This window comes from Cupressus sempervirens, chromosome 9, assembly GCF_028749045.1.
Source record: "Cupressus sempervirens isolate cs-2001-9-10 chromosome 9, ASM2874904v1, whole genome shotgun sequence".
Lineage (NCBI taxonomy): Eukaryota > Viridiplantae > Streptophyta > Pinopsida > Cupressales > Cupressaceae > Cupressus > Cupressus sempervirens.
This window is the reverse complement of record NC_143126.1, coordinates 481,795,121-481,934,537: the sequence shown is the minus strand read 5'-3', so window position 1 is coordinate 481,934,537 and position 139,417 is coordinate 481,795,121. Positions and strand designations below refer to the sequence as shown.

Here is a 139,417-nt window from a genome sequence, read left to right as displayed (position 1 = left end):
AGTGCATGTGTGCTATTGGAAATTTTGAAGAAAAAAAGTGTCATCTTTTTGGCACCACAACTTGGTGCATTCATCTCGTGGCCGCATATAATTGAACGTTCAAATAGGTTGTGAACAAGCAATTTATTATAAATTTGTTAAATATTTTAGGGCAGTTTGAGTATTATCAAAAATGCATTACAGTCTCATCCATATTTTACATACTATTGTCGACCAATTAGGGTAATTTTGCAAATTCATTCATCCATATTTTCATTATGTAATGCGATACAAGTATACAATTTTCATTTTATTTTTTGACAAGTTGAGTATTATCGAAAATGCATTATAGTCTCATCTATATTTTGGATACTATTATTGACCAGTTAGGGAATCTGAGTATATTTTTCTCACTGTTGATGTTGCTTACTTGGCATGATAGGACAACATCTAAGTGTGGGCCCTTTAATCTCTAACTTTACCCTTTGCCACTAGGTTAACAAATCTCACATTTTCAGAAATCTCAACTAGATGGTCGCGAGAACCAATTAGGGTAATATCGAAAATGCATTACAGTTTCATCCATAATTTTTTATTTTTTTATTTTTCTAAAGGTTTTCAGCATAGCATAATATTTTCAATTTGATAAAAGGAGTTATTTACTGATTGCTTTTCTTTTGTAGTTTCTTCAAATTTGGTGAGATATGTGATTTTTTCATATATCGCTATAGCTACAACAATTAGGTTTCATGAGTTGGCATACACTATAGTGATCTCAAAATGGTCAAAAGAGATTTTGGGTACTAATCACTATAGCATATAGTGAGCTCGTTCTATTTCTATATGAAGAAGGCCTAATCTTGACATAGTGATGAGCAATGAGGAAAGTATATCACGATGACATATAGTGATCATTTTTATAGCTATGTGAAGAAACTACAAAAATAATATAGCGATAAGTGATAAAGGAGGCTTATCGCTATAACATATAGCGATCATCGACAAATGGGAAACAGATATAATTATTACAACAATAAGTGATAGTGATGTTGTATCACAACAAGTCATGGCAGTGACTATTTTCGATGATCAAAAAGTAGGAGATATCAAAAAATCCAACAAATTTTAGATTCTCTTTGTGGCTTCTGAACTCCAAATTTTAACTCATAGCTTAACCATGCAAAGCTACAATTATTATCTTTCACCACTTCTCTACCTTGACCTTAAGTCAAACTTAATCTCTTGCAAAGTTGTGATGGCTTAAACTTTAGTAATCTTGGGTTTTTGTCCCTCCTTCAGAGCTTAAAATATAATAACTACTTTTCCACCTGCGATGTTGTGATAACCATTTGAAGTTAACTATTAGTTTGATCGTAACCTTGCAACTTAAAGATTTAACACATAATTTAACCCTATGAAGCCTCTATTATGAGTCACCACCACTTTGCACTATAATCCAATATTAACTTTAACTACATGCAATGCCATAATAACCTAAACCTTGACTGTCATGGTTATCCTCTACATCATCTCAACTTGAAATCTCTTAAGCTTAATACAAGTCATGACCTTGCGATCTGCAGTTTATTGCCTATTCATAGCCCTAACTTTGAAGTTATCCTTAACATCAGTGACATCACAATGACCCTCATGCTTGATTGCTTTGCATCTTCATAGCCCCAAGAACTGTAATAAATCATAAAGGAACAATGTTGCAACCAAAGAAATGTTGCAACATCACAACTTAGAGACACTTTTAAGATATGAATCAATTATATGAAAACATTATGTAATCCAATACATTTATATACATAACAGTTTCATCCAAACCCTTCCTTGATTTCTTTGAATATTTCCTCAATGCCCTGCCTCATTCGAACCATTGAATAAGCATTGGAATCTATTGTTCAACATTTCGTTTAACCATGAATGAGATTTTATCTTGCACAAGTGCATCAAAAACCTCAATCGATAGAGACTTTGTTTCTTCATTTGATGTTTCATATATTTCTATAGCTACAACAATTAGGCTTCATGAGTCAGCATACACTATAGCAATCGTAGTATGGTCAAAAGTGATTTTGGGTACTATATTGCTATAGAATATAGCAAACTCTTCTATTGCTATATAGAGAAGGCCTAATCTTGACATAGAAATGAGTGATTAGGAGAGTATATCACTATGACATATGGTGATCCCTTTCATTGCTATGCGGAGAAACTACAAAATGAATATAGCGATGAGTGATAAAGGAGGCTTATTGATATAACATATAGCAATCATCAGTGAACAAAAAACATATATAATCATTACAATGATGGGCAATAGAGATGTTGTATCACTATAAGCCATGGTGATGAGTGTTTTCAATGATAAAAAAGGAGATATAAAAAAAGCATAACAATTTCTTCCATATTTTCATTATGTAATTCGATACATTTATACAATATGTGTTGAATATTTTTGGGCAGCTTTAGTTTTATCAAAAATGCATTACAGTTTCATCCATAATTGGATATTTTTATTAGGTAGTTAGGTTAGGTTTAGTATCTTAATGAGTGGTTTTGGTCTTAATGAGTATTATTGAAACCCCATTATAGTTTCATCCATATTTTGATATTGTTAATGAGTCATAACTAACAGTTTCATCCATATTTTCATTATGTAATATGATACATTTATACACATAATAGTTTCATCCAAACCCTTCCTTGACTTCTCTGTATATTTCTTTGACACCTTTCCTCACTTGAACCATTGAATAAGTATTGGAATCCATCATTCAACATTTTGTTTAACTGTAATGAGATTTATAGTGATCAATGATAGATGATTGTGATCGCAGTGACCTATAGTGATAGCAAAATTAAAAAGTATCAGTGGGTCCCATTCTTTATTCTTATATGAACTTCTGAATGCACAAATAAAAGGTTTCACACCTTTGTAGCCACAAAATAGTCAATCGTGGCAGCTCATCCTCATATGTGTGTTCATAAATGGAGAAGGTTAAATTTATGAAAGGTGGTGAAAAAGTTGTTGCACAAAATTGAACAACATTAAAAATATTTATGACAATGCCTACCAAAAATTTAGTCATAATGGGCAACTCGAGGCAACATTACACATTTTTGAGTTTTTCTCTCAACTACTGAGAAAGTAGAAAGTAGTTGGCACCAAGCAATTTTGGGGCTGCAATTTGTGAAGAAATAGATAGGTTCATTTATAGTTAAATACACTTAAATTATAATCTAAATATGAATTTGTAGAATTTGGTCTATTGTATTACAATTTCATGTTAACCATAGTCAATTTTCGTGGCATAAAGGCTAGAATTTCATGGCTGTGATACTGCATTTTACCGACATGTGAAATGCATAATTGTGGGGAGGAAATGATATTATCTCAACTTATTGAGAAGAAAAGGTGTCAATTAAAAAAATGTGCACCCATTATTATGCTTCCACTATGATAATGTTGTGTAAATTATTTGCATGGTTCCATTTTTTGCATTCATTATTGAACATAGGTCATCACAATAATTAGAGATTTTCAATTAGTAGTCACAGTTATTTTTGCGATAATCATATAACTTTACATTTCAAATTTGAACAACAAGAAAAATGTAAGAGGGGTATATTTTCTTGCAAATACAACTCAGATATCAAATATCATGAAATAGAGAGCACTGAAATGACTAAAAACATGATAATAACATTCCTTCTATCAAAATTCGGACCTTCTACATTCTAATTTTGGGAATCCTTTTTATAGCATAAGGATTACAACAAGTGAATCAACTACAAAATGAAAAGGAATGTCCATTTGTTTTAAAAAGTTATCTTAACAAACCAAGTAGTAACTAAGTATTACATGCCGATCAATTAAAACAAATTTATAAAGTAAATTGAATTCATTCGAGTGATTATGATGATTACTCTTCAATATAATCATTGCATTTTTTGCTATGCTCCTGATATTTGGCATCCTCAAGCAAGTCTACATCTGTAATGAATTCTTGAGCTTTGAAATACATCTCTATCATCTTCTCCAACTTCTTTCTTGTCTTTGTCAATTCCAGGTCATCATTTCATGATGCTCCCAGGGCCTTCTCCAACACTTCATGACAATTCCTGATCCATATATCCTATTTGATAATCTATCCATCTGGATCATGCCATGTTGGACCTCCTTACTCCATTAACATATCTTTAAACATCTTAGAAGTGTTTTTGAATATATTAGTAAACACCTTATAATCATCAATTAATCTATTAGCTTCCTAGATATCAACATCTTCAACCAATTCATCCCTTTCCTTGGTCAATTTGTTGTAGATTTCATTATGCTTTAAATCTAAAGGTTTGTAACCATTTTATAATTCCCACACACATCCAAGCTTGTACAATAATATTTTGAAGCAATTTTTTTGATCTTAGATTAGTTTTTACAATTGAGTGTCAACACACTTAAGATACTTACTAAGTTCATACCAAGCTAGTAATATATGTCAAGTATAATATGTATAGATGTCTAGTTGAAATGAGTTTTGAGTCACTCATGTGTCAAGTCATTGAAGTGTCGAGCAAATAGATCATGTTGAGTGATTCAAGTGTTGAGCATGCAATTGATGCTAAGCAAGTTCAGGTGCCAAGCCAGATATAATTACAATAAGTGTTAAGCATTAGTATTATCAAGTGCTGAGTAACATAGATTGGACCTAGTTGTTTGTGATGGCACAAACAACTATGTAAACTATTTTATGTCAACTTATGGATAGATCTTGAAGCTTTAAAGATAACGAAAATCCTATTTGGATTCCCTATGCAATCAACATGCAACCAATTAGAAAATTGAAAAGATTAAGTGGCAAAATGCATGAATCTCAATCATAGATTCATGCCTAACCCTAAGCCACCAAAGTCTTTATAAGGAAGACGAAGCCCCATAATTCAAAGAAGTGTGTGAGTGAAGAGTAAAAAAGAGGATGAATTTATTAGAAAGAATTCAAAGTAACTTAGTAGAGTAAAAGAATTACAGAATTAGTTTACAAAACAGAGGATCAAGGATACAACATTTACATATTAGCTTGGAAACGATCAAGCAGGATAGAAATGAGATCTGAAATCAACAAGAAAAAGTTGTAAGTTATTAGATCAAACATTCTACTATTACTTTCTAACAACTGTATCAGCAAAGTGAAACCTTTTGGACTAAGGTTGACTTAAAATTCATTGTGAAATCTTTTAACAGCGTGACATTTCAAGTTCAATGATCTAAAAGTCCTTTAACTAGGCACACTTTTAATAGGGTGTTAAAATCCTTTAATAGGGTGGGACTTAATAGTCTCTTGTAGCTTTTAACAAGGTAGACCTTTCACAGGGTAGATCATGTTTCATGGTCAAACTTTGCAACCTTAACAAGTTACACTTTATTGCTGTAGTAGTGAAGAGTCATGGGTGTCATCCCCACCCCAGTTTTACCTTCTCATTGGAGGGTTTCTGGGTAATCATATCTGGTGTCAAGTGTTTATGTGGATGCATTTACTTTACATGTTATTTCTATATGTTAATGCATGTGATGTTTGAAATTAAAAGTTTTATTGGTTGAAGATTAGGACTTCTGATTCACCCCCCCCCCCCCCCCCCCCCCACCACCCCCACACCCCTCAGAAGTATATGTTTTCCCATTTGTAATTTGACCATTTGTTATCAAAGCTAAGTTCTCATCAAGAGAAGCTTTAAAACTTAGAGAAAAGATCTTGAGATGGAGGTCTACAATAGGAAAGATTATAGAGAACCAAGGAATTGAGATCTAGCTCATTTTGCATTCATTGGATGAAGCTAGAGAGGAATTGAGAAAATCCTTAAAGCAAAGGAAAGAGATTGCCATTGTAGAAATTGACACATAGTACAAAGAGATTGACACCACTAAGCTCTTTACTAATGAAGACTCAAATGAGTTTGATGCAACAATTGCAAATCTAATGGAAAAGAACAGAAGACAAGCAGAAGAGATTAGAAACCTCAAGATTGAGCAAGAATCACAAGCCATGATGTTGTGTGAAGTGACTAAACAAAAGAAGAGAGCCATTGAAGACAAGGTCATGATTGAAGAAGACAAGAGAAACCTAGCAAATAGACTGAAAGAAAAGTCAACTACGCTTGCCAGAATCTCCAACATGCAATTGGATACCCTAAGTTAGATGATGAATACTCATCGTGAGTTGAATGTCAAAGACATTGAGATAACTACATTAAAATTGCAAAATGATCTAATAAGAGAGAGAGAGAGAGAGAGAGAGAGAGAGAGAGATTGATAAAAGCTTCAACAAGCCAAATGAAGCCATCAAGTACTTTGAGCAACTACTGAAATCCCCTAGATCCAACAATGATACATCAAGACTAGGCTACACAAGTACCAAAGAAGGAGAATCATCCAAGACTACTAAAGATTGGAATGACAAAGGTAAGAACTTTGAACCCACTTGTCATTTTTGTGGTAAGAAGGGACATACTGCTAATGTGTGCAGGAGCAAGAATGCAAATCAGCATGTCAAACCTAAAAACATGGGTCACTGTCACAAGTGCAATAAGCAAAGTCATTAGGAACATGAGTGGAAGACCAAAACCATGCATGCACCAAGATTTGAAGGTTACTGCTACAATAGTTAGAAATATGGACATAGAGCCTTTGAGTGTAGAACCAAATCCATGTGGTCACCAAACAAGTCAACAAAAGAAAGAAGTCATGGACACTTCTATAACTAGGATTACAATACTAGGAAAAGTTGTTACTATTGTCAAAAGTATGGACACATCCCTAAGAATTGAATAAGAACACATTTTAGTGGTAACTACAATAAATGGTTAAGTCAAACTACATGTTTCAATTGTTTAAAGACTGGTCATATCAGCAAGCATTGCCCAACAAGGTCAAAGGCACCTAATTCTGAGTTTGGTAGATGTTGAACACACTAGAGGGGAGATGAACAAAACATGGAAGAAAAGAGATGGAAGTAGCACACTAAATGGGGGATCACTTCACCTGTTAGGTCAAGTGGTCACACCTCATCAAACTAAGCAAAAAGGAGGTATGTGGGACTAATATTTAAAGGCTTTATCATACATTAGTTCCAAAAGAAGTTAGTACTGAAAAAGATATATTAGCATGAAGAAGATGCAAGATAATGAAGAAAATCCAAGGTCAAATCTTCAAGTTTTCACATTATCACTGAGTGTAAAAGTCCTCTTTAGATGTCGAGTAAAATACTAGTAAGTGTCGAGCTATCAACCAAAATCAGTTGGAGTCGAGTCAGTGGTAGATGCTGAGTAAAGGAAATCTATATGGATGCCATGTAAAACAAAAATCGTATTGAAGTTGAGTTTATAGTTGTACATGCACCATGTAATAAATGTGATGTTTTGAAGTGTATAAGGTCATATTTCACCTATTTTTGGTCATTACAAATTTAGAGCAAGATTGAGCGGAGAAAAGAAGAGATTCACAAGAAAGATCGAAGCATTTGCATAGATCATAGTGAAGATCAAGCATCAATTCATCGATTTTAAATGTATTCTTCATCTATCGAGCTACATAGTTTCATATTTGTTAAACCCTAGCTTGCATAATGGCCTCAAGTTCAAAGAATGTAAAGGATAAAGAAATTTTTTAAGTCCAATTGGTTAGCAATGAAGTTAAACAACCCAACTTTAAGGCTATACCAGACATTGCTTACAAACAAGACCCGTTAGGCGCGTTATCTATGATTTTGCCTAAGGTAATAATGGTACAAGATGTAATAAAGTATAAAACCACAAGGTATGAGGTATTGGAGATATGGAAATATGAGTGGCATATGAAAAATTATGTGAAAATGGTATATTGAAGGAGGAAATCAACATCTTGGAGAGGAAGGGCTTAACTCATGCCCTAGAATTCCCAATGGTTTTCAAAACTGAGTGGATCAAAATAGTTCTCAGAAGAATGCATGATGGATGTCTATGGTTAGAGGGAGGACCTATTAAAATTTCAAAGAGAATTGTACATAGGGTTACTGGACACCCAACCCTAGATTGGCCCAAGACATTGAGGAGCGACTCCAAAGAGGTAATTGAGAAAAATATAGGGGCTAAGTGGAACAAGCATGGAATGACCATTGATATAGTAAAAAATCCACTTATTGATTTTTCTATAAGGGTCATATTACATAAATTCTATCAATCAAGCAGACTAAATAGTATTCCCTACATAGCTATTGATGTTGGGTATAAGATTGTCAAGAAAGATCATACATATGATCTTGCAAAACTCCAAATGTAGTAGATAATGGAGAACCTAAGAGCAATAAGAAAGTCAAAAAGTGCTCAATGTAAATTTGGATCAATACTAGTATGCATATTTTTCTATGTGCAAAATGAGTTCCCATCTTTTGGCAAAGTAGGATGAAAGACCAATAGGTCAGCTACTGTTCAAATTAATGAATATATTGAGCAAATGGGAGAAAATTTTGAATTAGTAATGACAAGCTACTTTAAAGACTTTTAGAAGTCTATGAAATAGAGGTTGAGGATTCCTATTTCCTTAGTTGAGAAACACTACAATGATATATGTTTCCTTGTAGATATTGATTACACTTACATCCAAGTTGGAATACCCAGAGTTAGATGGTTAAGGCCCCTAGGATATGAGATTAATGTTGATGAAACCTCAGCTACTATCATTGCACTCCTTGCTGAAGAAGTTGACAAAAGTGCAAAAATATTTGGTAATTATGATGTTGTGAAGTCAAAGGTTGAGATGGAATTGAAGTTAGCCTCAACTTTGAAAAAGAAGGACAAAATGCTGAAGAAACTGAAGGCCATGTTCAGAGAAGGTGCATGTGATGATGAAGAGGAAGATGAAGAGGAAGATGAAGAGGAAGAAGAGGTGCAAGGTCAAGAACGTTTAGCTTTGACCCAAGGTATGGGTGAGGATCAAGAAGAAGAAGGTGCTAAGGAAGAAGAAGCTAAGGAAGCACCAACAAAGCCAGAACCTAAGAAGAGGAAGGCTAAGGCATAGCCTGCAACCAAACCAAAAGAAAAAAGGGCTACCAAGCCAAGCACAACAAAGCCAACTACTCCAACAACAAGGGCTAGTTGCCACTACACAAAAGGCCAAAGAATAGGAAAGGAAGAAAACAAAAGCAACTGAACAATGTAGAAGAGACAAAGAAGGAAATATATTGCACAACCTAATATTGATGATGAAAAGATAGAGTCTGAGGATACAAGTCAGTTTAGAGTGGTAAGTCATGCACCTAAATGTGATCTTGAAAATATTTGTGATAATATTAAAGATAATGCAGACTTAACAAGATTAAAAGACATTAATTTTGAAAAACTTGGTAGAGAAGACCAAAATATGATGGAAGAGTTAGTGTATGCCATGATGGCAAAATTCAAGAACACTCCTATTGAATTAGAAAATACAATACCAAAGGAATTGTATACAATTGCTGAGAATAAGTGGCATTATTGCTTAAATGTTGAAACACAAATAAGAGAAACAACCCTAGCACAGGTAATGCTAGATCTAACAAGAAGACAAATGACCAAGGCTAATAAGAAATATGGTCGTAGATTTGCACCAAAATACAAGGCATTCAACATTCTGCAGAACCAAATTGAGGATGTTGTCAAGAAATCCACCCAAATGTGGAAATTAATATATGGATTGACAATAGTTAAAGTAGGAGAAGAAGATCCCTTTGAGGGAAGAAATAATGAAGAAGAAGAGGAAGAAAAGGAAGAGGAGATACAAAAAGAAAAAGAGGATACCACTGTGTAGGAGACTCAAGAGAAAATAGTAGAAATGACAATAGTTGAAGAGCAACAAACAAAAAAGAGTGTACAAGACACACAAATGCTAGTTGTGAGCCCTCCACATGTCACAAACGCACCTATAGAAACTGTAATAGTGAAAGATGTTCCTGATAGCTCACCTTAGAACATCAATCCATTAATTGCAGAGGACCTAAAGAAGATCCTTGACAATTCCACACTATAAGCTAGATTGTGTGGGAATCTTGTGTTGGTTAGTGTGGATGAACTTCAAAAGGCAGTAGTTGATATAACAAGGGATAAGGTGAATACATAAGAACCACCTTTTTTCATCCCTTCAGCTACTAGTGGTCAATCTCTAGTGCAAACATCAGATGATACATTTGCAAAGGTTGACACTACTGTAAAAGTTGTCATGGTTGAACAACAAACTTAGACTGCTCAAGAGGAGAAAACTTCAAAAGCACAAACAAGACAGATAGAGGTATCTATACCTAATACACAAACACAAGGAGCAGGTCAGATAATAGCTATTGACCAAGGTAGAACTGAAGAAAAGGACATACCAAAGGAGAAGGAGCAAGAAGCCATACAAACATTGGTAAATCTACCAACATTTGGCTCTCCAACAAAAGTCCTTTAGAGGCCAAGCACTAATGCAATATCACTGCAAATTTTAGCAATGAGCTCTAGCTCATCCAAGTTTTCGAAGGTATTTCACTATAGAGATGCACTTTTAGATGAAGAAATAGTGATACCTAAATATGACTATGCAACTATGACACTAGAATAGATAGGTATAATACAAGAAGCCTTAGAGAGAGAAAAATCAAGAAATACTTAGAAAGGAGTATAAAAAAGGAAAGCATTACAAGAGATTAAGGACATCTTTTTAGATGCTTTTAGCTTGCAAACACCTAAAGCATCCAAGCCCATATTAGAACAACTATCAGAAATTATGGAATAGGTGACTAACAAAGACCAAGATACTAATGCTAAACTTATGGAATGGTCTGAAAGGAAATTTCAAGGGAAAGTTAATGAGATAATATCTAGTGAAATAACACTATCACAAGTTGAATTGGCTACCAAAATTGAGAAAGTGAAGAAGGTACTTGAGAACATATTCTCATTATACACAAAATTGTGTGATCCCACACTCTTCACACAAGAGACGAGCCATAGGATTCTGAGTTTGGAAAGAAACTTGAAGGTATCAGGTATGCAATTACCTCAAAACCTAGCTCAAAGTGAGAAGCATTTTCATTTAGTGCTTCATACACAAAATCAATTAGATGTGTTAACAACATAAGAGGTTAGTATAAGAGCCAAGTTGATTAAAATTCAAGCCTCCCTTAACCCTCAGATGGAAATACTCCACAAGGAACTGGCATATCCAGAAATAGTATTGAAGAAAGATCCTAATCTTTCAACATTAGATGAACTAGTTCACCTTGCAATAGAGACAACCATCCAAATAAAGTCTTTAGATGTTGCATTAAACAATTGGGATGTTGCTTTGAAGATTATAATGGAAGTCCACAAGAACTTTTTGGACAATTACATAATCAATGTATAGACCCTTTGACATAAGTGTCAAAAAGGGGGAGATAAAGAGTATCAGTATACAAAGGGATTTACGTATGAAAGGGGGAGATAAAAAGTAAGTAGGAGATAACCCAAAAGGAGGAGAGAAAATAAAGGGGGAGCAAACAACAAAAGAGCATAAACAGAGTATATCAAATAGATAAAGAGTATCAGTATTTTTGAAGACAAAGGGTATTAGGCAGAGGCAAATCTACTCAAAGAAGAGAAGAGATATTGGATACAGAATAGGCACATTAACTTAGGGGGAGTTACAAAATTTTGAGGTATATAGTCTATTATAGAATTTTGAATTTTTTTGAAGTTTTGTATAAACACCAAACTATGAATGTATTATACTCAAGGAGATTAGACTTATTATGTGCAGTTAAGTGTTTTTGACACTCATGTCAAAAGGGGAGATTGTTGATCTCAGATTGGTTTTGACAATTGAGTGTCAACACACTTAAGATATTTACTAAGTTCATGCCAAGCTAGTAATACAAGGCGAGTATAATATATATATAGATGCCAAGTTGCAATGAGTGTCGAGTCACTCATGTGTCAAGTCACTCAAGTGCCAAGAAAATAGACCATATCGAGTGATTCAAGTGCCGAGCATACAGTTGATGCCGAGCAAGTTCAGGTGCCAAGCTAGATAGAATTATAGTAAGTGCCAAGCATCAATATTATCAAGTGCTGAGTAACACATATTGGACCTAGTTGTTTGTGATGGCACAAACAACTATGTAAACCGTTTTATGCCAACTTATGGATAGATCTCAAAGCTTTGAAGATAAGGACAAATCTATTTGGATTCCCTATGTAATCAACATGCAACCAATAAAAAAATTGAAAAGATTAAGCGACAAAATGCATGAATCTTAGCCATAGATTCATGCCTAACCCTAAGCCACCACATTCTTTATAAGGAAGATGAAGCCCCATAATTCAAAGAAGTACATGAGTGAAGAGTAAAAAATGGGGGGTGAATTGATTAGAAAGCATTCAAGGTGACTTAACAGAGTAAAATAATTGTAGAATCAATTTTTAGAATAGAGGATCAAGGATACAACATTTACATATCAGATCATAAAGGATCAAGCAGGACAAAAATGAGATCTAAAATCAACAAGACAAAGTTGTAAGTTATCAAATCAAACATTCTAATATTACTTTCTCAGAATTGTATCAGCAGAGTGAAATCCTTTGGACTAAGGTTGACTTAATATTCATTGTGAAATCATTTAACAGGGTAACATTCCAAGTTGAATGATCTAAAAGTCCTTTAACTAGGAACACTTTTAACAGTGTGTTAAAATCCTTTAATAGGGTGGGACTTAATAGTCTCTTGTAGCCTTTAACAGGGCAGGCCTTTCATAGGACAGATCATGTTTCATGGTCAAACTTTGTAACCTTAACAAGTTACACTTTATTGTTGCAGTAGGGAAGAGTTGTGGGTGTCATCCCCACCCCAGTTTTATCTTCTTATTGGAGGGTTTCTGGGTAATCATATCTAGTGTCAAGTGTTTATGTGGATGCATTTAATTTACATGTTATTTCTATATGTTATTTCTATATGTTAATGCATGTGATGTTTGAAATTAAAAGTTTTACTAGTTGAATAATAGGACTCCTGATTCACTCCCCCCTGTCCCTCAGAAGTATATGTTTTCCCATTTGTAATTCCAACAATTTCTCAATATGGAGCCTGATACTTCTCTCCTGATCATAGTTGTATCCTTTAATTTTTATTTTCCTCTTGCATTCTCTTTAATTCATTTTTCATGCCATTGTCCAGTGATTGAATCATAGGTTGCATTTGTGGATTTCCTATTTTCAATAGGTTTTCATATATTGCTCTCTACTTATCTCTTTCAATTGTCACTTGCTACATCCAAGCCTCATTGAATTGGGCCAAACCCACTTGCATATGTGCTGATTTATTAGGTTTGTTACCCCTACCTTCAAATTCATCAAGTGTCCAAAATGCTTGATCAATATCAATAATTTGTGGCCTCTTTTATGGAGTGTAAAGGGCCCATAACAACATAGATCTCTCACCCTCAACAAACCTAGAACCAATAATGACATCTTTCACTCCATGCACATCAAGCTTCATATCCTTTTTCCTAAATTTTGTTAAGATGTCAAATATATAGGATGTACTAAGATCCCATCTAGGAAAAACCATGACTCCTGCTTCATTAATTAGTTGTCTCCCTCTTGTGGAGTCATGTTCTCCACCTCATTCTTGATATCTTCTTTAAGATTTACCATCAACTCCTTTTCATTTTCAGGAGTGATATGTGGAACACTCTACCTAGAGATTTTGCCTCTATAATTGTACAGACAAGTCATGAATTCCTTTGACTATATAAATTCATCATCTCTAATAAATTCATTTGACTCAATTTTTTCATCCTTTTCCATGTTAACCCTATCAACTACTTGGACATCACATTCCAATTCTTGTATCTTGGGTCTATCCAAAGTTCTAGTCAATGGTACAGAAGAGTCAGGCACATTCTATATGTCATCTCTAAATTTCTGCAACTCTTGTTGCCTTCTTTCTTCCAACTCCTTATTCTATTCTTGCAACTTCTATTGAACTTCCAACCATTCCATGTTCTTATATTCTTCCTCATTTTCAGTAATTTTATGAATATAATCACCCAATTTTTGTGACTTTCTACAGGTATGGATATAGCTTTTGAGGTCATAATGGGTCCAAGGATCCATGGTGTACATACGATACTCATTTTACAAGATTTTCCCAACTTTGTCATAAGACTTGGTGGCACAAATAGTAAAATCTCCAAAAGACAGAGTAGCAGGGAGAAAAGTTTGTTTCCTCTACTTCCCTCCAAAATTTTGTTTGCTTGACTCTGACATTTGTCTCATAATTTCCAAATAAACAATCTTATTTGGTACTGAAGCTGGTAACTAGTAGGGCATCCCTTCAAATCCAAATACTCTAATAAAAGTGAAATAGTCATAGGCTTACCAATGACCCTAATTGTGTTTAATATTTTCTCCCAACCCATTACCTTTAGGTCTTAGAAACCTCTTTATGTCAGGGCTAATGGAAGGGAAAGCTTGATATCCAAACAAAAAATATAAAGGGTGAACAAAATAATCCTCAAAGGTGAGGTAACATGAGACACTGTATGTATAGTCCCACATAGAAGTTCACATTTGAACTAGCTTATCTTCTCCATTAGTTTCCTTTATATCTGATTTCAAATTATTATGCCACATATATCTTATTTGACCATAATACAAAATCATTGCATAAGAAAAGAATAATGCCTAAAAATAGGAGTATCAACATCTTTGAAATTAACAAAACTGGTATGAATGTTGTCAACAACATACTCAGAATAATCATAGGGCCTAGGCTTCAAGATTTGGACATCAAAAGCCAACACCATAGGTCTAATCTCCATACAGTCGAGAACCTCCATTTCTCCAACTTGTCCACAAGACTAATATGTCATGTCAATGTATGTTTTGAACAATTTTATGTTGAATGGCAACCCGTCTGATTCAATAAGTGGCTCTCTCTTGAGCTTGTGTGGCATTAGCTTCATTACATGTATGATATATATGATCTCCCATATTCACTCTTTAATTCCCTGAATGACAAACTTTTGGTGAGCCCATTCATCATCTTGAAAATTTCATTCAAAGAATCAATTGAAATCTCCATGAACTTTTGCCTTGTACCATCATATATATATTTCCCATTAGCACTGTATTTGCCAATGATAACCTTCAGCAATTCAACATTCACAAACACATTCGACATAGTCAATTTCCTCAAATTCATCACCCATGGATTACATATAGGCCCCTTGTGATCCTTTCTAAAATAGTGATAGAAGAAAAGTTCATATCCTTAGGTTCTTGCCCATATATCGCCAACTTTGTTGTGCTTGTCTTCCAATTTATCTAGAGAACCAAATTTACTCCTTGATTTATGCCCAACAAACTCCAATTGCTTAATCAAGTCTTCATTCAACCTTGGAGGAATTTCATCTTCTGTCTTCTATCTTCAGCTTCTTTTTTGTTTTACCCTTCTTTACATTCTTGGCATTTCTCTTTACTAATGAATTGGAGCCTTCCATTTTTCTACAAATTGTTACTGTAAAAAGCTCTAGAAAATCTCACAATTCTTTACAAATTCTCTACTTGCGGAATGCATGATAATCAATCTCTTGGTAAAAATTCCCTATGAGTTCATGCATTTATTTCATTTCACTACATTGATTGTTGCAATTAAGATTTTTTATCGTTGCTAGCATATCAATAATCATATCTAGTCATTAATCACCTGCTCCACAATTTTTTTTTTCAAAATAATGATTGTTGTAACTCCTAGTGAAAAACATGTACACACCATCAATCACTTTATCTTGTTATTCCTAATAGTGATCTATTACATTTTTTACTTTTATCACTATAGAAACAATGATAACCCTATCGCCATATCCATTTTTCTTGTAAAAGAGATATGCAATCAAAATTGCCTTATCACTATGATCTATAGCAATCCTTCTTATAGCCATACTACTTTTTTCTCATAACACATAGTGATATACATCTCTTCGTCACTTATCATTATGTCATGTTTAGACCAAATGCGACATGCGATCCTTTTGACCTATTGCTATAATATATAGTGACCTATATTGCTTTGTCATCATAACACATAGTGATACACGTGTCTTCATTGCTTATCACTATGTCATGTTTACTCCAAATGTGATGCATGATCCTTTTAAGCCATCACTATATTATATAGCAACCTATATTGCTTTGTCATCATAACACGATCCTCCCCTTTTTTATCACTGAAAATACTTATTGATGAGACATATAGTGATATAATATTTGTATCACTCATCTCCAAGATGACAATATTTCATTTCCGCTTGCCAATAATCACTAGGTGTTATAGTGATATATCTTCCTTATCACTCATCGCTATGTCAATTTTATGCTTTCTGCACATAGCGATAAAAGAGATTGCTACATGCCATAGCGATATAACACCCAAGTTTTCTCATGAAAATGATGTCATCGCTATAGTGTATATTGATTCATGAAGCTTTCTCACTATAGCTATAGTGATATATGAGAAAAGTATAGGGAAATGTTTACAATGACAAAACCTTTCGAGGGTTGACACGAGATGCATATAATAGATTAACATATGAGTTTCAAAGAATGCTTATAAAATAGATAAACAAATGTTGCAACAAACATCAACAAACTTGGTTGTAGCCAATCTTGGTAGGAAGGAAACAATCATTAAGTTCTATATGTTTGAGTGTGTTTTTATGTGGCTTTCCATATTTTATACTTCCCCTTTGCAATTGTAGTCTCCTGCAATGGAGTGAGATTGTAAGTGGCACCTTCTTGTCAAGATTGAAGTGCAAGATGAAGTTGATGGAATGAAGCCTTTTTCAATGGATGAAATTTAGTGGACTCCATTTCAATCTAGCGAAGATGCGATAACAAATTTTCATGCAACTATTCCACTACACAAACTTGAGGCATTTATCATAGGGGAATCAAGGCAGGATGGTACAAAATGTGGTTTCATCCGTGTGACTCATAGGGACAACAACCATGCAAACTACAAGGAAGGAAATATGAATTGTATTCTAAGTGATTAGAGATGCAATAAATAGTTTGTGTTTGTTATGAAATTATACTATAACCTCTACGATTTACACTTTGATTGACTATTCTTTATGTGCAACTGTTGGTGTTCTTTTGGGCAAGAAGATAATAGGACCAAATCACTAGCATAGAAACACAATTATCATTTTATTAAGAAAAGGGGGTTTCGACACCACTTCAATGTAAAGGTTATGTTTGGTGGACCATATGTCAGTATTATCAACTACACTGATATGTTATACATAGATGATGAAGGTTTAGATTGTCATGGGATAAATGATCCAAGCAATGAGCCACAAGCTTATTTGGCCCCAAACCTATCTATCGAATGTAAGACTTACATAGAGGGGATTTTGGAAATGGATGTGAGTGTGGATGTTGTAATGGACAAACATCAGAGCAATCCATATTTTGTGGCTATGTTGCAAAGGGATACTTGCCTAACTCAGAAAGATGTCATGAATGCTTGGAGGAGAGTTAAGTTTGGTCAACCACAAAAACATGTCACTGATACAATTAGTATTATTAAATGGATAGAAGAGGACCAAACTAATTTCTTTAATTTTATATTAGTTCTTCATTCTTATTAGATCAAATGAGGAGACAAGAAAGAACAATATCATTTGAAGATGAGAATCAACTGGGAGAGTTGAGAGGCTCTAGGTATAACATTGATGCCCAAACTATGGCAATATGGAGTTTAGCTCCAGAAAACCAAAAACCAACTCTCATGGAGATTAAGTATTCCCCTAGGAGAAATGTAATATTTTGGAATGTGCATTCTACTTCTAGAAATCAAATTTATGGATTGTTAAATACAATAACATTGTTAGGAAATGGCAGGATAAATGTACTTGAAGAGAAACTAGAAGGAGCCTATGAGTGGTACATTAAAACCATGAGGCATTATGAGGAAGAAATGAAAAAGACCTATCTGCTGGAACATAGAAATCTCAAGTTATATAATGAGATAATGGTCTTGAAAAATACTACAATATCCACCACTAAGATTGAAGACAAAGGCATACAGAGAGAAGGTTATGCACATGAGGCAGAGGATATGACAGGTCAAGCCATGGTAGTAGATGAAGAGGAGTTGGAGTCCAGCAAGGAGATTGAAATTAGAACCATCGAGATCTTATTGACTCACAAGGTAAATGCATTAAAATTGGTTTCTCAGAATGTGTATAGCACGTACTTTATTTTGCAAGGGGTAGAATATAAATGTTGTGAGGCAATTGCCTTGTTATCTCCCTTATTCACCACATGTGGCCCCTTTACCCAATTATTTGAGAATCCTGTACCCATGCTTACCTAAAAGAAGGACTTACCAAAGGGGCGGGTTATTATTGTTAGAAAATTGATCCACAAGGTAAAAGAATTGAATGGTTTCTTTGTGGGCAAGTTGCAATTAATTCAGAAAAGATGAAAACATTTACCATAGGAACACATAATTTTGTACCCAACATTTTCGATAATGATGGAGGAGTCAAGGAATGGCTAGAATGGTCATCCTCCTTTGATGACATCCTAAATCACTCTAGGTTCATGGCCTACTACAATGGTGAAGCTAATATTGTAGTAGTGTATGATTTAATAGATATGTTAAACAAACTAGAGTAAGAGATGGGTAAATAACTTTAAAGTTAAAGCTATAATTGATGCTAAGCGGAATAAGTACCTCAAGGAACTAAATGATATCAAAGATGCCACCTGGCCTGATGTGGACGTAGATATAGCTATCTAGGAAGTTATAGCAGGGATAAAGGCCCTACCATCTGCGGGCACTGATTGAACGGTCAAAGTCATAGTTAGAGGCAAAATAGACAAAATAGAGAGAAAAGGAAGGAAAGCAACATGAAGTTAAAGCATAAATAGATTCAAGTTGAAGACACTTGAGGAAATTGCCACTTGCCAATTTTACAATTACGTCCCCACTTTTTGATCAAATACAAAGAATTTTTGAAAAAGTAATAATGTAAAATATCTTTGTATTTACTTTCAAGTAGAATTTTTACACGTGTCCTCCCATCTGAAGCTTGTTGCAATCCTTCCTTTAAAATAATTTCCAAGATGTGGAGTAAGGGTCCGAAGTTTGTATAATTTTAATGCATTTGCTATTATAGTCAGTCTAGTTGTTATGTTGCCTTAGACGTGTCTCAAATTTTGTACTCTAAGAATACAATATATATTGGATGGCAGGTTTTGTCATATCTTGTGTTGTATTTTGAGTTTCATATCAGTTTATGTTAGTTTCAAGGAAATTAATACAAAGATGAAATTCCAAATACCCGTCTCCATTTTTATGTGCTTTTCATTTTGAGATCGAATGAGAAAAGCTCATACAATTTAATGTGGGTGGGATAAATTATATGCCAATTTATTGTTGCTTTTAATTCAAGGAATTAAGTAAATACTTCTATAATTTGATAGGGTTTCTTAGCATATGAGAGGGATATCATAAGAATGGTTTTAGGGTTAACAACTGAAAAATTTAATTGCAAGTCAATTAAAATATAGGTCAAGAGTTACTGATTTGACTTTGTGTAGCAATGGACGAGGCACTGGTCATTAATTTAGATGCAAATTGATACCTCTGTTGGGTTGCATAATACAATTTTAAATCAAAATTAATTTTCCATTTTTGTAATAAAGAATTGAGTTGCTTGTCATTCCCTTATTGTGACAACTTTCTTTGAATTATAGTAAGCTACTATAAATTAAGAAGTTGATTACATTTCAAGAAGTTTTATGACCATTTTATGCTATAAGGGTTAAATTTGCAAAGGAGTACCAATGAGTAAACTATATAAATCCCTAGGTGTGCCTGCCTTGGCCTTGTAGAGCCTAAAGAGTAGAAATCCCTTGTGTGCTTTGTTGAATTTGGTCCAGATTTGAGATCATTTTTGCTAAATATGGGAATCAACTAATCCTTAGGCTATTATTGATCTTATGTATTGTGGTATTGGTATTTCGCAACCTGTAGTTTTAAAACACCAACAGGCATAACATGGGGATCTCCATTATGATGAGCTTCTTTAACCAATGAAGCAACACCTTCCCATGTTAATGAGTGACCATTTTGTTGAGATCATTCAATCCATAGCATCATCCAATCAAAGATTGTTTGCAATATATAAATGAAGTGCATCCCACTCATGAGCAACTGTATAAAATAAATAGACTAGTTGGAAATAACTTATTTTGATGATGGATAAGGATTACTTAACTACAATAACATCTTATAATTACCTCTCACTTTCCTCAATCTACCTTTCCCCATCAAGTACTCCCCTTCGAATCTGTTAATGGAGTTTGGATCCCAAATGTGATCTACATGGATCTTTGATGCAAACTTGGGAAGATATTCACTAATGTACATAAGAATTTATGAAAATTAATCCATATTGCACCTACAACTAGTTTGATTTAATCCATAAGAAATGAACATACCACAGTAACATGTGAAATTGTTGTACACATAGATGAGAATGAAATAAACATCTACAATTAAAGCTTTCGACACTCACAATTGTGAGAACTCCTTATCATCAAAAATATTATATATTGGCATTGATTTTGAACAAAAAATATTTGTTTATGTATGTTTCCACTCGAAATATGTTGCTAACTATGGAAGAGTGAAGACAATGGTTTATATGAGCAAAAAGGTTGTGTCGTTTATGTGATGGAAAAACAAAAAGGGCACAAATATAATGAGAATATTAGTCTTTATCGAGGATGTAAAAATAAGGACCAACAAGAAGTCAAACTCAAGAACTTTGATGAATAATCTATCAATGATGCTTTATTATGTAGCAATGAAATAGTTGCTATAATAGATTTCATGGGCAAATTTTAGAGTACCTTCAACCATGAGACAAAAATGATCAAGGGTCTTCTAAAATTAGAAAGTGTTGCACTTGTGTAGATAGAAGATATGAAATGAGGTTGCCACAAAAAATCTAGTTTTGACAAAAGCAATAATATGTCTTCACAATATCATGAGGTAACAACCTTTTCACATGAGGATGTCAATAAGCCAAGAGATACTAGTTATGAAATTTCACTTGATGTCAATCATTCCAATATTGGTGAAGATGTTGGTTTGATTGATAGCACTTGTAATAAATCAAAAATTGAGTTGACTTCAATGAATAATGAGGGCAACTACAATGCACCTTGAGATTTGTCACCAAGTCCTTGTAATATGTTAGTTGTTTATTTATTGGTTGATGATTCTATTGCTTGTAGAGGAAAAATGTAACACAAGAACCATTCAAATAGGTCAACACAAACTTCATTGAGTGCAATTCTCTCCAAAATCAACATGCTACTGTCGTGGGCTACACCCAAAAAGTTTCTCAAATACACTCAAGTATTTAACACTATATATCTATCATTCCAAACAACTATAGTGTTCCACTATGTGCTTCTATAAATCTAGATTGTTCTAGTATATACTATTTTATATCTATCATTCAAAATAAATATAATGCTTATGCAAAATGATTATTCAAGATTCCAAAAAATAAAAGTCCCACCACAACAAGAAAGATCTATTGTCCACAAAGCCTTGTAATGTTCAATTAAACACTACAAATATAAACATTTCTACAATAAAAATGACTTATAATTTTGATACTTTATAAGACTCCCAAAGCTTATGTAGAATGATTAGTCATATGCTAGTTGATATTCATCATGAGAAACGATGAAGGCAGAGGGAACACTTGATGTGTAGTGTATAGTAGAAACAAATCTTTTGATTGCTTTCTACTTACTATTTCATTCACTCATTTGTAGGATCACTTCAATGCAAATTGTCGAAGGCTGTGATGATGTGGTATGTTATTGTTTGTTGTGACACAGGTTAAATGACACGAACTTTCTCGCACACCACGATAGTGTGGTATAGTTTTCATCGCACGTTAGTAAGTAAGATTAACATTAAATACAAAATAATGCTATTTGCACATTCATCAGTTCACTTAACCTTCATTTCTTAAAGGCAACTATTATGCAATCATTGCTCTACCATTTAAGCATGTGACCCACGATTAGGTGATTGAAAGAATATGTTGAATGAAAGAATAACACTTTTATCGATGAACGCTTACGATGAAACTATCCCAATGACCTATAACAATTTAATGTTATTGTGTGGTGAGAGTAATATGAAAAATACATATCCATTTCATTGTTTTATAATTTATTTTAGAAGACAAGTTTGGTGACTAAGGTTTTGTAGCAAGGTAGGGTTTTGTAACGAGCTAGGGTTTCATTCATGGATCCACTATTCTATAAAAGGGCAAGATGGTGTGAAATTATATCGTATTTTTTATTGCATGTTCATTTAACATGCAACTATGGAAGGTTGCAAAGACACAAAATTGCATTGTGCACTGTTACACAATATCATGTAATACACAAATATGGATGGTCGTGAAGATGAAAAAGTCTTTATTTGGTGGAATGGAGGAATTGTTTAAATTTAAGTTATGGAAGCCCGTGAATGTACAAAACTCTTCTCATCACTGCTACATTGGATCCTTAAAATTATAAATATGGAAGGTTGTGAATGTGTGAAATCCTATTGTTTGTTGGAATGCAAGATCATTTAAATTAATATTATGGAAGCCCTAGACTATGTGGAACACTATTGTTCTGTATTCTTCACAATTGTTTTAAAATTAAATTGTTGGAGTCACGAAGGTGATAATAGTCGTTCACAAGTGCTATTACCATTGCTTATTAATTTGTCGAGTGTAGGAAGATATTGTTTTCTCTTTCATAGTTTTATTTAACGTTCAATTGTTTGTGGTTGCGACGGTGCCAACCTGTAGTTCACGCATTCACAGACTCCTTTAACCATAAACAATGTGACCCACGAGCGTTCGATATGATATGTCGAAGGAACAAATATTAAATCCATCGATCAAGGCCTACGATACGTCGAAGGAGAAATAGTAATTCTATCTCTATGTCGAAGGAACATTAAACCGTAACATGTGGCAATCATGCGAAAGAAATGATATGTTGAAGGAAGAAAAAAATATTTTATTGATTCTGTCTTATGATGCGAGCGTACAAAAGAGATCGGATAAACCTTTAAATGTTTTGTCGACTGACTACGGTTAAATAATTTCAAATGTATAACTCTACAATGAAGTAATAGTAATGGCTAATTGAAGTTACATAAACAATTATCTAACTTGATGCAACATTAATAGGCCCACGAAACTGCATCAAATGAGGTTGCTTTTCCAGTATGAATTCATACAAAAATAATCCATAGTGACAATTCCACCACAACTCCATTACTTGGCATCTGTACAACTACATAAGTAATAAAAAACACACAAATCAACTGTCAATTCAATGAAACATCTGCCAGACATGCCCACAGGACACCTAGGGAAGGACACATAAGGGTCCATGAGATGACCATGCCATAAAAAGGATGTATGTATCATGCATTTTTTTGTACTTTTCCTGTATGACAGAATGATTTATTTGGAGCATAACCATGTCCTCAATAATATAACTACTCAATAACAACTTAATTTTTCAACTTATAGAAATATCAATAATTTTATATTTACAAACTTAACAAATTAAGTTTTCAACCAATATCAAGAATTTTTATATTTACAAACTTATAATTTTTTTAAACACAAATCATGCCAAAATTACAAAGATATATCTCATTTAAGAATTATGATCATTTAAAATGATCCTCTAATATAAAATAAACAATATATATAAAACGTAAAATATTGAATGTAACCATCTTCTTGTAAGATACACTAGAGGACCTTTCAAATGTGATTTCTCCCGCAGTTGAAGAAGCAATTTCGAGATCCTAAAGGGTATGTGATTTTTGAGCCATAATTAACTGTATGAGCTTCAAAATGCCGATTGCTTGTCATTCTTCGACAGATGTGTCGTAATTATAGTTCTTTATTCTTCGAATTAATATGAGGATTTGTAATGAGATTTTTTTAGATCAATGGATTTTTAACGACATTTAATCTGATGGGAAAAACATTTTTAAAAAATAGTAGTAATTTTTTTCGCTTTTAATTCATAAGGAGAACTGTGAATCGGGAAACAATTCTGTTTGATTTTTTGATTCACATTTATATATCTAAATCTATGGTTACCATTCAATCCAGTTGCAGCTTTGAGTTAGATTCAGTCTTTTATGTGTTGCTGTTCTACTGATAAAAACAGAGACTAGAGACGAGTGACTAAAGCGAATTGAATATATCTTTGCATACCATTGCCAAGCACGACTATCCCGCCAAATAACTTTATCTGAGTGGATGGCCGTATAAATGATCCGTCATTAATTTTACAATGGGAAAATATAATTTAAAGACCCGCCTCTTGCTAGATAGCGCATTGCACATTCGCAGGCACAATTTGCACACACCTTGGTTTGTATATTTAGGAGGTAGAAACAACAAAAACAGTAAATTCCATCGTACACAAAAGTACTAACCTATTTACTGTTTTATATCAATAAATTAATGCATCATTATACCTGTGGCTATATCAGCCAACTAAACCTTATGATATAGAGGACGATTTTATATAATTAAAAAAAAAAAAAAACCCTAAGAAAGTGCGCAGGACAATTTAAAAAAAAAATTTGTGTGCCCTTGGTAAGCCATGCTTTTCAGTTTGCTCTTCAGACGTTTCCCATGATTATTGCGTGTCTTGAAAAAACGTGAAGGTTGTAATAACAGTGAAATTTTTCGGCCAATCAATTTCTTTTGCTAGATAACAGTGGCTATATGGGCCAAACCTATGTATTAAACTAGGAAATTTATAAATTAGGGTATCTCCATTAAGGGGGTTATAGAACCAAAATCCCAGTCTATATAAAAGCAAAAGGTCATTAAGCTATGTCCCACCAAGTTCTGGGATGGGGATTCATTTTAAGGACAGATTTGTTTGAGGCTATTTTAGAGGACCACTAAATAAAAATATTAACTTTTTTACAGAAATTTTAAATATCCATATGATAACGCTAAGACATTCATCATATTCACAAGAGAATCTAACACTAGAGTTAACTGGGAGTTCATATAAGAGTCAAACAAATTAATCAAAATTCAAAATTTTACTGCTTCCAAAATTCGTTGTCAACGTACATATGATATAAAATTAAAAAATACAACAAATGTCCAAGCTTCAAAGGTTGAAAATTCCAACTCCAAAATGTCAAATGACTAGTCACAAACACTTGGTGATAGCAAGCATGAGGCTGCACTTCCAATCTTCTTGTGAAAAAATCAAACCAAAGCTGATGTGTATGATAACATAGAAAATAGTGTTCTACAACTTAATTTCATACAATTGTGCCATTATTTATCTCAAGAATTTCTATCTCCAAGGCTTTCTGGACTTCTACAACTATATTTTCTGTACTTTCAGAATATTTTAATTGAAATTGTAGTACTCCACTACACCAATCAGGTCTTCATTGCTCTCCTCTGTGGCAGGCTGCTTTGAGGCTATGGAGAAGGTGACATCAACATTGCACATATCTGCATAGAAACTATATTGAATGTAGAATGAATAGAATACAACAGTGTCTGTGAAAAAAAACTCTCATCAAGATTGCACTATTGATCTTCCCTGTCTCTTAATTTAGCTCTTTCACCTCCACATCAGTATCTTGAACCTCATAGCCTTTAGCTTCTTCCTCCATAATGAACTGTTTGTATTAAGATGTAGGATTCTTATCCTAATATATCAGAAATTTTGGTGATACCATTATTTTTATTCTATAAGGCTCATTTCAAATTTGCTAGGGTAACCTCGGATGTTGAAAGCTTTAGTAAAACATGTCACTATATTAGAAACCAATGTAGTGAACATTGTATTAATTACTAAAAAGAGTTGACATGATGCAGGACATTGATTATAAATTTTATTAAGGTTTATTCAAAAGATACAAACATATAATTCACAAATTTCAATCCACCTAGTAATTCCACTCTTACACAAGAAAGAAAGGCAAATCCCCTGATTAATTTAAAAACAAAAAACAAATCAAATCCAATGCATATTTAGGGCTAAGAGTGTTATGCAACCCATATAAATGACTAATTTTTTTTTCAAAAACTGGGACTTTCATTTTATAAAAACTGATTCTACAGGTTAGGGGTTGGCCAGCCATTCCTAAGAGGGTCAAGGGAGGGTCAAGGGACATTTGAGATGTCCTCAGTTGTCCTTTGGAGATCTTCGAGCCCTTGCAGCAGCCAGTATTGTAAGGGCCCCTGCTGATGTCATGAAACAATCCTTTGAAGGGAGAGCATACTCATAAAGCTTTGTACAAATAATCAAAGAAAGTAAAGAATAAACAATAGTTTGAAAGGGCATTAAATTGCTCAAGAGATACTTCCAATTTAGCATTTAAGATTTATCGAATGTGTCAATGATGCTCAAAAAACACTTAATAACTACCAAAAGTTTCAATGATGTTCACTCAACACATAAGAATTACCAAAAGCATCAAGATTCTTTCTAATGTCCCCTTCCTAAATTGTCCTAGAAGCAGTTGCAACAAATTAGGGCTAGGGTTACATTTTACCAAGTAAATAATCCTTTAAATATTGTAATCCTGGATTTGAATTCTGCAATCATAACATAAACAACATTTACTGATATATATCTACACATTGATTAGGGTTAAGATAATATATATACTAACAATAACATTATGTAAGCATATTCAAGAAGAAACTATTACAAGGTAATTGGTAAATACTTGCTTATTAATAACAGAGACCGAAAGGTCAATTTATACAAAAGGAAGAGATGATGTTTCCTTAGGAAACGATCGTAAAGAATAGAAACATTCTATTCTAGAGAAAGCAAAAAACGAAAGCAAACTAAAGCTAAAGATATTTACAAGATAACCATTAACTAATAATAGACGTCTTATCTATTATTGTAATACCCTCCCTTAATGGTTAATCTATCTAACACACCAAGCTGTCCTCTGAATTTGACAAACTTATCAGGACCAAGAGGCTTGGTGAGAATGTCTGCAGTCTGCTCTGAGGTAGGAACATATTGCAGATCTATAGTCCCGTCTTCAACCAGCTATCGTATGTAATGACAATGAACATCCACATGCTTGGTTCGTTCATGGAAGACTGGATTCCGTGCTAACTTGATAACGCCTTCGTTATCAACAAACAGAGTAGTCGGTCCTGCTGGTGACATCTGCATATCCCCAAGCATCCGATGAAGCCAGACAGCTTCACATCCTGCCTTAACAGTCCCTCTATATTCAGCCTCTGTAGAAGAGAGAGAAACTGCCTGCTGCTTCTTGCTGGTCCATGTGACTGCACCAGATCCCAAACTGAACACATATCCAGATGTTGACTTTTTATCATCAACAGAGTCTGCCCAATCTGAATCTGTGAACCCACTGAGTTTAGGATTAGAACTCCGAGAATATAGAAGTCCATAATCAGAAGTGCCCTTCACATAACGAAGCACACGCTTTGCTGCCATCCAATGATCAGCCTTAGGAGCTGTCATAAAGCGTGAAATATAGCTGACTGCGAAGCTGATATCAGGCCTAGTAGCAGATAGGTAGATGAGGCTGCCTACTAGTTGCCTATACGTAGTATCATCAACGGAAGGAGAATCAGACTTGGCTGATAACTTGAGACCTTTCTCCATAGGTGTAGATGCAGGTTTGCAATCCTGCATTCGGAATTTGTCTAACAAGGCTCTGGCATATTTGGACTGAGAGATGAATATACCAGAAGACTGTTGCCAAACTTCAACACCTAAGCAATAATGCATGAGCCCAAGGTCAGTCATATCAAAAGACTGGCATAAGTGTTGTTTGATTCCCTGAATTAAAGATGCCGAACTGCCAGTGATGATTAGATCATCCACATAGATAACCAGAAGGATGATGTCACTGTCAGTAGTCTTGATGTACAGATTTGAGTCTGAAGAACTCCTCTTGAAGCCTTGATCACTGAGGTACGTATCAATCTTGATGTACCATGCCCGAGGGGCCTGGTTCAAACCATAGAGAGCTTTTACCAATCTGAGAACCTGATGGCTTTACCAGCAACCTTGAAACCAGGAGGCTGCGTCATGTAGACCTCTTCATGGAGATCACCATTCAGGAAAGCACTCTTTACGTCCATCTGATGGACCTTCCAGCCAAACTGTGCTGCCATGGCTAAGACTAATCTGATGGTGCTCATCTTTGCAGCAGGAGCAAAGGTCTCCTCATAATCAATGCCCTGACGCTGAGAAAAGCCCTTTGCCACTAAATGAGCTTTGTACTTATCCAAAGTACCATCTGATTTGTATTTGATTTTGTAGACCCATTTGCAGCTAATGGGTTTCTTCCCTGGGGGAAGATCAGAAAGGACCCAAGTGTTGTTCTTCAGCAGGCTCTGGTGTTCAGATTGCATGGCCTGTTCCCACTCTGGAATTCCTTTAGCCTCGGAATATGTTTGAGGTTCAAACACACTGTGAATGTTGGCCATAAGAGCAAAGTTAAAAGAATCTATAGTTTTGCTCTTTTTCCGAGTAGTTCTCCCATCAATGAGCTCATCATCATGAAGATCAACAAGTGTCTTAGCCCACCACTTAGGCCGGAGAGGAGAATGACCAACAGTAGTACTAGGAGATGCTTGATCAGCAGGATCTTGATCAGAAGAATCTGGATCAAACTCAGGTGAAGCATCTTCAAAATGAGGTGATCCTACAGGAGAAGCCGGAGGTGGCTGTACAGGTATCACTGGCAAGACTGGAGCTGTAGGAGCTACTGGAGCCCTCCCATCAGGTGGACCTAATGGAAGCCAAACTCCCAAATCATGAACTTGCATAGGCTGGTCTGTTGGATCAGGAACAGGAGAAACAGGCATGAATGGTCCTCGCTGCTCATCAAAGACTACATCACGGCTGTATATGAGACGAGATGTCTCAACATCAATAAGGCGGTAAGCTTTGTGAAGACTGCTATATCCAGCAAGCATCAGTTTCTGACTCTTGGCATCCAACTTGGTGCGTGAAGCATCAGGGATCCAAACAAAAGCAAGAGAGCCAAAAACCTTCAGGTGACTGATTCTGGGCTTGCGACCTGACCAGGCCTCTTCCGGAGTTTTACCTTTGACCGCCACTGTGGGTGACCGGTTCAACAGATAAACTATAGTGTTAACTGCTTCCGCCCAAAAACGCTTCGGAACATGTCTGTGTTCGAGCATGGAACGAGCCATCTCGGTGACTGTCCTGTTCCGACGTTCAACTACACTGTTTTGTTGTGGCGTGTGGGGTGTGGTGAACTGGCGTTGGATGCCATGTGTATCCAAGAAGTTGGAGAAAACATTAGGACAAAATTCCCCCCCATTGTCTGATCTAAGAGTAATAATAGATTTCCCAGACTCTTTTTCAACTAAGGGTTTAAACTTCTGAAATACAATAAATGCATCGGATTACTTTTTAAGGAAATACACCCGCATTTTTCTACTGAAATCATCTACAAACAACAGAAAATACTTGTACCCAAGAACAGAAGGAGTGGCCATAGGGCCGCAGATATCAGCATGAACAAGCTGAAGTACTTGAGAAGCTCACCAAGAATCGCCACTGGGGAAAGGTGTGCGATGTTGCTTCCCAGCTTGACATGCGTCACAAACTCCAAGGTGTTGGGTTTGAATCTCTGGCAAACCAAGAACAAGCTCATCCCGAGCAAGTTGTGAGAGATAATGCACATTTAAGTGCCCATATCGCTGATGCCAAAGTGAGCTGATGGAAGATCGCCGAGCAGCCATAGCTAAGTCTTGAGAATCACTAGAATCAGTAAGTCTGAAAAGACCATGATCCTCAAGACCAATTGCAATAGTAGACTTAGTCGCCCGATCAGTGATGGTGCACTGATGTGAACTGAAGGTGACTGCCAAGTGTGGAGAATGTTGCAGCAACTGACTGACCGAGAGTAGATTTAGTTCCATCCCTGGAACGTAGTACACATCAAGGAATATGAGCTTCCTCCCAACAGACTGAATTTGAATGTTGCCTTTACCAACAACCGTGTACTCTTCTCCACCACCAAAGATAACAGAATCTGAATAAGGCTGGTAGTCAGTAAACCAGTCTCTGCGGTGAGTGAAATGTCGAGAGGCACCTGAATCAATGTACCAGGCAGATGACTGTACATGATCTGCGGGTCTTTTAGCCATGAAGGCATAAAAGGCAGATTCCACCTGCTCAGTGTGCTCTGCACTGTTCGCTTTGGGTTGCGAACCTGATTGCTTAGACTGGGCAGCTAAGCGTTTCCGACATGCAACCTTCATGTGACCATACTTGTGGCAATAGTTGCATTGAATGTTCTTCTTTTTGCTATCATCGGATGCTGGAGCAGAAGACTTCTGCTGAGATGGTTGCTGAAACTTGCCCTTATCCTTCTGAAAGGATTTCGCAGCAAAGGCTTGCTCAGTGGAGGTGGAACTGGAGCTGCTATCGAACTGTTGTTTCCACCGATCTTGCTGAAGTAGCAGGGTGCAGAGATCAGTGAACTTTAGATCAACACCAGTAGATGTGATGTTAAGAGTCTCGATAAAATGCTCATAGGAATTTGGTAAACTCCGAAGAGTGATTACCACAATATCCTCTTCCTCCATCTTGCGACCGATGGCAAGTAACTGATCACGGATTTCCTGAATCCGATTCAGGTGTGCTTGGAGCGAGGTGCGCTCATCCATGACAATAGAAAACAGAGTGTTTTTCAGAAAGAAGGCTCTGCTCTTGTCGGAAGTCTCATGAAGACCTTTTAGATGTGTCCAGATTTCGGCCGCTGTCTTGCCGGATGGAATCTGAGAAAGCTGGTCATCAGCTACGGATAGTTTGAGAAGCATTACTGCCTCTCGATTGTTCAGATCCCATGTATCTTGATCAGGACCTGGAGAAGTCGGACGCTGCTTAACACCCAGAACAAGTTGATCGGTGTTTCGATATTCGAAGATTGCGATGATGCGCTGCTTCCAGGTTCCATAATTGCGACCATTGAATTTGGAATTATGCTCGAGCAGAATATTTGTCAGAGATGCCATGGCACGTTTTTCAATGAAAAACTGTGAAAATCTGTGAAGGCACGTTCTTCGAGGCAAAAATATGGAAGACCCAGAAGAATCAGAGAATGACCCAAAAGAGAGCTCGAAAAACCTAGAAGGAATCTGCTGTCGTTTTTTGAATCCGCTGGCTCAAAAATCGAGGCACAAAAATCAAGGCACCCAGAAAAAACGGACGACAACCCAGTTGAGCTCTCGAAAAACCCACCAAGAATTTGCAAACAAATTTTTTTTCGACCCCAAAAATTAGGGTTTCGAAAAAAAACAGCCCTAGCTGAAAAAAGCTTGAAAAAACTTCAGATTTCTTGATGAAAAATGGTCGAATCTGCTTCCCAGAGCACGATGACAGACTGAGACGGCTAAGAGCATGAAGATTTGATACAGAAACATGCAGATTTTCACCCCAAAAACGCGAGTCTCCAAAAAATGGCCACGATTTCCACGCGATTTGCAGACCCGTAATTCGGGAATTTCTCCAAGCAGAAAAACCCTAGGTGGGTTTTGGAGAAATTAGCTGAAATAATTTTGGAAAAATTTAAACAAATAATTTCAAGAAGAAATTATAAATTTTTCCGAAAAAATTTAAGTATTTAGCTCTGATACCATATTACAAGGTAATTGGTAAATACTTGCTTATTAATAACAGAGACCGAAAGGTCAATTTATACAAAAGGAAGAGACGATGTTTCCTTAGGAAACGATCGTAAAGAATAGAAACATTCTATTCTAGAGAAAGCAAAAAACGAAAGCAAACTAAAGCTAAAGATATTTACAAGATAACCATTAACTAATAATAGACGTCTTATCTATTATTGTAATAGAAACATGATAGGTCTGTGCGAAGCCATTTCTACATTAAGCCCAAGAGTGGATGTTTGCTAGAGCCCTCCTCTTTACTTGCTTAGTGGTTTCTTTATACCTGCTTTCAGTATCAATGTCTCATCCTCCCAAAGACACATGCCACTCACAGAGTTGGGCAGAGGTTTTAAGGGTTTTTTTTGGGTCCTATGTAAGTGATCTCTTGGCCTCCTTACATGACCCTCTTTCCCCTCCTCTTACACATCAGACCCTTCTTATGAGAGATGGATTGCAAACAATCAAGCACATCCTATATGCCATTATGAACATTCATTCAAGCATCATGATATTGTTCATATGCACGTGGATATAACTATATAACAGTTACTTATAAGAAGGAAATATGTGGAAGATGACCAATCTGATATAATATTAACGTACTGGTTTGAAGATACTCTCTTGGATGTAAATGCTGATCAATCTCTATGAATGACCTTAGTCCCTTTGGTGTGCTCTTCATACCGATTTCTTAGATATCGTTGATCAGTATGATTTTTGATGCAATGGACTGCTGAATGTATCTTATTGCTGGATGCATTGATTGTCTCGCTAGGTCCCTTGACTGCTTATTTATTTCCTTCAATTAGTGCCGATTATATATATTGATTGCTAATCCATTTCAATTCTCTTTCTGCTTATTTTTCTTCTAAATCTGCTAGGGTCTGTTCACACAAATTACCTTCAGATTCTCTTATAATCTTGATTGGATTTCACTCCTAAATCTTCTTTCCCACCAGCTAAATATCTTCTTCTTGACATCTGCTTAATCCTTTATTTCTTTCTGACTTGCTGTTCAGAGGTTATTGCTCTGCTCTATGTCTTAATATATTCTTTTCGTATCTCTGACCTGCTGTTCTGAGGTCGTGGCTCTGTGCTATGTCTCATTATATTCTTTTTCTCCATCACTACCTTCCGCTCCTTTTGGTTCCTTTCGTATATATCCCCTAATCATTTATGAAGGGGAACTTCCCTTGTAGACAGCTGCCTCTCCACAAACAGACACAACCCTTCATATTTGCTACCTTATTAACTCGTAGTCCTTGCAACTGATGACTAGTTTAACAATACTCCTAATTTTCATTTCCGTCTTATTACCATTTTCTTTTTAACATGATTAACAATTATTTATACTTGCCTCTCCCTTGGACATCAAGGCATGGTCATCCAAAACAAAAATTATTTGGTATTGTCACTAAGGTCAGCTAGAAAAAAATCATTTCAAGTGTAGTTGGTCAACAAAACACTGTGTCTTAATTCCTCTAATTGAGTCGGCCTAGCCTAATGGCTATAAGGGCAATGATTTGAGACTGTTGTTAGATTTTAGCAGGGCTGTGCTACTGATAGGGGCCATGACAATATTCTATCCAGCCAAATTATCATCTTGCAAAGAAATGATTTTCAATTTGTAGGAATTGAGAGGCATGAGGTACAAGTTTGGGTTTGGGACTGGGGCACTCATTTCAAGTCAGATATTCCGGGTATATGGATAAGGGGAATGACTCTGACTAAGGTTTATATATAGTGACTACACACTAATGTGGGTATAGGGATGTGACCTTACTCTTGTAGCTAAGTTTCTTGACAACTCTAGTTCAATTCTAATAAAACATATTCATGGACTCAATAAAAATCATGTTAGGAAGGAAAGGTTAAATGCACAAGAATATCTTTGATTATTAGCAAGGTCTTAGAAGCCGAGAAAGTAAACCTCACTTGAGCCACTATCTTGGTTGGGCATGCTACTAGATTTAGGATGTCCAATGGTGTTGTGACCTTTTCACACACCGCCCCATTGCAAATTATCCCCTGCCTTTTTTAAGTTAGTGTCATCTCCTAGTGCTTGAAGTACATTGGCGATTTTTGCTAAGTTTGGAATTAGGAGTCATTTGCCTTTGGCTTTGAAAAAAGAAGTTTTTGAGGGATGGTGGAATTTGGTTGTGGAAAAGTAAAGAAATCTTTCAAAAGGCGTACAGGTGAAATTTTAAGTGTTTTGAAGAACTTACTATTTTTGGAAAGTTCTATTTTTAGTAAGTTTCATTGTATCCTTATTTGGCCTAATTTTGTGTTTGGAAGAGCTTACTATTTTTAGTGGTGTCTTTTTTTAGTAAGTTTTATTATGTCTCCATTTCACCAAATTTTGTGTTTGGGCAACTTACTAGTCTATTTTTGGCAGTAGGTGAGCACTAACAAAGAAAGCAATAGAGAGCATGCAGTTCTAATTCTGAAGGAATGAGCATCTCAAGCAGATGATCAAAATTTGGCTGTGTGTGGAGAAAATCCTCCTCCGCCCTCAGGATGCGCCCAAGAGAGGAAAGTCTCCATGTGCAAGGAATTCTTCCAAAATGGAAAAATCCTACTCCATGCTCCATTTCACCCAAGATGGGGAATTCCTAGAGTGCAAGGACTTTCTTCAAAATGGAAAAATCTTTCTCTATGCTCCATTCGTGCCCAAGAGGAGGAATTCCTACAGTGCAAGGAATCTCTTCAAAATGGAAAAATCCACCCAAGGAGTGAATTCCTAGGTGCCAAGGAAAGATCAAAACATGACTAGTTATAAGAAAATCCCTTGACTCCTCAAATGCACTCAATGTGAAAGAGTGTGAAAATGTTGAAAAAATGACAAGTGTTGGAAAATTCCTCCACCATGCCTCACGTGTACCCAAGAGTGCAAATTGCTAGGTGCCAAGGAATGATCAAAATATGCAAAAATAAAATCCAACTCCATCACTAATATACACTTAAGGTAATTCAGCATGCTCATGGAAATTTTAAAAATGACAAAAATGCCCCTCCCTAGCTGATATCTCGGTGTATTTCTTGAGATCATAGTGTTTTAATTTTATAATAATCCTCCCTAGTAAGAGGGAGTGTTAATGTTGTAGCTTCAGTCGGATTGATTTGATCATGGGACATTACTATGATTACTAGTTAATCATTCTAATTAATAATCATTAGACAATTAATGTATACATACATACATCCATACACACACACACACACACACACACACACACATATATATATATATATATATATATATACACATACATATACATACATACATATTCATATGTAATTAACAATTATTTAATAAATTACTAATCACAAATAAATGAAATGGTATCCTAAAAAGACATGTCCCATGAAGGGACATGTCTCTCCTTGTCTCATCCACAATATAAACACAGGAGAGATTGTTGCCCTTGGAACACAGAAATGACGGGCAATGCTATTACATTCGCAGCGATCCTCCTACCTTAACAGTAATACGTCTTGATGTCATAAAATATTTCTATGAAGAATTGTAATTCATTTATACTGAGGAAATATTTCCGCTGCAAGGTAGTTGTCATCAAATATATGCATGGTAATGACTCTATTTGTGTTCTAGTCGGAAAATTTCACAGGCTTTATGGTAATTTGATATTGGTATTGTCTAGGCATTTAAAATATGGAATGGCAAAACTATATTTCAGAAGTCGATTAAATATTTGTTGAAAGACTAATGCAAAACACAAACTAGAGGTTTCGGTAAAAGAGGAATGCTTTTCTTGACAAGAATTGTTTTAGAGAACAGTCATTTTAGCTTTTGGGAGACAAACAATTTTGATGAGCAGCTAATTATTAATTGAAAGTTTAGATTTCCAACTATAGCTATCTAAGGTGCTATAGCAAAGAGAAAAATCTTTGATACTAAGAGGCATTACTAGTTAGTGGGTTTGAGGATTCTAGTTTTTCCTGTGAAGCTCACCCTAAACAAGATATATATTCATGATCGAAGAATTCAAAAACACTTAAAGCGGTAGCATTGTGAGTGAACACATTTTTTGAGGGAAGTGTTGAGAAAATGAATTTCAACGAAGTTTCTTTGATGTCTAAGGAACGTCAACTAGAGCTGCCGAGCACTACAAAAATCTGATTAGTAGAAGATTCCAACATATGCAATCTGCAAACTATTCTGTTATGCTAACATAGCTATCTTGGGAGGGAAAGATTTAAAAAACAAATAGCAGAACACAAGGTGTTCATATAATACAACACACATTCCAAGTGTTGGCAAAAGATCTAGATAATGAAATTTGAGAGTTCAGAGAACAAAACAAGAGACTTAGTGATCAGCTTGTGAGCTAAGCGCTGAACAAATAGTCACTATGTGAAGAGGCTGAAACTTAGTGCCAAGTAGTGTAGATCTTTGCAATAAGAAATAAAATGGAAATTCCGAAAAACAATCTTGTCACAAGATTTTAATGATACATTCAATTGTGATCAGCTATGGTACTTGCAGAAAGAACAAGAAGTGGGCAATTGGCTAATTAATGGGCTTACAATTGGAGTGCATGAAATCCCCAGATGGTGTTCTTTCTAAATTAGAAGAATTAGATTCATATCTATCTAAAGTTGATCAGTCAGATTGTAGGCTTCTAAATTAGGCCTTTTAGGCTAAAAAAAGCTAAAGAAATGTAACAAATAAGTAGAGACTAACTAATATTAGAAACATTCTAATATTTACAATAGATTACAAATAGATAACCATTAACTAATAATAGAAGCTTATCTATTATCAAAATACACTCCCTTAATGGTTAATCTATCTAGAGCACAAAGCTGTCAAGAAGCATAATTTAAGACAGATTTTGTCTGCTCAAAGTGCTCCGCACCGTTCGTTGTGGGCTGCAAACCAGATTGCTTAGATTTGACAACTAAGCGCTTTCAACATTCAACCTTTAGGTACCCATACTTGTGGCAATAGTTGCATGGAATTTTCTTTTTGCTAGAGCCTTCTGAAGCTAGAGCAAGGGACCTCTGTTGAGAAGATTGTTTTGAACTAGAACCACCTTATCATTGTCGCAATATTCAAAGATGGTTAGCATTTGTTGCTTCTACGTGCCATAATTGCGACCGTTGAACTTATGATTTCCCTCGAGCAAAATATTAGTCAAAGACGCCAAAGCACGTTTTATAGTGAAAAAGCATGAAAATCTGTGAATGCACCTACTTCAAGGCAACAAAACAGAAGACCCAAAAAAAAATAGAGGTACTTAGAAGAGAGCTTGAAAAATTCAGAAAGATATGTTGTCGAATTTTGGATCTACTAGCTTGAAAATCGAGGCACAAAAATTGAGGCACTCCAAAAAAATGGACAACCTAGTTGAGGTCATGAAAAACCCACCAAAAATCTACAAAACAAATTTGATCTAGTACAAAAATTTAGGGTTTCGAACAAAAATGGCCCTGGCTGCAATAAAGCTTCAAAAAAGCTTAGAACAATGGTGGATTTGCTGAGAAAGTTGTAGAATTTGGGAACAAATAACTGCTAAGTAACATGGATCATGTCTGCAAATGTAATTATATTGGCATTGTTACAGATATGTTTCAAATGCAGATTTGGATCTCATATAAATATGAGAGAAGACATGTCTTTTGAAGAGACATGTCTCCAAGGTTTGAACATTATTAGTTAGTAGAAAATAATATAACTAACCATATATATAATGTATATATATATATATAAAATTAATATAATATTATAAATGTAATATATATTATATATTATATATATAAAGGAATATTTATATTATCATCAATAATGAAACTCATGGTCATATCAATAGGACTGTAACTACAAACTTAACACTCCCTCTCAGTTAGGAAGGATTGATACAGAGCATATAATGTTCTTGAGTATACGAAGAGATATCATCTTAGTATGATATTCCTAGAATGACATATTTAAGGATATCAACATAAATTCATCAACAAACAGATATATTATATATGGAATTTGCTACAATTCATAATGAGACTAAATTTCTCAACACTTTTCCTTTTAGCAAGGAGGGAAATTAAGAAAATACTATAACTTTAATATAAGTTTGAATACCATGTTAAGTGTGGTCTATAATAGATTTAAGTTATGGTGTCTGGCAATATTCGACTCGAAGAACCATAACAATTTTCATGGTGTCCGGCAAAATCCGACCTAATAACCATGATGGATATCAATGTGTCTGGTAGAATCCGGCCCATAACAATGACACCAATAATTTTCATGATGTCCATCAAGATCTGGCCTATAATCATGATGGATATCAATGTGTCCGACAAAATGCGACCTCTAACAATGACACCAACAATTTTCATGATGTCCGGCAAGATCCGGCCTATAATCATGATGGATATCAATGTGTCCGACAGAATCCGACCTCTAACAATGACACCAATAATTTTCATGATGTCTGGCAAGATCCGGCCTATAATCATGATGGATATCAGTGTGTCTGGCAGAATCCGGCCTATAACAATGACACCAATAACCTTCAACACTTTTGGTGTTAGAAGGTTGGTCATCTATTGATGAGATCGTCACCTTACAATAGTTACCTTTTGTTTGTTATCATAGCTTCCGACACACCAAGACAACAACTTAATGTAGTTTGTTATGATAACAGGTCCAATTATTGATAAAATCGTCACCTTTCAATAACTCCCCTCTAAATATATACATCAACGAAAGATCGTCTTTCATGACATAACTACAACAACATTATGTAGTAACTCACATGATATCCACCACGAACCAAGTTAGAGGGTGGACCCACCATAGTTGCTACTAGAGGGTGGAACAAAGGGTTTTCACCTCAGACTTCTCTCTCATAGAGGAGCGCATTACAAAGGCTTTCTCTTAGAACCTTACCTCATAGAAAATTATCATCTACAAAGGATTGCATCTCAAACTTTCTCCCTCTAAACATCGATCTAGGAAATCAGGTCCTCTAGTTACTTCCTCAAAAATCTCTCTTCACCCAAGGATGCCAGTCTAACTCATTCTGAATCATTTGATTTTCTAGTGATAAGTCAATACTTCCTCATGATGCACTCAAAAGTAGGCCCATCAAAATCATGTAGTCATACACATGTATTTCTAGACTTCCTCTAAGTATCAATCTTCTAAGCTCTTGTGTTGCCTTCAAAGAAGTGTCATACTCCCTCTTAATGTAGAAGAATCACATAATCTCAACTATCAAAGATGTTTTCTTCACGAGTCTCATTTTATTCATTTTGATCATGAGGGTCTTTGAAGCTACTATCACTAGATTGAGTTTGCACAATATCTAGTAGCATGTGTAAAGTACCAACTTTCTTTTTCTGTAAAGACATCCTCAAACATAAAGGAAAAGATCAAGGCAAATAACCTTTATAGTATGTATAGAAATACAAATAAGAGAGATAAATGTAAAAAATAAGAATACTTATCTGCACATGAAGATTCAGAATTGTCTTCTTAGATTATTTGAGAATGGAACATCTCCCCTCTAAAGGAGGTTCAAGTGGGAATGGAACATTGACTATTATTTCCCCCACAATGTAAAATTTCCACTCATTCTTATATTATAGAGTTTTCAGTCACAATCAAGTCCAATGAGAAACAATTAATTAATTTCCACTCATCTTAGTGGCTGCATTAATAACAGTTCTCTGTGGCTGCGTTAAGAGAATTAGTTCTTGTATAATCATCACTGCCACTGTCACCACATTTGCCATTAACTTGATGCGCTTGGCTATAGTCTGTTTATTTGCTGATCATTGAGTTTTCTAATTTGTTTGATTTTGGCATATTGTTTATTCCAAGTTTGCAACTCTTATTGATCCATATTAGCAGATCTTTCAACAAATGCCAAATTGTAATATGTACTCACAAGTCCACAAAGTTCTGGATTAACATCCAAGTATAATGCCCATCTGCTGATTATGGTGGCAGGAATAACTAGTTGAAGGATTGTGCTGCCTAGATAGAATTCTTCAATATTTGACACTTATTTCATATAACATATCTCAAGTGACAAAAATGCCACTTTTTCCATCCTTAATGAATTAAGTCCATTCGTTGGAGTTTGAGCCCTTAAAATAGATCATGCCTCTGATTTGGAAGTTTCAAACATTTTTCTATGTTTCCATACTCACATGCACAGTTATTGATTAAGTAGTGACCATATTTCCAAGTCTCCAAGTATTTAAGGATGTCAACCATCCGAAAGCAGACCGGATAATCTATCTCCCTCTTTCCATTTATTATCATAACCAGAAGCTTTGTTTCACGGTTTTTACAATCAATCTCTAGAAGCTACTGAAATCAGTGATGTAGACACTGGTTCATCAGGAGTTTTATCAACAATATTTAGAACAAGCACATTAAGTCCGGAGACAACCAAGATTTCTTTGTTGAATCTCAAATATAGTAGTGCAGATGCGGGATCAAGTTTGTTACATTCACTCGACATATCTCTAGGATCATCTCCAAGGTCTTTTCAAATTGATATCTGATCACACACTTGAACATAGTCTCACATATTAATACAAGACTCTCAACCTTTGTAGTTTCCGAATAATACCATAGAATGTCTAACTGTAGTTTCTGAATTTGAGCTATTTGAATATATGTACAATTAATCTTTAGATAAAATCATAGCTTCCCTCTGAGGAATATTACTGAGAAAGAATCGGAATGATTATCAGTCCCATTATAAATTTAATCCTCCCTTCATCTTTTGGCATTTTACTATTGTGCACTAGTAATGGTCATCTTTACTATTTACTCCTTATGATTCTCCTTATTTGTGGATGTGATTGTACGCACAGTATGGTGGTTTAGATCCACACTATTCATTGTCAAATATGTCTCAAATTGTCTGTCTGCTGGGATGTCTATTTGATAATATATTTCACTGTCCTGTAATGAACTTTATCAGTATTGATAGGGCGATTATTCTGCTCTATATTCTCGATTTCCCCCTGCACTTCTAAGATGGAAATTATAATGAAAGGTAAGATATTATACTCTGTTTTATTATTTGTTCATCCTCCTTACTTCCTCTTTCTATGTGATCCCTTAACGTGGGTTGCTGATCTGATAAAAATGCTCGCTGATTCAATCAATTTCTTCTAATTAAATTATTGTCTGGTATATCCTCTTGCTGTAATTTCTTTATCTTTTTCCAGAATCTGTGCTTGATGTTTTGCTTTGAGTTTATCTGACAATCCTTTCTTCCAAGTGTGATACCCATTTGATGCAAATCAGTGGGCTAGTGTTTGCAATAAACAAATGTGAATATCTATTTATTGTCAGTATTCGTAGGGGAATTGATGACTTCTAATGCTCTGTGTAGTGTTCACCATGATAATAATTTGCTCAAAATGTTTATTAAGCTACCGATGGTGATCGTTGAATCCTCACATGAATGACATAGGTCTTTTGAATTCTCACTGGCCAGTCTTCCTCAATGATCACTGTTGGACTTGATGAAACAATACACGTTAATCTCCCAATTTCAAATTTCTCATACAAAATCTCTGATTCATGATAAGCGGATTCTCCTAAACTTAGACCTGCATTTGATATCGGTTGCAGACATATCTAGGTGTTGAAGATCAATGGTATCCCAATTTTTGGAGTGTACCATTTTATCCCTAAGTCCATTTTTTTCATTTTCCAGTATCTTAAAGATGTCTTTCCCAGTGGCATATCTTGATCGGCATAGGTGTCTTCTTATTCCTTATCGATGGTATCCAACAATGCTCTTGTATCCTTCCTTATTGCTGTCAACTCTTTCATCTGTTTTGGATTTATATCTGCAATCCTTTGTTTGGGGTCCTTGTTGTATGTTAGCAGTAATTTGTTAGTTTCCTACGTTGCTAGGTTTATCGATGTTGATATTTGTCCCTTTTTACTGTCGGTCTCTTATGCTTTGCTGGGTTGTGACCACCGTGTTTGTTTATTTCACCCTCTTTTAGCTTGTCTATCAACAAGAATTCTTCTTGTGTTGATTTTCCAGTCTTTGAAGCACACAATATTGTCTCTATTGTGGACTGGGTAAACGCCTCTTCATTTTAAAGCTTTGATATATATGCTTGTGATGCATATTTGATGAATATCCCTATTTTCCTTCTAATCCATTCTAACATTTGCAACCTGGCTCTGATACCATGTTGAGTAACGTGGATTGTGTCTGCAAATGTAATTATATTGCCATTGTTATAGATATGTTTCAAATGCAGATTTGGATCTCATATGAGAGAAGGAGACATGCCTCCAAGGTTTAAACATCCTTAGTTAGTATAAAATAATATAGCTAACCATATGTATAATATATACATTATTTTATATATATATATATATATATATATATATATATATATATATATATATATATATATATATATATATATATATATATATATATATATATATATATATATAATATTATATATGTAATATATATTATATATTATATATATATAAAGGAATATTTATATTATTATCAATAATGAAACTCATGGTCATATCAATTTGATTGTAACTACAAACTTAACAATAACCAGCAGAGGTTTGTAAAAAACCTAGACAACTCCAAATAGGCAAAAGACCATATTTAAAAAAAAAATGAAAAACAGGCCACAAAACAAACCCACAATTTTCAAAGAAATTTGGAGGCGAGTGGCATAAAAATCTAGGCATGAGTTGCAGAGAAATGGCACCCAACAGATCTCCACTTAAACATCAGAGATTAACCCTCGATTTTCAGAGGATTTAGTCACGTTAGTTGTAGATAGAAGGGCGCGAGTTTGCACACTTTGAAAAATCGTGGGAGTCATAGACAAAATGGCGTGATTTTTTGGCAGAAAACCCTAGTCGAACAAGAGGTTTGGGAAGCAAATATGCATGAAAATAATTCCGAAAATAAAAGGCAGATAATTTCAACCAAGAAATTATAATTATTTTTGAAATTTTTTAGAGTATTGGCTCTGATACCATATTATGAAGTAATTGGTAAATATTTGCTTGATATTAACAGACCAAGAGGTCAATATATACAAAAGAATAAAGTGACGTTTCCTTAGGAAACGATCGTAAAGAAGAGAAACATTATATTCCAGCTAAAAGAAAGCTAAAGAAAGCTAACAGATAAGTAGAGACTAACTAATATTAGAAACATTTTAATATTTACAATAGATTACAAATAGATAACCATTAACTAATAATAGAAGCTTATCTATTATTGTAATACACAATGCTTGCTTTGATTCATCAGAGCTTAACAAAACATCCACATAACGATGTTAGACTTGTAGTTGTTTCATGTCCGAGCGAGATTACTAGGATAACAACCCCTATATTGATAATGTGTTGAGGAAGATTTCCCAACTAATTGTGATAAGCTTCCAGGGGTTACATGATGACAAAGACCCTTCCTTTGATAAAAGGTTTAAGATCTCAAAATTATGACAAAGGTCAGAGCATTTTCCATTATGATTGACCTCGAATATAATGATTTGATTCTTCAAATGTTCCAATGCTTCTTGACTGAGATTAGGAAGCATCATCCAAACAATGTGAGTGCTTGCATGCACACTATGATGTCCTTAATCCTCGCTGAAAATGTTTACATATGCTAGCAAAGACAATTAGATTTGCTAGTCATTTGGAGAAAGAAACATGTTGTACCCCCTATTGCTTACGAGTTCTGAAATGGAAGGAGTGGAATAGGGAGTCCAAATTATGCATGGGTGTTTCTCAATGAGAAGACTATTTGTAGCAACACAATATGCTGCATTATCTGTAGTTATTTGTATAATATTTTCCTTACCGACCTCAGCCACAACTTTCTCTATGATGCGACAAACAAAATCAACAACTTTTTTGAAGCATCAATAGGGGAAGAAACAAGGAAATACAACAATGTCCTATTTCTCCTATTTATCCATCATCAAACATGATGGTTCAATCCTTCCTCCACATTTGATGCTACTAATTAATAATGGCCTTCACAACTGCTGCCATTTCACTCCTAATCAAATCCTTTATCTCCTCACACGGCTTGGAACTCTGCCCCAACAGCAGCAATAGCATCTACTAGATTTTGTCAATAAGTAGACATAACAAAGAAAAAATATTAAATTTAGAACCTAAATATTTAAAAAATTAAAATTTAAAAATTAAGAGATAAAAACCAGAAAAGATATTTTAAAGAAATAAGAAGGCTCAACTTTTTGCATTCAAAATGTCATGGAACAACAGAATATGATTGCATTCCTTGTTGCTTGATGCTTGTCCCAAATTCAACTCATTTTCTCAAGTATTGGTTGGGAATATGGAGCAATGTGTGGTGCAATATATCAATCAAATTTGGATCCGTGAACAATAGGCCCAACACCAACACTGCGACTGGTGTTTGTGATTGAAGGGACTGAAGTGTTTGAAAAGGAAGAGCCTCAACTCTCCTCAAATGATTGAGCCTTCCTTCTTGTTGACAAGTTTTTTTTATTTTTTAAAATTAACTCTTACCCTTTTCCACAGTATCAACAAATATGTGGTCATGAAGAAACATATTGGTTTGACATTTTTCAAATTGATATATGAATTGATCAGTGCCACTCCAGTAATTTATAAATTGCAAAATCTGCAAACCAGCTCCCCTTTCTTAGCCTTGAGGATGGCATTTTCCTAACAAAGGTCATTTCTACTAGGGATGACAATAGAGCAATATTGAAATTTCAAGATAACAAAATAAACAATTTTTTTGACATTAACGGTTTCTATATGTAAAGAGAACACATCAGAAAAGTAGTTAGGGATTGTAGATAAAAATTTAGCAAAAGAAAAATTGCATAATTATACAAGAAAAAAGAGGGAAAAATGAACTTTTTTTTTCTCATTGTGTGAAACTAAAATGCAGAAATATAAACAAATTTAGAAGGTATACCAAATGCAAAAAAAGGTTACAAAATGGGGAAATTCCTCTTCAAATCATCCCAATTTGATAGTGGCTGCTCCAATCATCATCTGAGTCTTCTAAATGCACCCTAAGCTCCAGTTGATGCACCAAGGTAATCATAAATCTGCACAAGTTCAATCCAATGAATGTGTGTTGCCAATGTGTATTCTGATTCTTGCTTGAATGGATAGTATTTTTAGCTTCAATGTGCTTTCTCTCTCTTTGTTTCTACTTGAAAATGAAAAGAATATTGGAGTGCTAAAGGTAATTTTTAATGTTCTAGGTTAGATTTTTTTCTCTTCTTTTTCTTACTTTTTTGCTGCAATCAGATGATTGAGCTTTCATTGACAGGACTTTTCATGTCGATTAAATTTGACCACACTCACCCAGAACTGGGTGTGGTGATATGTGACCTGCCTAGGTCTGCTTTGCTTGCCTTGGGACTTGTTGATTCTGGTGAATATCTGAAGAGACTTGTAACTGTGACTTCAATTGATGTGTTCTCAAATTTTCTTGGCTCAGAGTCATTTGTTAAGAAGCTGGGAAGTTGGGAGCACGCAATGGGTGTACTTTGTAGTTCAAAATATTAAATATGGGGTACTACACTCCATCTAGTAAGGATGCAACCTTTTCTAGTTATAAAATAGACAGTACATCGTGAATGGATGATCTATTGTCAGTGTTCTTGACCAAAAGATCATTATTATCACCAAAGTGGATTAGGTTTGCTCATGTGAGATTAACTAATGGTACAATAGGCACTATTAGAGCTTAATTAGGAATGTTCTTTGTATGTAAGGTCAATTAGTGTCTTATGTGAGCTTTTTCATCACTATTACTGCCTTATTTCTAAGTCAAGTGGCCTATTGTTATGAAGGCTGTTTAGCTTATATTTGATTCAGATATGATGTTCTAAAGTGTTAGCATGATCTGCAATCAATTATGCATTTTTCATTCATCATGAGTTTGTTGCCATTCTACAATTACTTCTCATTTTCCCCATTTTTGCTGGTTAATATTTCTTCGGATATTTGGTAACATTCTTCCATCATGATTCTGGTACCATTTTAGAATTACTTTAGGAAGAGCAGATTTAAAATAATCTTAGAGATGATCTAATCATTTAAATGAAGATATATTATGGGCTCTTAGAAGTTTAGAACAATGAAATAAGGACATGTGACAACAGATTGCCATTATTTGAAATTATTGAATTTTTACTCTCACATAAAATATTTATTTTCCTTCTGAATTTTATGTATGATAGACAACTAATGATGAACTAATTATAATCTCTGAGAGAAATGGATTAACAACTGTAACCAATGCATTATCTTTGATTTGTTTAATGGTCACAAGTAAAAAGGCTATATGCTAAACAATTGTGTGAACTGGACACTACTGTAAAAATATAAATACTTTTTTCTGTTAAAGATCATCTTTTGCCACTGAAAAGAGTTTTCACTGCCTGAAGTGAGGACAGGAATGGATTCAGAAAGAGAAAGAGAGAGAACCGTGTTTGTGACTGTGGGCACTACTTCCTTCGATTCTCTTGTGAAGGCAGTTGATTCTAACCAATGCAAAGACGCCTTAGTGAAGAAGGGGTATACCAATCTGCTCATCCAATTAGGCCGTGGAACATATTTCCCAGCAAAGGTTTCTCCTTATACTTCTGGTGCTCATTTTTTAATGTATAATTTTCAGCTTAATGGTAAGCTACTTGCTATGTTCATTGAAACCACCATTGTGGATTGTGATGAAAAATTAGTAATTTCATGTCCTTGATCATAAATCCTTTGGCCACCTTCATCTACTTTTCTTAAGTACCACTCAAATGTGATGTGCAATTGTAGTTGCAAGTGGTAGTTGCTTCTTGTTGGCTTTATCTGTATTAATGTTTTAACTTATAGTGCATGATTTGTATCTCAACATTTAGAATCATTGGGCAGTCACAATTAATATGATTTTTCTATTTCTGTGTGCTAATCATTAGAGGAAAATGCATTTTTAGGATAGAAATCTTACAATGACATTCAAATGTTCCAATTTTCACTTACCAACTTCCAATTGTGTACCTTTTTAATCTATATCATTCTACCCTTTCAAATACTCCACTAATCCACTTGCATATGGATTTTATTGTTAATAAACCTAGTAGATGCTCCTGTTGTTTTCTTCTTGCTTGGAAAAAATTCATTCCCAATTTCTACATGAGAACAGATAGCTTCTTTGGACAAGCTTACTTGGAGAACTATATTCTTGCATTGATGTGCTTCCTTTGCAGCTGACGAGGTTTGTAGTTTTTTTTTCTTATGATTTGTATGAGTCTGACCATTTTTCAATGTATATTTGGCCCACAGTTGTTGAAATTTATGGATTATAGCCCTAGGATAAGCAATAGAGTTCTGCTCCTCCAAAGCAAGATTTCTTATACGACTTGAGTTTTCTCCATTGGCAACTTAAACTAGAAGATTTAAGATCCTCTAAGATATGTTAAAGAAAATAAATTGAAGGTAGCATATATGACCTAATTCCCTCTATTCACATTGGAATTACCCTTTAACATCCTGTGAGCAATGGACAATGATAGACTTTACAGAACTCATAGATTCCATGCTCAAGAAAGATTTCATCATTTCTAACAGCTCCAAAGAAATATTCCATGGAAAAAGAAATTGACACTTTCAGAGGAGTAGTGATAGAGTTCCTTCTAGGACCTTGAGCTTGCATGCAACAATACTTCAGCCAGAATAGAGCAGAGAATATTGAAATGAACTCGATCTTTAAACCAACTAATAAAGTCAACCTAACAAGGATAATGTAGAAATATTCAAGACTAAGGTGAAAGAAATAAATTCTTTAGGGCATAGTAATCCACAAGGTGGTCTTATTTATATCTCAAATTCCAACTCACAAAATTGAAGCTTCCAAGACTAATCTTTCACATTAGTAGCTCAAAGATGATTTGAATGAAGACATTGAAGATCTACATTTCTCTAATAACCATATAATGTCAAGTGGGAATTATGAGGGATAAATAACTAATAATAAGTACCTTTGTAACCACATTCAACTAACAAAATAATTGTAGACGTGACAGCTGAACTTGTAAGAATGACAGCGAGTATCACTGAAGAAACTAAAAGGAGAACACATGCAATAGAAAAACATAAACGGCAGTGTGGGATCCATCAATCTTAAACATGAAAATAGACATTAATGCACTTTTTTGTTCGTTGTTGAGCTCCATCATAGCCATATGGCCTTTTTTCAAATATCTTTTGGCAACACTTATTATATTGTGTCATGATTAGTTAATAACATCATATCATTGAATAATCCTGGGTTGCCCAGGTGTGAGGAAAAGGTTAGAGTTGAAAATGATAATGTTATATCTGCGGCAAAGCTTCCCTTGGGATCTCAGACCAACCATCATGCAAAAGCCATGGGTGCTTATCAAATTCTACTTTTGGCCAAGTGTTTCAATAACAAGTTTGTTTGGATTGAGGTGGGTTCAAACAATATTATAAATGTCTTACGGGGGAAAACAAAGGTTCTTGCTTTATTGACCAAATTATTTAGGAGTCTGAAAACATTATAAAATCTTTTGAGAAATGTTTTATTGCCCACTCTTATAGAAAATTGATAGGGTTGTGGATAGTTTGGTGAATATAGGGGTTAGAAGTAAAACAACAAAAGTGTGGGAAGGAGAAGGAAATATGGATAATGATATTTTATCTGTCCTTCATTTCAATAAAATCAATGCAAAGGTTGGCAGAGTTTTCAATAATGATGGAAATGACATGAAAGCTCATGGTTATTCAGCAGTTATGGTGGGGTTCGCATCAGTGATATTATTTCTCATTACTCCACACATGTTTTATGGGTTCTCTTGGCAAGGTGATTTTGTTATTGCTCTTTGTTATGGCACCAATAATTGGGTTTATGTTGATATGTAAATATGTGAGGTGATTGAAAGAGGGTTAAGCTGCCGAGTTGTGATGAATGGAAAGCCAAGCAGGATATCTGGTATAGACTATCCAAAGGTGGGGTCACTCCTTATATGGATAAGTTACACGGGTTCGACAAGCAGATCATAAACACCTTTATTCAAAACTGGAATAATGGCTCTGTCGTTCTGTTTGGTAAGGAATTTTCCCTCACTGAGAAGTTTATTTCTGTTTTTGGTCTTCCCATGACTGGTATAAATTTTTGTAGAAATAAGAGGGTTTCTGAGAATGCTGTTAGGAAATTTCCTAAAAAATGATCAAGAGGAGGCTTTGGTTAAGGGTTTTAACTCCTTCATTGACCAAAAGCAAATTAAACCTCTGTGGAGTGAAATTCTTAATATTTTACTGTGGATGGGACGTTTACTAGGGTCCATGATTATCATTTAGTGTTGTTGAACCACTTTGCTCACAAAATTTGGGTTTCTTTCCCTTACTACTTGATGTCTTCTTTTAATGCCATTATAGTTAACAATAGTAAGAACCCTAATTCACATATTCTCCATCAGAGCCTTATTCTGCTGATATGTGTTCACTGTAAGGAGAGGATCTCTACTCCCCCTCTTAACCAGATTTCTTTCGACGAAGAGGGCACAGAGAAGAATGTTCTGTTTGACAAGGGCTCAGAGATTGAGTCTGAAGGTGAGCCTGAGGATTCAACGGATGAATTTCACTTTCCCACCCCTAGAAAGGCTGCTGGCACCTCCATTAAAGTGTATGAAGGTGACAATGGCATGCAGACAAAGGAGTCTAATGAGGACTTTGTTCCTTAGCCCTCAACTTCTAGAAAAAGGTTTTTAGTAGGTATTACTGAGACAACAACCAAAGCTAATCAGTCTGTGGGGAAAAGGAAAATTAGGGATGTCGAGGCCATTGTGCCATATTCTGTTGGGAAGAATAGGAAAACTGGTCCTAAACCGAAGGGTGAACCTACTAGAGTGGATACCATTTATAATCAAAAGCTGCAGAATAAGGAATTGGAAGGCCCTTCAACTCTGGGTATGAGAGGAAACACTGATCTAGCTAGTCCTGTGGTGTGTGTTGAGGAGAAGCCAGTGGAAGTGGATACTATGAATAAAGGCCAAGGGGACGTTAGCTAGCTGGAGGATCATGAGAAAGATGGTGATTTCAGTGCTTTGCATGCTGCTAAAGATGGGGCTGAGGGGGGTTTCAAGTTGTTTAAGTGGGTCTACAATGAGATCAATGATATTAAGAGCAATCAGCGTGCACTCAACAACAAACCACAGCTTTAAGAGGTCCTGGGGGCGGGTAAGGGTAACACTCGCTAAAAGAGCTCACCATAGCCACTGACAATGTTGGGGCCATCATGACACAATATAACAAAGGTTTTGGGGATGTGAACAACAGATTGACACAGCATGAGAAGAGTTTAGACTTGAGAGGATCCAAACAACAAAATCAAAAAGATGGAAGATACTCTTAAAAAAATGGGAGAGCAGAGTTTTGATATCCTTAGTGCTTCCAACCAGCATTTGAAAATCCTCATCAGCAAGCTGGAGAACATCCATCAGGATAAGGAGATTTTTCAGATTGAGGATGACAAGAAGGAAGATACTTCTAGCCCTGGGAAGAGGACTCGCACTAGCAACAGAATGAAAGCTCTGAGTACAAATAAGGATATTGGAGAAGGGTGCACAAGTGAATATGGAACAACTTGAGAATGAAGCAAGCAGAGCATCTTAAGAACTTTGTCCAGTGTCTGCTGTTTTCTGGTTTTTTGCTGAATTCTGGTTTGTGTCAGCTTTGCACCTGTCAGAGTTGTTTCTTGGTGACTGTTAGTTACAGTTTTTTGTCTTTAGTTTCTTATAATGCCTATCTCTTGGTCTTATGTTGTAAAGGATTTTGGGGTCCCTTCAAAATCTATTTTTTCTTAATCAGAAACATCATATCATTCAGTGGAAAGTTGGTCTTTTACAGAAGTGTATGTTTCAGCACCAATTTGTGCTTTTGCAGAACCTCAATTACTTGGCACCACTTCACCTAACATGCTTTTTTCACTTGTTTCTGATGTATTACTTCATGAATGTTATCTTTTGTGAAGTTAGCTTTGATTCAACTTGAAAACCGCTATTCTCTACAACTACATTCCTTTCACATAACTTTGTCCATCCCTATAGGTTTGTAATTTGTACAGCCTTATAATATCTTTTGTCATTCCCTTTTCAATTATTTGGATTCTTGTATGGAGCAGTCTTATTTTCTCCTCCAATGAAAGTTTTAAAAGGGTGAGAGACGGAGTCTTTTTGTATTGGTTTTACATTTTTAATGTACTTGCACCCCTAATGAAACAACCCCATTCACTGTTCTGCCACATTTTGGTCATTTATGATGCCATTTGTGTCATTTTTGTGACCTAGATGTATTTGAAGTTGTATCAATGTTGTGAAAATTTTCCTTTATCTTTCAAATGCAGATACCTATTGAAAACGAAATAAAATGTAGGATATGTGACCTTGAAAAAATAAGTGTAAAAAACACCAAAATCCACTATGGCCTTGAGGCATGTTAACAACAAAAACTATCAACTTTTTTGGATTTTGATGAAATTTTGTAGGTGAATTGGTTTTTAACAATCTGATTATTATCAACTTATATGTAATGTCCCCTTTTTCTGAGACATTATAATTCTGTGTTCCCGGCTCACTTCACCTAGGTTTCGGGGGCAAAAAGGTTCTTTACAAGTTTCAGTTTGAGGTTTGGCCTAGACATTTCCAGTTTCAGACCTATCAGAGCAGTTTTGGCAGGTTGTTCGAATACTTACTATTTTTAGTTAGTAAACAATGCTCAGTATTTTTGATATCCCAGTGTTGGTTTGGAAGCATCTCGCCGAGAGTTTTCCAATGAGCTATTGCACGTGCTTATCCAAGTTCGTTTGATCAGTTATTTCAATGCTTGATGATTATATAGTTTACCGACTAAGTGACTATTAAAGTTCATTTAACTTGTCACTTTATTTTTAAAAAGGTACTATGTTCACTTAAGTCACTAAACGACAAAAAAGGTGCTTTATCCCACATTGCTTAAAAGAGCGTGCATCACATTGGGAAAAGTGATAAAGGTACAACAAGCTCCAAATGGGAAGTTATGAAAAATATAATATTTAAAAGAAATATTAATTTGGGAGCTAGAAATAGTTACTGGTCATCTCTTCGAGGACGCAAACCCTTGAAGAAGCTTTTGGAGGTTGGACACAAACCTAGCCTTCTTATAGGATTTATCTATATTTGCCAATCTGACTGTTATTTTGTTTATAAGATTGGATTATTTGGGTTGTTGCATGTTATTGTATTGATGTTGTATAATACAATAACGTTATTTGGCGGCTATTTGTGTTAACTCCTGGTTTATGTATGTACTTTTGAATATCAAAAGAATAAAAAAACTTTTCTGAGTTTTCTTGTATGCAAATCTACGGGTTGCAAATCAATTAAAGTTCTGGTATTTGTATCAAATATTGGCTTTCTATTCAGTTTTAAATCTGCACTTTTATATCAAGGGGTTTTACAATAAATATCCGGAAAGGAATATTACAGTGGTATCAGAGCCTTCGATCTTGCCATCCTGTGAAGGTTATTCAGACAATCGCATTTAGATCTTGAAATTGGACTTCAAGCTTCGAGTCTTGAATAATTCATCATGCAAAATATAGATTTTTTCAAGCTCACTACCAAGTAGAGAAATTGAGCTCGGTCAATTTAAACTTTCAGAATTAAGCTGCTATCTTTCTAAACAGGTGGGAGTCTGGAGAATCAAAAACGCAGTGAATGAATAATCTTGGGGGACCATTTATGATCGCATGAAGGGGATGCTATTACTAATACAAGGTAATTGGTAAATACTTGCTTATTAATAACAAAGACCGAAAGGTCAATTTATACAAAAGGAAGAGACGATGTTTCCTTAGGAAACGATCGTAAAGAATAGAAACATTCTATTCCAGAGAAAGCAAAAAACGAAAGCAAACTAAAGCTAAAGATATTTACAAGATAACCATTAACTAATAATAGACGTCTTATCTATTATTGTAATACCCTCCCTTAATGGTTAATCTATCTAACACGCCAAGCTGTCCTCTGAATTTGACAAACTTATCAGGACCAAGAGGCTTGGTGAGAATGTTGCCTTTACCAACAACCGTGTACTCTTCTCCACCACCAAAGATAACAGAATCTGAATAAGGCTGGTAGTCAGTAAACCAGTCTCTGCGGTGAGTGAAATGTCGAGAGGCACCTGAATCAATGTAGCAGGCAGATGACTGTACATGATCTGCGGGTCTTTTAGCCATGAAGGCATAAAAGGCAGATTCCACTTGCTCAGTGTGCTCTGCACTGTTCGCTTTGGGTTGCGAACCTAATTGCTTAGACTGGGCAGTTAAGCGTTTCCGACATGCAACCTTCATGTGACCATACTTGTGGCAATAGTTGCATTGAATGTTCTTCTTTTTGCTACCATCGGATGCTGGAGCAGAAGACTTCTGCTGAGATGGTTGCTGAAACTTGCCCTTATCCTTCTGAAAAGATTTCGCAACAAAGGCTTGCTCAGTGGAGGTGGAACTGGAGCTGCTACCGAACTGTTGTTTCCACCGATCTTGCTGAAGTAGCAGGGTGCAGAGATCAGTGAACTTTAGATCAACACCAGTAGATGTGATGTTGAGAGTCTCGATAAAATGCTCATAGGAATTTGGTAAACTCCGAAGAGTGATTACCACAATATCCTCTTCCTCCATCTTGCGACCGATGGCAAGTAACTGATCACGGATTTCCTGAATCCGATTCAAGTGTGCCTGGAGCGAGGTGCGCTCATCCATGACAATAGAAAACAGAGTGTTTTTCAGAAAGAAGGCTCTGCTCTTGTCGGAAGTCTCATGAAGACCTTTTAGATGTGTCCAGATTTCGGCCGCTGTCTTGCCGGATGGAATCTGAGAAAGCTGGTCATCAGCTACGGAGAGTTTGAGAAGCATTACTGCCTCTCGATTGTTCAGATCCCATGTATCTTGATCAGGACCCGGAGAAGTCGGACACTGCTTAACACCCAGAACAAGTTGATCGGTGTTTCGATATTCGAAGATTGCGATGATGCGTTGCTTCCGGGTTCCATAATTGCGACCATTGAATTTGGAATTATTCTCGAGCAGAATATTTGTCAGAGATGCCATGGCACATTTTTCAATGAAAAACTGTGAAAATCTGTGAAAGCACGTTCTTCGAGGCAAAAATACGAAAGACCTAGAAGAATCAGAGAATGACCCAAAAGAGAGCTCGAAAAACCCAGAAGGAATCTGCTGTCGTTTTCTGAATCCGCTGGCTCAAAAATCGAGGCACAAAAATCAAGGCACCCAGAAAAAATGGACGACAACCCAGTTGAGCTCTCGAAAAACCCTCCAAGAATCTGCAAACAAAATTTTTTTTCGACCCCAAAAATTAGGGTTTCGAAAAAAAACGGCCCTAGCTGAAAAAAACTTGAAAAAACTTCAGATTTCTTGATGAAAAATGGTCGAATCTGCTTCCCAGAGCACGATGACAGACTGAGACGGCTAAGAGCATGAAGATTTGATACAGAAACATGCAGATTTTCACCCCAAAAACGCGAGTCTCCAAAAAATGGCCACGATTTCCACGCAATTTGCAGACCCGTAATTCGGGAATTTCTCCAAGCAGAAAAACCCTAGGTGGGTTTTGGAGAAATTAGCTGAAATAATTTTGGAAAAATTTAAACAAATAATTTCAAGAAGAAATTATAAATTTTTCCGAAAAAATTTAAGTATTTAGCTTTGATACCATAATACAAGGTAATTGGTAAATACTTGCTTATTAATAACAGAGACTGAAAGGTCAATTTATACAAAAGGAAGAGACGATGTTTCCTTAGGAAACGATCGTAAAGAATAGAAACATTCTATTCCAGAGAAAGCAAAAAACGAAAGCAAACTAAAGCTAAAGATATTTACAAGATAACCATTAACTAATAATAGACGTCTTATCTATTATAGTAATAATTACTTGGACGGTATGGGTGAGGTATTCTAGCCTTATGGTCTTGTTCTGAAAAGTAATTCTGCTATTCAGAAGTTCTTGGAAGAGGCAGCATCATCTTCAAATGCAAAGTCTTCTGCAATACTCTTATCTGCAAAAATGTTGCTGTTGGAGCAGAGAGTATTTCGAACAAAATGTATCCAAGTGAAGAAATCACTGCCAGAGTTCTTTTAGCGAAAACTTAGGTAGAGGGCAGATTTAGCAACTTGATTCTTACTACATAAAGATTAAAAAAAGTTGCGTGGCCATTTGAAATTCCTCCATGTGTGAGTAACACAGTCTAATTGCGGGCTGAAGAAGGGCATCCGAACTGTCAGAATACGTGAGTAATAGTGGACGGTGATATGGAAGGGAGTCGAGGTGTTTCACGGGAGTAGTAGTGGTAGTGGCTTGGTCTTTCATACCCTCATGGGTGCCGGCTAACACCACAAGCAAGTGACAGACGGGTTAACACAGTGAGAGGACGTGGAAAACTACAATTTGGTGTCGGGTTCACTATTCCAGCTCAACATCTTCTAACTCCCACTATAAAATGCAGGTCTATTATTAATCTTTCCTTTGCTCTTCATTGAAGTTGCCAGTGGTGGATAGGTTCATGGATGGTCTATGTTTGATATCGGGCACAAGTAACATGCAAAGGCACTGATCTTCATTTACATTCCTTCGTGCATAGACTGGGTTCCTTCAACCGCAAATAATACAACAAGAGGCTCAAGTTGATGGTGAAACCAATCATAGCTGCACAGTGATTTCAAACTCCACACGAGCATACATCATGTCAAAACCACGGGTTTGTCTTAGCTCCATTCCTTCATTTTGTTTGATAGTTTGCTGGTTAAGTGTGATGGCCGGGCTGTGATGTTATATCCAGTCCAGCAAATTTATGTGGTAGTCTGGATAATGATTAATAGTTCCAATGCATGGTTTGGGTTTATTTGACATTCCAAAACTATATTAGCCTCATTGTTGTCTTTCTTGAGTTAGTTCAAATATCAGTAAGCTGAAGATAAACATATTTTCCTTCAAGACTTATGGTAATCAGCTCACTGTTTAAGGAAATGCATTAAGCACTCAAACGGGACTAGTTATTTATATTTAACAACGACCATTACAGAGATACTTGAACTTTGTTTAATGTTGAGCTCCAACTGTTGCTAATTCATCACTACTCAAGTCTGGTGGATTTCACTGTCAACTAATCGTGGGATTACTATAGTGGTATTAGATGGGTGATATTGAATGGGACATTCAACAATTTCATTAATTACTACACCCAGCCGTACACGCTAGGAATCACCCCACACCATCTATAGCTGATAACGAAGTAAAGCACCAATATTTGCAGATAGAAAACAGAATTTGTTACCTTTGTCAGCAGACGTGAGGCAGGAAAAGAGCCTAGTTAAAGATCATCAACCAGCCATATTACTTTGGCATTTATTTATGCTTTGCAAGCCATTCAAACATTAGAGAACGTACATGAAGTGTTTGACCAAATTCCTATAGCAAACATTTATAATCTCTGTTTAGGTTAGACTGAATTTTGAAGTTTATGACAGCGGTTTGACAAAATACCTTCTATGTTCAGAGTTCAACAACAATTGGCAGTGGGACTGTAGCTTTAAGTTCACCAAATTATTGGTTAGAATTTGGGAAGTGGATTATAGAGATTGGCATTAAGCCAGAGCCATAATCTTCATCAGTCTTTCAGTACAAGTATAGAAAGACGAGAATTGTTGAAGACACAAACCATGGCTACAACAGACCTTCAAAAAAATAAGAGTTCAAGGTACACTCATGACAGGCAACTCAAAGATCCTTATAAATGTAAAACTGAAGTAAGGAGATTGTACGGTGATTATAACAAATTTCTGTCAAAGCTCCAAAAAGAATTTTCTTTCATTGATTATGTGGACCTTCAACTAGCGCTGCAAACCAAGATAGATATGATAAGAAACAAATGCTATGATTTGGCTTGGGATCTCCTTGCAGAGAACAATTACAAAAATTTGCGTAGGGAAGATACCAATCAACATGATAATAGTATGGATAATATGCAAAATACAAATGATGGCTCAAGTATACTAATGGGTAATTGGGAGACAAAAGTATCTTATGGAGCTGTTTACATTAGTCCTTTTGATGAGCATATTGATGGCCCAAGTAGAAGAGTTGACCAAACCACTAACGTTGGCAACTCCCCATCTTATTTAGATAGGGAAAATACCAACATCTTATTTGGGGACATGGAAATTAACTTGGATGAATTTTATGATGACACTAGGTTGAAAATTATATCAAGTTTTGAGTAGGAGCAAATGGATTGCAATGTTGGCAGGATAGATGATCTAGCACACGTTGAGTTAGAGGATATATCTGAAAATGTTGTTCTCCTAAGTGAGGAAAAATTAGAAAATTCTATGGGGAACAACCCACTTGTGTTTGAAGGAGATGGTCAAAAACTATTATAACTCCTTGACTTATTGGATATGCTTTTGGTCAAAGAGGACAAGATTTTCCAAGTGTTGACGAGGATGGATGATTCTTCCAATTTGATTGAGGATCTCATGTGGAAGATTGTGATAGAAGAGAAGCATGGGAATGCATGTGGTGTCACAAGTCCTCTTTTACATACTATTTTTGAAACTTTGAAAATGATAAAATATGAGTACTTGCAACTATTAATGAATAGAGATCTAGCAATAAAATTTGGAAGGGACAAGGAGAGTGAGGTAGATGAGCTATGCTTTCAATTGAGCTTAACATATTATTCCATCCACAAAGCTGAAAATCAAACGAGTGGGGCAGTTACTTATGAAGAAGATAACAGTGGTTCAAAGGCACAAGAAATCACGCAAATCATTGAATACATTCATAAGGCAGGTAGATGTGAAGGTAAACAATGTAATTCAATCACGTGTTCCCTATCCGAGACTTGCTATGATGAGAAAAATTATATGGATCAGCAAATTGATGAGTTTGGAAATTCTGATTTTTATGACAACAGTTGTACATCTTCACATGAGCACATGGTTAGTGATACAACAAGCGAGGATAATTTAGGGATTTCAATTAATGGTGAACCTTCTTTTTACGAAGACTTTGACATAAGTGAGAGCACTTATGGTGGGTAGGAAGTTCAAATTTATCCTTAGCATGCTCTGAGGGATTTTTCAGCTTACTCAGAGATTTATCACCTAGCTCTTACGAGATGGTCACGACCTACTTGTTGATTGGTATTTTTCTTTTTGGTATATTTCCGCTATCAATGATTTGCCTATATATGTTGGTAATATATTCGTTGATTCTATTTGGCCTTCAAGGGTCAATGAGTTATTTGCAGATGAGTGGGGAGATCACACATTATTCTACGTTTCACATGAGGTGTCCACATTTTTAATTCGGCAGAACATTGAAGACAGTGTTAGCACTCATGAGGTGGTGATTCACCAACCACTCTTTCCTTTACCTAGGATCATGTTGATTGGGTAATCGGGGATTCAGGTGTTAATAGTATCTTACATCCAACGGATTATGTTGTGTTGTTACACAGTCACATGATTATGATATGTGTGTTTTAGCCTTCTGACACATTAGAGTTCCAGAGAATAAGATTACTATGTTTTCACCCAGGTGATATGATGGTGGAGTCAGATTGGCCGGACCTATCATTGTCATCGATACAGATATTATAGGAGTGGTACAATGGTACAATAGTATAGATATTACAGGAACTGGTCAGTGGTATCTTAGACAGCGTATGAGTTCTCACTTGGGATCCAGGGGGAGCATACCTATGTATTGCCTTTTATTTGGGAGCTAAGAGGAGAGTTTGGTCATTATCATCTTGGGGTGGATATTGGTATATTGCCAAGCTCTCATCATCACCTGACAGTAGAGACTCATAGGCTCACTCATGGAGTGAGGCATTCATTCTAACTAAAGGTATTGGTATACAGGGTAGCAACACATGGCAGTTGGTGTCCCTTAATGGTGAGCCTTGGGATCCTGGCATTTAGTTATTTGGCATATTGATTCCTATTGTACTGTTTCACCATTCCGGATATGGGAATATGCATGCCGGGCTGAGGAGTAGAATCTCATTCTCAAGGCGAGTATGGGATTCTAGCATTTGGTTTCTACAGGTATGAGCGGATTGCTTGAGGGCAAGCAATCTTTGAGAAGGGAAGCTTTGTAATGTCCCCTTTTTTTGGGACATTATAATTCTGTATTGCCGACTCACTTCGCCTAGGTTTCGGGGGCGAAAAGGTTCTTTACAAGGTTCAGTTTGAGGTTTGGCCTAGACATTTCTAGTTTCAGACCCATCAGAGCAGTTTTGGCAGGTTGTTTGAATACTTACTATTTTTAGTAAGTAAACAAAGCTCAGTATTCTTGATATCCTAGTGTTGGTTTGGAAGTGTCTCGCTAAGAGCTTTCCAACGAGCTATTGCATGTGCTTATCCGAGTTCGTTTGATCAGTTATTTTAATGCCTGATGATTATATGGTTTACTGATTAAGTGACTATTAAAGTTCATTTAACTTGTCACTTTATTTTTAAAAAGGTACTATGTTCACTTAAGTGACTAAAGGACAAAAAAGGTGCTTTGGAAGTGTCTCGCCGAGAGCTTTTCAACGAGCTATTGCACGTGCTTATCCGAGTTCGTTTGATCAGTTATTTTAATGCCTGATGATTATATGTTTATCTGACTAAGTGACTATTAAAGTTCATTTAACTTGTCACTTTGTTTTTAAAAAGGTACTATGTTCACTTAAGTGACTAAAGGACAAAAAAAGTGCTTTATCCCTCATTGCTTAAAAGAGTGTGCATCACATTGGAAAAAGTGATAAAGGTACAACAAGCTCCACATGGGAAGTTATGAAGAATATAATATTTAAAAAAAATACTAATCTGGGAGCTAGAAATAGTTACTAGTCCTCTCTTCGAGGATGCAAACCCTTGAAGAAGCTTTTGGAGGTTGGATGCAAACCTAGCCTTCTTACAGGTTTTATCTACGTTTGCCAATCTGACTATTATTTCTATTTATAAGATTGGATTATTTGGGTTGTTGCATGTTATTGTATTGCTGTTGTATAATACAGTAACGTTATTTGGCGGCTATTTGTGTTAATTCTTGGTTTATGTATGTAATTTTGAATATCGGAGGAATAAAACAAACTTTTCTGAGTTTTCTTATGTGCAAATTTGTGGGTTGCAAATCAATTAAAGTTCTGATATTTGTATCAACTATTGGCTTTCTGTTTGGTTTTAAATCGGCACTTTTATATCAAGTGGTTTTATAGTAAATATCCGGAAAGGGATATTACATTGTACTAGTGCAATCAAGTTAGGAAAAAGTCACCTGGGCTCAAAGTACTAAAAACTATTTTCACAAAAAAAAAGCCAAATTCATGTATAAGTGTGATTAAAATGTAATTGGCTCCAAAATTGCATCATTCTAGCCTGGCATGTCTGGGTAAGTCAAAAAACTTGTCAAAAGTGTCTCAGTGTGGTTCAAACATTGAATAGAACGTAGGTAAATGAAAAAATGCATTTACATGCATTTATTTCAAAAGCTGCCAGTTTTTTTCAGTTAGCTCGTGGATTTTTGTTTATAAAGCCCTAGTTGTTTGTTTTGACATTTTGGAGGTCTTTTTATTTTGTTTTATTGATATAAAGTTAGGTAAGTCTTTAATGCAAGATTTTGCATAAGAAATGAGTCTTGTAAGGCATTAAAACCTCTTTGGGGTCTTAGGCGTCAAAGGCATGTGAATCCAAGTTCATCTCTCATTGGGCATACTTAGTGTCTGCCATAAGTCTTTGTAACTGTAAGATTGTTGTAGTTGTATCATCTATGTGATGGTACAAAACAATGTTGGCAGCTCAAATGGATTTATTATTTTATAGAGACACTACATTATTTTCTCAAAGTGTGATTTTATGACAATGATGTGCACATGCTTATGTTAGGAATTAGTGGTCACATGGGTGTATAAGTTACTATATTGTATAAAATAAAGTTATGTAAATATTAAGTTGTTGAGAAACAAGTTAATATTATAATTTGTGTAGTTATATGTGAGAATAATAATGTGACCTGTTAATACAACTCACAAGAGTATTTGCAGGGATTGAGTTGTTAAAACAACTCATTATATTTAGGAGAGTTGTTAGAGGAGGTTTCCTATAAAATAGGATATGAAAATCCTCTAAATATGTAACCTGTATTTGAATGAAAACAGCGAGAGGCATCTTATTATTCAATTTTAATTATTTAATTTTGTTGTAGCTTCTACTCATCTGTGTCCCATATTCTCTTATATAGCATCTGTCTTTGTGAGGAATTTGAAAGTCAAATGCTGATAGAATTGCAGGCAGAGTAGATGAAGTACTGGTCTTCTGGCTCTGCTTTTATGTGCATGTTTCTGTGAAGGGCTTTCCTTGACCTCAGCTGAACTTGAGTGCTGAAATATTTTCCAACACCATTGATGTTACATTCGAAGCCAAATTGAACCCTCAGTTCAATCCTTACTCTAACACTGTAAATTATTTTCTTGGGAGTTATTCGATTGTTTATGTTGGACTTACAGGCTATGTAGGCATCATTGATCAACTCTGATCTAAAACTTTAGTGTGTCTTGTAGCAGGCGTTTTTTGAGTAGAATCTGGGTAGGATGCAGTAATACATGCCTTGTTATACCAGAGATTGTCTAAGATGAAGCCATACCAATAGAAAGTGGCCAATTTCTCACAAAGGCTGTCCAAATTGAGAAACACACTTGACCGCATGGTAAATGGGGACAAGAGTTCGATGGTTGAATAAGATGGAGAGAGCTGAAGGAAAAGTGGGTGACATGCACTCAGAGTACCAAAAGTACCCCTACCCTAGCAATATTCAGATAGAATTCCATATTTATAGAAGAGGAGGCATGAGCATAGAGTAGGACATAAAACAATACAATTGAGAAGAATAAGGTCAATGGTCACAACAAATAACTTGTGACCACAAAGGCATCACACCCATTGCAAAAATTAAGGCAAGAAGAACAAAGCCCATGGCCATAAAGGGAAACACAACCTGTGAACCATTTCAAATCCCAAGCAGTAGAAATTCATCCTCTGCTAAGGCATGCAAACCAAAAGTGGTGTTTAGAAGCACCATTACTTTGTTTCTTCTATATTTAAATTCAAATGCAATGTCTGCTTCTGGTTTATGACCCTTATGATAATGCATCAACTCAGCGTGATAGTAAATCTTAATAACTTTGTGCATCTTTTCTATAACAACCAATTTTCCCGGGTCTTAATTAACAACTAACATACTCAAAAGAGAAACAATTATTACTTAAATTTCATAGGAAGACAGTTATATCAGTCATGTTCATGTGAATGAGATTTACTGATAGAATTAGTTAGACGAAATTTCTTAACTAAGAACTTAAAACACCATCAAGGAATTTACTATAGAAATTAAAATCCACTTACCATGAAATTGAACCAATAAATCATTGTAAGAATGCTTCTGCAATCACCTAGATTAGTCCACATATACCACTATAAAAAAATCATATAACGACTACCATTCAATACCACTACATCAAAATCAAATGATGATTATTATTAAATACTGCTATATAAAATTAGGGCATCACAAACCACTGTATCAATAAGGGCATCGATTACCATTGGATCATTTAGGGCTTTAGATACCATTGTATCAATTATGGCTTTAGATACCATTGTATCAATTATGGCTTTAGATACCATTGTATCATTCCTTTCCTTCTGATTGCTTAACTGTGGCAATAACTCAAGATTAGAAGCTATGCTCATGTTCGATATTCCTAAAAATGTAAAACAAACCATAAATCTATCTCTTGCATCTAGGTGTAAAATAACTGTAACGATGAAATAACTCGATTAATCTTACCTTCTTACATATATATCATAAAAGTGATAATACTAGTTTTCCGACAACAATTGAATGTATAGCTTATCCTTGTCTGTTGTTTGTCCGACAACTTGGGAGAGTTGAAACATTGTTAGGGGCTTAACTACCCAACCTTGGACCTTAACTTATTCCCCACACGATCTTTAGCGAGAAAGGCCCTCCCTACCCAGAGTAGACAGGGAACATCTTGTCATCCATTGAGCAATCCTAGTATATACACCACTCAACTTGACAACAGGAGATTACGACATGATCTTGCATGAGCTATTAAATGATATTATTCTAGATTTAATGTATCATATCTGACTTCTATTTTCTAAGTCATTACAGACTCCATCTCACCTCTTCTCCCTTTCAATGGCTATATAGACGGTGAATCTTAGGTGTTCGAATCTCAGAGCATTCGGTTTGTCTGTCGATTCTCAAAAAATTCATGAATAACATATATGTTTTGACTTATAACAAATTGTAATTTGAAAAGGATATTCTTATAGATTTCATAATTTATTGTTTAATTAATATAATTTAATCATATCTGATTTCTCTTCTGCATTCTTGCAGAATCATTCCACCTCTTCACCATTTCATGGCTTCATCGCTGATGAATCCTAGGTGTTAGAGAATCTATAAGTATTCTGATCTTGTTTTACACCTCTTCACCAATTCATTAGCATCTTGCCGGTGAATTTCACGGTGTTTAAAGTATTTTGAAAATGTTCGGAAAATTTATAAAAGCATGTGCATTGCTATGGATTTATGTAATCAATCAAGTTTGGTACAACTCCCAAATGAATTCATAAATGATATATACTCAAGGATACTCGATGAATGATCTCATATACATTTTAGAATACAAACAACTAGTAACATAAATTGATCTCTATTTAACATGCCTAGCCGGCTATGGATGGATACTCAATCAGAGAGAAAAGGATTTGAAAAACATATTTAATTCATTCTCAACCCTATCATTATGTATCGGCTGAAGGTAGATATTAAACTCAATAAAATTGATTCATGATTTAAATTGCTTCTATGGTATTCAATCTTGAAAATAGGAAGATCCGTTTTTAGTCGGTTTATCATGGAAAAAAAAACAAGAAATATCATTATCAAAATTGATGACCTAAGATTTGTTTGTATCTTGTCCTCCCGCAAATCTGAGGCTTAATTCTGGCTTCAATCCGACAGCATTGATAAACAACAAAGTGAAAGTATTTGCTATACCGTAGGGATTCGGGGTGCAAAAGGTATGGTATTTGGCAGAGGGAGAGAGTGTTCAAACGCAGACGTAGAGGAGGAAGAGAACAGAAAAATGGAAGAAGTATATGCCTCCTAAATTCAATCACGGCTTCTTAATAACTAAGCCGAGTCTCCTTGGCTTCCATCCGTTTTCAAGAAGATTATATAGATACCAACATGAATTTGATTTGAAAAGAAGAGAATTAAAGAGGGAAAAGAGAATAAAAAGGTTGGAAGAGAAGTTGGAAAGATTATAAAACAATTCGAATTGCCAAATATAAAATTGATTTATCATGCCAAGTGTTAATCGGTCAAAACCAAGAATATTAAAATGGAAATAATAGAGTTGAAAGATAATAATTCCAATATTATTAAAATTCAAATGTTATTATATCTTGAATATTATTATTTTTTTATATTTATATAAACACGTGTAAATATATTAATGAGGTGACAACAATTAATTAAATCATTATAATATAACGGTGACATTCATTTTTATATCTATGTGCACGTATATAGAGATATCTATTATTATAATATGATGAAAGATTATTTAACATCTTTGAGGTACGTTTATAATTCAATCATTTTAATTAAATTATTTATTTAAATAGCTCATGCGGGTCCTACAGATGTATCTTGTTTTTAAGTTGCTAGGTCCTCAAACCATTTGCTCAGTGATGGTGATGCTCCTGCCTAATTCTTTTCTGACAATGCTTCCACCCGTTCGACATGCTTCCTACAAGGAAATTCTCCACAATTAAATTATATTATCATAATAAATTATTTAATTATAAATAATCACAACGGTTAACCATCTTATTTCCATGAATTCGTGATCAATGCTCAACTAACATGTTGTCTTCACTTGAATTCATAACGACTAACTATCTTACCATTTCACTAGATTGTAACAAATTTAACTGTCAACTAACTTCATGTGAACTTCAACGGCTATATTTTAAATTAGGTCAAAAATTGGGATGTAACATACCATTCCCCTTGTGGTTCATTGTCTTCGATGAACTTGAAATTGTAAAGAACATTATAAAGGAGTATTTTTAAAATTGGAATGTAACGTACCGTTCCCCTTTGTGTTTCATCATCCTCGATGATCTCTGGAAATTAGACACTAAAAGAATATTCCAAATACAATATATAGATATAGCATCGCGATATCATTTTTTTTCAAAATCATAATCATAGATGAAACTCAAGATCCATTTTTTTACTTCAAAGTTTCTAGAAAGATATTTGCATGATATCATAAAATTAAACACATACTCACCTGAGTTCACTTTACCGTACTTGTGGTTGTCTTAGTATCATTTGAGTTGATTCTATTTCATGTTCCTGTCATACTCATGTGGGCACTCACCATATGATTAGTTCGATTCCATATTGATATTTTCATTTAAGAGAATTTTCAGGGTTCAATGACTGAAAGTAAGATAAGCATTCAAAATTGGAATTCTTCAACTAGGAAGTTTTAGATCATAACTTGATCATAATTTAAATCACTTATGCATACCATCTGGCATATGGCATTCGTTAATGAGTAGATCATCCTTGCAAACTTACAGATCACCAGGAATGGGTTAGTGAATCCATGCTTTTCCATTTATGTAACCTTGGCCTCTTTGCCCATCTTATCACAATAACATTTCATTATAATAATCATCTGATGATAGAATATACACTTCATCTCCAAAGCAATATACAACAACTCAGTATGTAAAGTCAACATTGCATGTGTATTATCCATGTCTAGCAATGTGTCAAAGGGTAAAAACATGATATACTCATCATATGTCTAATCAAGATCATAAAAAATCTAAAAAAATTCATAAGATTCTTATCAAGTAGCTCATCATTCATTTGCAAATATCTAGAAGTTTATCTTTTCCATTTGTATGACTTAAGCTTTCATGCCCATCTCATCAAAGTTTACACTTGTAAACAAGCATTGATAGTTTCAATTATGCAAGTGTATTTATTCCATACTGGAGCACAAGACGATCTTGTTGTTTAATTAACATTAGAAAGGATCATGGTTCATAGTTTTGTTTTCCTTTAGTTCAAAAATAGGTAACAATTTGTTTCTACCATTTCATAAGAATAGGAATTTAATTGCATAAAGTAAATGCTGGAAACACTCAACTAAAAGGTGTTTTTTTAGCCATCATCATGGATTTTGATATCTATCAAGATTATAGAAATTGTTTTGGATTGCGCAAGCCTCCACCTTGAACCATACTCATCCCTAACACATTCTAACATATTAGAATAACTTCCTTGGAATATTTATCAGTTTGGCCATCCGAGCTACTTGGTGGTTTGAGTGCCCCATTAGTTATACCTATATAACTAACATCTGTGGAGAAACAAAATGATCTCATGATTGGCAACATATGCCTATAAATTACCTTGGCCAAGGATTTTCCAATGGGTTCAACCATACTTGGAAAACTTGCCAAATGCAAAAACTCGCCAAGCCCCCCAAAAGTTTAATCGGGAAAAACTCGGCGATTTTTAAAAAAAACTCAAGAACCTAAAAAACCGCTGAAATTTAATTAAAAATACATTTATTTTGCAAAATTTAATGAGAAGATGCATCTAATAAGTTAATTAAAGACAATACAAAAGAAACAAGCATAATTTAGATATATATAAATCCATAGTGCATACAAAATTGTATTCTCATGCGGAATGCTCATGGCAAGAAGCAAAATAGTAAATAGTTTCAATCTGTCAAACTAGAAGTAAATACTAAAAGTCTAAATACATCAATACAATCACATCTTCCTCTTTCCACTTGCACTAGCAGGAAAGCGAGGGGGTCTAGTCCTAGAAGAAGTGCCCCGCACTGGGATAGGGCGTGAGCTGTGTGACTGTGAACTTTGTGGTTGTGCCCCCTCGCTCAACATCCCTATTGACTGGCTCGGTGTCTTGGAAGAGGATGCATCTCCTTCTAATGGTAATGCCTCATCCTCTGAGCCTGAATCATCATCGTCCTCGTCCTCATCCTCAATGTCATCTATTGTGAACTGAAAATCAGTGTCAGCCTCCCCCTCCATGGCTTGCCTCTCCAAATCAGCGATCTCATCTGGTGTAAACAATGGACTTGGCTCCTGTGCTGTCCAATCAGAATAAGAATCTATCTCATCTAGATCAAGTGGACCAGGTAGTTCTAAGATCTGTGCCTTTTTTATGCGCAACTTAAGATTATAGTGCACATAAATAAGGTCATTAAGCCGTTTTTGAGTCATTTTGTTTCTTTTCTTTGTGTGGATGGACTCAAATAAGCTCCAATTGTGCTCACAATGGGATGAGCTACAAGGTTGGGATAGAACTGTGAGAGCAAATTTCCTTAAATTGGGGGTATTGCTACCCCAACTTGCCCACCAAGAATCTGCAAAACAAAATATAAAAAGTTATAAAGCAATAAAAAAAGATAATCAAAAGCACAACTTATCAATTAGCAAAAGTTTTAAAGATTGTTGATGCTTTACTTGGTACTTGAGTAGATCTTGCTCTCTTTGCTAGCATAGAAGAGAACAAAGGACCCCTCGATTCCATATAGACTTGTTGTTCGGTCACAATAAGGTCTCTCTCCGCTTCACTGGATATCATTCTCTCAATGCATTTAGATAGACCTTCCATGACCTCTCCATTAGGATCTGAGTAGGAATCATCACCCCTAAAACAAATAGAAAATGATATCAAGTCTTATTACACAACCTTAAAAAGTAAAGTAAAATAAAGTTTTAGCAAAATCCCAACTTCAAGGACAATCATAGTACTTGAATTTGGGGTTGAGGAAGTAGCCTGCTGCATGAATGGGTTGTTGGAGCATATTGTTCCACCTCCTATTAGTTATTTCCCAAATGGGGTCAAATCTGAGACTGTCCCTATGATAGTAACTTCTAACAGCCTCTTTTGCCCTATCCATGGCCTCATAAAGACCTGCCATTGGGGATTGCTGCCCATCACATACGCGCAAGACTAGAACCAGGGGCAGAGACATCTACATTTGAAATTTGAAAAATACAAATTAGTTAATAACATAGTAAGTTATGAATTTATAATGAAACTTGAATAAACTAAAAATATAATGTTTTGATTCTTGAAGTTACCTCCACAATCTCCTTAGCCTTTGCGGAAAAAATTTCATCAAAGACTATTCGTGCCATAGCCTCTCCTTCGGGCTTCTTTGAGTAAGAAGAAGCAACCCAATCAACACACACAATCATTTGTTTCAAAGCCAATATGCGGTCAATAATACTTTGCAACATCAAGAAGACTGTTGCAAACCTTGTCATAGCAGGTTTCATCAAATCTTTGCCTTTAGTGGCCTTTCTCATCACACTGAGAACCCATGGGTGATTATAGATATATTTTGTGACTCGCCTAGCATCTTCCACAACTAGACTCACCCAATCAAGTTTTTCTATGTCCTCCAAAAGAAGGTCAAGGACATGTGCTGCACAAGGTGACCAAAAAAGTGTGGGATGCCTCTCTTGGAGGATTCTACCTAAACGATTAGCAAAAGTTCAATAATTAGTTACAAACTTTCTATATTTAGTATTTACAAATTACATCAAATCTAAATTGAATAATACCATAGCATTACATTCATGATTCATATTGATTTGAACATAAAAAATTAAATTTACCTGCTGCCACATATGCTGCTGCATTATCTGTGATTATTTGCACTACATCCTCTATTCCCACCTCCATGACAACATTCTCCAACATTAAAGCCAATGTGGCTGCATTTTTCACTTTGTTGGAGGCATCAACAGATTTCCAAAACACCACATCATCTTTGCAAGCAACCAAGAAATTAATGATGGTTCTACTTCTTCCATCTGTCCACCCATCAGATAAAATAGTGCAGCCATACTTCTTCCACTCTTTCTTTTGGTCTTCTATCAATATTGTTGCCCTACCAACTACTTTGTCAAGCAACCTACAAAATTTAGGTGTAATATCAAACAAAGTGTTAGTAAAAAATAGGAAATAAGTTATAACAATTAAGATTTAAAATATAACAATGAACTAAAGTGAATCACAATTATTTACAATAACTAAATAGTAAAATACTAACTTTCCACTCATATCCTTGCGATTAGGCGGCTTGTACCCTTTGCCCGATATTGTCATTGCATTTACCATATTGAGCCAATAGGGACTATCAGTTACATTCATTGGGATATTGTTGAAAAACAAAAAATCAGATGTTGCAATATCAATTTGCTCATGCACCTTCTTGAACTATGCAGTGCCCACTAATGATGGTTGTGCTCCAGGTGTGTTCCTGGGCACAAAATAACCCCCTATCCCTGATGAGGTTGGTGATGAAGAAGTAGGAGATGTAGAAGAAGTGGAACCGGTAAAAGAGATATTTTGTTTGCGGATCCGTGGGCCACGAAGAAATCCTAGTATGTTCTCAAGTGCTTCTTCTTCTTCTTGCATATCAAAAGGAGCTCCTTCAAATTCAGCTATGGCTGCCCTCATAGCTAATTTTGCCCTCTCCCTATTCAATTTTTTCTCTTCAGCAGCTGCAAGTAGGGTATTGATGAATCTTTTTTCTTCATCAGTTACCTTGAGACAAAGATTTGAGTCATGTTTCTTTATGCCTGCAAGGTGGTATTTGAGGCGGTTTATGCCTCCAGAAATAATTCTCTCACATGAAATGCATATCACCTTCCCAACATCATTTGGAGCTTCATAGACATACCGCCATGCTTTATCTCTTGCATTTTTAGGCTGAGTGCCTATATATCCAGATGGGCATGGTGTTTGTGGCCACTCTTCTTGCGGGTTTGTCATTTTTTTTAATGGTTGACCACTGCCTTACACATAAATGTATAAAAAAATGAATAAACAAAGTTAGAACTTAGAAGCTAGGGTTTCAAATGATTCAAAGTTCAAACTTCAAACATAGAGTTAAACTTAAAATGATTTTAAATGATTTGAAAACATTTACAAACAACAACAAAAGCAAAATAACATTTGTTATAAAACTATAAAAACTTAAAAAATTTTCAAACTATGATAAAATGAACATACCTGGAAAGAAATTTGTCTTCTGAAATTGGTTAGAATCCTCTAAAATCCACCCAAATCCACCTTGAATCACTTGCAATCAGCCAAGAATGCCTCCAAACCACCTTCTCTCCACACCTCAAGGCTCTAGACAATGCAAATACAAGAAAGAATGAGGAAAAAAAACACTTTCTGCCCTTTTAACTCGTCACAGGCCACGGGCCAGTAAAACACCAGTAAACCGTGAGTTTTTATAAAAAACTCACTGAGTTTTTGCAGGGTAATCACCGACTATTCGGCGAGTTTTTGAGAGTTAGCCGAGTTTTTAATCGGCGAGTTAATTGGTTAAAAACTCTTCGAGCTAGAAAACTCGGTGAGTGTCGGCGAGTTTTCCATCTTTGGGTTCAGCGACCCGAACACTACCACTCGACTTGTCAATCATTTTATCTTCTTAATTATGTCTCATCTTTATGATATTATAGTTTATATATTTGTCCATTTTATATCATCTCAGCCCTTCCCAACTATTCTGAATGATCTCCCAATGTGATTTTCCAGTTTTGATTGCAATATCCAGTTATGCAAAATAAATCTTTTTCAACATTTACATTTTCAGTTTCTAAAAAACGATGTTGGGCCCAAGGTTTCAGCGTTGAACCCAACTCTCTGATACCATATGTAACAACCGGTTTTCTCGGGTCTTAATTATCAACTAACACACTCAAAGAGAAATAGTTATTACTTCAATTTCATAGGAAGACAGTTATATCAGTCATGTTCATGTGAATGAGATTTATCGATAAAATCAGTTAGACGAAATTTCTTAACTAAGAACTTAAAACACCATCAAGGAATTTACTATACAAATTAAAATCCACATACCATGAAATTGAACCTATAAATCATTGTAAGAATGCTTCTGCAATCACCTAGATTAGTTCACATATACCACTATAACAAAATCATATAACGACTACCATTCAATGCAACTATATTAAAATCAAATGATTATTACTATTAAATACCGCTATATAAAATTAGGGCATCACAAACCACTGTATCAATTAGGGCATCGATTACCATTGGATCATTTAGGGCTTTAGATACCAGTGTATCAATTAGGGCTTTAGATACCATTGTATCATACCTTTCCTTTCGATTGCTTAACTGTGGCAATAACTCAAGATTAGAAGCTATGCTCATGTTCGATATTCATATAAATGTAAAACAAATCATAAATCTATCTCTTGCAATTAGGTGTAAAATAACTGTAACGATGAAATAACTTAATTAATCTTACCTTCTTGCATGTACATCATAAAAGTGATAATACTTGTTTTCTGACGACAATTGAATGTCTAGCTTATCCTTGTTTGTTGTTTGTCCGACAACTTGGGAGAGGTGAAACATTGTCAGGGGCTTAACCACCCAACCTCGGGCCTTAACTTATTCCCCACACTATCTCTAATGAGAAAGTCCCTCCCTACCCAGAATAGACAGGGAACATCTTGTCATCCACTAAGCAATCCTAGTATCTACACCACTCAACTTGACAGCAGGAGATTACAACAATAAGATCTTGCATGAGCTATTAAATGATATTATTCTAGATTTAATGTATCATATCTGATTTTTATTTTCTAAGTCATTACAAACTCCATTTCACCTCTTCTCCTTTTCCATGGCTATACAGCTGGTGAATCTTAGGTGTTTGGATCTCAGAGCATTCGGTTTTATCTGCTGATTTCCAATAAATTCATGAATAACATATATGTTCTAGCTTATACCAAATTGTAATTTGAAAAGGATATTTTTATAGATTTCAGAATTTATTGTTTAATTAATATAATTTAATCATATCTAATTTCTCTTCTGCGTTCTTGCAGAATCATTCCACCTCTTCACCATTTCATGGCTTCGTCACTGGTGAATCCTAGGTGTTAGAGCATCTATAAGTATTCTGATCTTGTTTTACACCTCTTCACCAATTCATTGGCATCTTGCCGGTGAATTCCACGGTGTTAAAAGTATTCTGAAAATCTTCGGAAAATTTATAAAAGCATATGCATTGATGTGGATTTATGTAATCAATCAAGTTTGATACAATTGCCAAATGAATTCATAAATGATATATAATCAGGGATACTTGATGAATGATCTCATATGCATTTCAGAATACAAACAGCTAGTGATATAAATTGATCTCTATTTTAACATGCCTAGCCGGCTATGGATGGATACTCAATCAGAGAGAAAAGGATTTGAAAAACATATTTAATTCATTCTCAACCTTATCATTATGTATCAGCTGAAGGTAGATATTAAACTCAGTAAAGTCGATTCATGATTTAAATTGCTTCTATGGTATTCAATCTTGAAAATAGGAAGATCCATTTTTAGTCGGCTTATCATGGAAAACAAAACAAGAAATATCATTATCAAAATTCATGATCTGAGATTTGTTTGTATCTTGTCCTCCCACAAATCTGAGGCTTAATACTAGCTTCAATCCGACAGCATTGATAAACAACAAAGTGAAAATATTTGCTATACTGTAGGGATTCGGGGTGCAAAAGGTATGGTATTCAGCAGAGAGAGAGAGTGTTCAAACACAAACTTAGAGGAGGAAGAGAACAGAAAAATGGAAGAAGTATATGCCTCCTAAATTCAATCACGGCCTCTTAATAACTAAGCCGAGTCTCCTCGGCTTCCATCTGTTTTCAAGAAGACTATATGGATGCCAACATGAATTCGATTTGAAAAGAAGAGAATTAAAGAGGGAAAAGAAAATAAAAAGGTTGGAAGAGAAGTTGGAAAGATTATAAAACAATTCGAATAGCGAAATATAAAATTGGTTTATCATGCCAAGTGTTAATTGGTCAAAACCAAGAATATTAAAATGGAAAGAATAGAGTTGGAAGATAATAATTCCAATATTATTAAAATTCGAACATTATTATATCTTGAATATTATTATTTTATATTTCTATAAACACGTGTAAATATATTAATGAGGTGACAACACTTAATTAAATCATTATAATATAACGGTGCCATTCATTTTTATATCTATGTGCACGTATATAGATATATCTATTATGATAATATGATGAAAGATTATTTAACATCTTTGAGGTACGTTTATAATTCAATTATTTTAATCGAATTATTTATTTAAATAGCTCATGCAGGTCCCACAGATGTATCTTGTTTTCAAGTTGCTTGGTCCTCAACCCATTTGTTCAGTGATGGTGATGCTCCTACCTAATTCTTTTCTGACAATGCTTCCACCCGTTCGACATGCTTCCTACAAGGAAATTCTCCACAGTTATTTTATATTATCATAATAAATTATTTAATTATAAATAATCACAACAGTTAACCATCTTCTTAGTTCCATGAATTCGTGATCAACGATCAACTAACATGTTATCTTCACTTGAAATCATAATGACTAACTATCTTACCATTTCGCTAGATTGTAACAAATTTAACTATCAACTGACTTCATGTAAACCTCAACGGCTATATTTTAAATTAGGTCAAAAATTTGGATGTAACATTGTCATTGAGGATTATCAGGTGTAGTATGTCTAATAAATGAGTCGTACCATATGTTAAGGTGAGCACAATATTTTAATTCACTCATTTCTGCCATTGTGCATATTGTCTCCTAAAGATCTAAAGTAGCTCTCAAAAGTTGAAAGACAAATATCAATATTGGACTACGAAATTGTCATATTTCTACATAAGAAGCTTCATAAAAGTAACTTTGATGACTAGTTTGGAATTGTAGTTTGATGATATTTAGTGCTTGGTAAGTGTTGCAGTAGTATTCTTAGTCTATAGATAAGTTTTTATCATTATTTTTAGAACAGGGTCTATTTTTTTCTGCTTCAATGTATGAGTCCTTAACTTTGGTGTCATCAAAAGAATGTATGTCAAAAATTCAAAAAATCAAAACCATCTCAATTGTAATTGGAGTGCATGATTAGTGGTACCTAACACTCCTATGTTCGCACGTTGAATATTCTTTCTTTACAAGTGAAATGAGCCTCAAAAGGCAAATTCACTAAGTATCAAACTAACAAGAGGATGGAGGCACAAGAGGTCAAAGGACATTTACTGATCTCTCGTCAAGTACTAGTGACGGGTCATGAAATTGGTTTAGTGGCAAAGTTAAAACAACTTGTGCCAAAAAGATCAAAGCCAAGATCAGTTTCCAGGTGGCAATGACAACTACCTTGTATCATTTGTGATCAGAGTGGACATGATCTACAATGGTGGCTACATATGTGGCAACAAGGACTTGGTTCTCAAACTTTTTATATTGTGGTTGAATGTTTATGTCCCAATTACATTTCTTGATTGTTAGTGAATGGATGTGTTTGTCCCCATTCAAGAGGTAGTGAAGTGATTGGAAGCGTTTGTACCCAATCACATGAGTTGGTGATTATGATTGGACGTGTTTGCCCCCAATCTTAATTTATGTGAGCAGATGTGTATGTCTGTGTTCATGCCTTGTTTACTGATAGATTTATTTGTTCCTATCCTAATTTGATGTAAGACCTTGGGTAGATGTGTTAGTCCGTATCCTTGGATCTATGGGTAGATGTGTTTGTCCCTATTTTTGGATAAAAATAGTAAGCATAGTGAGGCGAGTTTCACTATTTCTTGACATAAGTAGATGTGTTTGTCCCGTAGTAATGAGAATCGCTGCGATTTGGGTGATTTTGGCAATTTAACGGTCTGAGGAAGCATGGGCAATTGTTGCTAATTTGTTAAACTAGATCATTGATTTCAGAGGCAAAAATTTCCTGAATCGCCTAACTCAGTGATTTTTGTCAAAAATCGCCAAAATCAGCCCCCCAAAATCAGTAAGTAGGTAAAAAATTTAAAATTACAAAAAATCACCAATTTTTTTTTTGTATGTGATGGATTTATTGTTTATGTTCCTTGTTTATGTATATTAGGCTTTAGCTTCTATTTGAGGATGTTATAGTGTGTTTAAGTTATATTCAATAAAGGGTGCATGAAATAAGTTTTAAATTGTTAAAATCTTTAAATTTCAAGGGTTTTTTCACTTTTCTGATTAGTAGGCAATTCATAGGCGACTCACGGCTCGAGTAGGCCTTGCCAATTCCAATCCGATTCCTAGTTTTGGTTTTTTGGTTTGTCCCTACTCGTATCTTATAGTTCTTAGTAAGCTACTATGTGTTGTCATCAAGTATTCTGATGGACTTTCACCCCATGTTCACACTAAAGTGGGGGTTAGGAATTAGTGTTTGCATGGGTGTGTAAGTTATTTAAATTGTATAAAATAAATTTATGTAAATATTAAGCTATTGACAAACAACTTAATATTAAAATATGTGTTGTTGTGTATGAGAATAATATTTTGAGTTGTTAATGACTTACTACAACTCATATAGAGTATTTGTAGGAGTTTAAGTTGTTAATAACTTAATAAAACATATGTACAATATTTGTAGGGATTTTAGTTGTTAAAACAGCTCATTTTATTTAGGAAAGTTTCAAAGGAGGTTTCCAATAAAATGGGATATATAAATCCTACAAAATATGTAACTTGTATATGAATGAAAATAGTGAGAAGTATCTTATTTTTTGTTTTAAATTATTTTAGCTTTTGCTCACCTCTTTGCCCATATGTTCTTATAGATTGTAGAGTCACAACTCAATGTCTATGCACTGATGCCTACATGGCTCGAGATTAGCATTACCAATAAAAAAATTGACACACGATTACTTTGAGGGATAGGAAGGAGCCAATTGAGCCAAATCCTTCGTCAACATACAATATAGCATAGTTGCATGGTTACAATTACCCATACCTCTGGGATGTGTACCAGATACTAGTACATGTACCCAGGCATCAGGTAGACATACCCAAGTACCTCATACTTAGTGGAGAGCACATATCTAAGAATCTTGACTAATATTTCTGATTTCTCAGTTTTTTGTTTGCATATCAGCTTGCTATTTATAAAACTTATTTCAATATGTAATCAATTTGAAACTTTGATACAATATTGATTAACAGTAAACTTTATCACCATTCGAGTCAAAAGTTTATCATTTGCAATATGTCATTGCTTATATGATTTATGATCTTCTTGTTCATGTTTAAGGTTTTCCTTCTCTATTATGCATCTCAACATTTATCATATATTATTATTACAATATTGCAAATCTGAAACTGAAAACAATACGTTACATTTGCAAACTTTATCACTGTTCTTGTTTTGAAAACCCATTGTCATGATTCATGTTTTTTAGATTTTCTATTAAATATTAAATTATATTAAAAAAATTGACGTACCCATGTACCCCTGTCCCCTATTTTGGAAAACAGTCATAGCCATACCCAAAGTACCTAAGTACTCCATGCAACCTTGCAATGGAGTTCTGCACAGTTTGTATACAAAGTGTTATTGCATTGGTTTGTTAGGAGTTATTGGTATAAATCTCAGTCTGGTTTCGAGAAGCCAAATAAAGGCAAAAAGAGGCATTAATCATAGTGTTTGGACTAAGTTTCTGTTTCTACATACTCTATTTGGCTTGAAATAACATTCATAGTTTTTTTCCTGCATTTTATGAGTGTTTTAGTGTTTTCTAATTTGTCATATTTCCCACATTCTAGATCCGTGTAATTGAATCCCATTTCTTCTTTTGGTTTTCCATGCTGTTGCTATGTATGCATAATGTTAATATGCCAAAAGCAATCTGCCCGGTTATCTTCTAATTGTCATCCTCGATTTTTGAACTTTGATGTGCTATTTTATGCATCTTTTCAGAGGTCTTTGCCCAATCATGCCTTACCTTCCAAGTTTGAATTTTCCTTGGTCCCTATCGAACTTCCAGACTTCTCCACCTTGGTGTCCCCTTAACTCAAACTCTGTCATTTCTCTTATCATCTATTCGGAGATGAACTTTTTGCTCATCCCCTTACCCAAGAACTTCTTGAGCACTGACCATTGAAACTTTGATGTCACTCATGCTTCACATTGTTTACTCATCCACTCAACCCAACAATTACTTGGTCGCCATCAAGGCCCCAACTCGACCTTTGCAGCATTCCAAAATTATCTTTCTTGCACAGAAATGCAATTCATTCCCTTGGGCAAGTTTCTAGATGATTCTTTTTAAATGACAGATGTTCTCTTGCATGGGCTGCTATTAATGTGTTAGATAATTTTGAAATGTTTAAGTTGAGGCTTATTTTGCACTTTGCAAGGGCAAAACTTTGTAGAAGCCATAAATATTTGTTCATCCTTCATTCTAAGGGTTGGTCCCTACTATTTTTAGATGCCTGCAAGTGCCAAAGTGATCTAGGGTTTCAAACCACACCAATCCAATTTACTTTGAGCTTGCAAGTCCTTGAAACTAACAAGATTTTTTATGTTAAACATGATGTCAAGTGCATGAATGTCTCCTTGAATGCCTGCAAGTCTTCAGAGAGCCCTTGGATCTGCCAGGGTTCTATTGCCATGGTTTGCAACCAAATGTAACAGAATTCTCAGTCACTACAAACCTTGGGACGGTCTGTGTATTTCATATGGGTTTTGTAGTGTATTGGTGGATTATTAAGTATGTTCTATCTATGAGGTCACATCTATGATGTATTTAATTGCATAGCTTGTCATCCTTTGCCTTTCCTTTTTGCTACTCTTTCTTGTGAATTCTGACTTTTTTGGCCAATGGATAGGCATTGGTCTCAGAAGTATTCGAGCAATCACACATCTTTAAAGAAAACAAATCATTTTACTATAATTCAAAATTAGTTTAGTGTTTGTATAGTTCATGATTCAATAGTTTAAACAGGGAAACATTGGTATAAAACCTATTAATTTTTTCCCCTTGGTGAATCATGTTAACTTGTCCTCATATTTCATTTCTTGCAATGATGTCATTATCGACTATAAAATCTTGATCATAAAAATGAGCAATTTTAGTTTAGTGACATCCTTTTAGATCAAAACTTGCTTTTGGGTATATTACACATTTATTTTTCAGCTGGAAGAGAAAAATATAGTCAATGTCACCTCTAGGAATACCCTCCTAGATTTAGTTGAACCCAAAGTGCAAGAGAGTTTACCCACTCTTGTTTTTTGGCCTTCAACCCTTATTGATCTGTAGATGAACCTTGGTTTTTCTTTCCCAATAACACCCCTTGGCTTTGAAGGTTTAATTTTCTATGCTCCCCCAAGGTTTGGGGATGGGTATGACAAGGGATGATGGACCTATTTCTGACACGAGGATACTTATGGGCCATCATTTAGGGGATGGCTGGGATGACTATTAAAATAGGGAAATATAAAAAATATAGAGAAATATCAAATATATTTATCTCGTAATATTGATAGAACATTCATCATGGACATTATAGAAGCTTAATACATTAGAATTGAATTCAATTTCACATGAGAATTGACTAACAAATTAGCAAAACATCAATGCTTTCATTGTCAATATGCATACATATTGAATAAGAACTATTATAAAATGCCCAAAGGCAAGTTTCAACCATAAAATGACAAAAGCATAGAAAATATATGGTTGTTCCTAATCAGCAGATCCAATTGGTGGATCTATATCAAAATTGGAGCATGAACCCGAGTTTCTACCAATAGAAGGGGCTGGCTTAGGCAATGGAACCCCAACCAATCCCTCTTGTGTCTCCTCATCAATTTGTATAGCATCTCCAGGATCAACATCAACTCAAGGGTCTATCAAACTGTAACTGCAAGGCATTATATATGGCTGCCAACTTCTCCAATCATCTAGAGATAAGGTTGTTCCTCTTGACTGGTTGGATGAAGCTATATGTGGACCACTTCCTTCTATAGTAAAGTACTTATTGAAGCTTACCTACAATAGAGAGGATTTGATGCCCTAGTCTACTTTTTCAATTTTTTTTTCCTCTACTCTTTCAAAGTAATATCCCTTTCTGGATATTTACTAAAACCCTCGATAAAAACTTACAAATTTTAAATCCGAACAGTAAACCAGTATTTGATACAAATTTCAGAACTTTAACCGATTTATAACCAGCAGATATACATACAAGAAAACCCAGAAAAATATGTTTATTTCCTCCCATATTCAGAAGTACATATTTAAACCAACAATTAATACCAATAGTTGCCAAATAACATTACTGCATTATACAACAGCAATATAGTAACATGCAACAATCCCAATAATCCAATCTTATAAACAGAAATGACAGTTAGATTGGCAATGTATATTAAACCTGTAAGAAGGCTAGGTTTGCGTCCAACCTTCAAATGCTTCTTCAAGGGTTTGCGTCCTAGAAGAAATAACCAGCAACTGTTTCCAGCTCCCAGATTAATATTTGTCTTCAATATTATATTCTTCATATATCCTCCCATGTAGAGTCTGTTGTACCTTTATCACTTTTCCCAATGTACCTTTTTTGTCCTTTAGTCACTTAAATGAACATAGTACTTTTAAATAAAGTGACAAGTGAAATGAACTTTTAAAGTCACTTAGCCAGTAAACCATATAATCATTAGGCATTAAAATAACTGACCAAACGAACTCAGATAAGCACATGCAATAGCTCGTTGGAAAGCTCTTAGTGAGACGCTTCCAACCCAACACTAAGATATCACGAATACTGAGCTCTGTTTACTTACTAAAAATAGTAAGCATCCAGACCACCTGCCATAACTGCTCTGATGGGTCTAAAATTAGAAATGTCCAAGCCAAATCTCGAACTAAACCCCATAAAGAACCTTCTCGCCCCGAAACCTAGGTGAAGTGAGCCGACAACACTGAATTATAATGTCCCAGAAAAAGGGGACATTACAAAGCCACCCTTCTCAAAGATTGCTTGCCCTCAAGCAATCCACTCATATTTGCAGAAATCAAATGCCAGGATCCCATACTCGCCTTGAGAATGAGGTTCTACTCCTTAATCGATAAACCTCAGCATGCATCTTCCCAAACTCAGAATGGTGAAACAGTACAATAGGAATCAATGTGCCAAATAATTGAATGCAAGGATCCCAAGTCTCACCATAAATGGACACCAACTGCCATGTGCTACTGCCCTATGTGCCAATACCCTCAGTCAAGATGAAAGCCTCCCTCCATGAGTGAAGCTATGAATCTCTATTGTCAAGTGAAGATGGGAGCTCAACAATATACCAATATCCACCCCAAGATGATAGCAACCCAACTCTCCAACAAGCTCCTCGATAAAAAGCAATACATAGGGATGCTCCACCTGGATCCCAAGTGAGAACTCGTGCGTTGTCTGAGACACCACTGACCAACCCCTATAATATTTGCACCACTGTACCACTGTACCACTTCGACAATATCTGTACTGAGGACAATGGTAGATCCAACCAATCCGACTCCACCACTATATCACCCTAGTGGAAACAGAGTAATCCTAATCTCTGGAACTCTGATGTGTTAGAAGGCTGAAACACACAGATCATAGTCACAACATAATCCACTAGATGTAAGATACTATTAACACTTGGATCCCCGATCAACCAGTACATCGTGTCAAACCTGTCACCACCTAGATCCCTAAACAATCGAACCCCACATCCATTCGCCATATAGAGGTAAAAATACCTGGTAGCGTCTATAACACAACATCTCTCCACAGCTCTCGCTAAACTCCCATGGATGTGATAACTAACCAAACCATCATGCCAACTGACACTATAGTCGTCCTATAACCATGTACCCATAAGAGAACTTTGTGACATAGAAGTAGCAAACCATGTTGGATACATATCAGCATGATGTATAACTGACAGCTTTCCTTGCAAGTAATCCCCCACAAATAGCTGAGTTGGACACTTGCATCCACTAATCCCACCTTTCGAAGATGGTGAATACCCATCCCACAAAGGATGATATAATTTTGGAACCAACCCACACCGATGCATCATCAAGTCCTCCGTGTGTGGGTCAAAAGAAAAATGATGAGCACTCCTCATTGTGTATTCGCGTTAAAATGCTCCAACCTCTGTCAATGGCTCATCACTAAAAACACTTGAATCAAGCAGCTGATCCCTCTGACTCTGAAAATCAACAAGCCGGCATCCAAAATCAGCTGCATGGAATGAAGTGACAGATTTGCTTCCAGGGGATGGAAACAAATCAACATGAGAGCTATACTCCCAACCGGATGACACTCTACAAATGCCTTGTGTGGATGATGGAGTAGTGTCATGTACTACCACACAACTTCAAGAGAATCCACCATTGTGACACAAGAGCTACCTGTAAATTGCCCTGTATCAACTATCATAGCACTAACCTCAGGAGAACTTGATACAACTAGTGGTTCTCTACTGTTCTCCACCAAGGTACTCGTCCCAGCTGAAATATCTATGATAGATGTAACCACATCCCTACTACACCCCATGGATATAAAATTCTTATCAACTGCCTCCGTATGTAACTGTACTATATCTGCAGTTGGTGGAGACTGTGCCAAACTCAACTCCTTTGTAAGCTTCTCAATCTATAATTGTGACTCTTGAAGGGTCAACGGGGCACTCTGCAAAGAGTCCATAGTCACCTCAAGCTCGTGAGTGAGCTTATCAACCCTCTCCTTGTTTCCCTGCAATGCAACATAACAAATACGATCCCACTCGAGAAGAAAATCTCTATCTGCAAGTAGTTGTAGGTAATTTTGTTTCATCATTCCAATCGCTTCTCAGAGTGCATGTATCTTTGCAAGGGAAAAAACATTATCACCATGCTCATCTGTCAAAGGAGTACTCCAATCATAGGTGGCCAACATTTGACGAGCAACATCAAAATACTTAACGGTTGTGGCAATCATCCTGTCAAAAATGTTCAATTGGCTTGCTAAATGATGATCCCCTTGTGACGAAACAATTCCACACAAATCTTCCAATTTGTCATCCGCACTAGGATATGAGGCTGAATCAATGTCACTCAGCATATGATAAGTAGCATCGTGTATGCTATCATCTAGGCACTCCTCAACATCTAGAGTTTTGTTGCTATGCACCTCATAGGATGGCTCAATTGACAAGGTAGAAGCTCCTGATATAACAATATCTTCACACTCTTCCACTTCCAAGGTGGCTGCGTGTCCATCCACGTCATGATTTTGGAATTCATTGTCATCAAATGAATTTTCTGATTCATTTTCTAAGGTCTGTTTTTTGCCCTCCATAAGGTTAGCTGTATGATGGTCACTAACTGCTAGGAATTCATCATAGAGGCTTCTAGATACTATAGGGACCTCTTGTTCCTCTTTCCTTTTAGCACTATTGTCAAGTTGATCAATGACTTCCTTATGTAAATTTCTATACCTGTCCTCTGCAAGGAGATCTCCAGCCAAATCATAGCATTTATTTTGTATCATATCCGTCTTGTTTTGCAGCCCTAGCTGAAAGTCCACGTAATCAATGAAAGGAAATTCTTTTTGAAGCTTTGACGAGAATTTGTTATAATTATCGTACAATCTCCTTACTTCAGTTTTAATATTGAGTTGGAAGTCCATTTGATTCAGTGTCCCCATTGTTTTGGTTTTTGCCGCTATAGGAACGCCCTTTTGATACAACTGCTGCTTTGAAAGTTAATGCATTGTTGTAGATTAACACAGACCACTATAATGATCCTAGCTTGAATTCCAAGTTGCTGTAATATTCTTTGCTGGTCTAGAATAAAATTTTTGAATTGGGTCTCAGGGTAATTTCGTCAAACAATTTGTAAACAATTTGAATATACCTCCGTGAATGATGAGGAAATTTGTTCAGAGCTGATGACGCCCAGGGTTATCACTTCTAGCTCACACCCTACCCCTCCACTGGCTACTGTTGGTGATAATGCCAAGTCTGCTCCAAAGCCGATCACGTCTGCACTTCTCTGATAACCTTAATTGAATCTGACTAATTAATTAGAACAGAGCATAAAACTTACAACAACGACTCTCATTGATTATTAGAGTTTATTCAGAACTTAGGCATTCCAAATTATCCAAACTCCAAGAAAATAAACCAAGCTACGTGACCACTGTAATGATCTGATGTTCAGATTTTAAGTGAAATACTGAGTGTAAGGCTATGAGGAATTCATCAAACAGTTTTATAGCAACCTTAATATGTTCTTGACACCACTGTTAATAAATTTAAAACCTTGCACCAAACTTGCCAAACTCTTGGAAATTTCTCCTACAACACGTATTTAAGTGTTGCTTGTTATATTCATCAATTATATGAATGAACTTACATTCACACTGCCCAGATTGCTAAAAGACATTAATCCAATCATTGAAAACGTCTCATACAGGAGTAATATCTCAGATTTAAGCATGCAATACACAGTAAAATGCTAGAAAGAGATTATGAATGGTATTAGGAAGGCATAGACCCATTTTCGAATGCAGGTGGAAGTTGAGACTCAAAACCTCTACAAAAATGGTTGGCACCGCGTTCATAGAACTAACCCTCTAATTTTTGTTAGCGCATTCACATGACTGGAAAGTCCCTATACTCATGTTGTGTTAAGTTGCCACCATTCGAATGGACTTCATTTCAAACACTGCATCCGCACCATGCTTACTGAGTGTTATCCCATCATGTGTATTTGCTGGCGACTGCTCACCCAATGTCGGTCTCCTATCCAAACTCTTCACTGTGCATGGACTGTGTGTCTCGCCTTCAACCCGATTGCAACATTTTCTAGATGCCCATGTTTATTCCTGCCTGTGCCTAGGTATGCTCCACTGTACTTGTCCCTTGAGATGTCCTTGGGCACTCTCCAATGCTTAGTTGACCAACACTTGGTCTTTGTTATTAGCTTGAAACGTAGCTATCTATGCTTGAAGACTAAATTGGGAAGTAAAAGACTACTGACCTCCTGTATATCCGTAAGTCAGAGCTCGACTGCAAGATTATCAGTTGCTGGTCGAAATGAGGTAGCTGTCCAAAAATGGCGTGAGTTTTATGGCTCGAGTTGTGAAGCATTCAACTTATGCCCAACCTGTCTGCACTTGGATGCCCAATGTATTATCCCTAGATGTGACTAGAGCAACCCACGACATCCAAGGTTTTAAGGCATGTTTTTTCCCAATCCGACTGTGCAACTATTCACGTCTTCAACTTGTATTCAGTATTTCGATTGTGGTAATGGATTTACTCCAGGCGTCTAAGCAATACCAATACGGGTCTGATTAAAAATAAGGTAAGATAGTTCCTAGTATGCCGACCAAGGTTAAACAAAGATGACAGGGACTCCTCCACTAATTCCTCTTGATTACTATGCCCATATTTTACCCTTCAATAAGTACAGTCAACAGGAAACTCGAATTTGCAAAAACCCTTTAGATTAGGAATATTCAACTAACTCAGATTTTCCTTACCTCCCATAGCCTGTTCCGCTGAAATTTTTACTGCATTACCGATTTCTTGCCCAACCTATATAATGCCGACTAGAAAGAAGATTAGGGTGATGTCCAACCTTCTTAGAGAATTTCAGACTTGAGGGTTTTCGTCCTCAAGGTTCAACCAGTCACATTTAAGCAACTAGAACTCATAATATTTTTTTATAAATTCTTCTATATTTCCATAGGATGGCAGGATTCTTGGCTCTGATACCATTGTAATATCCCTTTCCAGATATTTACTAAAACCCTCGATAAAAACTTACAAATTTTAAATCCGAATAGTAAACCAGTATTTGATACAAATTTCAGAACTTTAACCGATTTATAACCAACAGATATACATACAAGAAAACCCAGAAAAATATGTTTATTTCCTCCAATAATCAGAAGTACATATTTAAACCAGCAATTAATACCAATAGTTGCCAAATAACGTTACTACATTATACAACAGCAATACAATAACATGCAACAATCCCAATAATCCAATCTTATAAACAGAAATGACAGTCAGATTGGCAATGTATATTAAACCTGTAAGTAGGCTAGGTTTGCGTCCAGCCTTCAAATGCTTCTTCAAGGGTTTGCATCTTAGAAGAAATAACCAGCAACTATTTCCAGCTCCTAGATTAATATTTGTCTTCAATATTATATTCTTCATATATCCCCCCATGTAGAGTCTATTGTACCTTTATCACTTTTCCCAATGTGATGCACGCATCTTTAAGCAATGTGGGATAAAGCACCTTTTTTGTCCTTTAGTCACTTAAATGAACATAGTACTTTTAAATAAAGTGACAAGTTAAATGAACTTTTAAAGTCACTTAGCCAGTAAACCATATAATCATTAGGCATTAAAATAATTGACCAAACAAACTTAGATAAGCACATGCAATAGCTTGTTGGAAGCTCTCGGCGAGATGCTTCCAACCCAACACTGAGATATCATGAATACTGAGCTCTGTTTACTTACTAAAAATAGTAAGCATCCAGACCACCTGCCATAATTGCTCTGATGAGTCTGAAACTGGAAATGTCCAGGCCAAATCTTGAACTAAACCCCATAAAGAACCTTCTCACCCCGAAACCTAGACAAAGTGAGCCAGCAACACTGAATTATAATGTCCTAGAAAAAGGGGACATTACATTCAACTACAACTCTTCTCTTGCAGCTTTTCAACACAAGTTTTTAAATGTTGAAATGCAATTTATATTTTCTTTGTTGTTTAAAAGGGTGGGGGGTCCTTGTGTGCCCACCCATTTCTTTTCTTCAACTTGAAAAATGTTTTCTAAAACTTAAGATGTGTTGGGCCATAAAGTGGGTGCCTAGCCAGTCCTGAGACAGCCAAGTGGGGTGCCTAGACATCCCCTTGATTCCTCACGGACAGTAAGCCTTCTTCTGCACATTCAAGGACATTGCAAAGACATATCCTTTTTTTGCATGGAAAGGGGACAGGGAGGGGACATTTCTTAGGCATCCTCATGTCCCTGGGGTACCTTGTAGGAAATAGGGGTTCTAGGGCAAGGGGCACATCCTCAAGTAGTACTCTAAGTTGTGTTAGAGGATTTTGTAGTAGTATTTTTGGGATTGAACAGAATGATTGTCAGGTGGTACAGTGTTTTTGGCATAAGTTGGTGGGCTGCCAACTCAAAAAGAATTTAGCAGGTTGTGACTGATTTAATGACTATATTGGTGAGAAGACTCAACTTTTGTTTTTCAGCCATGGTTGTTTTTTCTACTCTTAAGGATTTTTTTATTTTTACAAGATGACAACTTTGTCATCTTTAATCAAAGTTTTTGTAATAACCCCAACCGGTTATAGCTTTGGCAAGCACTAATTTCCTTTTAAATTCATTTGTTTGACATTTTGTCAAACACTTGACAAGCAAGCTCATAATTGATTATGTCTACTACCACAACTTATAATTGAAATTGTGTTTTTTGTGTTGTCAAAGAATATGTGCATTGAAAATTAGAAATGAAATAAGGGTGCTAAATTTATCATTCACCAAATTGAAATGTGAATAACAACCACATCATGTCTATTCAATTTTATTGATTTCATACATAGGTGTTAAGTTTCTAAGGATTGCTTGCAAATGCAATTGCATTTCTTGTAAGGTATATGTATTCCAAATGGCAACGACCTCTTTTATTTATATTTGAAAAGTGAGCCAAGAATAGACATGTCCCATCTATTCATTGTAATGTAATTAATAAAATTATAATTATAGTTTGTTTATATATATGTATTATATTAATTTTATCATATAATAATAAACTTATATCTCAAATATAATAAATATATAAATTATATCTCATATATAATAATATATATTCATAGGCTTATTTGACTGAAGCTACCAAACATCTACACTCCCTCTTAGCTAGGGAGGATAAACACAAGACATATATTACACCATTGGTAATATTAAGCATGACAAATTTACGAATATCTTTGATCAGAAGATATCCACCATTTCGATATCATGAGTATTGGCCTTCAGAATATAATATTTACTGAATATTCTAAGTAATGGTCTCCAGAATATCAACACTTCATACTCACCATGTACTCAATAAGGTAACGGTCTACAAAATATCAACATATGATATTCACAATTTTGATATCACATTTGAGTATTGGTCTCTAGAATATCAACATATGATATTCACTAGATACTCTTTGAGTAATGGCCTCCAGAATGAGATGCAAGATATTCACCAAGTATTGTGAGTAATGGCCTCTAGAACATCAAGTTGTATGATATTAACCACGTACTTGGTGTAATGGCCTCTAGAACATCAATTTGCATGACATTCACCATATACTCAAAAAATGTATATAAGGCATGTGCACACACATTCTCATAATGCTTACCATATAAACATCCACCATGTAAGGTATACTCTATCATGATTTGCATAGACATTGTAAGATATCCATCATAATAGAAAATCAAGTTATTGTAAGATCATCACCTTTCAATAAATTTTGTAGATACAAGTGACATCATTTGGAAGTTGTCACTTTCTCATGATGTATACAAGGGGTAGACCCATTAAAATCACATAGTCATGAGGTATATTTATGAATCACAGTCCTTTTGACTACTACAATTTATTGATCACTAAAGAATCCATCTCAACATGGTTTACCCTCTTTGAATCAATATGATCGAGATCAATGAAGGTTGACCGAATCATATCTTCTATGTGCTCCATCTCTTTCAAGGTTGCATGATATGCCAACCTCCCTCTGAAGCTCAATCTCTCTCTTTTTCCTACAGGAACATTCTCGAAGGAAAAGATCAAGGTATATAGCTCGTATAGAAATAATAAAAATACTACCATTAGTTAGGATTTTAACTCATGCTTACAACACATATATATATATATTTCTCATTAATATTATTACGATTCATATTATAATTCATATAAACTAAATGAAACATTATCCTTCATAATATATAAATGTTTCCATACTTATTTGAATATAAACTATACATTTATTATCCTATTGATAATGGAAGAACTTAAATAATATGTCTCATAATAATAAGGAATGTAAACTTAAATTATATGTGCTACACATACTTACTTTATGGGTTCGGTACCAATTATCCTTAATAAACCTTAACATATCTTCCCTTGAGATGAATTTACTATGCACGTTTATCTCCTCAACATAATCATTGGCATTTCCCCATTTTTGACAGACTGTGCACGTCACCGAGATTCTTTCTTCTATCAACCATGTGGCTTCCCTTTTAACTTGGGTCCTGCAGTAGATTGGTTCTGGTGTTTGGTTTTTCCCTTTGATAAACTTCCTTGATGCCCGTATTTGGTACTTAACCTGGCTCGCACATGGATTTGTGTATGAGTGTGTCATTCTAGATAAATTATGGATCCATACCCCAAAACAAGTGTCCTATTTATTGTCTTCGGTGTGTTATGATAATTGACGACTTTGAAGTATGTGATGGTATGAAGATATCAATATCTGCCAAGTGAGATAAGCCTAGTCCACGTGAGTGATAGCATCACATACTTGGAGTCATAATTCTGCGATTTCTTATGCTGATATTATTAATTCCTTATTCCTTTGAAATACTCTCCTTTGTATTTAGTGTGTAATTAAATGACACATAAATGTTTTAGATGATGGCTCAGTGGTGAACCATTCAATCTACTTTCTTATTCATTCTGCCTCGTGCCATAAGATTGACTGGAGCTTTTATCTGTCGACTCCATACCCTAGATTACTGACTATATGTTTTTTTAATGATCTGAGTTGTTCTCTAGTAATGTCCTCCATAGAGTTTGAATTAAGTTTGAGACTACAGTATTAATTCTTCTATATTCCATTTGATATCTTCTCAATATGTTATATCCCAAGGTTGGAAGAAAATATTTTCAGAATTTGATTCTTCATTTCCATTCCTTCAATTACATACATTGTATCCGCTCTATCACTGAGTTGGATTCATCTTTGACTGATGACTCCTTGTAACCATTCCATTTTCCTTTGTATTATTGGTCCATGTAAAAAGTGCAAGACAGTCCTTACAGTTTGCTGAATAATATCATAATATCTGTGTTGAGATCTACATATCGGGAAACTCATCAAGAGGTTAAGGAAAGGATACAATAGCCATGTTTACAATATACAAGCAGCGTATATAAACTGGCTCTGATACCATTTTAAATTTCTAAGGATCGCTTGCAGATGTAAGTGTTCCAAATGACAGTGACCTCTTTTATTTATATTTGAAAAATGAGCCAAGAATAGACATGTCCCTTCACGGGACATGTCTATTCATTGTAATGTAATTAATAAATTATAATTATAATTATAGTTTATATATATATATGGATTATATAAATTTTTCTCATATAATAATAAATTTATATCTCAAATATAATAAAATAAATATAAATTATTTTTCATATATAATTATATATGTTCATAGGCTTATCCGACTGAAGCTGCCAAACATCAACAATAGGAAAGAAACAATAACAGAATATCTTAGAACCTGGAATTAATGCTTCTAGTGCTGGCTATTAATGAGATTGGCACCAAGCACATGAGTTAAATCTGCATCTGCAATCTGCCCTCAACGTCTGCAATTATACAGTAAAGGAACAAAACCACGTGCAACACAGTCAGCTTCCAATTGCTTCCATGATTCACAGTGATCACAAATAACCCTTTAAAACTCCCAAGAATGGGCAGAAGTAAGCATTTGCTACCCGCCAAGTAAAACGCAACTCCTAGGTTATGCTGCATGAGCTTCCAACAGGCTCGTGGCTTACTTGATATCAAATGTAGGCCTCCAGAAACTTAACATAGGCCTTCCCAATTGAAATGCAGCCCTGTAAAGTCTCAAGCTGTTGCCTTGTATGTAAAGGAAGCCTTTCACAATTCAAATTGAACCCCAAGACAGAAAATGCAGGGGTTTATGATGCAACTGCAACCAATATAGTCTTCACCATTTGGTCTCAAAAATTAGATAATACCCTTACTCAATTTGGCATCTCAATTACAATGGAAACAGATGAGAAGCCACCTCAAATTGCTCTTCAAACTTGTTCACTTTTCAGGAAACCAAGAAATGCTTCCAACTACAATAATCACAGCTTCAGGAAGACAATAATACCTCTCAGAATTTAATGCCCAATACCTCAACTAAGGATTAAATGCACAACTCAGCTTCAAAAATTCTTATACCTTAGCAAGGGAATTGGAATCACTGAACTCGGGAAACCCTCACAAGGACAAAATAAAATCAAACAATAGGATCCTTCTCTCTCCAAATGGGCTCATATTTATAATACACTTTGGCACTTAACTTCTTCACACTTTTCACTTAAGAAGCTTCATTTTCACAATTCTGTTCTATAACATTAAATAACATAAAGCATCCTAATAATAATGAAGCTTCAATAATTAATTAATAAATCTGAACCCAACAATAAATAGCTCCATCTAATGTAGGTGACAACCAATTGCCAACGCCACCAGCTACTTTGCCAAATATGGCAATTGTCTAAAATAGACTTACTAAAAACAGCAAGTCCACAACTAAGATCCTCAAATCCCATTGTTATCTCACGAGGGTTGTGATGATGAACAAACCAAGCCAACTACAAGAACCTACAAAAAAAGAGGACATTACAGCCCTCCCTCCCTAAGATTGCTTGTCCCCAAGCAATCTCAGAGAAAAATGAACACCACAATCCACTTGGATCCCAAGGATAAAATTGTGTAGTGTTCCCTATCATGCAAAACCGACTCCTATAGGACTTGCACCCAAATAATTGATATCAATGATAGAATCATTTGAAAACTAACTGTAGGCGTTGATGGAGAAAACAACCCATCAGAACTCAATCGAGCTGAAACATCGACCTTGTCAACACCTGAGTCCCCATCTAACTAATGCTCACACCCAATTGCACTGTGGAGATGGTAACAACCATAGGTGCCTAAAACATTACCACCAATTTCACCATCTGCAAAGTTGTTCTGGATGCATGGACACTGCAAGTGATCAAACTTGCAGCTGCTAATCTTATTTGCAAAAGATGGTGCTAACCCATCCCATAATGGATGGTATGAAACTAGAGCCAACCCACACCTGTATGAAACCAAATCCTCTACCTGTGGGTCAAAAGAAAAATAATGAGCACTCCTTATCTAGTAATGTTGGTAAAAAGCCCCAATCTTTGTTAATGTCTCATTAGTACCAAACTGGGAATCAAGAGATGACTCCAATCTTTGACTTCACACTACTGGTTAGGTAGGTTGCTAAGCAACCCTCTTAGCAAACCCAACTACGAAATCCTTGTGGGGAAGCATTGTAGCCAAGGTCTCTACAATATTTACCACCAATCTCCGTATACCATGAGAGCCCCAAATGAGAGTACCCTCAAATGCTCTATATGGTCCCTCTCGCAAATCTTCTCTCTCTAATAAATACTCCATGAAAGACTCTGTGTAGTAGAAATTATATGTGGAAGTGTTAACTTGCTCCCCTGCAATCCAAAGCTGATCTCTCTGAAATCATTACACTACCAACTGTTCAATGCTATTAGTTGTATGAGATGATACAACAAATTTTCTCTTGACAAAAGGAAAAAAAACTCCATGAGAGCACATCCCCACATCAAGGGATATCCTACCCAAGTCTTGTGAATAAGAGGGAGTAGTGTTAGGATTTGATGCACAACCCTCTGAAGAATCCACCAATGCCATGCTAACTATTGGAGAACCTAGCATAATAGGAATCACTTTGCAGTCCTCCACCGATGCCCTCATCTCCTCCGTGACTACTGCACTCATCCCATGAGCAACAAGTAAGTTTCCAATTTGAAATAGAATCTGCAAAAATAAATTGCAAGAAATGTAAGAACATATCAACCACGATACAAGCATCAAAGAGCATTTATTAATATCAAAATTCAATAAATGCCCCTAAGAGAATTGATTGGCCTAGTTTTTTCACCAAAGCAAAGCGAATTTTCTTGCACAAATTTGACAATCATTTGTGTTAGTAAAGCAACATCACGCTTGGTATAATGTCGTCTAGCAACAAACCAATCAAAGAGCTCCTTGCCTTCACAAAGCTCCATGACCAAATGAGCTATACATAAGGGTTTGCACCATGTTCGACTATAGGAGAACATGGTGCAAAAACTTATACCTAGCGATGTTGTATCATAATTGAGTCTTAACATGGTCAAAATTAAGTATGGTTGGGCAGAGTCCTAAGCAAACCTCTTAGCAAACCCAACTACAAAATCCCAATGGGGAAGCATTGTAGCCAAGGTCTCTACAACCTTTCCCACCAATCTCCATATACCATGACAACCTCAGATGAAAGTACCCTTGGATGCCTTGTATAGCCCCTCTCGCAAATCTACACTTTCTAATAGATACTCCATGAAAGACTTTGTGCAATAGAAATTATATGTAGAAGTGTAAACCTACTCCCCTACAATCCACAACTAATCCCTTTGAAATTGTGGCACTGTTAACTGTCCGATGTTATCAGCTATACAAGATGAAACAACAAATTTTATCTCGACAGAAGGAAACAAATCTCTATGAGAGCACATCCCCACATCAAGTGATATCCTTACCAAGTCCTGTGAAGAAGAGGGAGTAGTGTCAATAATTGGCACATAACCCTTTTGTAATGCCCCGCCAAGGGATCCAAAGAATTAACTTAGAATTTCACTAAGTTTGGTAACATTTTTTTTTTTTACATGAAAGTAAATACCATACATAGCTTATTCACAATAACGGAAGCAATAGCAATGTCCATCTGAAAAGTAAACATAACATACATAACAGATTACATTCTTTAAGATCCCTTAACGTTGAATTACATACATGAATCCATCTAGCACAACATCCACATGAAATAATAATGATAAGTCCAATGTTTAAATATTACATTTCAAATGCTCATTCATCCACTGTACATGTCACAGGGTATGAAGGCTTAAAAGAATATACATATGTGAAATAAGGTACATCATCCTATTCTAATCCATGATACATCAAAGACAATCACATGATACACATGATACATCATCATAGATTACATATACCTCCATCATAAAGATCAAACATAATTAACTAAGTGCACGGTTCCTCTCAACCGTTAATAGCATCATTAGACCATCGTGGGCCCTAGCCATCCCTCCGTGCGTAACATCCCAAATTACCGAAGAGATCATTGGTATTAACATAGTAGGAATGTCACTCCTAACATATACAACATCATATGTAGAAAGTAATCTAACATGCAAATATAAGCATAAGATAACATCATCTAACATATGCTAATCACCAAATGAAAGGATACATATCCACCATCACGAAGGACACATCAGCCACGATGTCTCAATGAATCTCCAATGATAAGAGTGGAAAATACCCTACCACCCGACCGCGTGGTACCTAAGTGGTCCACTCCCACCGTGCTGAGGAGATAATCTCAAGTCCCAAACAGGCTATCCATAACACATAGCACAAATCTCTATAGTCCAGGAATCCTAAAAGTGTACTAACTCAAAGGTTCCAATCACGAAATTGACATCTACTTCCTAGAGGCACACAATGACATGTAGGAACCTACTATGCAAGCGGGAAAGTGTCATCGCATTTATCTGGTACAAGTTACTCTGGCAGTTAGCTAAACTCCACGGGTCCATACAGATCTCATGCGGCCACTAGTATCCTCTCGTACTGACAAGGCATACTATGGAATGCAAGGTCGCAACCATGCGTTCTCACTACTCCCATCCTAGCCTATACAAGCACTCAAGGCATGGGCGAGAACCAAAACTCTTATCTTTTTAGGTTCATTCAGTTAGTATTAGGTGTGAATGTTATCACTTATTAATCCAACTTACAATGAGTTACCCTGGCAGCCTCTTAGGGCCGCGACCCCCATTGCAAGCCACTTCCCGTCACTACATGCAGATATCCTACCCTAATGCTCATGGACTCATAAATCTCAAAATCACAAAAATAATCTATAATGAAATCATCAAATATGCATAAAAGCATCAAATCTCCATGAGCAAACATCCATAGAAAATCATGACCACAACAACTCTCTATTGGCAACTAAAGCATCACTAATAATCAAAAGTATCCAATGGTTCTCAATAACCAAAATATATCTCAAACACACTGATCGAAGACTCCAAAAATGGTTGAGTCAAACATGTTACAACATGACATCATCAAGAATAAATCCACATCTCAGTCCCATCATGGCGACTAGAAAATAACCAAGGATAACTGATCGATGACCAAAATAATGGTTAAGTCAAGTGTCTCATACATAAGAATTTCAACTATAACAATCAGTAATCACAATCAATACATAGAGCATTCCATTACATAACCATGGTTGGGTTTATAAAGGTCGAGATTAAAACATCATCATGACATCACAATCACATAACCCCCAAGCCTCTGGTAGACGTCCTAAACTGGTCAACACTAGTCAACCCAAAACCCAAAACAATAGCATAAAGAATACACAATGTAAACACATGTTTTGGTTTTGCTAAGTTTACAACTTGAACTTAAATGCAAAAGTCACGGTTTACATTTCCAAGTTTAGAGAAAGAATTTGAAGGAACATTTTGTACGTTTTTCCATGTATTGTTTTTGGATGGATAAAAGTTCTTTCTAAGTCTAAAATCCAATCTCCAATTACAATATTTTATTGAAATCGTTCCCCACCAATCTTTTAATTAAATTTCATATACTTTATATATTTTATAATTTAAAACTATTAATTAAATCTTAATAGTTAAATTATAAAATTATTCATCATTATAAAAGATGAATTCTTAAATCTTTTATCAAATAATAATAATTCAAATTTATTAATTACATATTTACATATTACATATATACATATATATATATTTATATTTAAATATATATATATATATATATATATATATATATATATATATATATATATATATATATATATATATATATATATATATATATACATACATATGTACATATATAAATAATAAGTATTATCGCATTTTAAAAAAATGAAATATAAAAATCGAATTATACAAATTTGATGGATGACATATATTATAAGTTAAGCGCTTCACATATTACAACTGGCGGTGACCATACTCAATGGTTAATACACTGTCGCCACACATAAGCCGTGCGGCCTGCAGCGCCGACACTTTGCCAAGTGCAGGTGCCGTGCGCACGGGTTTGCATACGATGGACAGACGGGTTGGTACGTCCGCCCGTCCCATGGTTAATACATATAATGTTTAGTTTTATAGCATTTTTCAAAAACGCAAATACAAATTGCAATGCGATTTTGTATATATATTTTTTCATTGCGATTATTAAATTCGATTCCTCAATTAAATACACACACACACACACACACACACACACACACACACACACACACATATATATATATATATATATATATATATATATATGAATTTTGTGTCACAGCTTATAAATAATGCATATATATATATATATATATATATATATGCAGATAAAAACATACATATACACAATATATATAAATTCTAATTCTCAAAATTTTCTTATAAACTTTTAATCCCAAATTTTTTTCCAATAAATAATCTTATGGGTTTGGCTATGAATTTAAACTCTAGCCCCGTTATTATTTTTTTTTTTCAGATCTATGCATATAAAGATTTCCACATAAATTCAATTGCCCATATTGAGAATGCATACCATAAAAATATGAAATTCCTCAGAAGACATATGGAAGACAGGAATGCATGATGCGGAAATAGCATAAGAAAAATTACAAGAATCTACCCGGATTTTGATGCTAAATCGCTCTTCCTCTGAAAACCCGCAGAGCAAGCTCCTCCTTTTTTCAGAGTTCTCGAGTCCTCCAATGCTCCAATTGCTCTCCACCCCTTTTTTTTTAAGCTTCTATGAATGCCTGAATATAAAGAGCTTTCAAGAAACCTTTGGAATGCTTCTTGCAACCGCTGAAAGGTGTCACCAACTAAGCATGGGTCTTTTCCAATTCTTTTTGATGAGTCATAGAATTGTAGACACCTTGTGTTTAATTGATGCACTAACTTCCGTGTGTTGACACATGTTAATTCCCATGCAAGCTTATAACTCCAATTTACTTTTTAAATAATTTCTATTTAAATTTTATAACTTTCATTTTAATTTTTATAACTTTTATTATTATTATTTTATTTATTACTTTATTATTATTTTATAATTATTATTAATTTTAATTTCTAGTTTTCTTTTATTTAATTTCTTTCCTCAATAATTCACATTTAATTAATCACAATCAAAATATCAAAGATCATGATATTTTATTAATCTTCTCAAATAAATAATTTATTAATTAAATCTATTTATTAAGACTTAATTAATGGAAAATTCACCATAGACCTCCAAGATAAAATATGAAAACCCATCATAGAACAAATCATACAAAATAAATCTAAAGGGTTAAAAATCACGAAATATGTCATCCGACACATTCGGTGGGTATTCAACTTTGATACTTGTCCTAACTCACTAGGACAAATGGTTTTTAGGTTTGGGATTTGGACTTGAAGATTTATCTCCCTTCTCTTATCATTGAGATAGTATAATAGGGTACGCTCATCCTGGGAATTCAAGGAAGTTGATACTCGGTACCTGCAACCTGCAGAAAAACCATGTATGTACATACAATATAAAATGCTAAGCTAAACAGACAATGGCAGGAAGTGGTGCATCGTGTAGATCCCGACTAAGCAGGTGACTACGACTCCCTTCCTTAACCACATCAGAAACGCCATACAATAAGAAAACACGCACACCATACACATGCAAGTATGGGGTAAGTAACCATAATAAAACACATGAGATAATAAACCATCTAACTAATCATCATTAATAACTGAAAACAATGTAATGATCATCATGCATACATGAAATGTAAAGTCTAAATGATCTCATCATATATCAACTGAATCCATATCATAATATCTGATAGTGTCAAAACAACACCACTAAACCATCAATCATAAAACTAGTCTATATAGTCTGATAATAATAGCTACAATAAGACTAGAAAAGATGTGAACAAGGGTAGGCACTACATCCACCCCCCCTTGAATTAGGCTTACTCCTGGAAGCCTACAAACAAATAGCGATATAACTCCCTCAATCTAGCTGCATCCTCCCAAGTAGCTGAAGAATCATCAGTAGGGTCCCATTGGACCCTTACCTGCTCGATGGTTCGACCCCTGAGGGTCAACTCCCGCTACTCCAGAATACGAACCGGCTCCAAAGCCAGCTGCCCGTCCTCTACCTGCAACGCATTCCAATCAAGAACATGCACAATATTAGGAATATACTGCCTAAGCACTGAAACATGAAAAACATCATGAATGCGAGCTAGACTGGGCGGTAGAGCAAGACGGTAAGCAACCGGGCCAATCCTCTCCAAAATCTCGAATGGTCCCACAAAGCGAGGTGCTAGCTTAGAACCCTTTCCATATCGGATCGGACTCTTCCGCGGTCGCACTCTCAAGAAAACCTTATCACTAACAGCAAACTGCTTATCAATCCTATGAGCATTGGCATACTTCTTCTGCCTATCCTGTGCCGTAGTCAAATGCTCACGGATATGCTCTACCTGTTGCTCCATATCACGAAGCATCTCAGGACCCAATAGAATGCGATCCTCGAGGCTGTCCCAACTCAATGGTGTACTACAAGGACGACTATATAATGCTTGAAATGGTGCCATGTCAATAGAACTATGATACCCATTGTTGTAAGCAAACTCCACTAGGTAGAGATAGTCCTCCCAATGTGTCTGCCTATCCATCACAAACATCTGTAACATATCCTCCAAAACCTGGTTCACCCTCTCTGTCTGACCATCAGTCTCTGGATGATATGCCGAACTGAAGTTTAACTGCGCTCCAAGCTCATGCTGCAACGATGTCCAAAATGCAGATGTGAATACAGGATCCCTGTCAAAAATGATCTTTCTAGGAATACCATGTAATCTCACAATGTCACGCATGAAGACATTCGCTACAGAAGCTGCTGTGTAGGAAGACTTGATCGGTGAAAAATGCGCCACCTTAGTCAACCGATCAACGGTAACCATGATAGCATCATGACGTCGAACTGTCATAGGTAATCCTACAATGAAATCCATGGAGATGATATCCCATTTCCAAGAAGGAATGAGATTTGGCTGCAAAAGTCCAACCGGGTGCTGGTGTTCTGCCTTAACTCTCTGACACTCAAGACACCTAGCCACAAAATCAGCAATATCTCGCTTCATCCCGGACCAAAAGAACAAACGTCTCAAATCAGCATGCATCTTCTTGACACTTGGATGTGCTGAGTAAGGTGTACGATGGGCTTCTGCCAGAATCAAGGTGCGAAGCTCATCTAGTAATGGCACATAAATCCTCCCCAAATGTCTCAGAAGACCATCTGATTCTCGAACGTAACCTGCAAACTTACCTTCCAAGGGTCTCCCTGAATCTATCTCTATGCACACTTCCTGATACCAAGAATCCGTAGGTAGTGCCTGAAGAATCCGACTCCTCAAATCCATACTAAGAGTCATCGATGTTACCACATGTCTCCTGCGACTCAAAGCATCCGCCACCACATTCTCCTTACCTTGAATGTACTTAACCTCAAAATCATACTCGCATAAAAATTCCATCCATCGTCTCTGGCGAGCATTCAAATTAGGCTGAGTAAAAATGTACTGAAGACTACGATGATCACTATATAGCTCAAATCTGTGCCCCAACAAGAAATGTCTCCACCTTGTCAAAGCATGAACTACTGCTGCTAACTCAAGATCATGTGTAGGGTAATTTAACTCATGATCCTTGAGCTTGTGTGATTCATACGCAATCACTCGTCCATTCTGCATCAACACTCCTCCAATTCCTTCAAGAGAAGCATCTGTACACACCATGAAATCACCTTCTGGTTCAGGTACAGCTAAAATCGGTGCACTAGTCAAAAGCTCCTTGAGCCTCTGAAATGCTTCCTCACATTTCTCTGTCCACACAAACTTCTTACCTTTCCTCTGAAGAGAAGTGATAGGATGTGCTATCCTAGAGAAGTTTTGGACAAATTTGCGATAATAACCAGTTAAACCCATGAAACTACGAATCTCTGACACATTAGTCGGGGTAGGCCAATCTATTATCGCCTGAATCTTTGCAGGATCCACTGAAATACCATCACCTGAGATAACATGCCCTAAATACTGAATCTCCGATTTGAAGAATTCACACTTAGCGGCATTGGCATAAAGTTGATTGTCTCTCAAACACTGCAATACCAACCGCAGGTGTTCCTCATGCTCCTTCTGAGTCTTAGAAAATATCAATATGTCATCAAGAAACACGAGAACAAACCTGTCAAGATATGATCGAAAAACACTATTCATCAAACTCATGAACACCGATGGAGCGTTAGTCAATCCAAAAGGTACCACTGTGAACTCATAATGCCCATAGCGAGTTCGAAAAGCGGTTTTGTGAATGTCTGCTTCCTTAATACGAAGCTGGTGGTATCCTGACTTAAGGTCAATCTTGGAGAATACTGTAGCTCCCTTGATCTGATCAAATAAGTCATCAATCCTAGGCAAAGGATACCTGTTCTTAATAGTCACCTTGTTCAACTGTCTGTAGTCAATACAAAGGCGCAAAGAACCGTCTTTCTTCTTCACAAAGAGCACTAGAGCTCCCCATGGTGATACACTAGGTCGAATGCTCCCTTTGGCCAGAAGTTCCTCTAGCTGAAGACGTAGCTCACCTAGTTCCTGAGTAGTCATACGATAAGGAGCTTTAGAGATAGGCTCCGCTCCAGGAATTAGATCAATGCTAAAATCAATGTCCCTCTTTGGAGGCATGCCTGGAATCTCACTTGGAAAGACATCTGCGTACTCCTGTAAAATCGGGTGATCTAAAGTCTTCTTCACAGGATCTTCCTCATCAAGATCATTTACCATAATAGCAAATATCTGACATCCCTTACGGAAATTTCGCTTCAATTGAATAGTAGAAATCATCTGCAGAGATATAGGCCTCGGTATCCCAACTATCTTCACATCATTCCCTTGGTCATCTTGGCACAAAATAATCTTCTTCCTACAATCTATACTGGCTCTATGAGATCCAAGCCAGTCCATGCCTAGAACCACATCATAGGAACCAAGGGGTATGACTCGAAGATCCACTGCCGTGTCAAAGCTCCCTAAGCTAAGCCCACACTTATGAACTACAGAATCTGTGGAGACCTTAATCCCTGAGGCTAGTTCCACTTGCCAACCATGATCTTGCTTCACCGCATCTAGCTTACACTTAGAAACTATAGATGGTGAAATAAATGAATCTGTAACTCCTGAATCAAACAATACTGAAAGAGATATACCTCGAATCTGTCCCTCCTTGGAGGCATGCTTGGAATCTCACTTGGAAAGACATCTGCGTACTCCTGTAAAATCGGGTGATCTAAAGTCTTCTTCACAGGATCTTCCTCATCAAGATCATTTACCATAACAACAAATATCTGACATCCCTTACGGAAACTTCGCTTCAATTGAATAGTAGAAATCATCTGCAAAGATATAGGCCTCGGTATCCCAACTATCTTCACATCATTCCCTTGGTCATCTTGGCACAAAATAATCTTCTTCCTATAATCTATACTGGCTCTATGAGATCCAAGCCAGTCCATGCCTAGAACCACATCATAGGAACCAAGGGGTATGACTCGAAGATCCACTGCCGTGTCAAAGCTCCCTAAGCTAAGTCCACACTTATGAACTACAGAATCCGTGGAGACCTTAATCCCTGAGGCTAGTTCCACTTGCCAACCATGATCTTGCTTCACCGCATCCAGCTTACACTTAGAAACTATAGATGGTGAAATAAATGAATCTGTAGCTCCTGAATCAAACAATACTGAAAGAGATATACCTCGAATAGCACCTACGGTCTCAACCACTGTTCCCTGATGATCTGCCTGACGCTGATCAACTGCTGCAAAAACTTTATGAGCTCTCTCTGCATCACCAACTGTGGGTTCTGAAGCTGTAGGCCTAGGTTCTGAAAACTGAGGTGCTCGCTGTGGACACTGAGCTGTATAATGTCCAATCTGACCACATGAAACATATTCTGTATTCCTGCCAGATCCTCTTCCCATAGGTGGTACATTAGATTGCTGGCGACTGTTCTGCTTACAAAAGACTGGCTACTCTGAGCTGGCTGATTGGACTGATTCTGTTTATTGCATTGAGCATTACGGTTGTTCTTAAAGTTAGAACCTTTGCCACCACCTTGAGCCTGCGAATTTGATCCCTTCTGCTGCTGCGTCTGCTGAGACTGTTGTTGATACTGTTTTCCCTTAGAAAAGAAAGGCTTCTTGTTACCACCTGAATTGAAGTTGCCTTTAGATCCTGATGCTACTGGTGCTCCTACAAAACCACCTTGACCAAGGTTGACACTTTGCTCAACAAGGATTGCTCGATGTACCGCATCCTTGAGAGTTTTTGGCTCAAATACCTTGACACCCCCAATTATACGGTTATTCAAACCCCTAATAAAGTGTTGTGTCAACTGAGCTGAATTTTCACTGAACCCTGAAAAAGGCATAAGCTCATAAAACTTACGCTCATACTCGGTCACTGACATAGTGTACTGCTTGAGATTATGAAACTCATCTGCCCTTTGTAGTTTCCATTCCTCTGGTAGGACTCGTTCGCGGAAACTCTCTAAGAATAGTTCCCACATGACACTGCTCATATCGATTCCCAGCTTCTTCTCCTCAATCGTCCACCAAGTGGCCCCAAAATTCTCTAAATTAGTGATCGCAAATCTTGCCTTAACATTGCTATCAAAATCCCGCATGGCAAAAATCCTGTCGAGGGAAATCAGCCACTGCTCGGCCACATAACCAGAACCTTGCCCATTGAAAGGCTTGACCTTGGATCTTGAAAGATCCTTCATCTGAGTGGACACAATGAACCTCTGACAATCCTTCTAAGGATTTCTAGATCTGGGTCTATGCTCTTGTTCTGTCTGCTGCACTTTAGGCTGTTCTTGAACAGGAGGTAAACGTTCTAAAATAGTCTGCATCATCTGTCTCAAACCAACCTCTTCAGACTCAGCTTGGTCCTCTCTACGGCTCTCTTCCTGCTGCCTACTAGAGTGCTCTTCCTTGCTCTCTACAAGAGCCGATCCCTCGTGGGTAGACTCATGGGCACTGACAGCTCTGCCACGACCACGGCCTCTTCCTCGGCCTCTAACAGAAGACCTAGTCCCAGACACCTTCTTACAACAGAACAAGGTACTATTACAATCAAAAGACACATGTTTGCAATAGACTAAGTTCAATTCTATGTTTAGGTTTAAGTAAAATCTCCAGTTTTGAAAACTAAGTGTTGAAGTATGAAAAAAAATATTCAAGTAACAGTTTAGGTTCTGTTTCAGTTCACCTAGTTTCAAGTTGAAGAGATACACTTAATAGTTCACAGTTCTAGTTGTTCCAAAATACCCAGAGCTCCCAATGTAGAAACTCGTGCTCTGATACCAAATGTAATGCCCCGCCAAGGGATCCAAAGAATTAACCTAGAATTTCACTAAGTTTGGTAACATTTTTTTTTTTACATGAAAGTAAATACCATACATAACTTATTCACAATAATGGAAGCAATAGCAATGTCCATCTGAAAAGTAAACATAACATACATAACAGATTACATTCTTTAAGATCCCTTAACGTTGAATTACATACATGAATCCATCTAGCACAACATCCACATGAAATAATAATGATAAGTCCAATGTTTAAATATTACATTTCAAATGCTCATTCATCCACTGTACATGTCACAGGGTATGAAGGCTTAAAAGAATATACATATGTGAAATAAGGTACATCATCCTATTCTAATCCATGATACATCAAAGACAATCACATGATACACATGATACATCATCATAGATTACATATACATCCATCATAAAGATCAAACATAATTAACTAAGTGCACGGTTCTTCCCAACCGTTAATAGCATCATTAGACCATCGTGGGCCCTAGCCATCCCTCCGTGCGTAACATCCCAAATTACCGAAGAGATCATTGGTATTAACATAGTAGGAATGTCACTCCTAACATATACAACATCATATGTAGAAAGTAATCTAACATGCAAATATAAGCATAAGATAACATCATCTAACATATGCTAATCACCAAATGAAAGGATACATATCCACCATCACGAAGGACACATCAGCCACGATGTCTTAATGAATCTCCAATGATAAGAGTGGAAAATACACTACCACCCGACCGCGTGGTACCTAAGTGGTCCACTCCCACCGTGCTGAGGAGATAATCTCAAGTCCCAAATAGGCTATCCATAACACATAGCACAAATCTCTATAGTCCAGAAATCTTAAAAGTATACTAACTCAAAGGTTCCAATCACGAAACTGACATCTACTTCCCAGAGGCACACAATGACATGTAGGAACCTACTATGCAAGCGGGAAAGTGTCATCGCATTTATCTCGTACAAGTTACCCTGGTAGTTAGCTAAACTCCACGGGTCCATACAGATCTCATGCGGCCACTAGTATCCTCTCGTACTGACAAGGCATACTATGGAATGCAAGGTCACAACCATGCGTTCTCACTACTCCCATCCTGGCCTATAAAAGCACTCAAGGCATGGGCGAGAACCAAAACTCTTCTCTTTTTAGGTTCATTCAGTTAGTATTAGGTGTGAATGTTATCACTTATTAATCCAACTTACAATGAGTTACCCTGGCAGCCTCTTGGGGCCCTGACCCCCATTGCAAGCCATTTCCCGTCACTATATGCAGATATCCTACCCTAATGCTCATGGACTCATAAATCTCAAAATCACAAAAATAATCCATAATGAAATCATCAAATATGCATAAAAGCATCAAATCTCCATGAGCAAACATCCATAGAAAATCATGACCACAACAGCTCTCTATTGGCAACTGAAGCATCACTGATAATCAAAAGTATCCAATGGTTCTCAATAACCAAAATATATCTCAAACACACTGATCGAAGACTCCAAAAATGGTTGAGTCAAACATGTCACAACATGACATCATCAAGAATAAATCCACATCTCAGTCCCATCATGGCAACTAGAAAATAACCAAGGATAACTGATCGATGACCAAAATAATGGTTAAGTCAAGTGTCTCATACATAAGAATTTCAACTATAACAATCAGTAATCACAACCAATACATAGAGCATTCCATCACATAACCATGGTTGGGTTTATAAGGATCGAGATTAAAACATCATCATGACATCACAATCACATAACCCCCAAGCCTCTGGTAGACGTCCTAAACTGGTCAACACTAGTCAACCCAAAACCCAAAACAATAGCATAAGGAATACACAATGTAAACACATGTTTTGGTTTTGCTAAGTTTACAACTTGAACTTAAATGCAAAAGTCATGGTTTACGTTTCCAAGTTTAGAGAAAGAATTTGAAGGAAGATTTTGTACGTTTTTCCATGTATTATTTTTGGATGGATAAAAGTTCTCCTTTCTAAGTCTAAAATCCAATTTCCAATTACAATATTTTATTGAAATCGTTCCCCACCAATCTTTTAATTAAATTTCATATACTTTATATATTTTATAATTTAAAACTATTAATTAAATCTTAATAGTTAAATTATAAAATTATAAAATTATTCATCATTATAAAAGATGAATTCTTAAATCTTTTATCAAATAATAATAATTCAAATTTATTAATTACATATTTACATATTACATATATACATATATATATATATATTTATATTTATATATATATATATATATATATATATATATATATATATATACATACATATGTACATATATAAATAATAAGTATTATCGCATTTAAAAAAAACGAAATATAAAAATCGAATTATACAAATTCGATGGATGACATTTATTATAAGTTAAGCGCTTCACATATTACAACCGGCGGTGACCATACTCAATGGTTAATACACTGTCGCCACACATAAGCCGTGCGGCCTGCAGCGCCGACACTCTGCCAAGTGCAGGTGCCATGCGCACGGGTCTGCATACGATGGACAGACGGGTTGGTACGTCCGCTTGTCCCATGGTCAATACATATAATGTTTAGTTTTATAGCGTTTTTCAAAAACGCAAATACAAATCGCAATGCGATTTTGTATATATATATTTTCACTGTGATTATTAAATTCGATTCCTCAATTAAATATATACACATGTATATATATATGTATGTATATATGAATTTTGTGTCACAGCATATATATATATATATATGCAGATAAAAACATACATATACACAATATATATAAATTCTAATTCTCAGAATTTTCTTATAAACTTTTAATCCCAAATTTTTTTCCAATAAATAATCTAATGGGTTTGGCTATGAATTTAAACCCTAGCCCCGTTATTATTATTTTTTTTTAGATCTATGCATATAAAGATTTCCACATAAATTCAATTGCCCATATTGAGAATGCATACCATAAAAATATGAAATTCCTCAGAAGACATATGGAAGACACGAAGAAGACAGGAATGCATGATGCGGAAATAGCATAAGAAAAATCACAAGAATCTACCCGAATTCTGATGCTAAATCGCTCTTCCTCTGAAAACCCGCAGAGCAAGCTCCTCCCTTCTTCAGAGTTCTCGAGTCCTCCAATGCTCCAATTGCTCTCCACCCCTTTTTTTTTAAGCTTCTATGAATGCCTGAATATAAAGAGCTTTCAAGAAACCTTTGGAATGCTTCTTGAAACCGCTAAAAGGTGTCACCAACTAAGCATGGGTCTTTTCCAATTCTTTTTGATGAGTCATAGAATTGTAGACACCTTGTGTTTAATTGATGCACTAACCCCCGTGTGTTGACACATGTTAATTCCCATGCAAGCTTATAACTCCAATTTACTTTTTAAATAATTTCTATTTAAATTTTATAACTTTCATTTTAATTTTTATAACTTTTATTATTATTATTTTATTTATTACTTTATTATTATTTTATAATTATTATTAATTTTAATTTCTAGTTTTCTTTTATTTAATTTCTTTCCTCAATAATTCACATTTAATTAATCACAATCAAAATATCAAAGATCATGATATTTTATTAATCTTCTCAAATAAATAATTTATTAATTAAATCTATTTATTAAGACTTAATTAATGGAAAATTCACCATAGACCTCCAAGATAAAATATGAAAACCCATCATAGAACAAATCATACAAAATAAATCTAAAGGGTTAAAAATCACGAAATATGTCATCCGACACATTCGGTGGGTATTCAACTTTGATACTTGTCCTAACTCACTAGGACAAATGGTTTTTAGGTTTGGGATTTGGACTTGAGGATTTATCTCCCTTCTCTTATCATTGAGATAGTATAATAGGGTACGCTCATCCTGGCAATTCAGGGAAGTCGATACCCGGTACCTGCAACCTGTAGAAAAACCATGCATGTACATACAATATAAAATGCGAAGCTAAACAGACAATGGCAGGAAGTGGTGCATCGTGTAGATCCCGACTAAGCAGGTGACTACGACTCCCTTCCTTAACCACATCAGAAACGCCATACAATAAGAAAACACGCACACCATACACATGCAAGTATGGGGTAAGTAACCATAATAAAACACATGAGATAATAAACCATCTAACTAATCATCATTAATAACTGAAAACAATGTAATGATCATCATACATACATGAAATGTAAAGTCTAAATGATCTCATCATATATCAACTGAATCCATATCATAATATCTGATAGTGTCAAAACAACACCACTAAACCATCAATGATAAAACTAGTCTTCATAGTCTGATAATAATAGCTACAATAAGTCTAGAAAAGATGTGAACGAGGGTAGGCACTACAGCTCTAAAGAATCCACCACTGCCCCGCTAACTACTAAAGAACATAGCATAACAAAAATCACTGCGCAGTCTTCCATCGATGCCTTCATCTCGTCAGTGAGTACTATCCTCATATCCTTGATAGATGTAACTACCTCATCACCACATCCATCCTCCCTACCCATGGAAGTAAACTCACCACCGACCATCACTATTTGAAGCTGAATTGGACCTATGGCTGGTGTGGACTGAGCATGCTCCAACTCCATGGTCACCTCACTCAATCGTGATTGTGACTCCTGGAGAGAGAACTAAGTATACTGAAGAGATTCCACAATCACCTTAAGCCCATGTGTGAGCTCAACCACCTCCTTCTCTTTCCTTAACAATGTCTCATAATAGGTACTACCCTACTCTAGAAGGTAATCCCTGTCAACAAGTAACCGTGAATAATTATGCTTCAAGATATTGTCAACCTCTCAAAGGGCATGAACCTCTTGTAGGAAAGACTACTATCACCATGCTCATCTGACATAGGAGCACCCCAACTAAATGTAGCTAACATTTGACGAATAACCTAATAATGCTAAGAGATGAAGAGATGTCACTACCACTCATCTTCAACTGACTAGTCACATGATGCCTCTGTAACCCCTGACTCATGTGCAAGATCTCTACCTCACTAATTGCACTAAGATAGAAGACTGAATCTAAATTGCTCACCCCATGATCCCTAACATCATGTGTGCTCCTGTCCTCGCACACATCAATAACCAAGGTACAACTAACTTAGTACCTCTACGAACTCTAAGAAGTGGAAGCCCTTGCAGTATGAAACTCCTCGTCCGAAGAAGTGGAAGCCCTTGCAGTATCAAACTCCTCGAATGTCTCAACTTCCCCCTCAGTAGTAAGTTTCTATAAACATTGATCCTAGGACCCATCCAAAAACCCCTCGGAGCCATCACCTAACATCTAGAAAGGAATATTAGACCTACAACAACTCATAGCATCCTTAAACAAATCATCAAGGGTGTCCATACTATCCATATTCACAACTCTTGACTGAACATCAACCGCTGTCACCTGAACCTGCATACATGACTCAATGTCATGTTGTGAATCCATATGCCAAAGTCTAAACCAACCTGCGCTACCTCCTCTATAACGCCCCAGATCACTAATATCTCTACTGGGTGACTCCCTACATGCATCAGTCCCACCTAAGGAAACCACTGCCTCCTGCATTGAATTGTCACTGCAACACTTATCATAAACATCAATTCTCACACTCTCTACACAGTCTCCAATAATGATCCCCTCCTTAAGAGAGTTTGAACAATCAGTGGTAACAACTGCGTCAAAAATCTATGCACTCCACTATCCATAGCAACAACTTTAGGATCCTCAACCTACTGAAGCTCAGTGCTGCTGTCCACCAATAGCACTAACACAGCTACATTCTCTGTGTAGAAAGTCCATCATCAAGACTACGAATAGGACTATTAGCCGTCTTACTAAACATGGGGTCCATTACGTCTTGAATGCTTGCCAGGGAGGACTCAAGCTTTCTTACCTACAACCTCGGTGTCGGTGTACTGAAAACAAAAACCATGTACTGGGCTGCCCTATCAATTGTCATTGGATCCGACAATCTCATTTCCAATCTCTTCTGATGAAGCTTAGGGCCCGTTTGGTTGCAGGAATATGAAATCAGAATTGGCATCCAAAATCCTTGATTTGGGATTCTGGAACTTGAAATCCGTGTTTTGGTTTTGGGAATTCAATTTAGGCCCGTTTGGTTCACCAAGAATTGAATATGAGAATACTCATTTCCTCCGTTTGGTTGCACATTTAGGAATTGGAATTGGAATACCGACATGAACAAGTTATTTTTTTAAAGATGTGAATGAAATATATTTCTAATACATCATTTTAGAATGATTACACATTATATGAATATTTTTAAGCAATTATATTTATTGTCATCAAAATTGTGGAATAATTGCGTTGATAATATTTAATTTAAAATGGATAATTTTAAGTTATATGTAAAATACAAAAGTGAAAATTTTATGAATTCTATATAATATGTGAATTTAGTGCTAAACATAAATAATACTACTAATTTCTAATAAATTTATAACTTATTATTTTGAAGAAAATTGTAGAATCTAAAACCAACGAAATCTCAAATTTTATCTAAATTTTGTATTGTAAAATTTAATATAAAATAGAAAATGCAAGTATGCTTCTAATAATACAAATATATAAAATGTAAGGTTAAAAAAATAGAAATAAATATAAAATAGCATTTGTGAAATATAAAATATCTTTTAATTTAACTAGAACAATTTAAGTAGTAAGAAACAAATATAAAAAATATTGTACAATATTTAAACAAAATAATATTTAAAATGAGTTAGAATATATAAGAATTGTTGAACATCTTTATATTATTTGTATTTTTCAAATATTTTTTACACAACATAAAATATATTTTATTTATAATTTCTCATATTTCAAATTTTCATATAATTTTCTTGAGATCATTAATTTTGGAAAAGAAAGTCTACTAATTTCAAAATTTAAACTAGGAACTAAATTAAATTTACAAATTTTCTTTTAACTCAACTCATAAAACATATAACAAAGTTCTATCTTTATTTAATTGTTCTCGAATAAGGTTTCAATATACAAGGTCAAGTAAGAGGCCAAAAGGCAACACAAAACATGTAATAAAGTTCTATCTGTATTAAGCTCATTGTCAAAAAAGGGCCCAAAATACAAGGCCGAATAAAAGGCCAATAATTACACATAGAAGGTAGCGTAAAAAGATAATTTCAGCCTCTCGTGCCTTAAACATTTTACACATTTCATCATACATTTCATCTTTTGTCATTGAACCAATGTTAGCTCTGGCCACCTCTCGTGTCTTACACATTTTCCACTGGTTTTTTTCATTATGAGTAGTTGTAGAGTCGAACCACTTGAAATGTCCACAACCTCCGCTCCCCTGCAATACAAAATATTAGTTCATACTAATATTATTACATGTCATTAGTTTGAAACATACAATACATAACATGTCATAATTAATAACCTTTTTACTCTCAGGACAACACCAAAATTCGCGTCCAGGATTTTTGCTCCTGCGTGACACTTTTAATATGCACGCCCCCGCACCACATGGGCAATTATAAATGGGCACAACTTTCGAATCCATGAATCCTAAATCAAAAAACAATGCATCATGTCTTAATTGGTGTAGAGGCCAAACAAGCATACAAACATTCAAGAAATTAGTTGCAAGGAGGATTTATATTGTTATACGTACTAATGTATAAATGTTATGTAATAAATAGTAAGATAAAATGTTTATCAAGTGGCTAAGATGACCTTAACTTGTTTCAGCTTTACTTGGTTCAACTATGGAAAACTTCATGAAGTCCAATAAAGTGAAATTCAAACAGAACACCACCCTTCCACGTGATTTTAAGATGAATTTGATCTATGGTTGTGTTGAACCTACAGCAGTTAACAGCAGTTGATATCCAACCAGCAGCATGTTAACAGCAGTTAAAATCTAATATCCAACCAGCACGTTAACAAAACAGTTAATATCCAACCAGCATGTTAACAACAGTTATATCCGACCAACATGTCAACAGCAGCTCTCCAACCAGCACACATCTCAAACAATATGAGCAACATGATGCAATGGAGCATAGAATTTTCGATACTATTGATATAGAAAAAGAAATGTGGTTCATACATTAGCCACAAAGAATTATGAATACAACAAAAAAAAAGTTCAGCGCCAAAGTGAGATTACAAAAAGATAGAAAGATTAAGGGCGTCACATAAGTATCTCATTCGTTTCCAACAAGAGTAAGTCTATTCCTTCTTTGAAAAAGGAAGGAACACAACAAATATGGTGCCCTAGGCAACATGACCTCACTCTAGACCCCATTGACAAAATCAAAGGCAATAATACTATAAGGCCTAGCTGAGGTGAGGCAGTAGATAGTCCCATTGCAATAAACTGTGTCATTGGTGGGCGTCCATAGAGCCAACCTCACAACATATTCACAAGGAACCTCCCCATCAACATTCCATGAATTTGCTTGATCTTGGCTTGTGCAATGGCGGAAGGTTTCTCCATTGCTTTGAGATTGGATTGCATACTGCAAAATATTGGAAATCCCCAATTGAACTCCCCTTCACAAGGAGGAAACCCCCAATTGCTGCCACTGGGATTCTCAATGACTTGGGAAAAAAAGTAGTGGAATGAAGTACCACTTATTCAAGATAGGATTATAAGAAGAGCAGCTGTCCCTGCAGTTGTATGTAGACAATGCAAATAGCCAAATATATAATATGATTAGTCTAAATGAACTATTTGAAGATTTTAGACTTCACAAAATTATAAAACTTTATTAGAAATTTTTTTATCAGACCTATAAGATAATTAAATTAAATAAGCACAGGAAACACACACTCCATATCTCACAAAATAAAGCCTCATACCCAACTGGTCAAATCTAATTGTCACATATCAACATATAAGCAAACATTACTTACAAAACTGTAGCTGTTTCATAAAAGAAAGGAAAGTTAACTTACCACTAATTGAGGCTACTTGGTTAAATGTGGAACACACATAGCATAATTGGGGCTCAAGATTGAAGAATCACCAAATCTTCTTTGTGAACTAAAAGCTGTTGAAGTATTCAAAATAAAATCTACTTAACATGCTGCTGCTAATTCAAGGATGTAACAGTAAACCTTTGGACTGGGTAATTCAAATCCCGAACACAATTCAGAATGTAAGAAAAGCACCTTAGTATTATTTTTATGTTAGTTTTGATAAGTTACTATAAAAAATTAAGGATCTTGATACCATAGTTTGTTCGGTTAAAAAAAAGATCAATGTGAAAAGCTCATAATATCTTGTAAGGAAACACATTAGTATACGTTTTAGCACTTTGCAAATGTGATGGTTCAAAAATCAATCTGCCCAAGCTTCATTCCTATTTTTGCACAGTAAAAATGTTTTGCCCTCAACAATTAAGATCTTACCCTGTGTGCTATCAATAGCATTTATTAAGCTCACAATATTCCTCTTTAGAGGCATCCAAAATGAATCAGCTCTATGAGTAAGAAGAAACAGATCTTGAATAATAGATCTCCAACAATAAGACTTTCAAAAGCATATAGAAATGACTATAATGATCACCAACAATAGATGGATATATAAAACCATACGATTATATTCAGATCATCAAAACATAATTAACAATGCCAACATAAATATATGGACTGTATGAAATAAAACCATACGATTATAAATCTGTAAATCCTTGGTCACATCCATCGAATGTGATGTGAACCACCAAAATTAAGCAACATCCAACTGTTATAAAATGATTGTCATAACTATTTCAAACATAGTAACTAAAGCCCTAAAAACTTCATTCGAACATATTCTGCCTTCTCATCATCATTCATAATCAAGAACCCTTTGGCTCTATCAGAATCAGCCACAAAGGTGTCAAACGCCATAATCAAAGTACCCATACTCAGTTCACTAGTGGCTTTTAGTGCAGCATAGACCTTTTCCAAATCTTTTGTCCTACGCTCTTCACTCAATTCAATAATTTGGGACTTGAGGAGGGTCTCATTTAACTTATCGATTGAATGAGACATCCCGTCCATAGAATTAGCCATACTAGCCTTCATCCTCTTCGGCCTCCTTGAGGATGATGCTGAACGAGTATTTTTCCCAGTTGCTGTACTAAACTGATTGGATGTTGGAATACTTGTATCTTCCGCATCTAGATCAATAGCAGCCCCAATAGGTGTATGAATTTCATCATAATCATCATTAAGATCAACTGTCTCATCCATATTGTGTCCTTCTGCTTCTTGTGCAGTGCCGGCAATGGCACCCTCAGCGATATCATTGCCCACAATCAAGGCAAGGTCATTATAGTATTGGAAAGATTGCCTTTTAAACACTTTAATTAGTCATTAAATAACATTAAAATATTCAAATGGACATGTTACCTTAAGCAACTCATCCCAAACAGTTTCATCAACATCCATAGATTGCGTAGACTCACTCTACGCAAAACCACTAGTATTTTTCAGCTCCTTCATTATTCTGTAACCTTGTTTCCAAGTTTTTAGTTTATTTTTGAAATTGTCCTTAGACAAGCTCATGTTCATATTTGCATTAAACTTTCTTTCAATAGCTGTCCAGGCTTCTTTTTTGAAGCCTCCCTCTCCTTTCCTTCCAAGCGTGACTTGTTCATGTAGCAAGTCCAAAAGCTTACGTTCCATACATGGTTTCCAAAACACCTTTTTCATAGAAGGTGGTGTTTCAACGACTTGAACGTCATCATTATCCATGCTCATCAGAAGCGCTGTATATGACATCAACTATTGTGTAAATTTGCAGAGGGTAAGTTAAAAACATGTGTATTATTGTGTCTTGAAAGTCATTACACGTAAAACACAATCTTTTAAAACTCATTTGAAGATAGAAAACGTAATTGTGCATAGACAACTCGAAAGGAGGCAACATCTAAAGTTAGACCAGAAAATAGTTAGCCTATGGTGGATGGAATAGAAAAAAACTCAATGGGGAAATATGCTTGAGTAGCAGCTCACCAAGATTCTATATCCCATATCAAACATGAATGAAAATGGAAAGCATAAACGTGAATGAAAATGTCTGTGGACAGCAGCAAACAATAAATTTTAAATCAATTCTCTTGTACAAGACAAACCCATTTCCTCGATACTCTCAATTCTCTGTCATCGCCAACTTTCATCCTTGATTAATGAGGGCATTCACAGAAACATTGATGATATCTTCCTCTACAAACAATAATTTACTATGTTTAAGCCTATATTAATATAATCCTGCCTACACTTTATTAGCATATTTGCAGATCTGCCTATATTAAGAGTACCCACTTCATTAAATATTATCATGCTTATTATCGTTTTCCTTCTTCATCTGACTGATTTAATCACATATATTATGCTTAGTTAGATTTTTAGCTCAGTTAGAATAAAGATAGTACTAAATACTATCAATACCATCAATACCCCTAAGCTTCTGTTGCATACCATCAATACCCCTGTCTAGCAGCCGCTTGTAGTTTTCTCCCCAAAATAGTATAGTCTAGTTTAAATCAGAAGATTAGACATTTTGGTTTTTTTAATTTTTTGTTTTGTAATTGCTAATTATGAAATGGATTAGCAGGGGCTATTCTAGTACGTACCTTTTAGAAACTTCTATCTAATTGCAAAGTTGAAACTTGAAATATCTCAAATATTATTCACCTCCATGTTTTGAAGTTTGAGCCACCAGCCATCTCCTAGCAATGTAAGCCTTTTTTAACTCAGGAGAAATGCCCTATAACATAAATAATGTCTGTGAGTTAAACCAATTCTTGTGCGAATCTCTGTAAAAAACCTCTTAATATTTGATGGAAATGGTTGGTGGCTGAGAAATGATGCTAAATCTGTTGCATTTTGTAGCCTATTATAGAAAGTGTCTATTCTTTCTGGTTTCTTGTTGTGTATGTGCATCTTGCATTTTAATCTTTTAAATATGTTGTTCTTGCTGTATTGGACACTGAGTGCCCAGCAATATTCATAATAAAAATCCCTACCTCCATGAAATTTCTTAAGCTAAAATGAAAAATAGATGAACTTCATTTTCTTTAGTATTTAGCATCTATGTTTTGCAATTAATTTTGCTCCCCACGTTATTCAAGAGCATGCATGGATTCATAAAGACTACAAATGTTATGCTACAAGGTGTTCTACTAGCATACGGGCTTTCATGCCTTCATCTGTGTCCACAGAACCTTCATCAGACCGGAATGCAGCAAAATCATATGATGCTGGACCGATTTAGGTGTGTCTGTTATACTGCACATATATTTCATTTCTGTCACCCTGAAAGTACATAACTTATTTCTATTTCAATAACATGTGAGTCAAAAATTAGAATGAAAACTAGCAATTGAATTGACTAGCTTAGCAACTAGAATCAGACTCGCTTGGATTCTACAATAAAAAGTGAGATTCAGGGAAGAATTTTCAAAATAACCGGTGATTATGTCCAAATGTTAAATAACATTGCATAAGTCCCACAAAAATCAAAACTTAAAAGATACAGAAACATACATAGACAATTGCACCTCGACATCTCTATTACATTCCCTTGAGAAACTTAGAAGGAAACCTCCACAGCTAATACAACTTACAGCTGCATGAAAAACTACTTGAACTATGCTATCAAATACAGTGTTTCATTCAGTCTTATGAAAAACTTTAATTCCTTTGCAAGGTAATTTGTATATTATACTTCTATCTTGCTCCTATATTTATACTAACTGAGCAAGGTATTGAGTACTGAACTGAGATATGGAAAAACACAAGAATTTCTCTTTCAATTTGCTGATTACTAGCACATGTAATTTGTGAAAAAAGAAGGAATGATTCAAAATGATTTTTCAAATTTAGAGCTACAATAAGATTGTCTTGATTGTTATAACAAGATGCACGAACAAAAAATGGAGTTTACAACTAGTACTAAATACTATGCTTTCACAGCTAAGATGGAGCTCTATAATCATGCCACATCCTTTTTGCTATTTCATCTCGAAACCTCCCCCAATCATCTCTATCATGTTGAGTCATCCCATATGTCTCAAGTATTGGTACATCTATCCCCTCACGGTCATTTTCCTCTTCAACGTCAACTTCAAAAGTAATGCTGTCTTCTATGGTGATGAAGTTGTGCAGTATGCAACACGCCAAAACAATCTTTGTTTGGGTCCTAATTTGATATGACGTTGCATGTCTTAGGATAGGAAAGCGTTGCTTCAAAATGCCAAATGTGCGCTCTATTGCATTCTTGAGCGATGAGTGCCGGTGGTTAAACAACTCTTGTGGAGTGTTTACTGGGTTTGCCCTTGAGAACTCTTTTAGGTGGTAACGCGTGCAACGATAAGGCGCCAGAAACCCAGGTACATTGGGATATCCAGCATCCACTAAATAATACTTTCCTACATAAAATGAGGTATATTAATATATTTTATTAAAAAATTTCATATGCATTAGTATATAAATATATTTGACATACCAGGGGGGACTACCAATGGATCGGATCTTGACAAGGCCGAAGCTAGAACATGACTATCTGCAGCTGACCCTTCCCATCCAGCAAGGACATATTGAAACTTATAATCGAATGAAGACACACCCATAACATTTTGTGACAAGTTTCCTTTTCTGTTGCGATATAGAGCTTGCATGTCAACATCAACAGTGACCGGAATATGAGTTCCATCGATTGCTCCCACACAATCCTACATTAGGAAAATTTATAATCAAAAGGACATGCAATAATAGAATTTAGATTCAAGGAAACAAAAGTGTACCAATAGGGTATGTACCTTGAAGTACAGATCAAAACGGTCTTTCCCACTAATTTCTGGAGGAGTGTGTGGACCAGGTGACAAAAGATAATTCTCATGGAGTGCCAACATTTCCGTCAAGACCTTATGGAAATATTGGCTGATTGTCTCTCCTGAGTGACCAAAGTTGTGAGCAATCTTATGATTCCTCAAATTATGGCCAAGAGTATGGAGAAACATCACCAGTTGTTCTTCTAGAGTTAAGTGCATGGTATTTGTGATGCTTCCTTTTTGCCTAAGAATATCTGCTAGATGAAAGAAAGCTTGTCTACTCATTCGAATTTGATCATGACAATCAATCTCATTTGAATAGACAATATGTTTATAAAAGGGAGTCTCGCCTCTTTTGCGTTTGCATATTGATCTTCTACTTTCTTGTGCAACTGCTGCTATTGATGCGGCAAAGGCTGCAAGACTAACTACAACAGCACAAATGACTCGTCTCTTCTTACCAACGTGCCCTAGAATGCGTTTGTCTTTGAGTACATCCATCAACACCCTAAAACCAATGTAGAGAAACTTTTTATTAGATCCATGGAATTACTAAAATACAAATAATCCCATGTAAAGCAAAGATTAATGGCGGGAGAAAATATCAATTGCACATTTTAATAGAACTAGGAAGCTTGGAAGGGAAATCTCAAGAATGTATTTTTGAAAAAAATATTAACAAGGAAGTTAAGAGGAGAAGCTCAAAATCATATTTGCAACCCAAATCTTAACCTCATTTGTGAAGCAGGAGGAAGAAGGTTAATAAACTAAAATAAATGTTAGTTATTTTAGATATAGGTGTCGGAATAGAGAAAGTGATAGGTACTTGAGCTGGGAATGCGCATTTAGTATTTATCTCAAACATAAGGCTCCATATTTTTTTCTGTTCTGTTTGGGCAGTGTATTGTATGAAGTATTTCCAATGTCTTTCTTAATGGAGCAGGCAGGGGGGTAGTCTTTCAGAGGAAAGAAACAGGTATGCATTGTTTTCCATTGACCGAACACTAGTAATGTAACCAAAACTAATTACACTTTTCAAAGGATAATAGGACAAAATTATAAATAGTTGCCCTAGACAATATGATTGAAGGATAAAGATATTAGATGTCTTCTCATTTTGCTGTAACATTTGGCAGGCACTAGACATTATTCCAGCAAAGATTCATGAACATTCATCAGTCTTCCTTGGGAGTTATGATGACGCAGAAGAGATTAAGGCTTTATATGCTCAAATGGAAATAAAAGCCTAAAGTTTGTTGGTTGCATCGCCTACCTGAGAATTGTATTTGTAGATCTGTTTATGGAATTTTGTCAATGATAATGACTAAAGTAAATTTTGATTAAGATGACTCATGCAGCCAATGTGGTAAAGAAAAATTAAAGGGGTTTACTTCTTATGATATCTACACATGGACATGAAATCCGGATACTCACAGCTCACTTCCTTGTTGCCAGGAAAAGATAATAGGGTATGCACTTTTTCCATCTGTTGTGTACTGAAATGAAAAGTAAAGAAAAAGATTACTTATTGTAGTCTTACAATAGAAATAAAATTATTATTGTTATTGTGATATTGCTATCAGAATTTAACATAATATTTAACAACAGAACTATTATGTTTAGAGGAATTGGAGAAACCAACTTTTTGGATTTGTTATCTTTGATCATTGTTAATGACTAAATGAAGATTTATTTATTTCTACAACATAAGGCTACAAATACCAATGTATATTAGGAGATCACTGGAATATAAAGACTATAATGAGTATTCAAAATTTTGAATGGACTATGATACAGGGCCAATCTTCAATTGCTGATTGGCTGTCAGAAGCCACAGAATATATCTGCCATTTGCAGGAGAAAGTGAATGAGCTTACAAAGAAACGAGATGAGATAAAGATGAGGATTAACAAGGAGAAACAGTGTTGCCACAACAGTGAAGACAATGTGATATCATTATGTGAGTGTGAGGGATTTCCTCTACTAGTGAAAGTGACCCATGTGGGTTCATGAGTAGAGGTCACAACAAACACCTTGAAAGAACAGATGACGTTGTCACAAATTCTCCAACCTGGAACAAGCCACAGGAAATACCAAACTTCAAACTAGCTTCCACAACATCAATTTCTAACTACAAACATTCAAGCTACAGAAAATTAGTGAAGAAATGTGCAACAGTACATTCCAAATGCACTCCTCATGCCCATTTACAAACAGTTTTTTCTCTAATGTTCTCCAGCAAGGAGCCATACCCTTCTCCTCATTCATGCCTATGCAAATTATATTGTTCCTTTGCAAATCACTATGTCACTTCCCCAATGATTGAATCTCTTCTCTTTGATTTCTGATTTTGTTTCATTCTTTTTCATTCTTGGGCATTTAAAAACACCCTATTTCTCAAATTGTAACTCATAAGCATTTACTTCTTCCACTATTCCAATTCATTCCTATGCTTGGCACCTGGGACGACATCTCCCAGAAATGGTTATTTGAAAATCAAAGTTTGGACATGGTGCAGCATTAAATGCTCCACTCACCAATCTAGGCATTAACATTTCCCCCTTTCCAAATTTCTGATTTCTGATTTTCTTTCATTTCTGATTTTTCATTTTTTTTCATTCTTGGGCATTTAAAAACACCCTATTTCTCAAATTGTATCTCACAAGCATTTACTTCTTCTAGTATTCCAATTCATTCCTATGCTTGGCACCTGCGACAGCATCTCTCAAAAATGGGCATTTGAAAATCAAAGTTTGGACATTGTGCAGCATTAAATGCTCCACTCACCAATCTAGGCATTAACATTTCCCCCTTTCCAAATTTTAATTTTAACATTGAAATTTGGGGCCACTAATCAACACAACAATATTGAGATGAAAGTGACATCAACCCAAAAAATTTTGCGTTGAATTTTTAAAGACTTGGAGATGTGTGGAGAGAGCCTTGAAAACATGCCTGAAGATACGAAAGGAGACCATAACAAAATTTTGGAAAAAGAAAGAATGCAACTTTTTTTGTTGTGCGGGATAGACTATGTATCAGATGTTCCTACATCATCTATGTGCTTAGTGAGCTTTACAAGAAACCCTAAAAGTAAAATGTGTTTCCTCTTCAGATCCTATTGTCTAAAATATATGGATTTTGTTTGGTTTCTCCAACATTGCCAACCCTGATCTATGAGAATTTTCTTGAGTTACAGATATTCAAGCCCCTGAATTTGTTTTACATCATTGTGATATACCATTTGGTTAACCAGCGCTAAAATTTACTCAACTGAAGGAACCATTAGAAGACCTCATATACCACATTATGTGGCAATCATAACTTGGTCAAACTGCATGTCACCTTCCAATTATATAAACCCACCCAATCTCTTCTATTTCCTTCTATTCCTCCAAATCTATAATGGTTCATGATAACTTTTATAATCAACCCCTATATAGCCTTGATTGAAATTTGAGAAATCTTTTTACATCCAGTGAAACTTGGACGCGTCGAAAAAGGATGTTAGATCCTTCCTGCATAAGATGAATTCCTTCTCCCTTGCAAGATCTATCATAATCTGCAAGTCTGATGAATGATAGACATCATAAGGACCCAGCAATGAATGCAAATAGTCTAGTTCTACTAATGATCATGAAGTGCATATCCTACAAATCCTGGTATACGGCAACGGACAGCCATCAGCTGTAGGACATGGGCATCATCGTATGGCACAACTCAATTTCTTTTGTTTTCTTGTATTCTTCCAATTCTTTATTGATGTATGAATTTATGATTTGTATTGAAGAATCTACCCTTAGACAAGAAACAGTTTCAACCCACCAAACAACATGATCAAATCATAAAACAAACAAAGAGGGCAATGGAGTTTTAACAAAGAAAAGAGAAGGAACAACACAACTATTTTTTCAGAACAAGAGATCCGATTCCGAAACATATTTTGCCTGTTGATGATTCCGAAAATGAGCAGAGAACAAGAACGAGGACGAGCGTACTTGATAAACCCTAGGTTGAAAGTATTTTTCCTATCGATGATAAGAAATGTCCATACCTATGTAGAGAATGAGCAGAGGCCGGGAGGAGCAGAGGCCGAGACGAGCAAGGCGTGAACCAGGCGAGACGAGATGTGCAGAGGCGGGAACGAGCGAGGCCAAAAATGTGGTCGAGCGCCAAATATTAGTCCATCGCGGACCCGACAAAACATTTTTTTTGCAATAATTGTAATGCTCGATTTTGTAAAAATGGAATTAAAATGGGAATGTGGACAATTCCACCTATTTTGGTGGAAGACCGAATCCTTGTTTTTGGGGGCAAATAAGGATACCGGATCCCATTTTTTCCTAATTCTCATTCCCATTTGGTGGACCCAAACAGCGGATATGAGAATCTTGAGAATTCCGTATTCTAATTCCAGCTCTAATCCACGAGCCAAACGGGCCCTTAAGTCTTTTCATACTCTCCCTCAAAGCATTTGATTTCTTCGTTGGCTTCCAAAACTACTAGTTTTCATGTGTTTGTCTATAGCTAGAAAATGCGAGTGTTGGTCACTCCAAATACAACAGAAGATCTGAAATAATAATGAATTTCCTACCCCACACAATGGCATGAAATTGGTCTAATACCTCTGTAATAACCCCAACCGGTTATAGCCCTGGCAAGCACTAATTTTTTTTACAATTCGTTTGTTTGACATTTTGTCGAACACTTGGCGACAAGCTCATAACTGATTATTTCTATTATCACAACTTACAATTGAAACTCTGCTCTTTGTGTTGTCAAAGAATAAATGCATTCAAAAGTAAAAATGAAACAAGGGTGCTTAATTTATCATTCACCAAATTGAAATGTGAATAACAACCACATCATGCCGATTCAATTTTTTTGATTTCATGCATAAGAAAGAAAGTATAACAGAATATCTTAGAACCTGGAATTAATGCAGCTAGTTCTGGCTATTAGATGTCAGAAGACCGAAAATGAGATTGGCACCAAGCACGAGCTAAATCTGCATCTGCAATCGGCCCTCAACATTTGCAATCATACAGTGAAGGAACAAAACCATGTGTAACATAGTCAGGTTCCAATCACTGCCAGGATTCATAGTGATCACAAATAACTCTTTAAAGCTCCCACAAATGTGTAGAAGTAAGCATCTGCTACCTGCCAAGTAAAATGCAGCTCCCAGTTTATGCTGCATGAGCTTCCAGCAGGCTCGTGGCTTCCTTGATATCAGACGCAGGCCTTTGGAAACTTAACAGAGGCCTTCCCAGTTGAAACACAGCACTGTAAGGTCTCAAGCCGCTGCCTTATATGTAAATGGAAGCCTTTGACAATTCAAATCAAACCCCCAAGACAGAAAACACAGGGGTTTATGATGGAACGACAGCCAATATATTTTTCACTATTTGGTCTCAAAAATCAGATAATACCCTTTGCTCAAATTGACTTCTCAATTATAGTGGAAACAGATGAGAAGCCACCTCAAATTGCTCTTCAAACTTGATCACTTTTGAGCAAACCAAGAAATGCTTCCAACCATAGTAATCATAGCTTTAGGAAGACAATAATACTTCTCTGAATTTAATCTACAATACCTCAACTATGGATTGAATGCACAACTCAGCTTCAAAAACCCTTATACCTTAGCAAGGGAATTGACACTTATACTTTTCTCTCCAACTGGGCTCATATTAATAATGCATTTTGACACCTAGCTTCTTCTTCACACTTTTAACTTAAGAAGCTTCATTACAATTCCTTTTTATAACATTAAATAATTTAAAGTGCCTTACTAATAATGAAGCTTCAATAATTAGTTAATAAATATGAACCCAACAATAAATAGCTCCATCCAATGCAGTTGACGACCAAATGCCAGCGCCACCAACTGCACGCCACCAACTGCACTGCCAAATATGGCAGCTGCCCGAAATAGACTTCCTAAAAATAGCAAGTCCACAACTGAGACCCTCAAATCCTACTGTCATCTCATGAGGGTTACAATGATGAACTAGCCAAGACAGCTGCAGGAACCTGCTAAAAGTGGGGACATTACAGTTTTCCTTCTAACCTTTGCTTGTTGGTGATGCTACACTGATTTTTTCAGTTCGGTGCAGTAGCTGATTAGGGTACACAAAGATATAATTCTTTCTATCGTTTGATGCATGGTTCTATTATACTGAGGTATATCTTTATGAAAAGACTAGAATCTTGTTTTAGCATGAATTATGTTTGGCATTCAGGGATCATTCTAATTGCCTTGATCATGCTTCATCCAAGTGCACAAATGGTTGTGTATTTAAAATTCAGGTTATGCCTATTTCACATTTCTTTCATTTCTCCAGACTTCACAAAAGAGCTTGTTGATTTAGCAAGCCATATATTCATTACTGACCTTGATATGAGTAATCACATAACCAATTCGCATCTACAGGTGTCCAAAATGTCACATTAACAGTGTTTAATGATGAACAAGGTGACTTTATTGCTGGTTTCAATGAGTTAGATGCTCATCTATAAATTTGCTCCTTAGAAAAGTTTAGAACACTTAAAAAGGAATGATGCAGAATCAGCTTTGGATTTTCATGGCAGGTTTTCTGTTGTTATTAATAGTCTTTTGAATGAGTACTGGCCTTCATGTATAGACATGTATTGTGAGGCTTTCTATCTTTGTACAAGCATGATTTCCCTTGAGTATAGACCAAAGAGTTTGAGCATGATGTTTTAGAGGACACATACTGTTCAATTAGCACTTGCAATTGAATTTATTCCTTTTAATGCTGGTTGTGATGCGGGTGTTCTAGAATATCAGCTTGGTGGGTCAGTTATGGAGGGGAACAATGATGTTGAGGATACACATAAAGTTTAGGTGTAACAACATTTTCTTTCTTTTGATGTCATTCCTTTCTTTGTTGATCCTAAGGATGACGAGGTTCATGCATTTCTTTTCTTGTTGTAAGTGCGAGGGATGTGTGGGATGGTGTGCATGATTCAACTACTTTGTAGCCCTTAATTTTTTACATGGGCAATTTTTAATAAATTGGTCTTGAGTGTGTCTAATGTTGATGGGGTTTCCATTGCAGATACTCTTTTGAGCATATTGGTTGCTGTTGATGTGATGAAATATGTTATCAATTGGACAATTTTGTTGGCTTTTGGGTGGATGAAGGAGAAGAAATTATTGAATTTTTATTTTTAAGCAGCAGTCTGTGATGTTTGTAGTTGATAATGTATCTGCTAATGCTGGTGGGGATGCAGCTGCTCCTGATTGTCGGGTTGAAGTTCACACACTTCTTGTTGTAAGTGAGGGGTGCGTGTGAAGATATGCATGATTCAACTACTTCTAGCCCTGAATATTTTGTCATGGGCAAATTTTTAGAGATAAGTCCAGAGAAGTAGTCTTCTATTGAATGGGAATAGCATTGATAACACATTTTTGAGCTCATTAGTTGGGCCTGTTTATACTGATATTATGTGTTCTCAATTGAATCATGTTGTTGGTTTGTGTATGGATGAAGGAGAAAAAAATGTTCATTGTTTTCTTAGCTACAAATTGTGATGAGGAATATAAAATAGAGAGGCAATTTGAAGAGTTGTGAAATTTCACAGGTATGTGTGGAGGATGAAGAATTGATTTGAATCAGATTCAATCATGGAGGAGTACATTAGTAGATGTGGTACAACTAGTTTGTAGGCTTTGGATGAATTGCACGTACATTATTCAGCAGAGTTTGGGGTCGCACTAGCACATGACAGTGATGTTTTTTCAATTTAGAGCATTTCACCTTCTGTGGAATCTCAACTTGAGGTGTTCCAATTCCTTTCGTTCAAAATTTGGATTATATCTTTTTGAAGACTTCATTGACATAGTTTGTGGTCTAAATGCACTCTATACTCTGTCATATTAGATTTTCTCTTGGTTTATCTTGACAGCTACATGGTAATTTTGATTCATCTGTTCAAACTGGGAACATGTTCCGCTAAGTGGGAAAGAAATGAACAGGACATTTAATGTAGTAACTGAACTGCAGTAAATTATAAAATGATACAAGTGAGCTGATACAATAACAAACTGGGAGGACAGCTGCAAAAAAAGTATATGGACTGCTGAAATAATTGTTTAAGGTAGATAGACAAATAAGCACATTAAACATCATTGTAAAACAATTAGCATATATTTACAGGCTTTCAAAACAACTAAAAGAGTCATATTAACTAGAATTTGAGAGTCATGTTGTAGTGTTCATGGCTTCTGGACCAGAGTGTGTAGCAGTCATCACAGCACGTGAATGTGAAAGTTGGCATCAATACACTATAAATGATTGGATTGTTTGCCTCTTGGAAATTGGAGGAGAGTATTCATTTATCATTAATTTGGTGTAAATGAGAAAGAGTACAAGTCCATAGCATTCATCAAGCCTCCACAATAACTGCCCATTGTCTACTTTTTTTTCCTCATTTTCACTTTCAGTTCTGACTGAAATTTTACAAAATGATGATGGAATTTCTATCTCCAGAGACTAATTTTGACTACTAAAATTATAATATGCATTTTACTTAGACAATTAGCATCTTCAAGTAGTTCAGCTGTATGTTCAGGAACCAGCCCTCTTTAACACCCTCATTACCTTATCACATCTTTGCTAGAACAAGGAGATTGATGTTGAAATAATTTTATAAATGAAACAAAGGCTTGAAAAGCAATTTTTCATTCATTAAATTAACTAATAGATGAAATGAAACATTGGCTTGCCATTTTTTCAATCTTTTTTCTTTATGCATAAGGTTATATTTGCTGGTTTCTTACAAAATGACTTGCCTGTCCCATCATATGATGATGTCTTCTTGTATTTATGAGTGTTTTTCCTACCTTCAAAACTGACTGAGCATGTTTGTGTAGAAATCAAAAGTTGGCATGAATTGTCAAATACCAACTAGATATTATTTAGAAACTAGGAAATTATATTTACCTTAAAACGCGACTGACCATGTTTGTGTTAGCAATCAAAAGTTGGCATGAAGGTTGGTGGCAAATATCAATAGTAATAATTACCATGGTCCTGTCAGTAACTATTGTGTTCAAGAAGGCTGAATTGTAGTTCACTGGGAAAGACATTGATATGATGAAACATTTCGATTTCTATTGAGAATATGAAAACAATTAAGCATCTTAAGAATAAGTCCAATTTTTTTGCCAATGCTGATTGTCTGTTATATGATCACTTTTAGAGAAAATTTATAGGTTCTTGTACATTACTAGCCATTTAACTTGATACCTTGTTTCAAATTGAGACACAAGGCTTTGGATTTTTATTTTATATTGATAGCATATCTACTTGTCTTTCTCAAATTAAACCTCAAATCTTAGTCTTCAGGTGAAGATGGAGACCTAAAAGTTGATTATTTCACATTTTCGCCGAACATTGCTGGTTTTCTGCAAACTGCAGCCTTGGTAATTAGTCATGCAGGTGAATTGTGTCTTTTGTCAGAAATTTTTGGATATTAGATCCATTTTATTTGTTTAGGTGAAATGATACATATATTGTATGATATCTCAATGAGCACCATAAATCTCTCTATGCAGGGTCAGGTAGCATTTTTGAAACTTTACGTGTGAATCGCCCCCTTATTGTTGTAGTTAATGAAGCATTGATGGATAATCATCAGAGTGAACTAGCAGAAGAACTTGCAGAGAGGAGGTTCTTATATTGTGCTCATCCTGAAACACTAGCAGAAACCATAGAATGCATGGATCCAGAATCGCTTCTCCCTTATCCACCATCAAATCCTATGGCAGTAGTTCAATCACTAAACCAATTTTTGGGGTTTCTTGATGATTGATAGCAATTGCAAGCATTCTTTTGCACGACTATTGGAGAGCATTTTAATACCCACTTCCTTAGAGCCACTATTCCTGCTGTATGCTTGGGTTTTTCAAATTTAATGCCCATCTAATTTATAGACAGAATGTATCTGAATGTGTATTTTACCTCTTCGATTGGAATGACATGCCCGTAATATTAATTGCATGAGATGAGGAAGCAACCTAACATTTGTTTTTTGTTTCAAGGGAGACAAGGTGAAAGAAATTGGATATTCGCTATATGTGTGGCATTTGATTTAATTGCAATGTGAAGCAAAAGGTTAGGAACTTTCCTTCAAGTAATCTGATAACTGTGAAAAAAGGCAAAACATGTTGCATTTTATAACAGGTGGAGGACCTCCATATTAATGTGAATGCATAGGCTATTTATGGTTTCTATACATTTGTCTATGCAAGAATCGGGATGTACCATTGACTGAAATTGTTAATTAATTAAAATTTGGTTCAAAATACGAATACAATTTTCATTTTAAAAATTTCTATCAACAGGAAACAAAATGAACTCATATCATATTGAATGGATCATATTTTAGACCTAGAAAAATTGGAGTTGTGAATTGGTAATAAGTGCTTGTTTGGTGCTTCATCTTTACTATATTATAGACTTGTAATAGAATATAAACTTTGGTTGCAACTGGTTATGTATGCCATTTTTGCATGTATAGTGTTAGTATTCCTTAGGCATGTGGTGCAAGGTCAATATTGTGAGAGGATACATTATCTTTGGTTCAACCAACATAGGAATGATAATATAAACTTGTAAGTAATTATAACACAATTTTTATTTGAAATTATAATAACCTACAAATGAGGCCATTTAGTTAAAAGGTGTATTTGTTTTAAGGGATTTATCTATTGAAACTATTATGTGTGTTGTCCAAACATTGTACTAAATCTTTTAATCCATACAATGAGATTGATGTTGGTTGATATTCGTCTTTTATGTTATCAATGCTAGAGGATAATAAATTGTACAATTTCCTTCAATAGGTCCTTGTAATGCATAGGTGCTTCAAATAGTTTAGTTGATTATTATGTCTTGACATGGTATGAATAAATAAATACCAGTTAAAGTCATATCATGCAAGATTGAAAAATAGCTAAGATTTAGGTCCTATAATAGGTACATCTTAAAGATTAGTGTTGTAGTCAATGAATATTTGCATGGTGACTTCTAGAAATATCAGTAAATGGCTCAATACAAAGACATGACCTCATCCAACAAGAAGCACTTGATAGAGTTTACGGGGAGCATGCACCCCATGACTATTTGTACAATGTGTTTTCATGGAGTTAGTATATCACATCTTTTAGTGGATTGATGCAAATGTTTTAATTTGATAAGCTTTCTACACAAGTTTTGTTTGCATTTATTGATCCAATAAACTCTTGTGTAGACATTGATGAATTTTAGTCCTCATGTCTTATACTTTTTATGAGAAACTAATCACCTAATGACCTCTGTAAAGGCTTTAAAAAGTGATGGTTTAACTACAAGAGATATGTAGACTAGTGGCACCATCTGTGAAAGGTCCTAAATAGTCAAAAAAAAGTGTCAGCACCTTGCATTCCACATAGTAGCATATACTAGATTAGGATTCATTGTTAGAAAAGAGGAACATATGATAGTAATCATTATAAACAAAATGAAAAATAAAAAAAGATAGGAATCATATAGTAATAAAGTTAAATAAAGTTACACACACACACACACACAAAATCTATCTATCTATCTATCTATCTATTTATAGATACATACATACATAAGTCCATAAAACATCATTTTATTAAAACATTTTACAAAGTATAGTTCGTCATAAATAGATTGAACTTAAGGATACTACTTACTTCCACATGGATCACGATACGTTATTTGCATAGAGAACTCTCCATAAAACTCCAATTCACTTCAAATGGAGAGAGCCTCCTCAAATATTAAAAAAAGGTGGCTAAATACCTAAAGGGGTGTTGATCACACCTTATCAATAAGTTGTGTTCATAAATAACAAATAGTAGATTATAATTACTTTAAATGAGATATGTATGTAACACAATTATTAGAAACTACAATTGGAACAATTGTTATGTTGTCATTGATGTCAAACCTTAATGGTGAGACGATTGCTAATTGACTATAGTGTCATATCAAGATGATTGATGAAGAGGATTTGAGAAGAAGAGATAATAAGAGAGCCTAGTGGAAAGGTTGAGTTATGTGAAATTACAATGGGCACTTGATCAATTAGGCCTTGACAAGGTAATAAGTTGTTTAATTATAACCTTCAGTGAAGGAGTGGTTAAGTGACATGAATCGTGTCTGCAAATGTAATAATATTGCCATTGTTATAAATATGTTTCAAGTGTAGATTTGGATCTCATATAAGTATGAGAGAAGGAGACATGTCTCCAAGGTTTAAACATTTTTAGTTAGTATAAAATAATATAACTAACCATATATATATGAATGAATAGTTATATTATCATCAATAATGAAATTCATGATCATATCAATCTGACTACAACTACAAATTTAACTCCCTCTTAGTTAGGAAAGATTGATACATCACATATTATGTTCTTGAGTATACGAAGAGGTATCATCTTAGTATAATATTCCTAGAATGGCATATTTAAGGATATAAACATAAATCCGTCAACACACACATATATTATATATGTAATTTGCTAAAATTCCCAATGAGACTAAATTTCTCAACACTTTTCCTTGGAAATTAAGAAATTACTATAACTTTAATATGAGTTTGAATACCACCTTAAGCATGGTCTATAATAGATTTAAGTAATGGTGTCTTGCAATATCCAGCTCGGAGAACCATAGCAACTTTCATGGTGTCTAGCAAAATCTGGCCTAATAGTAATGCCACCAATAATTTTCATGGTGTCTGACAAGATTTGGCCTAATAACCATGACAGATATCAATGTGTTCGGAAAAATCCGACCTAATAACAATGATACCAACAATTTTCATGGTTTTTAGCAAGATCTAGCCTAATAACCATGATAGATATCAATGTGTCTGGCAAAATCAAGCCTAATAACAGTAACACCAATAACCTTCAACACTTTTGGTGTTAGAAGGTTGGTCATCTATTGATAAGATCGTCACCTTACAATAGTTACCTTTTATTCGGTATTATACTTTCTGGCACACTGGGACAACTTAATGTACTTTGTTATGATAATAGATCCAGTTATTGATAAGATCGTCACCTTTCAATAACTCCCCTCTAAATATATACATTAATGAAAGATCGTCATCTTTCATGACGTAATTACAACAACATTGTGTAGTAACTCACATGATATCCATCATGAACCAAGGTAGAGGTTGGACCCATCATAGCTGCTACTAGAGGGTGGAACAAAGGGTTTTCACCTCATACTTCACATCACAAAGAATTTCTCTTAGAACTTCACCTCATAGAAAAAATATCATCTACGAAGGATTACATCTTAAAATTTCTCCCTCTGAACATCAATCCTAGGAAATCAGGTCCTCTAGTTACTTCTTCAAAAAACTCTCTTCACCCAAGGATGCATGCCTAACTCACTTTGAATATGATATCAATCTTTAGATTTCCTAGTGATAAGTCTATACTTCCTCATAATATACATAGGAGTAGGCCCATCAACATCATGCAGTCAACTACATGTATTTATAGACTCCCCCTGAGTATCAATCTTCTAAGCTCCTGTGTTGCCTTCGAAAAAGTGTCATACTCCCTTTTAATGTAGAAAACTCTCATAATCTTAATCATCAAAGTTGAGAGCCTCATTTTATCCATTTTGATCATCAAGGTCTTCGGAGCTACTATCATTAGGTTGAGTCTACACAATATCTGACAACATGTTTAAAGTACCAACTTTCTTTTCCTGTAAGAACATCCTTAACCATTAAGGAAAAGATGAAGGCAAATAAAATTGATAGTATATATAGAAATTAAAAATAAAAGAGAGATAAATGTCATAAATAAGAATACTTATCTACACACGAGGATTCAAAATTTTCTTCTTAGATTATTTGAGAATGGAACATCTCCCATTTAAAAGTGGGAATGGAACATTGACTATTATTCCCTCCATAGTGTAAAATTTCCACTTATTCTTATAATGTTGAACAATTTTGTATCAAATATGATAACTCCTTTCTAAGTTCTAACTTGCTCTTTTTATCCATTGAAATTCCAAACATTCATTTAGCTTAATAGTAGAAGCGAACACAACCTCATCCACAATATGCCAATATCTTGATTCAGTATGATTGTGCCACTTGAATGACTCTACAACTCATACATCAAGTTTGATTTATCAAAAAGAGAGACTCATAGATGGATCAGTTTAAGTCACCAAATTCTCATCATGTACACAAGAGGTAGACCGATTAAAATGACATAGTTACATGAATTATAGTCCTCTTTACTGTTACAATTTATCGATCACTAAAGATTCCATTATAACATGGTTTACTCCCTCTGAATCAATATGATCAAGATCACTAAGGTTGACTAAATCATGTCCTCTATATGCTACCTTTCTTTTAAGGTTGCCTCAATTGTCAACCTCCCTCTGAATTTTAATCTTTCTCCTCCTGTAATAACATTCTTAGAGGAAATGATCAATACAAAAGGCTTGTATAGTACTCATAGAAGAGTTTAATTGCAAAAAGTAAATAAAGGTAGTTCTTAAGATATAATAAAAAATGCTTCTCTCTCGATATCTTGAGTTCCACTTAATATCCTTTAGAGGTAGTATCTCTAGAAATAGTTCCTCTTTATAAGGCACTTGATTACTCGTACTTTAATAATATTATAATTATATTATAACTATAAGAACATTAGAAAATTTAATTCATTATGAATTAATTATATTTCAATATTTCAATATTTCATATTAGCATATCATATATCACTAGATTTATAAATTCATCTCAATAATATAAAGAGATTTTAAATATACTTATCTCAATTTAACCTTAGATTGCCTCCGAGTTCTTTTACCATCCTTATACTTTAAAATGAATCACCATTCTAACTTAACTCATATAGCTAAAGACTCCAAACAATATCATTATTGAAAGCTTCACATACATACATACTTACCTGTATAATCATGTGCCTTCATCCATATTGGCATCCTTTGCTGTGGCAATTGAGATTTTATTATAGATTACAACCATTTCCCATTTTCTATAATCCACTCATTCATCCTCTTCGATGTCAAAGTTATCATAATTGATTCTTTCTTTTCATTAACGGTGACACCTTGCTTTATGTTATTATTCACCATCTATAAGTTGGTGGGCTCGTCGAAGGGTGTAAAGGTCTTTGAACATATGCTAAACGTCAAAACAATGAACCGCCAAATGCTAGTCGTCCTCTGTGCTCTTTCTCTCAACAGCATACCATCCTAAATACGTGTTAATTCATTCGGTTCAACTTTCTTTGTATGCACTCGGGTTGATATAAACTTCAGTACATTTGACAAATCTTCTTTCATGGCAAGTGGAATCTCAGTGTCACATATTTGCTTTAGCCTGTCAACATGAGATTTGATCATCTGGATACTGATAAATTTGAAAGTTTATATGCTTCAACAATCACCTAGGTGACAAGGAATATTTTCAATAATTTTTATCAAGTAATTTATCTACAAACTGCTACATCCTCTCTCGATAATCATCTTACTCACAACCTCGATAATCATCTTACATCCATAGACGGGTCTTCTTCCTTTAACGTCACACGTGGTATCAAATCTATTACTATCTTTGAATCGCTGAGGTAGGTGCCATATTTTGTTCTCAGAGTCCCTAACCAAGATTTTAAGAGTGTCATGAAAATGCATTGTATTATATTATTATTGATGTTGTACAAGAGGGCCCCATTGCTGCTATATAAAATGACGCCTTTGTATTCCTGCTAGATCGTAATATTACTTGCGTATTTTTTACTCTCTGAATGCCCATATAGCGGTCAAGTGTTTGTTCTTTGTCATCATGTTGTAATGCAATCATTGTCACTCAGATGCCTAGTCCATATGTACATATTGTTGGCTATGATCATGCCTTTTGGGGTCTGTTCTTTTTATTGATTCTCCAAGGGCATTGACCACTGACTGATTTTGCTCCTCAGAAGAAAGTCTCTGTTGTAGAGTCATCACTATGATTGTTTATTGTTTCTAATCACCGTAATAGACATTGTTCTCCGTCCATGTTTCTACAATCATCCTTTCATACTCGACGATGTTGATTATAACCTCATGTATTTATCGTGCTATGAATCCCTAGAGAGGTTGCATAGAGAGCATTCTGCCAGCATGTGTAGTTGTACGCAGAGGGTACTGAATTTATTTCATCATCAAGACTTACAAATTCACGTGGGCTCTTAAACAAGACACAAAGACACAATGAACATTGGGTCAACACATTCAAAAATCGCACTCCTCTTGGTGCATTCAAACGTGACATGGACATGGAGATGTGCTAATGTAACATCGTTGGGCATCCCAAAAATAGAAACCCTTTATTTGATGGTGCCCTAGTATGAATCAATTTGATGCTATATTTGAACTAGTTTCTGTCTTACGTCAAGATTAGATATCTCCGGCTCTTTGCAAATTCATTATGAAGGGTTTGGAATGCATCTTCTTAATTTTTTTGCTTGAATAATGGTCTGACCATATTAAATCAGTTCTCTCAACATTGAAACTGCATGCTTAATCTTCGAAGCCAACCAATATTGATGGGTTAGAGCAAGAGTGAGAGCAACCTTTCCTTGTTTCCTTATATTTGCAGTTTGGCTCTGATATCATGTTAAGTAACATGGATCATGCTTACAAATGCAATAATATTGCCATTGTTATAGATATGTTTCAAGTGTGGATTTGAAACTCATATAAATATGAGAGAAGGAGACATATATTTTGAAGAGAAATAATATAACTAACCATGTATGTATGTATATATATATATATAAAGGAATAGTTATATTATCATCAATAATGAAACTCGTGATCATATCAATCTGACTGTAACTACAAACTTAACATGAGTTAGTTATGTTGAAGCCTAGAAGAGATGATCAATGAAGAACAAATATTTAGGCTTAACTGAGCATCAAAACAAAAGAATAAAGAATTTATAGTTGAAGTCGAGCTGTGCTAGTGTCGATTGAGTAAACAATAGAAGTTGAGAAAATTCAGTATCGATCGAGCGCCAGTAAAGACATAATATTAGAAAAGTTGGACCGAACGCTAGTAAATGGACCAAATGAAGTCAGTGTAAGCTGAGCGAGGAAAGTTAGTATTAACCGAGTTATCTAGTGATGATCGAGGCTAAGGAGCACAATTTTGATCGAGTCTCAAAATTTGTTAGTTTGTGAAGGAATTGAGATTCCTAGCCGACAGTTGAATTCTTGGAATATGTAAAACATGTTGATGATAATGATTGATGAGATGAAACACTTAATGCAAGGGAAACTGTGTTTGAGCATTTCTATGCATAGATTCAAAGTGAAGTTTGGATTAGTTTTTAGAGGGTGAAGGTAGAAATGAAAAGATGGAAGGATTCAATATATCTGACCTAACCCTAAGATTAATGGTGGTGTTTAAGTGATAAAAGATCAAGCTACCTATTTAAGGAGGCATTAGGTTTAACATGAAGAGGTTAGCAGGCCTGAAAAGGTTGGAGCAGTGAAGGTTGATTGACAAACTTGAGCAGAAGGTTGAATAGTGAAGAGTTGAGGTAAAGAGTGATTACTTGAAGGGCTACCAAGAAAATTAGTGATGGAGATGACAATGTAGGCTAGTCAATGAATCAACTGTTGAACCAAATTGTGATCTATATTTGCAAAGTGAGTTGTATTTATTCAAATCAACTTCTTGTTACTTTCTAACCATTGTATTAGTTGAAATTCTTTATAAATCAAGGTTAACCTAACAATCATTTTTAAATCCTTTAATCAAGGTGAAATTATGATGGAATGTTCTTAAGTCCTCTAACAAGGCCACTCCTAAGAGGGTGATTAAATCATTTAACATGGCCACACCTAACAGTGTGTATTGTAGCCTTTAACAGGGTTGGCTCCTAACATTGCTCACTTCAAAAGAGTGAAAAATTGGTGAAATGTTGCTAGTGAATTTTCTGAAACTGGGTTTCCACATTAAATCTTGGTGTCTTACTTATGTGAATGTTATATAAGATGATTTATTGTTAATTTTTTTACATTCTACAAGTTAGTTATTATTGGGACAATGGATTGCAAGTTTATGCTACTGATAAGTTGCTATAGAAACCTAGCTACTTAATGATTAGATCTAAGTTGTTTGAAGTGTTGAAAAGCTTAATTGGTACATTTGGACCCGAGGATATATAATTTGATTCACCCCCCCCTCCTAGTTATTCTAATTCATTCTAACAATTGGTATCAAAGCATTTGGTGCTTGTGAAAGAAAAGTTTGAAGGGATTTAAAGCTAAAGATCAAGTTGTACAAGGAGATATCCAAGCTGAACAAGGAGAACTTCCCTGCATGACAAAGTCTAATAAAGTTGCACATTGCTGGAATTAGATATTCAACAATATATTACTTGAAAAATGATTATGTAACTGTACCTACACCTTTGACAATCGAACAGAGAAAGAAGAAACACGAGCACAATCATGGTTGGAGATTGCATCTACCCTAAGCTATTCAAAGTTTGATGATATAAAGGATTGTGTACTATACTACAAAGAAGATGTGGGATAAGTTGGAAAACATCCATGGAGGATATAAGAATGTATTTAGAGCCAAATAAGAAAGGTTAAGAGGAAAGTTTGATGACATGAAGATGGTAGAAAGTGAAACTATTGCTCATTATGTTGGAAGAATCAAAGAAGTTGTGAATGCTATAAGAGGAGCTGATGGAAAGATTAGTGAAGATTACTGATGAGATTGTGATCAACAAAGCATTGAGAAATTTACTTCCTATTTATGCTATTATAGTTTTTGCACTACAAGAACTGAGATGTACTCCTGGTAATGCCTTAACCTTGGATAGTCTAGTTGGTAGACTCACTGCTTTTGAATTGTCAAATTTTGATAATTTTAATGCCCCTACTATTGAATATGTGTTCAAGTCACAATTGGTTTTGCATACTAATGAGAGTGAATCTTTTGATGATGATCTTGAGGATCTTGAAGCATTAATGGCTAGGGAACTTCCAAGAGGCAAAGAAAAATTCAAAGGTAAACTCCCTATAATTTATTTTTCATGCAATAAAGTTGGTCATATTACTACAAGACGTCCTAACATGGATGAAAATGATGAAAGGAAAGACAACAAGTTCAAAGGAAGAAGAGATGGAAAAGACAAAAAATGATACAAGGACTCCAAAAGCAAAGGTAAGAAGTCTTGTTATGTTGCTGAAGAAGATACTAATGATGAATCTAGTAGTAATGATGAAGTTGTTTATGTTGCTATGAAAGATGACTCTGATGAAGATGAGAAAAATGCACTTATTTCATATGTGAGTAAAGATGATAGATGGATTATTGATGTTGGTTGTTCACATCACATGATTGGTGATAAAAGTAAGTTTGAAAACCTTGAACATTATAAAGAAGGTAGTGTTAAGTTTGGTAATGATGCACCATGTCTTGTGAAAGACAAAGGACCAATAAAATTGACTAATAATATCAGATGTGATAATGCTTATTTATTTGAAGGTCTTAACTAGAATTTTTTGAGTGTGGTACACTTGAATAGTTCAGGATACAAAGTTGAATTTGAGAGTAAGAAGGCCAAGATCTATAACGGTTCCAGTGAATTGATTGGAAGTGAAGACCAAACAAGAGGTAGTTTTTTCTAGCTAGACCTATCTGATGATGTTTGTTTGCAAAATGTGATGATATATGGTTATGACATAAGAGACTATGTCATGTAAACTTTGACAATTTGGTAAGCATTAGTAAGATGAAGAAAGCAAGGGTTACCAAAATTGAAGAAACTTGACAATGTGATACGTAAACAATGTCAATTGCAAAAATTGACAAAGTCTAGCTTCAAGAGCAAGACCTATACTTTTGACATTATTTTAGAGTTGGTTCATTCTAACCTTTGTGGAACTATTGGTGTGCAAAGCTACTATGGTAACAAATAATTTATCATATTTGTTGATGACTACTCTAGAGTGATGACTATAATGTTTCTTAAAGAAAAATCTAATGCATTCAAATGTTTAAGTGGTATATGGATAGAGTTGAGAAAGAAACATGTAAAATCTTGAAATGTCTGAGATCTAATAGAGGAGGTGAGTTCAAATATTGGGAATTCAACACATTCTGCAATAATAGAGGAATCAAGAGACATATGTTTGCACCTAGGATGCATCCATAAAATGGTATAGCTGAAAGGAGGAATAGATCAATCATGGATTGTGCTAGGACATTGATGATGGAGAAAAATGTTGTGCCAAAGTACTGAAGAGAAGTTGTAAGCACATCTATTTACACCTTGAACAAAGTACAAGTCAAGAAAGGTACAAGTATAATACCTTTTGAATTATGGTATGATTATGCACCTAATGTAAAATTTTCAAAGTTTTTGGAAGCAAATGTTGTATACTAAAAGACAATCAAAATGGAAAACTTGATGTAAAAAGTGATGAAGGCATATTCTTAGGTTACTCCACTAAGAGAAAAGCATATAAATGTTTAAACTCTAACACTAACAAAGTTATGAAAAGTTCAAATGTGAATGCTGATGAATATGCATAAAAGAATGAAGTTGAATGTAAGAAAGAGCCTAAAGATTATAAGATTTTTATATACATTGATGAAGGTGAGCTCAACACCTTACCTGAACCTAAGAAGAAAGTTGTTGAGCAACAATACCCAATACATGCTGAGCATCAGGCAGTTGGTGTTGAGCATCAGGAAATGCATGGTAAGTGTCAAGAGGAGCACGTTGAGAAACAACAAGTGAATGTCAAACAAACAAGATGAGATACAAGAAGTTCTACCAAAAGTAAATCTGCAAGATGAACCTAAAGAAGAAGAAAGAAGAAAATAGCCTACATCAGTAAACCATGTGAGAAGACATCACACACCTAATCAAATCATTGGAGACAAAAAATTTGGAGTTATGACAAGGAAAAAGACTAAGGAGTGAGACATGTTTACTGAGTGAATTTGATCCCAAATTAATGAAGGATGCTTTAGATAATGAATACTAGATCCAAGCATTGAATAAAGAGATTGAGTAGATAGAGAAGAACAAAATCTAGTCACTAGTACCTAGACCAAAGGACAAGAATGTTATTAGAACAAAGTGGGTATTTAGGAACAAGTTGAATGAGAAAGGTGAAGTCACAAGAAATACAATGATGCTATTTTGTAAGGGATATGCACAAGAAGAAGGTATTGACTATGGGGAGACATTTTTCCCAGTTGCAAGATTGGAACGAGTGAGAACATTACTTGCATATGCTACTTAAAAATGATTCAAAGTGTACCAAATAGATGTCAAGTCTGCATTTTTGAAAGAATTTTTTTGGAAGAAGTTTACATTGAACAACATGAACAATTTTTTGACCCAAACGAAAGTGAGATAGTATGTAAGTTGCGCAAGGCTTTTTATGAATTGAAACAAGCCCCTAGAGCATGGTATGAAAGATTGTATGAATATTTGGCAAATATTGGTTTTGCAAGGACATGTGATAATGGAAATCTATATTTGAAGACCGAGTATGGAAAAGAGATAATACCAGTTGAGATATTTGTTGATGATATCATATTTGGAGGAAATGATGCATTGTGTAAGTCATTTGCAAATCAAATGAGGCAAGAGTTTGAGATGTCTATGTTTGGAGAAATCATTTTTTTTGTTGGCTTGCAAGTGTATCAAATGAAGAAATGTATCTACATTACAAAATCAAAATATATCAAGGAGACACTAATATATTTTTTGGTATGGAAGACTCAAGACCAGTTGGAACACCTATTGCTACTAGACATAAACTTTCAAAGAATGATGATTTTGTTGATGTGAATCAGACCTTGTATAGATCAATGATTGACAAGTTGCAATATGTTGTTCATAGTAGACCACATATTGCACTAGCAATTGGGATAGTTGCTAGATTTTCTGTGAATCCTAAGGAGACTCACATGATGGTTGTGAAAAGAATACTGAGATATCTAAAAGGAATAGAGGACTATGGACTGTATTACAAGAAGAATGAAAAGTTTGAGTTGAAAGTGTATATTGATGCAGATTGAGATGGAAATGTGATGATAGAAAGAGTACAAGCAATGGATATTTCTTTCTAAGAAAGAGACTAGTTTCATGGACAAGCAAGAAGAAAAACTCCATCTCCCAATCTATAGCAGAATTTGAATATGTAGCTGCAACAATTAAATTGTTCTAATATAGTGTGGATCAAGAAATTGTTAAAAGGAATGAAGGAAGAGATCATTGAACTAGTTGTCATATTCTATGATAACACAAGTGCTATAAACATATCTAAATTTTTTGTGATGCATACTAAGACCAAACATATTGCTATCAAGTATCATTCCTTGAGAGAGTTGGTACAAGACAAAGAAGTAAGATTGGAGTATGTGAATACAAAGGAACATATAGTTGATATATTCACAAAATCTTTACTTAAGGATGCTCATGAATATCTAAGAGGTAAACTAGGAATGATTCCCCTAACTGAGGCTACTTAAGTAAAGATGGAGCTCTACATCAAATGTTTTGATCAAAATATCTTACAAGTTGATGTAGAAGGTCACACTTTAGGCCCTACCTAAATTAGTGAAGAAAGAAGCACAAGATGTTGAATCGTTCATAACCAAGATGAAAAAAGAACCTAGTTAAGAGAATTGACCAAGAGATATCTCCGTGTTGAAGATGTATAGGAAATATAAT

At 35.4% G+C, this 139,417-nt stretch overlaps 1 protein-coding gene and 1 long non-coding RNA gene across 3 annotated transcripts; one reads left to right on the top strand and one right to left on the bottom strand.

Annotated features, from left to right (window-relative positions):
- The first annotated feature begins 23,836 nt into the window (after positions 1 to 23,836).
- On the top strand, positions 23,837 to 126,858 carry LOC149539430 (glycosyltransferase family protein 28). 2 transcript variants are annotated; one of them, XM_089800666.1, is made up of 4 exons: positions 23,837 to 23,945; positions 46,299 to 46,474; positions 125,967 to 126,066; positions 126,183 to 126,858. In XM_089800666.1, the coding sequence occupies exons 2-4, from the start codon at positions 46,310 to 46,312 to the stop codon at positions 126,437 to 126,439; spliced, it is 522 nt and encodes a 173-aa protein (XP_089656792.1). In that variant the 5' UTR covers positions 23,837 to 23,945; positions 46,299 to 46,309; the 3' UTR covers positions 126,440 to 126,858. The 2 variants fall into 2 exon arrangements, with proteins under 2 accessions (XP_089656792.1, XP_089656791.1); XM_089800665.1 differs by having other exon boundaries at positions 46,299 to 46,480.
- LOC149539431 (uncharacterized) lies at positions 109,748 to 110,641 on the bottom strand. The gene is made up of 2 exons (XR_016355908.1): positions 110,206 to 110,641; positions 109,748 to 110,118 (listed from the first exon to the last, which is right to left on the bottom strand). It is a non-coding gene; the product is annotated as an uncharacterized LOC149539431 (long non-coding RNA).
- Positions 126,859 to 139,417: the final 12,559 nt, after the last annotated feature.

Excerpts from the sequence above, each read along its gene's own strand:
- LOC149539430 (XM_089800665.1), top strand. The coding sequence starts at position 46,310 with ATGGATTCAGAAAGAGAAAGAGAGAGAACCGTGTTTGTGACTGTGGGC. Across the intron at positions 46,481-125,966 it reads GAACATATTTCCCAGCAAAG|TCTTCAGGTGAAGATGGAGA; the intron begins GTTTCTCCTTAT and ends CTCAAATCTTAG. Across the intron at positions 126,067-126,182 it reads CTTGGTAATTAGTCATGCAG|GGTCAGGTAGCATTTTTGAA; the intron begins GTGAATTGTGTC and ends CTCTCTATGCAG.